Consider the following 144,179-nt stretch of genomic DNA (forward strand, 5'->3'; position numbering starts at 1 on the left):
AGGGGGGGAGCCACCGCCAGTGACTGGGTGAGGGGGGGAGCCACTGCCAGTGACCGGGTGAGGGGGGGAGCCACTGCCAGTGACCGGGTGAGGGAGGGAGCCACTGCCAGTGACAGGGGGAGGGGGGGGAGACACTGCCAGTGACTGGGGGAGGGGGGGGACACTGCCAGTGACTGGGGGAGTGGGGGAGACACTGCCAGTGACTGGGGGAGTGGGGGAGACACTGCCAGTGACTGGGGGAGTGGGGGAGACACTGCCAGTGACTGGGGGAGTGGGGGAGACACTGCCAGTGACTGGGGGAGTGGGGGAGACACTGCCAGTGACTGGGGGAGTGGGGGAGACACTGCCAGTGACTGGGGGAGGGGGGAGAGACACTGCCAGTGACTGGGGGAGGGGGGGAAACACTGCCAGTGGCTGGGGGGGCGGTTGAGACACTGCCAGTGACTGGGTGAGGGTGGGAGACACTGCCAGTGACTCGGGGAGTGGGGGAGACACTGCCAGTGACTGGGGGAGGGGGGGAGACACTGCCAGTGACTGGGGGAGTGGGGGAGACACTGCCAGTGACTGGGGGAGTGGGGGAGACACTGCCAGTGACTGGGGGAGGGCAGAGACACTGCCAGTGACTGGGGGAGGGGGGAGACTCTGCCAGTGACTAGGGGAGGTGGGAGAGACACTGCCAGTGACTGGGGGAGGGTGGGAGACACTGCCAGTGACTCGGGGAGTGGGGTAGACACTGCCAGTGACTGGGGGAGGGGGGAGACACTGCCAGTGACTGGGGGAGGGGGGGGAGACACTGCCAGTGACTGGGGGAGGGGGAGAGACACTGCCAGTGACTGGGGAAGGGGTGGAGACACTGACAGTGACTGGGGGAGGGGGCGGGCGACACTGCCAGTGACTGGGGGAGGGAGGGAGACACTGCCAGTGAATGGGGTAGGGGGGGAGACACTGACAGTGAATGGGGGAGGGGGGAGACACTGCCAGTGACTGGGTGAGGGGGGGAGCCACTGCCAGTGACTGGGTGAGGGGGGGGAGACACTGCCAGTGACTGGGGGAGTGGGGAGACACTGCCAGTGACTGGGGGAGTGGGGGAGACACTGCCAGTGACTGGGGGAGTGGGGGAGACACTGCCAGTGACTGGGGGAGTGGGGGAGACACTGCCAGTGACTGGGGGAGTGGGGGAGACACTGCCAGTGACTGGGGGAGTGGGGGAGACACTGCCAGTGACTGGGGGAGTGGGGGAGACACTGCCAGTGACTGGGGGAGTGGGGGAGACACTGCCAGTGACTCGGGGAGTGGGGGAGACACTGCCAGTGACTCGGGGAGTGGGGGAGACACTGCCAGTGACTGGGGGCGGGGGGAGACACTGCCAGTGACTGGGGAAGGGGGGAGGGGGGTGAGACACTGCCAGTGACTGGGGGAGGGGGGCGGGAGACACTGCCAGTGACTTGGGGAGGGGGCGAGACACTGCCAGTGAAAGGGGGAGGGGGGGAGACACTGCCAGTGACTGGGGAAGGGGGGGGGTAGACACTGCCAGTGACTGGGGGAGGGGGGAGAAACACTGCCAGTGATGGCGGGGGGCGGGGTTTGGGTGGGGTGGACAGCAGAGGGAGAGGATGTTTAAAGTTTATTTATTATTGTCGTAAGTAGCATTCACACTGCAATGAAGTTACTATGAAAATCCCCTCATCGTCACACTCCAGCGCCTGTTCAGGTACACTGAGGGTGAATTTAGCATGGCCAATGCACCTAACCAGCGTATCTATCGCACTGTGGGATGAAACCGGAGCACCCGGAGGAAACCCACGCAGACACAGGGAGAATGTGCAAACTCCACACAGACAGTGACCCAAGCCAGGAATTGCTGTGAGGCAGCAGTGCTAACCACTGTGCCACCCCAATGTTGACGCTAATTTTAATATTTTTCAAAGCTGTTAATTACAGTCCGCGCCCATGTGAATCTCACGCTATCCGCTCATTCCAACAATGTCACTGTCCAATCAATGCTGACTGTGCTATTGACTGACTGGGAGCAGTGGCTGGATGTCGATGCGGTCAGCTAGTGTGCGCCTCTGAATGGGGAGTTGTACTTTTGTTTAATCTGATCGCACCCTCACATTGAAGGTGACCTCCATGTTGTCTGCTAAATGGGATAGACTTTGATCAGATCCAGCAACTCACACTGGGCATCCATGAGGCACTGTGGGCCACCAGCAGCAGCAGAGTTGTACTCCAGCACAATCTGTAACTTCATGGCCCGGCATATCCTCCACTCTACCATTCCATTGAACCAGGGTCGACTCCCTGGCTTATTGGTAGAGTGCAGAAGGGCATGCCAGGAGCAGCACCAGGCACACCGAAATATGTGGTGTCAACCTGGTCAAGTTAGAACACAAGACTACTTGCATGCCTCACAGTATAAGCAACAAGTGATAGACAGAGCTAAGTGATCCCACAACCAAAAGACCTGACCTAAGCCCTGCAATCCTGCCACATCCAGCCGGGAATGGTTGTGGACAATTAACTCACTGGAGGAGGAAGCTCCACAAAAATCCCCATCCTCAATGATGGAGGAGCGAGGCACATCAGTACAAAAGATAAGGCTGAAGCATTCACAACAATCTTCAGCCAGAAGTGCCAAGTAGATGATCCATCTACAAGATGCACTGCAGGAACTCACCAAGACTCCTTCGACAGCACCTTCCAAACCCACAAACACTGTCATCTAGAAGGACAAGGGCAGCAGATACATGGGAACACCACCACCTGGAGGTTCCTCTCCAAGTCACTCACCATCTGTTATAATTCAGGTCAGAAACTCCAATGTGTTTTATGGAGTCCACCTGGATCATAAGTTTTGCCTCTTGAATTTGGCTAGGATAAGCATGATAGGTTTCACTTCATAGAAATATAGAAACCCTACAGTACAGAAAGAGGCCATTCGGCCCATCGAGTCTGCACCGACCACAAACCCACCCAGGCCCTACCCCCATATCTACCCACTAATCCCTCTAACCTACACATCTCAGGACACTAAGGGCAATTTTTAGCATGGCCAATCAACCTAACCCGCACATCTTTGGACTGTGGGAGGAAACCGGAGCACCCGGAGGAAACCCATGCAGACACGAGGAGAATGTGCAAACTCCACACAGACAGTGACCCAAGCCGGGAATCGAACCCAGGTCCCTGGAGTTGTGAAGCAGCAGTGCTAACCACTGTGCTACCGTGCCTACCGTACTTCAGGTATGATTCAAATGACCCACTAGGGAGCTTTCACCAAACAAAGTTTATTTAAGAATATAGTTAACATGTATCGAAAGAAAATTAGCAATAACCTTTACCAATTACAAACCAACTATTTACAGGCAGCACGGTAACACAGTGGTTAGCACTGCTGCCTCACAGCGCCAAGGAGCTGGGTTCGATTCCCGGCTTGAGTCACTGTCTGTGCGGAGTCTGCACGTTCTCCCCGTGTCTGCGTGGGTTTCCTCCGGGTGCTCCGGTTTCCTCCCACATTCTGAAAGACGTGCTGGTTAGGGTGCATTGAGCCGGACTGTCGCCGACTAGGGGATTTTCACAATAACTTCATTGCAGTGTTAATGTAAGCCTACTTGTGACTAATAAATAAACTTTACTTTAAACAAGAATAAAAACAATCATGATATTGTATAAACCTTAACAGCTAAACACCGTATCAACCAAACAAATCCCATAAACAAAACCCTGCCACAGGTTTCGCACAGAAAATACGAATGCGCATATGATGCTGCACTTCTCTTGATGCACACACAGACAAGCTTGGAGTTGGAACAGCTTCCCAAAACACCAGGGGAAAGACTCTCGGCAAGCCAACCACCAACAGCAGATTTTCCACGACAGGAAGACCAGAAGATCTTATTCCAACTAACAGCTCAATCTATAATATCAGGGAGAGAGAGAGAAACTGCCTGCTACTTGACAACCAGGGCAGCTTCTGACTAAAACCAAAACTGAAAGTGCGTCCTTTGATCCTTCTGGGGCGGAACTACCTGACTTTGACTTGTCAACCAATCTTCGCCTCACAATGCAGGGTCATAAAAAAGGTCCCAGATAATACCCGAGACCCCGAATAAAAATTAACAAAACCCCATTTAAGCCATTGAAACAGCAATAAAAGGAACAGCCCAACAACAATGAAACCAAAAGGCCTGCTTACAACTACAGAGAGCATGATTTTAAAAAATATATTTCTTAAAAAGTACACTAGCGTCACAACCCTGACTTGCAAAAATATCAACCGTTCCTTCACTGTCACTGGATCAAAATCCTGGAACTCTTTTCCTAACAACACTGTGGATGTACCTACACTGCACGGACTGCATTGGTCCAAGAAGGCAGCTCACCACCATCTTCTCAAGGGCAATTAGGGATGGGCAATTAATGCTGGCCCAGACAATGTCCACACCCCACAGCTGAATATTTAAAAAATTGAACAATATTCTGTTTTTCTGTTCTTCACAACAAGGTGACCAACCTCACTTTTTTCCACGTTATGTGCTGTCTGTCAAATTTTTGTCCACTCACAGAACCCCGACAGTGCCGGAGGCGGCCATTTGGCCCATCGAGCCTGCACTGACTACAATCCCACCCAGGTCCTACCCCTGAGACTCCACATATTTACCCTGTTAATCCCCCGACACTAAGGGACAATTTTAGCATGGCCAATCCACCTAACCCGCACATCTTTAGACTGTGGGAGGAAAGCAGCGCACCCGGAGGAAACCCACGCAGACACGGGGAGAATGTGAAAACTCCACACAGTCATCTGAGGCCGGAATTGAACCCGGGTCCCTGGTGTTGTGAGGCAGCAGTGCTAACCCACTGTGCCACCCTGCCGCACTCAATTAACTGATCCGCATCCTTTTGCAGACTTTTGTATTCACGTTGCAATTTGTTTCCTATTTTGGCTACAATACAATCCCTTCATCCAAGCCATAACTACAGATTGTAAATAGTCGATGCCCCAGCATTGATCCATGTGGCACTCCACTCTTTACAGCTTGCCAACCTGAAAATGGCTCTCTCTGTTGCTTGTTTATTAGCCAATCCTCTATCTGGGTGGCATGGTGGCACTGTGGTTAGCACTGTTGCCTCACAGCGCCAGGGACCCGGGTTCGATTCCTGTCTAGGTGGAGTCTGCATGTTCTCCCCGTGTCTGCGTGGGTTTCCTCCGGGTGCTCTGGTTTCCTCCCACAGTCCGAAAGATGTGCTGGTTAGGTGCATTGGCCGTGCTAAATTCTCCCTCAGTGTACCCGAACAGGCGCCGGAGTGTGGCGACTCGGGGATTTCATCATTATAGTGTTAATGTAAGCCTACTTGTAATAAAATATATAAATAATAAATAATGTTCCCTCCCTTCAACCAAAGGGAACAGCCCAGACAATGCCCACATCCCACAGATGAATTTTTTAAAAATTGAACAATATTCTGTTTTTCTGTTCTTCCCAACAAGGTGAAAAAACCTCACTTTTTCCCACGTTATGTGCCATCTGTCAAATTTTTGTCCACTCACAGAATCCCGGCAGTGCTGGAGGAGGCCATTCGGCCCATTGTGCCTGCACCGACCACAATCCCACCCAGGCCTTATCCCCGTAATCCCACATATTTACCCTGTTAATCCTCCTGACACTAAGGGGCAATTTAGCCTGGCCAATCCACCGAACCCACATCTTTCGGGCTGTGGGAGGAAAACAGAGCACCTGGAGGAAACCCACGCAGACACGGGGAGAATGTGCAAACTCCACACAGTCATCCGAGGCCGGAATTGAACCCGGGTCCCTGGTGTTGTGAGGCAGCAGTGCTAACCCACTGTGCCACCCTGCCGCACTCAATTAACTGATCCGCATCCCTTTGCAGACTTTTGTATTCACATTGCAATTTGTTTCCTATTTTGGCTACAATACAATCCCTTCATTCAAGCCATAACTACAGATTGTAAATAGTCAATGCCCCAGCATTGATCCATGTGGCACTCCATTCTTTACAGCTTGCCAAGCTGAAAATGGCTCTCTCTGTTGCTTGTTCGTTAGCCAATCCTCTATCCTCCATTTGGGTGGCACGGTGGTTAGCACTGCTGTCTCACAGCGTCAGGGACCTGGTTCGATTCCCGGCTTGGGCCACTGTGTGGAGTTTGCACATTCTCCCTGCATCTGCATGGGTTTCCTCCGGGTGCTCCAGTTTAAGAACATAAGAACTAGGAGCAGGAGTAGGCCATCTGGCCCCTCGAGCCTACTCCGCCATTCAATAAGATCATGGCTGATCTTTTTTGGACTCAGCTCCACTTACCCGCCCGCTCACCATAACCCTTAATTCCTTTACTATTCAAAAATGTATCTATCCTTGCCTTAAAAACATTTAATGAGGTAGCCTTAACTGCTTCACTGGGCAGGGAATTCCACAGATTCACAACCCTTTGTGTAAAGAAGTTCCTCTTCAACTCAGTCCTAAATCTGCTCCCCCTTATTTTGAGGCTATGTCCCTAGTTCTAGTTTCGCCTGCCAGTGGAAACAACTTCTCTGCTTCTATCTTATCTATTCCCTTCATAATCTTATATGTTTCTATAAGATCTCCCCTCATTCTTCTGAATTCCAATGAGTATAGCCCCAGTCTACTCAGTCTCTCTTCATAAGCCAACGCTCTCAACTCCGGAATCAACCTAGTGAATATCCTCTGCATCCCCTCCAGTGGCAGTGTATCCTTTCTCAAGTAAGGAGACCAAAACTGTACACAGTACTCCAGGTGTGGCCTCACCAGCACCTTATACAGCTGCAACATAATCTCACTGCTTTTAAACTCCATCCCTCTCGCAATGAAGGGCAAAATTCCATTTGCCTTCTTGATTATCTGCTGCACCTGCAAACCAACTCCTTGAGATTCCTGCACAAGGATACCCAGGTCCCTCTGCACAGCAGCATGCTGCAATTTTTTACCATTTAAATAATAGTCCATTTTGCTGTTATTCCTACCAAAATGGATGACCTCACACTTACCAACATTGTACTCCATCTGCCAGACCCTCGCCCACTCACTTAGATTATCTATATCCCTTTGCAGACTTGCAGCGTCCTCTGCACTTTGCTCTTCCACCCATCTTAGTGTCATCTGTGAATTTTGACACACTACACTTGGTCCCCAACTCCAAATCATCTATGTAAATCATAAACAATTGCGGTCCCAACACTGATCCCTGAGGCACATCAATAGTCACTGATCGCCAACCAGAAAAACACCCATTTACCCCCACTCTTTGCTTTCTGTTAGTTAACCAATCCTCTATCCATGCTAATACATTACCCGTAACACTGTGCACCTTTATCTTATGTAGTAGTCTTTGGTGTGGCACCTTATCAAATGCCTTCTGGAAATCCAGATACACCACACCCACAAGTTCCCCATTGTCCACTGCGCATGTAATGTTCTCAAAGAATTCCACCAAGTTAGTCAAACATGACCTGCCCTTCATGAACCCATGATGTGTCTTACCAATGGGACAATTTATATCCAATTGTCTCGTTATTTCTTCCTTGATGATAGATTCAAGCATTTTCCCTACTACAGAAGTTAAGCTAACCGGCCTATAGTTACCCACCTTTTGTCTACCTCCTTTTTTAAACAGTGGCGTCACATTTGCTGTTTTCCAATATGCGGGAACCACCCCAGAGTCCAGCGAATTTTGGTAAATTACCACTAATGCATTTGCTATTTCTCCCGCCATCTTTTAGTACCCTGGGATGCATTCCATCAGGACCAGGAGACTTGTCTACCTTTACCCCCATTAACTTGTCCAACACTACCTCTTTCGTGATAATGATAGTTTCTCGGTCCTCACCTGCCATAGCCTTCCTGTCATCAATTTTTGGCATGTTATTTGTGTTTTCCACTGAAGACCAACACAAAATACCTGTTCAATGCCTCAGCCATTTCCTCATTTCCAGTTATTACATCCTCCTTCTTGTCCTCTAAAGCACCAATGTTTACTTCAGCCACTCTTTTTCGTTTTATATATTTGTAGAAACTTTTGCTATCTGTTTTTATATTCTGAGCTAGTTTACTCATAATCCATCTTTCTTTTCTTTATAGCTTTTTTCTGACCTTTAAAGATTTCCCAATCCTCGAGGTTCCCACTAATCTTTGCCACTTTGTATGCATTTTCCTTCAATTTGATCCCCTCCTTTATTTCCTTAGATATCCATGGCTGATTATCTCTTTTTCTACAGTCCTTCCTTATCACTGGTATATACTTTTGCTGAGCACTGTGAAAGATCACTTTGGAAGTCCTCCACTGTTCCTCAATTGTCCCACCATAAAGTTTTTGCTCCCAGTCTACCTTAGCCAACTCCTCCCTCATCCCTTTATAGTCTCCTTTGTTTAAGCACAAGACACTGGTATTGGATTTTACCTTCTCACGCTCCATCTGTATTTTAAATTCAACCATACTGTGATCGCTTCTTCCGAGAGGATCCCTAACTGTAAAATCATTAATTATTCCCATCTCATTACAGAGGACCAGATCTAGGATAGCTTGCTCCCTTGTCGGTTCCACTGGTAAAATCCAATACCAGTGTCTTGTGCTTAAACAAAGGAGACTATAAAGGGATGAGGGAGGAGTTGGCTAAGGTAGCTGTTCAAGGAAGCTATCGCGGATACATTCTCTGAACTCCTCCTCAAGGCTGCCTTGACCGACCTGGTTTGACCAATTGATATGTAGATTAAAATCCCCCATGATAGTTGCTGTACCGTTTTTACATGCATCAGTTATTTCTTTGTTTATTTCTCGCCCCACCATGATGTCATTATTTGGTGGCCGATAAACTACGCCTATCAGTGACTTTTTCTCCTTACTATTTCTAATTTCCACCCAAATGGATTCAACCTTTTTTTCCATAGAACCTATATCATCTCTCACTACCGCCCTGATGTCATCCTATCAGAGCTACACCACCTCCCTTACCTTCCTGTCGGTCCCTCCGAACAGTCTGATACCCCTGGATATTCAACTCCCAGTCGTGACCATCCTGCAACCCTGTCTCTGTAATGGCCACCAATTCATACTCGTTTGCAATGATTTGTGCCGTCAACTCATTTACCTTGTTTCGAATGCTCCGAGCATTTAGATAAAGTGCCCTTATGCTAGTTTTTGTACCTTCTTTTTGAATTCTAACACTTCCATTAATAACATCTCCTGAGTTCTCCTTCCTTTTAACTTTTTTCCTGATTTTTGATGTAGTTGGAACCTTCTCCCCACATTTTGTCCTTGCTCCCTCATTCTTGGACTCCTTACATAGGTTCCCATCCCCCTGGCATATTAGTTTAAACCCTCCCCAACCACTCTAGCAAACACTCCCTCTAGGACATCAGTCCCAGTCCTGCTCAGGTGTAACCCGTCCAATTTGTACAGGTCCCACCTCCCCCAGAACCGGTCCCAATGCCCCAGGAATCTGAAACCCTCCCCCTGACACCATCTCTTCAGCCATGTATTTATCCGATATATCCTCTCATTTCTACTCTGACTAGCACGTGGCACCGGTAGTAATCCTGAGATCATTACCTTTGAGGTCCGATTTCTTAACTTTCTTCCTAGCTCCCTATATTCTGCTTTTAGAATCTCATCCCTTTTTTTTACCCATGTCGTTTGTACCAACGTGTACTACAACCACTGGCTGCTCGCCCTCCCCCTTCAGAATGTCCTGCCGCCGCTCCAAGACATCCTTGACCCTCGCACCAGGGAGGCAACATCCCATCCTGGAATCTCGTTTGCGGCCACAGAAATAGCTGTCTATTCCCCTTACAATTGAATCCCCTAAAATTGCACTGGCACACTTTTTACCCCTCCCCTCTGCAGCAGAACCAACCATGGTGCAACGAGTTTGACTGCTGCTGCTGCTTTCCCTAGAGAGGTCATTCCCCTCAACAGTATCCAAAGCGGTATATCTGTTTTGCAGGGGAATGGTCACAGGAGATTACTGCACTACCTGCCTATCTCTCTTGCTCTGTCTGGTGGTCACCCATTCCCTTCCTGCCTGTGGAGTCTGAGCCTGCGGTGTGACCAACTCTCTATCCGTGCTGTCCACGATACTCTCTGACTCGCGGATGCTCCACAGTGTCTCCAGCCGCCGCTCCAGCTCTGAAACTCGAGCTTCCAGGAGCTGTAGCTGGAGACACTTCCCACACACATGCTGACCCAGGGGACTGGAACTGTCCCCAGCCTGCCACATGGAGCAAGAGGAGCAAACCACGGCTTGGAGATGTCCTGTCATGTCTTACCCCTTCAAATTAAAGTTCTGAAAGATGTTTTGTTTCAGATATATACAATTTTCCATGGCCTTTCTTTCCTGCTCTTTGTTATTACCGAGTATAATCTTTTCAAACTATAAACCACAGAAATGACACAGAAACACTATAATCGTGGAAAACAACTACAATGCCAAGAGCAAAAAGAAAAAAAACTTACCAATCAGCACTCTCGCTTGCAGCCTCTGCTGCCTGTTTCACCCGAACTCCCTATGTTCATCCAACTCCAAAAACACTCCACTCAGTCAGGCAGCACTCCCACACTCCAAAGATGTGCGGGTTGGGCTGATGGGCCATGCTAAATTGCCCCTTAGTGTCAGGGAAAATTGCAGGGTAAATATGTGGGGTTACAGGGATAAGGCCTTGGTGGGATTGTGGTTGGTACAGACTCGATAGGCCGAATGGTCTCCTTCTGCACTGTAGGATTCGATGATTCTATCCAGGCTAATATATCATCTCCAACACCATGAACTCTTATCTTGTGTACTAGCCTTTTATGTGGCACCTTATTAAATGAATCATACAGTGCAGAAGAGACTCTTTGGCCCATCGAGTCTGCACCAATATGCGAGAAACACCTGACCTCCCACCTACAGCCATTTACCAACACTTGGCCCATAGCCCTGAATGTTATGATGTGCCAAGTGCTCATCCAGGTACTTTTTAAAGGATGTGAGGCAACCCGCCTCTACCACCCTCCCAGGCAGCACATTCCAGACCGTCACCACCCTCTGGGCAAAAAGGTTTTTCCTCACATCCCCCCTGAACCTCCTGTCCCTCAGCTTGAAGCTGGGTGGCACGGTAGCACAGTGGTTAGCACTGCTGCCTCATAATACCAGGGACTTGGGTTCGATTCCTGGCTTGGGTCACTGTCTGTGCAGAGTCTGCATGTTCTCCCCGTGTCTGCATGGGTTTCCTCCCACAGTCCGAAAGACGTGCTGGTTAGGGTGCATTGGCCGTGCTAAATTCTCCCTCAGTGTACCCGAACAGGCACCGGAGTGTGGCAACTAGGGGATTTTCATTATTGCAGTGTTAATGTAAGCCTACTTGTGATAAAATACATAAATAATAAATAATGTCCCCTCGTGACTGGCCCTTCAATCAAGGGGAACAGCTGCTCCTTATCCATTCTGTCCATGCTCCTCATAATCTTGTACACCTCGATCAGGTCGCCCCTCAGTCTTCTCTGCCCCAACAAAATGCGGGTTGGAAATCTAAATACATCACATCTACTGGTTTCCCTTTATCCACCCTGCTTTTTAACATCTTTAAAGAACTCTAATAAATTTGTCAGACAGGGTTTCCCTTTCAAAGAACAACGTTGGCTCTGCCTGATCGTATTATGATTTTCTAAATGACCTGCTGTTGCTTCCTTAGTCATGAATTGTAGCATTTTCCCAATGACAGATGTTAGACTAGCTGGTCTATAGATTCCTCCTTTCTATCTCCCTCCTTCCTTGAACAGAGGTTTTACATTTGTGGTTTTCCAATCCACTGGGACCTTCCAGAATTTCAGGAATTTTGGAAGGTTCCACCGAATGCATCCACTGCCCCCATTGCCACTTCTTTTAAAACCCAGGGATGAAATCCATCAGGTCCAGAGGACTTCTCATCTCTCAGTCCCATTAGTTCTTTTAGTGCTTTTTCTCTCGTGATCGTGATTGTCTTCAGTTCCTTCCTCACTTTCGACCCTTAGTTTTTAACTATTCTGGAGATGGATTTATGTTTTTCACCAGAGACAGTATTTGTACATTTTATCTGCCATTTCCTTTCTTCCCCATTATTAATTTCCTTGCATTGAAATGAGTGATGGGGGGGCTGGGCTGGGGCAAGGGGTGGGGGCTGGGTTAGCGCGAGGGGACAGGATTAGCGCGAGGGCGCAGGGTTAGCGCGAGGGCGCAGGGTTAGCGCGAGGAGGGGCGGGTTAGCGCGAAGGGGGCGGGTTAGTGCGAGGGGGGGCGGGTTAGCGCGAGGGGGGGCTGGTTTAGATCAAGGAGAGTGGGGGCTGGGTTGGCGCGAGGGCGCAGGGTTAGCGCGAGGGGGGTGGGTTAGCACGGGTTAGCGCGAGGGGGGGGCGGGTTAGCGCGAGGGGGGGGCGGGTTAGCGCGAGGGGGGGCGGGTTAGCGCGAGGGGGGGCGGGTTAGCGCGAGGGGGGGCGGGTTAGCGCGAGGGGGGGCGGGTTAGCGCGAGGGGGGGCGGGTTAGCGCGAGGGGGGGCGGGTTAGCGCGAGGGGGGGCGGGTTAGCGCGAGGGGGGGCGGGTTAGCGCGAGGGGGGGCGGGTTAGCGCGAGGGGGGGCGGGTTAGCGCGAGGGGGGGCGGGTTAGCGCGAGGGGGGCGGGTTAGCGCGAGGGGGGGCGGGTTAGCGCGAGGGGGGGCGGGTTAGCGCGAGGGGGGGGCGGGTTAGCGCGAGGGGGGGCGGGTTAGCGCGAGGGGGGGCGGGTTAGCGCGAGGGGGGGCGGGTTAGCGCGAGGGGGGGCGGGTGAGCGCGAGGGGGGGCGGGTGAGCGCGAGGGGGGGCGGGTTAGCGCGAGGGGGGGCGGGTTAGCGCGAGGGGGGGCGGGTTAGCGCGAGGGGGGGGCGGGTTAGCGCGAGGGGGGGCGGGTTAGCGCGAGGGGGGGCGGGTTAGCGCGAGGGGGGGCGGGTTAGCGCGAGGGGGGGCGGGTTAGCGCGAGGGGGGGCGGGTTAGCGCGAGGGGGGGCGGGTTAGCGCGAGGGGGGGCGGGTTAGCGCGAGGGGGGGCGGGTTAGCGCGAGGGGGGGCGGGTTAGCGCGAGGGGGGGCGGGTTAGCGCGAGGGGGGGCGGGTTAGCGCGAGGGGGGGCGGGTTAGCGCGAGGGGGGGCGGGTTAGCGCGAGGGGGGGCGGGTTAGCGCGAGGGGGGGCGGGTTAGCGCGAGGGGGGGCGGGTTAGCGCGAGGGGGGGCGGGTTAGCGCGAGGGGGGGCGGGTTAGCGCGAGGGGGGGCGGGTTAGCGCGAGGGGGGGCGGGTTAGCGCGAGGGGGGGCGGGTTAGCGCGAGGGGGGGCGGGTTAGCGCGAGGGGGGGCGGGTTAGCGCGAGGGGGGGCGGGTTAGCGCGAGGGGGGGCGGGTTAGCGCGAGGGGGGGCGGGTTAGCGCGAGGGGGGGCGGGTTAGCGCGAGGGGGGGCGGGTTAGCGCGAGGGGGGGCGGGTTAGCGCGAGGGGGGGCGGGTTAGCGCGAGGGGGGGCGGGTTAGCGCGAGGGGGGGCGGGTTAGCGCGAGGGGGGGGCGGGTTAGCGCGAGGGGGGGCGGGTTAGCGCGAGGGGGGGCGGGTTAGCGCGAGGGGGGGCGGGTTAGCGCGAGGGGGGGCGGGTTAGCGCGAGGGGGGGCGGGTTAGCGCGAGGGGGGGCGGGTTAGCGCGAGGGGGGGCGGGTTAGCGCGAGGGGGGGCGGGTTAGCGCGAGGGGGGGGCGGGTTAGCGCGAGGGGGGGGCGGGTTAGCGCGAGGGGGGGCTGGTTAGCGCGAGGGGGGGCAGGTTAGCGCGAGGGGGGCGGGTTAGCGCGAGGGGGGGGCGGGTTAGCGCGAGGGGGGGCGGGTTTGCGCGAGGGCGCAGGGTTAGCGCGAGGGCACAGGGTTAGCGCGAGGGCGCAGGGTTAGCGCGAGGGCGCAGGGTTAGCGCGAGGGCGCAGGGTTAGCGCGAGGGCGCAGGGTTAGCGCGAGGGCGCAGGGTTAGCGCGAGGGCGCAGGGTTAGCGCGAGGGGGGCGGGTTAGCGTGAGGGGGGGCGGGTTAGCACGAGGGCGCAGGGTTAGCGCGAGGGCGCAGGGTTAGCGCGAGGGCGCAGGGTTAGCGCGACGGGGGGCGGGCTAGCGCGACGGGGGGCGGGTTAGCACGAGGGGGGGCGGGTTAGCACGAAGGGGGGCGGGTTAGCACGAGACGGGGTGGGTTAGCACGAGAGGGGGGTTGGGTTAGCACGAGGGGGGGGTGGGTTAGCACGAGGGGGTGTGGGTTGGCACGGGTTAGCACGAGGGGGGGTGGGTTAGCGTGAGGGGGGCAGGTTAGCACGGGACCCGGGTTCGATTTCCGGCTTTGGTCACTGTGCGGAGTCTGCACATTCTCCCCGTGTCTGCACGGGTTTCCACCGGGTGCTCCAGTTTCTTCCCATAGTTCTTTACATGCGCAGGTTCGGTGGATTGGCCGTGCTAAATGTGTGGGGTTACAAGGATAGGGCAGTGGAGAGGATCTGGGTCAGATACTATGTCAGAGAGTTGGTGCAGACTCGATGGGCCGAATGGCCTGCTTCTGCACGGTAGGGATTCTGTCAGCCCTGATCACCCACTCAGTTTAACTGAAATCTTTTTTGCTAATGCTGCTGACACTGTCCCATCAAAAGCAGTATTCCACATTCCTGCAATCAGTCCATTGCAACGGAATGAATGCTGGGAGTTCAGTTCCCAGAACGCAGTGAGGACTGGGAGTCCAGTTGCTGCGATGAGTCTGATAAAGGAATGTGTTACTCAGGCCGATGATGTGTTTGTTGGAATGTTCCACTCGGCTGGGTTTCAGATTCAACAAGCGCAGGGCAAGCATCGGGTGAGAAGGAAGAGAAAAACACAAAATATCTTTTCTCGAATCGACGGCTTTTATTAAAAGCAAATGAACAGAAATGTCTTAAACAGGAGCTGAGCAGCGTCTGCTTTGCAATGTTGATGTAAGATGTCTGTTGGGTTGCGCAGCAACTTGAATGCGGCCTTTTGTTGCTCAACCGAGTCCAGAGGCTGCACCCTGAATGACCAGAAAATGAGTCATCCTCTAAACTCCTGTTGGTTTCAACCACAGAGAGTCACTCCCGACTGGATAGCATTTTGGGGGTAATTTCTATCCATCCTCATTCAGAGAAATGTCCAAGTGATGAGATCTGACCATGTATTTTTACCATGAAATAAAACAGTGGCAATCCTCCCCCCGGACATGTGCCCATTCTGGCCAGTTGTATAGAGGGGGGCTAGCAAACCTCCCCCCACTACAATCAGCCACCAAGGTTGTACTCAGTGTTTGGTAAGGAAATTCTGGTGCTAAGGTCCGTGTTAGCAACTGCTCGAAGGTAGTCCCCTCAGGTCACCGACTGCTCTTCTCAACTGACCCAGACGGCCAGCCTTTAGACAGAGGAAGGGACGTAGGGGGTTGCCTTTGCCTGGCTGCGAGTCGTGTGTGATTCACAGACAGCCCCTCACATCCCAGCCTCACTGGTCTCCATGCACTGTGCCGCCTTCAGCTTCTTCTTTGCTTCCCACCGCTTATTCCGGTTTGCTCTCTTCCCTTTGTTTTTCTTTTTCCTCGGTGGCCCCCCTTCGTTTCCACCGGGCTGGGCGGGTGGGGGATTTGTCTTGGTTTCCAGAGTAACCGCCTTGCTTTGAGCAGGAACCCTTCTGTTTGCTTTGGCCACACCTCTCTGGAAACATACAACCAGATGGGTTTTGTTGTGACTCATGATCACAATGTCGTTCTAGCAGATGACCACATTGTTTTAAACAATTGTCGGCAGGACTTTCTCTCCCCTGCCAGTCTAACACAGAGCTGCCGACATTTATTCCAGGATATGTTTAACTACTTCAGATTCACGGAGATCAAAAAAACCTTCACACATGAAAGTTCCCACACAGAGCAACTGGAAGGCCCTACCACTGCAGTTTGGGTGTGGGCCTGTCATGTTAGGACAGGATGGATGGTTAGGGGCACAGCAGGGGAATCAATGACGGAATTGCTGGAAGACAAGGGTTGAGGAGGGTGGGGCAAAGCACAGGAACACACAACTCACTATTTCATTCTGCTCTTCTTCCAACACAGAGAGAGAGAGAGAGAGTGGAGCTTCAGAGCTCATTACTCCCATCAACAGGATTCATAACACAGCATAACATTTCCGACTTGTGTCAGATCAACTAACACAAAACCACACTGGGGCAGCTGATCAAAAGCTCAGTCAAAAGCACCCCAATGAAGAGGGTGGAGAGACTTAGGGAGGGAATTCTCGAGCCAAGGCAGCTGGTAAGCAGGAAACAAGACCACTTTAAAGTTAGTTCATTAGTGTCACAAGTCGGCTGACACTGCAATGAAGTTATTGGGAAAATTCCCTAGTCGCCACACTCCGGCGCCTGTTTGGGTAACACGGAGGGAGACTTTAGCACGGCCAATGCATCTAACCAGCATATCTTTCAGACTGTGTGAGGAAACCGGAGCACCCAGAGGAAACCCACGCAGACACAGGAAAAATGTGCAAACTCCACACGGACAGTTATCCAAGCCGGGAATCGAACTTGGGTCCTTGGCGCTGTGAGGCAGCAGTGCTAACCACTGTGGATGGCACGGTGGCACAGTGGTTAGCACTGCTGCCTCACGGGGCCAGGGACCCGGGTTCGATTCCCAGCTTGGGTGACTGTCTGCGTGGAGTTTGCACATTCTCCCTGTGTCCGTATGGGTTTCCTCCGGGTGCTCCGGTTTCCTCCCACAGTCCAAAGATGTGCAGGTTACGTGGATTGGCCATGTTAAATTGATCCTTAGTGTCAGGGGGACTAGCTAGGGCAAGTGCATGGGGTTACGGGGATAGGGCCTGGGTGGGATTGTGGTCGGTGCAGACTCGATGGGCCAAATGGCCTCCTTCTGCTCTGTAGGGATTCTATGATTCTTATGATTCGAATTCTGTGCCACCGCACCACCCAACCTGGAGGCACACGCAGATCCTGGAGGGTTGTGGGTCTGGAGGAGGTTTCGGAAATAGGGGAGGAGCCAGGCCATGGAAGGATTTGAATACGAGGGATGAGAATTTAAAAATCTTGGGTTTTTTTAGTTGACCTAAACTCCCCGTGGGAAATTCCTGCATCATCGGGGCAGACCCAACGTATATTGGCTTCGAATGCACAACCCTCAGTCACAGTCGAAACAAAGTCCGTGTAATCTCTGAAAAGGAGATTAACGAGTATCTTGAAGCAGGAATATTAAAGGGTGCGGGGCAGGCAATTTAGAATGATCAATGTTAACACAGAGCTTGCCCAGAAATGGTGCTGCAAAGGCAAAGCCTGTTCACAGCTGCACCGTTTCCAGTTATTAATGGGGTTCGGTGACTGCAAAATCTACAGAGTTCTAAATGCACTTTAGATAATTAGAAAATCTGCTTCAATGGATTTCTATCTTCGAATCTGTGGGATTATAACAGGATGGTAATCTGTAGGAGGCGGAACGGGTGGAAGTGACTGGAAGATGGGAATGTGGAGTTGGCTGGATGGATTGAATTAACCATTTAAGTGCTAGACAAGGCCACGATTCAATGCATATTGAACAAGGATTAAGCATGACTCCAGTCCATTAATAGTACAGGGCTCCCACTGCCACAGAGATTGATTAGGCAGTTTGCACACTCCAGAGCAACAAAGGAATTAATTAATCCCTAAAGCTATAAAAGTAATGAGAAGTGAAGTCAACTTGTTAGAGTTAAAATTATTTTGGCTCTCTTCCTGATTTCCACTCTGACTCATAAAACCAGTACATTGTGATTTCCAGCGCCACTCAACACTGCAGAATCACAGCCTCAACTGACGCAAATAAACTTTCAGGGATACAGTCAGGGCTCAGAGCTGGCTGGACTGCTCCACAGGTTGTTATACAATCATACAGCACAGGAAAGTCTGCAGAGAGATATAGATTATTAAAAGAGTTTGCAGAAGTTTGGCAGATGGGAGTATAATGTGGGAAAATATGAACGTGTCCACTTCGGTAGGAAGAAATAGAAAAGCAGGATATTATTTAAATGGAGAGAGATTACAGAACTCTTGAGATGCAGAGGGATCTGGGCATGCGGATACAGCAAGTGAGTAGGGAGGAAAATGGAATGCTGATGTTTATTGCCAAGAGAATTGGAATATAAAAATGGGGAAGTTTGCTACAGCTGTACACCGTACAGTTTTGGTCTCCGTACGCAAGAATAGAACTGCATTGGAAGCAGTTCACTCAACTGATCCCTGGGATGAAGGTGATATCTTCCGAGGAAAGGCTGAGCAGTTCGAGCCGATGACCACCGGGGGTTTAGAAGAACAAAAGGTGATCCTGAGGAGACTTAACAGGGTGAATGCTGAAAGGGTGTTTCCCCTTGTGGGGGAGTCTAGAATGAGAGGACACAGTTTAAAAATGAGGAATCTCCCATTTAAGAATGAGGAGAAATTATTTTCCCTTAGAGGGTTGTTATTCTGTGCAATTCTCCCCCCCGCCCCAGTGGAGGCCAGATCACTGAATATATTCAAGGTGCAGATGGATTTTTAGTCATTGAACCAAAAGTACGATTCCAGTCCTTGCCTTCAGGACCCTCCATGACCTCCCAGTGCCATTATGGGCCCAGCACCTTTCAAATAACTCAGTCCCAGTCAATGAGCATCCTGTGATGAGAGGTGATCAGGTTCGGGTAGCCAGTAAGGAGTGTGCAATACCAAACCCAGGGCTGGCTCACTGGACAATACTCTGACCCACTGCTTATCTGGGCTGAGTGGGACTTGATGGTTTGTGTTGTAAGGAGAGACTGGATAGACTGGGACTTTTTTCTCTGGAGCGTAGGAGGCTGAGGGGTGATCTTGTAGAGGTCTATAAAATAACGAGGGGCGTAGATCAGCTAGATAGTCAATATCTTTTCCCAAAGGTAGGTGAGTCTAAAATTAGAGGGCATAGGTTTAAGGTGAGAGAGGAGAGATACAAAAGGGTCCAGAGGGGCAATTTTTTCAGAGGGTGGTGAGTGTCTGGAACAAGCTGCCAGAGGTAGTAGTAGAGGCGGGTACAATTTTGTCTTTTAAAAAGCGTTTAGACAGTTACATGGGTAAGATGGGTATAGAGGGATATGGGCCAAACGCGAGCAATTGGGACTGGTTTAGTGGTTTAAGAGAAAGGATGGCATGGACAAGTTGGGCCGAAGGGCCTGTTGCCATGCTGTAAACCTCTGACTCCAACGCTAGCCAGGACAGTGAAGGAGAAAACAACTCAGCCAAAGTCCATCAACATTCAGCAATCTGACTGGAAAAGCAGATCGATGAAACCTCCCAAACTAACCAGCGTTCAGCACTCCCCATCTCAGAACAGGGGGAAATCTCAGCATTGTATTAGCCTGGTGGAGGGGAGGGGGTGTGGGGTTGGGAAGGGGAGGAGGGTATCTCAGCCACACTTTCCAATTGTGCTGGTGGGGGGGTGGGGGTTATTATTTCAGAATGTGACACGAGGCGTGTTTCAATTCGAGGTGTACGGTGAGGGAGGCGTTTGAGTGTGGGGGTGTTTCAGTGGAAGATGTACAGTGAGGCTAATGGGTAGGCTAATGGGACTAAAGGTAGACAAGTCCCCTGGTCCGGATGGAATGCATCCCAGGGCACTAAAAGAAACGGCAGAGGTAATAGCAAATGCATTAGTTGTAATTTATCAAAATTCACTGGACTCTGGGGAGGTCATGATGTGGAGATGCCGGCGTTGGACTGGGGTGAACACAGTAAGAAGTCTCACAACACCAGGTTAAAGTCCAACAGGTTTATTTGGTACCAAATACCATTTTGCTACCAAATAAACCTGTTGGACTTTAACCTGGTGTTGTGAGACTTCTTACTCTGGGGAGGTGTCAGCTGATTGGAAAACAGCTAATGTAACGCCACTGTTTAAAAAAGGAGGCAGACAAAAGGCAGGTAACTACAGGCCGGTTAGCTTAACATCCGTAGTTGGGAAAATGCTGGAATCTATCATTAAGGAAGAAATATCAGGACACCTGGAAAAGAATGGTTCAATCAAGCTGACGCAGCATGGATTCAAGAAGGGAAAGTCATGTTTGACTAATTTACTGGAATCTTTTGAGGATATAACGAGTGCGGTTGACAGAGGGGAACCGGTGGATGTGGTGTATTTAGATTTCCAGAAGGCATTCGATAAGGTGCCTCACAAAAGGTTGCTGCATAAGATAAAGGTACACGGAGTTGGGGGTAAAGTGTTAGCGTGGATTGAGGATTGGCTATCTAACAGAAAGCAGAGAGCCGGAATAAATGGGTGCTTTTCCGGTTGGCAATCAGTGACTAGTGGCGTGCCGCAGGGATCAGTGCTGGGGCCTCAACTATTTACCATATACGTAGACGATCTGGAGGAGGGGACCGAGTGTCGGGTAACAAAGATTGCGGATGACACAAAGATGAGTGGGAAAGCAAATTGCGTGGAGGATGCAGAAAGTCTGCAGAGAGATTTGGATAGGCTAAGTGAGTGGGCAAGGATCTGGCAGGTGGAGTATAACGTTGTTAAGTGTGAGGTTATCCACTTTGGAAGGAATAATAGTAAAATGGACTATTATTTAAACGGTGAAAAATTACAACATGCTACTGTGCAGAGGGATGTGGGGGTCCTTGTGCATGAATCACAAAAACTCAGTTTGCAGGTGCAGCAGGTAATCAAGAAGGCAAATGGACTCTTGGCCTTTATCGCGAGAGGGATGGAGTATAAAAGTAGGGAGGTCATGCTGCAACTGTACAGGGTACTGGTGAGGCCGCACCTAGAGTACTGTGTACAATTTTTTTGGTCCCCTTATTTAAGAAAGGATATATTAGCTTTGGAGGGGGTACAGAGAAGGTTCACCAGGTTGATTCCGGAGATGAGGGGGTTAGCTTATGAGGAGAGATTGAGTAGACTGGGTCTGTACTCATTGGAGTTTAGAAGGTTGAGGGGAGATCTTATAGAGACATAGAAGATAATGAAGGGACTAGACAGGGTAGAAGCAGCGAGGTTATTTCCACTTACAAGGGAAACAAGAACTAGGGGGCATAGCCTCAAAATATGGGGGAGTCAATTTAGAACAGAGTTGAGGGGGAACTTCTTCTCCCAGAGGGGAGTGAATCTTTGGAATTCTCTGCCCAATGAAGCAGTAGAGGCTACCTCGTTAAATGTGTTTAAGTCACAGATAGATAGATTTTTAACCATCAAGGGAATTAAGGGTTATGGGGAGCGGGCAGGTAAGTGGAACTGAACCCACTATCAGATCAGCCATGATCTTATTGAATGGCGGAGGAGGCTAGATGGCCTACTCCTGCTCCTATTTCTTATGTTCTTATGTGAGGGGCTGGTATTTCAGTGTGAGTAGACGTGTGAGAGATTGGGGAGGTAGAGAACGGGCGGGTGTTGAGGGAAGCGAGTGCAGGCCAGGGAGCCCACGTGCGAGAGCATGTGAGTTCCATGTCCAGCACGCTCCACAATGTGAATATATTACATTTCATTTTAGAAAAACCTGGCAGAGGCTTGAACTGAGCTGTAGTTCCCTCTTCACTGATTGTGTTCTTTGGCACAGAAACGGGTTCCCACTGGACACACCAGAGTTAACATATTAAAATGAACTTTCCTCAATATTTCTCACTGAATTATGTTTCTGGATCAGAGTGACTGCAGATGGATGGGATTGAGTGCATTTTGGGTACTGCACCTGCGGTGGGGGGTGAAGTATTTAAATCAAGGGCCATGAGGGAGGGAGCACGAGGGAGTGCGCGAGTCATGAAAGATAATGGAGACTTTAAGCCAATAAGAAGGGAAAATGGACAGGGTTGGAGAATGGGTGGCTGATCCATTGTTGGCAGCTCTCCCACCTCACCAAGGTTGGCATTTCTCCACTTGGCGTTTCAGAGAGCTCGGGGTGGCACCTATTCTCTCAGACAGATGCCAGCCAAACAAAACCAAGTTTGTTCAAACACACAAGAACTGCAGCTGGGTAAAATGCGTCCATCAGCATTCCAGGCACCAGGAGGCTCAGGTCATGAGAACTTATTTGGCACCATTTCAACCAGATGTGAGGCTAATGGGCTGGAGGGAGAGCTGGAATTGTCAGCATTCGGCATCATTAACGGAAAGAATTACGGAAAAAGGCCAATCAAGTAAATAATTTCTGAGAAATTCCTTTAGAGTTATGAGAATGTGGAACTCTGCCACTTGGAGTGGTTGAAGCAATGATTGTATTTGCTTGATACATATATATATATATATATATGAGGGAGAATAACTGGGAGGCTGGATGAAGACAGAATTCAAGTGGGATGAGATTTGAGTGCAACTTAAAACAGTTTGTGGACTCGATTTGCTAAGTTGCTTTTTAATTTATTTACTGGTGACATAAGTCGGTTGACATTAACATTGCAATGATGTTACTGTGAAATCCTCTAGTCACCACACTCTGGTACCTATTTGGGTACACTGAGGGAGAATTTTTAGCATGGCCCAACGCACCTAACTGTGGGAGGAAACTGGAGCACCCGGAGGAAACCCACACAGACACGGGGAGAATGTGCAGACTCCACACAGACAGTGACCCGAGCCGGGAATCGAACCCGGGTCCCTGGCGCTGTGAGGCAGCAGTGCCACCCCTGTCTGAGAGTAAAGAATAAACTGCCCACACTGGACAGAGAGACTTTAAAAAATGGCAGATTTTTGTTCTTAAAACTTTCAGCTTAAAAATAACGAGAATGTTGCTCGGAAGCCTCAGTGTTTGAAAATACCTGTGAAAATTAAAAACTTTATATTAAAGGTATGCAAATTAGTGTCTCGTGGCCTTTTTATTCAGTAACCTTAAACTCTTCTTCCCAGTTAGAGGCAAGTCCTGCCACTTTTGGGTGGCACAATGGCACAGTGGTTAGCACTGCTGCCTCACAGCGCTAGGGACCCTGGTTCAATTCCAGCCTCGGGTCACCGTCCGTGTGGAGTTTGTACTTTCTCCCCGTGTCTGCCTGGGTTTCCTCCGGGTGCTCTGGTTTCCTCCCACAGTCCAAAGATATGCGGGCTCGGTTGATTGGCCATGGCAAAGTAACCCTAGTGTCAGGGAGATTCGCAGAGTAAATATGAGGGGGGGTTACGGGAATGGGGCCTGGGTGGGATTGTGGTTGGTGCAGACTCGATGGGCCAAATGGCCTCCTTCTGCACTCGAGGGATTCTATGATAACTTACAACAGGGAGAGAAAGAGGGAGAGAGAGAGAATTAGGTTCTAATTAGGTACTGAGGATCAAAACCCCAAGGACAAGGAACATTGCAAAGTTGCTCTGCACCTCATTCACAACTCATGTGTTCAACCCTTGCTTAACCTGTTATTGCCCCACCTGCAGTTAACTGCCACAAGGTATAAGCCACACTGGCTACGTAGCTCCAAACTGCTGCATCGATAATTCTCATAACACTGACACTCAGGAATGTTACGTTCATCTGAAAAAACAAAGAACCCCGCCTTTCCCAGATTTGTAAGCTGCGAATACTGGAATCCAGCCAACCGGACGCAAAGCTGAGAGGCACACAAACCTTTTGGTTTTGAAGATTGTCCGAGGACCTGGGAGGAAAGGTACAGGGGGGTCTGCCATTGTGGATGTGGTAGGGTAGCAAGATGTTGGGATCCAGAGGTACCCAGGGCACCGAGAGGGTCTGTGGGGTGGGAGGCAGCGTGCTGTGCGCAGTGTGGAGGTTGTAGGCTGCCCGGGTGAACTTTCCACCTTGTGAGTTGCGATAGATGGTCATGGATGAGTCTCCTGCAGCATGACTCAACAGATATCTGCCCTCCGGTAAGCTAGGGTTTAGAGAAAAAAAGAATCAGTCTCAATAATAAAAATCCTTTGTAGGAAACACTAATGAGTTGATATTAATTCAATGATTAATCATCAAGGTCCAAACACCTTTCACATTAGCCATGGGTGTGTTTATACTGAAAAGCCATGTGCAAAAGCACAACCTTTTCCTTTCTGCTCCAGTAACAATACCAACATTGTGCATTGGTGGTTCAGTGATAGAATTCTCATCTGCCACGTGGGAGACCTGGGTTCGATTACCCGTCCAATGCAAAGCCCCTTCTTTTAAGGGGGGCACGGTGGCACAGTGGTTAGCACTGCTGCCTCACAGCACCAGGGACCCGGGTTTAATTCCTGGCTTGGGTCTGTGTGGAGTTTGCACATTCTCCCCGTGTCTGCGTGGGCACCCTCCGGGTGCTCCGGATTCCTCCCACAGTCCAACGACATGCTAGTTAGGGTGCATTGGCCGTGCTAAATTCTCCCTCAGTGTACCCAAACAGGCACCGGAGTGTAGCGACTAGGGGATTTTCACAGTAACTTCATTGCAGTGTTAATGTAAGCCTACTTGTGACACAAATAGATGAACTTTAAAATTTTAACTATTGTATCATTCCCAATTTAATAATTTAGTAAGACAGTTAAACATATCTGAACTAATCATGCTCGCCCAGCATTACTGCTAACTGTCAGCGTGGTACCCCCTGACCGGCAGCCTAAACGATACGGTGTTTAAACAGTGACACTATTCACAGATCCACTAGAGCTTAAACCTCAGGGTGCTGGCCTTCACAAAATGACAGGCACCAAGATCAAAAAGTTGTAAAGTAAAAAAGTTGTAAAGTTGTAAAGTTTGTAAAGTTTATTTATTTGTCACAAGTAAGGCTGACATTAACACTGCAATGAAGTAACTGTGAAATTCCCCTAGTTGCCACACTCCGGTGCCTGTTCGCGTCAATGCACCTAACCAACACATCTTTCAGACTGTGGGAGGAAACCGGAGCACCCGGAGGAAACCCACGCAGAAACGGGGAGAACGTGCAGACTCCACACAGACAGTGACCCAAGCCGGGAATCGAACCCGGGTCCCTGGTGCGGTGAAGCAGCAGTGCTAACCACTGTGCCACCATGCCACCCGACTTTAAATCACAGACTTTTCAATTATTTGAATAGGCTGTGATTTGAATAGGGGCGGCACAGCGGTTAGCACTGCTGCTTCACAGCTCCAGGGACCTGGGTTCGATTCCCGGCTTGGGTCACTGTCTGTGTGGAGTTTGCACATTCTCCTCGTGTCTACGTGGGTTTCCTCCGGGTGCTCCGGTTTCCTCCCACAGTCCAAAGATGTGCGGGTTAGGTTGATTGGCCATGCTAAAAATTGCCCCTTAGAGTCGTGAGATGCGTAGGTTAGAGGGATTAGCGGGTAAAATATGTAGGGATATGGGGGTAGGTACTGGGTGGGATTGTGGTCGGTGCAGACTCGATGGGCCCAATGGCCTCTTTGTGCACTGTTGGGTTTCTATGATTTCTATTTGCTAAAAACCATAAATGCAGCAACCATTCAGCAACTACTGAACAAGATGTCACATGAGGAACATGCGACAAGTCACAAACTTCACAAACCACCGTTGCACAGGGAAGAGTTGGATAATGTCAGAGCATCCCTGCACTCTCCCCGTGAACCAAACTCAATATCATAGAATCCTACAGCGCAGAAGGAGGCCATTCGTCCCATTGTGTCTGCATCGACCACAATCTCACTCAGGCCCTATCCCCATAACCCCGTGCATTTACCCTAGCTAGCCCCCCTGACACTAAGGGGCAATTTTAGCACGGCCAATCAACCTAACCCCGCACATCTTTGGACTGTGGGAGGAAACCGGAGCAAACCCACGCAAACACAGGGAGAACGTGCAAACTCTACACAGACAGTGACCCAAGCCGGGAATCGAACCCAAGACCCTGGCGTTGTGATGCAGCAGTGATAACCGCTGTGCCATCGTGCCGCCCATAATATCCAAGAAAAGGTCCGTTCCTATGCTCACTTTACCTCCCTGTGCTTTCTTAGCCCGAAAACATAAAAATCTCATGTGGAAGAATGCCATTAACACACTCAACTGTTAATCACACATTAAATATTTAAACACACTGGTATGCAATCAATGTTTAACTACTATTATTTTTCAAAATGAATATTTCACACTATAAAAAAACTCTGCAAGTTTGGAATGTGTATCAACCAGCAGATTAATGCTTTGAAAAAGGGAACAGCAATGAAGAAGTCAAAATCTGGAAATGGTTTTTGAGAAAAATAACGCCGTTTATTGGATTTGAAAATGAATTATACTACAGAATGCAGTTCACTGTGTGCAGTAATGGGAAAGGAGCACTAATTATATCAAGCTCGCAGACTAACATCGCAATAATTCAAGCATGAATTTTTATCTCCAGGGTGGGAGAAATGCTGCAGTTGTATAAAGCTCAGGAAGGAACTGGATTCAGTCTGGGAATTGCACCTCAGGGAAAGTATAGAAGTCTTGGAGGGAATGCAGTACTGGAGTGGGGTGTGGTTGCACGGTGAGAGAGTGTTGGAGCAGGCGTGGGTCGGGGTGTGAGAACGAGAGAGCGAATGAGCGAGAGATCGAGCGAGAGATCGAGCGAGAGATCGAGCGAGAGATCGAGCGAGATCGAGCGCCAGAGAGCGAGAGATCGAGCGCCAGAGAGCGAGAGATCGAGCGCCAGAGAGCGAGAGATCGAGCGCCAGAGAGCGAGAGATCGAGCGCCAGAGAGCGAGAGATCGAGCGCCAGAGAGCGAGAGATCGAGCGCCAGAGAGCGAGAGATAGCGCCAGAGAGCGAGAGATAGCGCCAGAGAGCGAGAGCGAGCGCCAGAGAGCGAGAGCGAGCGCCAGAGAGCGAGAGCGAGCGCCAGAGAGCGAGAGCGAGCGCCAGAGAGCGAGAGCGAGCGCCAGAGAGCGAGAGCGAGCGCCAGAGAGCGAGAGCGAGCGCCAGAGAGCGAGAGCGAGCGCCAGAGAGCGAGAGCGAGCGCCAGAGAGCGAGAGCGAGCGCCAGAGAGCGAGCGCGAGCGCCAGAGAGCGAGTGCGAGCGCCAGAGAGCGAGAGCGAGCGCCAGAGAGCGAGCGCGAGCGACAGTGCGAGCGCGAGCGACAGAGCGAGAGCGAGCGACAGAGCGAGAGCGAGCGACAGAGCGAGCGACAGATCGAGAGCGAGAGCAAGAGCGAGCGACAGAGCGAGAGCGAGCAACAGAGCGAGAGCGAGAGAATGAGAGATTGAGAGAGCGAGAGACCGTCAGAGCGAGGGACCGCTCATTGTTCCACAGGAGCATGCTGAGTGTAAGAAAGATTGTGTCTGCATTTTATTTATTTATTTTTCAGTTAAATTTGGCTTAAAAATCGGAGGTTTTTTTCAAAACAGGGAGTAGGCCCAGGAGCAGCCTGGGGAAGGTTTTTTGGAGGGTTTAAAAGCAGGCCGCAATTTTGAGCGGGCAGCGTCTGGAGCAGACAGCGGAGTGAGCAGGGAGCAGAGTGTGAGCTGTAAGGGTTTTGGCTCACAGGGCTTCGGCGAAGGCAAGGAAGGTTGTTTGCTTTTCTTCTGTTGCACCCCCTTTTTTTGTTTTATCTCCCAAAAACTAAAAAGGACATGGCTGGTATGAGTGGGAGGCCAGTATACTGCATTCGGTGTGGGATGTGGGAGTTCCTGGAGACAACTTGCCTCCCGGAAGTCCATATCTGTGCCAGATGTGTGGAACTGCAACTCCTGAAGGATCGTGTAAGGGAGCTGGAGCTGAGGCTCGATGAACTCAGTTTAGTTAGGGAAAATGAGAGATTAATAGATAAAAGTTATAGTCAGGTAGTGACACCAGGGTCTCGGAAGGAAGACACATGGGTCAGTTAGGAGGGGTAATAGTCAGAAGGGTGATGTGCCAGAAAGTACCCCAGTGGCAGTCTCCCATAAAAGAAAGGGATGGGCAACAGATGGGAGAAGGGAAGGGAGTGAGCAGTCTGTGGAGGGATCCACTGTGGTTGTCCCCCTCCAAAATAGGTATATAGTTTTGGATTCTGTGGAGGGGGATGGCCCTCCGGGGTAAGCCACGAGGACCAGATCGCCTCCACGGAGACAGGCTCAGGGGTCCGGAAGGGAAAGAAGGGGTTTAGGAGAGCGATAGTTGTGGGGGACGCAATGGTTAGAGGCACGGACAGGCGGTTCTGTGGGAGTGAACGAGAATCCAGGATGGTAGTCTGCCTCCCTGGTGCCGGGGTACTGGATGTCTCCGAGAGGGTAGGAAGCATATTTAAAAAGGAAGGTAGTCAGACGGATGTGATTATACACATTGGTGAAAATGACGTAGGTAGGAAGAGCAGGGGGGTCATACGAGAGAAATTCAGGGAGTTGGGTGCTAGGCTAAAAAGTAAAGCCTCCAGGGTAGCAATCTCTGGACTGCTCCCAGTGTCTAGTGCAAGTGAGGCTCGGAACAGGGAGATTCTACAGTTGAACGCGTGGCTAAAGGACTGGTGCAAGAGGGAAGGTTTTAAATTCATAGGTAACTGGGAAATCTTCAAGTCAGGATGGCAACTGTACAGAAAGGATGGGTTACACCTTAACTGGAAGGGAGCAAATATCCTGGCTGGGAGTTTTGCTAGAGTGTTTCGGCAGGATTTAAACTAGTGTGGCAGGGGGGTGGGGAACAAAACAGTAGGTCAGTAAATACTGAGGCTGGGGTTGAGCTGGGGGCCAGGACAAGGCTAGCTAAGAAGAGGAACACTCTGGAGGAGGATGACCTGAGTGGGCCTGGAGGTCTGGAGTGCATCTGCTTCAATGCGAGGAGCGTAACGGGTAAAACAGACGAACTTAGGGCCTTAATGCTTATGCGGAATTTGGATGTGGTTGCGGTGACGGAAACTTGGTTAAAAGGACAGGACTGGCAGCTGAATATTCCGGGGTATAAATGTTTTAGGCGAGACAGAGGAGGGGCTAAAAAAGGTGGGGGAGTAGCGATGTTAGTTAAGGAGCATATTACCGCGGTGCAGAGGGTAGACAACTTAGAGGGGTCATGTACTGAGTCGCTGTGGGTGGAACTCAGAAACAGGAAGGGTGCAGTCACTATGCTGGGGGTGTACTACAGACCACCCAACAGCCCACGGGAAGTGGAGGAAAGGATATGTCAGGAGATTCTGGATAGGTGCAGAAAAAATAGGATTGTTGTAGTGGGGGACTTTAATTTCCCTGGCACAGACTGGAAAGTGCTTAGAGCTGGGGGTCCGGACGGGGAGGAATTTGTAAAATGCGTACTGGAAGGTTCTTTGGAACAGTATGTAGGTAGCCCGACTAGAGAGGGGGCTATACTGGACCTAGTTCTGGGAAATGAGCCCGGTCAGGTCGTCAAAGTTTCGGTAGGGGAACATGTGGCAAATAGTGACCACAACTCTGTTAACTTTAGGATAGTAATGGACAAGGATGAGTGCTGTCCTACGGGCAGGGTGCTAAATTGGGGGAAGGCTAACTATAGCCGGATTAGGCAGGAATTGGTGGATGTTGATTGGGAGAGGATGTTCGAGGGTAAGTCCGCGTCTGGCATGTGGGAGTCTTTTAAGAAACTATTGATAAGGCTGCAGGATACGCATGTGCCTGTAAAAAGGAAAGATAGGAAAGGTAGGATTCGAGAGCCGTGGATAACCAGGGAAATTGAGGATCTGATTAAAATGAAAAGGGAGGCGTACGTTAAGTCCAGGCAACTGAAAACAGATGGAGCTCTGGAGGAATACAGAGAGAGTAGGAAAGAACTCAAACGGGGAGTTAGAAGGGCAAAAAGAGGTCACGAGATGTTCTTGGCAGGCAGGATTAAGGAGAATCCTAAGGCATTCTATTCATACGTTAGGAACAAAAGAGTTGTCAGGGAGAAAATCGGACCTCTCAGGGACAAAGGAGGGGAATTATGCTTAGAACCCAAGGGAATAGGGGAGATCCTCAATGAATACTTTGCATCGGTATTCACGAAGGAGAGGGGCGTGTTAACCGGGAGTGTCTCGGAGGGAGGTGTTGACCCGTTAGAGAAAATCTCCATTACAAGAGAGGAAGTGTTAGGCTTTTTAGGGAACATTAAAACTGACAAAGCCCCAGGGCCTGATGGCATCTACCCTCGACTGCTCAGGGAGACAAGAGATGAAATTGCTGGGCCTCTGACGGAAATCTTTGTCGCTTCTTTGGACACGGGTGAGGTCCCTGAGGATTGGAGGATAGCGAATGTGGTCCCGTTGTTTAAGAAGGGTAGCAGGGATAAGCCAGGAAATTATAGGCCGGTGAGCTTGACGTCTGTGGTAGGGAAGTTGTTGGAGAGGATTCTTAGAGACAGGATGTATGTGCATTTAGAACGGAACAATCTCATTAGTGACAGACAACATGGTTTTGTAAGAGGGAGGTCGTGCCTTACAAATTTGGTGGAGTTTTTTGAGGAAGTGACAAAAACGGTTGATGAAGGAAGGGCCGTGGATGTCGTCTATATGGATTTCAGTAAGGCATTTGACAAAGTCCCACATGGCAGGTTGGGTAAGAAGGTTAAGGCTCATGGGACACAAGGAGAAGTGGCTCGATGGGTGGAGAACTGGCTTGGCCATAGGAGACAGAGAGTAGTGGTCGAAGGGTCTTTTTCCGGCTGGAGGTCTGTGACCAATGGTGTTCCGCAGGGCTCTGTACTGGGGCCTCTGCTATTTGTGATATATATAAATGATTTGGAAGAAGGTGTAACTGGTGTAATCAGCAAGTTTGCGGATGACACGAAGATGGCTGGACTTGCGGATAGCGAAGAGCATTGTCGGGCAATACAGCAGGATATAGATCGGCTGGAAAATTGGGCGGAGAGGTGGCAGATGGAGTTTAATCCGCATAAATGCGAAGTGATGCATTTTGGAAGAAATAATGTAGGGAGGAGTTATACAATAAATGGCAGAGTCATCAGGAGTATAGAAACACAGAGGGATCTAGGTGTGCAAGTCCACAAATCCTTGAAGGTGGCAACACAGGTGGAGAAGGTGGTGAAGAAGGCATATGGTATGCTTGCCTTTATAGGACGGGGTATAGAGTATAAAAGCTGGAGTCTGATGATGCAGCTGTATAGAACGCTGGTTAGGCCACATTTGGAGTACTGCGTCCAGTTCTGGTCGCCGCACTGCCAGAAGGACGTGGAGGCGTTAGAGAGAGTGCAGAGAAGGTTTACCAGGATGTTGCCTGGTATGGAGGGTCTTAGCTATGAGGAGAGATTGGGTAAACTGGGGTTGTTCTCCCTGGAAAGACGGAGAATGAGGGGAGATCTAATAGAGGTGTACAAGATTATGAAGGGGATAGATAGGGTGAACAGTGGGAAGCTTTTTCCCAGGTCGGAGGTGACGATCACGAGGGGTCACGGGCTCAAGCTGAGAGGGGCGAAGTATAACTCAGATATCAGAGGGATGTTTTTTACACAGAGGGTGGTGGGGGCCTGGAATGCGCTGCCAAGTAGGGTGGTGGAGGCAGGCACGCTGACATCGTTTAAGACTTACCTGGATAGTCACATGAGCAGCCTGGGAATGGAGGGATACAAACGATTGGTCTCGTTGGACCAAGGAGCGGCACAGGCTTGGAGGGCCGAAGGGCCTGTTTCCTGTGCTGTACTGTTCTTTGTTCTTTGACCGTCAGAGCGAGGGACCGTCAGAGCGAGTGAGAGCGAGCGTGATTCTATTGAAAGGTTGCTGAAACTTCTGTTTGGTAAAGGTGTTAATGGATACAGAACCAAGGCAGGTCAAATGCAGTTACATTCCGCTGTCAGCGTGGTCTGGTGCAACAGGTTCAAGAGTTGAATAGCCTCCATGATGGGTCGGAAAAGGACCAGCTGCCCCACACTCGCAGCATGTGAACATTAGAACCAGAAGCTGGGGTTGGCCAATTGGCACTTTGTATGAAATGGCAGTGCTGGCTCAGTCATACCTCACAACCCCACATTCCTGCACGATCCCCAAATAATTCCCCCAACATTCAAAAATCCATCTTTGCCTTAAACATACTCAATGATGGAGCATCCACAGCTCTTTGGAATCAAAATATTCACAACCCTTTCAGTGAAGAAGTTCCTCCTCATCTCCGTTCCAAATGAGGGTGGCTCGGTGGCTGGCACTGCTGTTTCAGAGCGCCAGGGACCCGGGTTCAATTCCGGCATGAGTGACTGTGCGGACTTTGCACGTTCTCCCCCTGTCTGCGTGGGTTTCCTCTGGGTGCTCCGGTTTCCTCCCACAGTCCAGTGACGTGCAGGTTAGATGCATTGGTCATGCTAAATTGCTCGTTAGTGTCCAAAGATGTGTAGGTTAGGGAGATTAGCCATGGTAAAATGTGTGGAGTTACAGGAATAGGGCCTGGGTAAGATGCTGTGTCGAACATTCGGTGCAGACTCGATGGGCTGAATGACCTCATTCTACATTGTAGTGAACCCATTCTATTCTAAATTGACTCCTTATGCTGAGATTGTAACCCCGTATTCTAGATTCTCCAGGCTGGGGAAATTGTTGAGCGCCTTCAGAGTTTAATGCGCTTTATCAAAATCACTTATCATTCTTCCAAATTCTGGGAAGTTTGGCCGAGTCTAGTCAATTTCCCCTCAAAAGACAATCACCTGGACCCAGAAATCGGGTCTCGATTCCGGGCAGCCTCTCAGACAGAGGGAGGCGATGGCCTAGTGGTATTATCGCTCGACTATTAATCCAGAAACTCAACTCATGTTCTGGGGACTCGGGTACGAATCCCGCCACGGGATAAAAAATATCTGGAATTAAGAATTTCCTGATGACCATAAAACCATTGCCAATTGTCGGAAAAACCCATCCGGTTCACTAATTAGGGAAGGAAAGCTGCTGTCCTTACCCTGGTCTGGCCTACATGTGACTCCAGAGCCACAGCAATGTGGTTGACTCTCAACTTCCTCGGGCAACTAGGGATGGGCAATAAATGCTGGCCCAGCCAGCGACATACATTCCCACAAATGAATTTTTAAAAAATCCTTCTTTAGCTAAGGGGGTCAAAACTGTACACACTGCACCACAGTGTGGGCTCACCAAGGCTGCATAAAACTACATCGTCACTGGACATTTCCGAACCCGCCACCTCTCCTTTTGCACTCCTATCTTTCGGAATAGGCAAAAAGAGGATACAAATCTGGGCCAATAAGGCAAAATATTCCCAGAAATTTCTCTCTGATCACCTCCCATTCCGACATTCCTACTGATTGGTCAGCAAGAGATAAATGAAGTAATCGGCTGGAGGCTGTACATGACCATAATGGATCTGGTGGACTAAAGGCAAATGGCGAATATTGGATCGATTTCGATTTTCAGAAATAGGAGTCTTGCTGTGACCACCCCAAAGTATCCCCATACAAACTGCTTACTGTTTGCACCTAGCACCGAGACTCACATGGGGTGTTGTTCAGCTGGTAGCAGGATAGGCAGTTTTAGCACAATGGGGCATTATAGCAGTGACACACAACACGTGATCATCGCCACTGACTCACAGCAACTTTCCAAAGTGTATTTTTATTGCGCTGGATTCTAGGGTCAGCCCCAGTGTTTGAGGTTCGCAATTTCACAAGCCTGTGGTCAGTTATTTGATTGCCTCAGCGTTTTTTTTTAATGGCAATTTGTCATCACTGCTCAACTCTGATTCACTTGTATCTGAATGCAATTAATAACTTCCCATTGGCAACACATCTCCCTGCTTTCCTCTTGTTAGCTCCGCACAAAGTGTGTCGTTTAATCATCATTGCGACATGTTACCATAACAATTAGCAATAACAAAGGAAAACAACTTTAAAAAAATAAAACAGCAGAAAATGCGCAATAGCACAACTTTAGGGTAACAGCTCAGTTGAAGTATACATACTTCCTATTTTAATGGTATTCCTGTCCCCGCTTTAACTAACTTACTCGAGTTTTATGATGAGTAACAGAGGGTTGTTGTGGACTCAAAGTCAGGGGTTTACAGCATGGAAACAGGCCCTTTGGCCCAACTTGTCCATGCCTCCCAGTTTTTATCACTAACCTAGTCGCTATTGCCCGCGTTTGGCCCATATCCCTCTCTACCCATCTTACCCATGTAACTGTCTAAATGCTTTTTAAAAGACAAAATAGACCAATCAGTAGTGCCAGAATGGACGGCACGGTGGCACAGTGGGTTAGCACTGGAGCCTCACAGCTCCGGGGACCTGGGTTGGGTCACTGTCTGTGTGGAGTTTGCACGTTCTCCCCGTGTCTGCGCGGGTTGGCTCCGGTTTCCTCCCACAGTCCAAAGATGTGCGGGTTAGGTCTATTGGCCATGCTAAATTGCCCCTTAGTGTCCCGGGATGCATAGGTTAGAGGGATTAGCAGAATAAATATGTGGGATTACGGGGATAGGGCCGAGGTGGGATTGTTGTCAGTGCAGACTCGATGGGCCAAATGGCCTCCTTCTGCACTGTAGGGATTCTATGATTCTACCTGCCTCTACTGCTACCTCTGGCAGCTCGTTCCAGACACTCACCACCCTGTGTGTGAAAAAATTGTCTCTCTGTACCCTGAATCTCTCCTCTCTCACCTTAAACTTATGTCCTCTAGTTCCCCTACCTTTGGGAAAAGATGTTGACTATCTAGCTGATCTATGCCCTTATTATTTTATAGACCTCTATAAGATCACCCCTCAGCCTCCTACGCTCCAGGGAAAAAAGTCCCAGACTATCCAACCTCTCCTTATAACTCAAACCATCAAGTCCTGGTAGCATCCTAGTAAATCTTTTCTGCACTCTTTCTAGTTTAATAATATCCTTTCTATAATAGGGTGACCAGAACTGTACACAGTATTCCAAGTGTGGCCTTACCAATGTCTTGTACAACTTCAACAAGACGTCCCAACTCCTAGAAATCATAAATCATAGAAACCCTACAGCACAGAAAGAGGCCATTCGGCCCATCGAGTCTGCACCAACCACAATCCCACCCAGGCCCTACTCCCATATTTTACCCACTAACCCCTCTAACCTACGCATCTCAGGACACTAAGGGGCAATTTTAGCATGGCCAATCAACCTAACCCGCACATCTTTGGACTGTGGGAGGAAACCGGAGCACCCGGAGGAAACCCACGCAGACACGAGGAGAATGTGCAAACTCCACACAGACAGTGACCCAAGCCGGGAATTGAACCCAGGTTCCTGGAGCTGTGAAGCAGCAGTGCTAACCACTGTGCTACCGTGCTGTCCTGTATTCAATGTTGTTGAGGGTATTAGAACATAAAACAGTACAGCACAGGAACAGGCCCTTTGGCCCACAATGTTGTGCCCAACATGACGCCAAATTAAACTAATTCCTTCTGCCTGACCAAATCACACGATAACCCTTCAAACTCCAGGGACTACAACTGTATTTTGTGTAATCTTTCCTCCTAATTTAACCCTTCAAGTCCACGTACTGTTCTAGTAAACCAACACCAACCGCCTTCTAAGACTAATATATCCTCTCTAAGGTGTGCACCCAGAACTGCTCACTATTCTGCAATTGTGCAGCCTAATAAGAGATTTGTATAACTCAGGGATTCTACCTGTTGTATTTTAGTCCTCCAGTTATAAAGTCCATGAACCTTTGATTATTTTCTGTAGCTGTTCGGCTTACCCAGATACTTTGGACCCACTGCTTTTAATTCCACAACATTTAGATAACAAATCCCCGATTCGGTGCAGAAAGCACATTTCCCACAACTTTGTCCACCCCCTTTGCGGTTGACGGATTAATTTGGTGTATGTGAACCTCTACATTTCATACAAGCTTTGACAACAAAGTTAAAGCTCATGGAATAAAAGAGACATTAGCAGCAACATGGATGTGAAGGTGACAGGAGACAGAATAATGGTGAATGATGTCTTTCCGAGTGGAGGAAGATGCAGAGTGGGATATAAATATAATTAACGTTGGGGTGCCTTCTGTTATCAATGACCTCGGCTCGGATGGACAAGATAGAAATTCAAAATCTGTGGATGATACAAAACTTGAAAGTGTTGTAAACTTTTACAACATGGCCGGCACAGTGGCCAAGCACTGCAGCCTCACAGCTGCCAGGGACCCGGGTTCAATTCCAGACTTGGGTCATTCTCCCTGTGTGGCGTTTGCACATTCTCCCCATGAATGCATGGGTTTCCTTCGGATGCTCCGGCTTCCTCCCCACACTCCAAAGATGTGCAGGTGAGGTGGATTGGCCATGCTAAATTGCCCTTAATGTCAGGGAGATGAGCAGGGTAAATATGTGGAGTTACAGGGATTGTTGTCGGTGCAGACTCGATGGGCCGAATGGCCTCCTTCTATGGTAAGGATTCTATGAACCTGAAAAGAGCATAGACAGGTTTGTGGAACGGACAGACAGGTGGCAGAAGAATGTAAAGTGATTTATTTTGGTAAAATTCAAAGTTTATTCATTAGAGTCACAAGTAGGTTTACATTAACACTGCAATGAAGTTACTTTGAAAATCCCCTAACCCGGCACCTGTTCGGGTACACTGAGGGAGAATTTAGCGTGGTGGCCAATGCACCTAACCAGTACGTCTTTCGGACTGTGGGAGGAAACCGGAGCACCCGAAGGAAACCCACGCAGACATGAGGAGAATGTGCAGACTCCGCACAGAGTAACCCAAGCTGGGAATCGAACCCAGGTCCCTGGCGCTGTGAGACAGCAGTGCTAACCACTGTGCCACCGTGCCACCCCCGTATGAAGAATGAGTACAAAATAAAGAGTACAATTCTAAAGGGGGTGCAGGAGCAGAGGAGTCTGAGGGTTGTGAAATACATGCACAAATCATAGAAGGTGGAAAGACAGATTGAGGGAATGGTTAGTAAAACATTTAGGATTCTGGTCGTTATAAATAGGAACATAGTCTACAGAATCCAAGGATATTATGTTAAACTTGTATAAAATATTGATTCTTCAACTGGAGTATTGGGTCCATCTGTGCACACTTTAAGCCGCTCAGCGCCAGGGACCCGGGTTCGATTCCCGGCTTGGGGTCACTGCCTGTGTGGAGTTTGCACGTTCTTCCCCGTGTCTGCATGGGTTTCCTCCGGGTGCTCCAGTTTCCTCCCACAGTCCAAAGATGAGCGAGTTAGGTGGATTGTCCATGCTAAATTGCCCCTCAGTGTCAGTGGGATTAGCAGGGTAAATATGTAGGTTTACGCGAATAGGACCTGGGTGGGATTGTGGTTGGTGCAGACTCGATGGGCCGAATGACCTCCTTCTGCATTGTAGGGATTCTATTTTATTTATAGATCGCGCAGAAAAGGTTAGTGAGAATGGTTTCAAGGATGGCGAGCTTCAGTTAGGTAAATAGATTGGAGAAATTGGGGCTGTTCTGCTTGGGCAAGAGAAGATTAAGAGGAGATTTGATAGAGATAATCAAAACTATGGGGAGTCTGAACGAAGTGGGTAGGGAGAAACCATTTCCCCTGGCGGAAGGATCTAGAACCAGAGGACACAAATTTAAGCTGATTGACAAAAGAAATATACATAGAAACATACATAGAAACTGGAAGCAGGAGTAGGCCACTCAGCCATTCGAGTCTGCTCCGCCATTCGTTATCATGGCTGATTATCATATTCAATAACGAAGCCCAGTCCATCACGCAAACCAGCCATTGACTCCATTTGCACTTCCCAAGGCCTTGGCAAAGCAGCCAGCATAATTAAGGACACCACACACCCCGGACATTCTCTCTTCCACCTTCTGCCATCGGGAAAAAGATACAAAAGTCTGAGGTCACGTACCAACCGACTTAAGAACTGTTTCTTCCCTGCTGCCATCAGACTTTTGAATGGGCTCAACCTTTCATTAAGTTGATCTTTCTCTACATCCAACTGTAACACTCCATTCTGCACTCTTGTTTCCTTCTCTATGAACAGTATACTTTGTCTGTATAGCGCGCAAGAAACAATACTTTTCACTGTGTGCCAATGCATGTGACAATAATAAATCAAATCAAATCTTTTCACCCCATATCCCTGGATCCCTTTAGCCCCAAGAGCTATGTCTAATTCCTTCTTGAAATCACACAATGTTTTGGCCTCAACTACTTTCTGTCGTAGTGAATTCCACACATTCACCACCCTCTGGGTGAAGAAATTTCTCCTCACCTCAGTCCTCATAAGAACAGAAGAAATAGGAGCAGGTGTAGGCCATCTAGCCCCTCGAGCCTGCCCTGCCATTCAATAAGATCATGGCTGATCTGAAGTGGCTCAGTTCCACTTACCCGCCTGATCCCTGTAACCCCTAATTCCCTTACCGAGCCAAACGGGTTTATGCCACAGTAGTTAATGCAGGAAGCAACACTGATGGTTATAAAGAACAAGGTGTAACGTACCCCTCTGGAGAAATGCAGCAGAGATTAATGAAAGCAGTACTCATCTCTGTCCTGAATGGTCTACCCTGTATCCTCAAACTATGACCCCCCCCTAGTTCTGGACTCCCCCATCATCGGGAACATTCTTTCTGAATCCACCCTGTCTATGCTGACATAACGACATTTTTTTAAAAAAACACCGAGTGGTTAGCATCTGGAATGTACTGCCTAAGAGTGCACTGGAGGCAGTTTCAATTGTGGTTTTCAAAAGGAATTGGATAATAAGCTAAAGAGAAAAATGTTCAGGATTGCAGGGAGAAGGCAGGGAAGTGGGATTATGTGAGTTGATCTCACAGAGAGTCGACATGTACACAGTAGATCAAATAACTGCAACCATTCTATGATTCTATTCAGGGTAGATGCAGGAAGGACGTTCCCGATGGTGGTGGTGTCCAGAACCAGGGGTCACAGTCTGAGATACAGGGTAGACCATTTAGGACAGAGATGAGGAGACATTTCTTCACCCAAAGAGTGGTGAACCTGTGGAATTCATTACCACAGGAAGTAGTTGATATAAAACATTGAATGTATTCAAGAGGCGGCTGGATATAGCACTTGGGGCGAATGGGATCAAAGGTTATGGGGAGAAAGCAGGATTAGGCTATTGAATTGAATGATCAGCCATGATCGTGATGAATGGTGGAATAGGCTGGAAGGGCCGAACGGCCTCCTCCTGCTCCTATCTTCTATGTTTCTATGATCACTTTCATAAGCTGCAAATTCAAAGTTCAAACTGACCATTCCTCAATATAAATGGAATCAAACACTGCCAAGTGTGTCTCAGTCTGTAGACATCTGGTCAATCCAAGGAAGGATTTCTCAGAATTCTCAGTATAGAGAAAAATAAATTGTTTTTGTTGATACACTGTGCAAATGTCCTCGGCCTCAAAAGCCTTCCCGTAACAAACCACAGAAAAAAGGGCAATTAGAACGACAAACGCTGGCCTCGCCAGCAACGATCATATCCCTCTGAAAGAATAAAAAGATCACTTACCTTGAAACCTTTTTCAGGATATGGTGCAAGATATTCAATGAGTTTAAAGGGCTGTGAATAAAAGGAGAATAAATACAATGAAAATCACAACTTGAATAGAGATGGGAAATTTGTCAAGTCAGTAATACCATTCAGTCAGAACACAAAGCACAGGAGAGCTCTGTGTCAACAGAGAGCTGTGTGTGCAAGGATATTTCACATTCCAGAGGCAACACTACCAGCTGGATAGAGGAAGGATCAGGGCAGTATATAGCTGACAATAAAGATGGTTGGCAAAGAGACTGACGCCTCACAGTGTCAGGGACCCGGGTTCAATTCCAGCCTCGGGTGACTGTGTGTGGAGTTTACACGTTCTCCCCGTGGGTTTCCTCCGGGTGTTCCGGTTTCCTCCCACACTCCAACGATGTACAGGTTAGGTTGATTGGCCATGCTAAAACTAAACTGACCCTTAGTGTCGGGGGGGGGGGGGGGGAGATAGCAGGGGGTTACATATAGGGCTGGATGGGATTGTTGTCGGTGCAGGTTCGATGGGCCGAATGGCCTCCTTCTGTACTGTCGGGATGCTTTGAGACATGGAGTCTCATCAAATTGTGAAAGTACATTTACACAAATGGTAGCAGCTGCAAAGCAAGAAAGGGGGAATAGCTGTGAGCATGTGCACATGAAGGTGCAAACGCTTGTGCACAATCAAATGTGGCTGCAAATATGCACGAGTGTTTGCATGGCTGTACTGTGCATGCCCTTCTCCCAGAGCGTCAGGACCATGTTCCTACATTATGCCCGTCAGAGAGCATTTCTGAACAGCAGTTAAAAGATTTATTCCTTATTTTATCCTGTACATTTCTTAAACCATGACTGCTGTTAACACCAAGGAGGAAGCAGCAGCTTTGTGTTTGAAAGCGTTATTAGCACTCACTCTTATTGTCAGTAGAGAGTCTGTCACAACCCCAGGAATGATCCAAGGTCATTTTTAACATGAAGTAGCAGCAGTGTGTACTATCTACAAGATGCACTGCAGCAACTCACCAAAGATCCTTAGGCAGCACCTTCCAAACCCACGATCACTTCCATCTAGAAGGACAAGGGCAGCAGATACATGGGAACACCACCACTTGCAAGTTCCCCTTCAAGCCACTCACCATCCTGACTTGGAAATATATCGGCCGTTCCTTCACGGTCGCTGGGTCAAAATCCTGGAATTCACTCCCTAATGGCATTGTGGGTCAACCCACAGCACGTGGAGTGTAGCGATTCAAGAAGGCGGCTCACCACCACCTTCTCAAGGGGCAACTAGGGATGGGCAATAAATACTGGTGTGAAGATGCCAGCGTTGGACTGGGGTAAACACAGTAAGAGTTTTAACAACACCAGGTTGAAGTCCAACAGGTTTATTTTGTAGCAAATGCCATTAGCTTTCGGAGCGCTGCTCCTTCGTCAGATGGAGTGGAAATCTGCTCTCAAACATGGGGTCTCTGTGCCCTGTTTGAGAGCAGATTTCCACTCCATCTGACAAAGGAGCAGCGCTCCGAAAGCTAATGGCATTTGCTACCAAATAAACCTGTTGGACTTTAACCTGGTGTTGTTAAAACTCTTACAATAAATACTGGCCCAGCCAGCGATGCCCCGAATGAAAAAAAAACAAAGGCAGCACTAACCCTTCCAGCAGCCGTCTCGAGATACAAATGCAGACAAGGCCATCCATCCAGAGAAAGTGCAGTTCCTCACTGCCAATTATAAAATGACCCCGGGAGGAGGGGAAGGGAAGGGAAGGTGGTTCTCCACTAATCAAACTCGGAAGACTCTGGGCTTCAAAGAGACATTGCTGACATCATTGTGAAACTTGTCTTTCACTCATCTGACCCAACCCAAACAAGCTCTCCATCTCACTGACACAGTTTGACCTAAAGCAGTGCTCCATGTTTACCTTTTCCTATTCTATTTATTAGCTTGTACAACGTTAAAAGGCATTGTGATGCTAGTTGTGTGCTTTCTGCAGGATTCTTAGTCTCAGGGCGGGTTGGTGGAAATTTCCACACGGATTCTGTAACATGACTCTGGGTGTAAGCCATGTTTATTGTGAGACAACAGGAGAGCTTTAACAAACCTGCAGGCTCATATTCAATAAACTCCATCCTCACAAAGACTCTTAGATATGGGCACTGTATGACCATCAGGGAAAATGTCAGCTGCATCAATACAATCACTTACAAACAAACATCTGTCTCCCAGCACACCGCGTGTTACAAATAACTGAAGGTATTCTTTGTAGCAGTCTGATCGAACCAAGTGGCTTGCTGGGCCACTTCAGAGTCCATGCCTCAAGACTACAAGTCATGATGTGGAGATGCCGGCGTTGGACTGGGGTAAACACAGTAAGAAGTTTAACACCACCAGGTTAAAGTCCAACAGGTTTATTTGGTAGCAAAAGCCACACAAGCTTAAGGCTCCGAAAGCTTGTGTGGCTTTTGCTACCAAATAAACCTGTTGGACTTTAACCTGGTGTTGTTAAACTTCTTACTGTCAAGACTACTAGTCCAGGGACAGTCACTATTGTGTAGTGTAGTGACTGTCCCTGGACTAGTAACCTTGATTATAACTAGTAACCTTGACTAGTAACCAAGTGGAGAGGATCTCCAAGAAGATCGCGCATATCGACGCCGGCATCTCCACATCATGACTAGTAACCTTGAGGCATGGACTATGAAGTGACCTAGCAAGCCACACTATTGTGCAGTGCGAGGAGGTGATGGCCTCGTGGTATTATCTCGAGACAATGAATCCAGAAACTCAGCTAATGTTCTGGGGATCTGGGTTCGAATCCCGCCACAGCAGATGGTGGAATTTGAATTCTATTTTAAAAAATCTGGAATTAAGAATCTACTGGTGACCACGAAACCATTGTCGGAAAAACGCAACTACTTCACTAATGTCCTTTAGGGAAGGAAATCTGCCGTCCTTACCTGGTCTGGCCTACATGTGACTCCACAGCCACAGCAATGTGGTTGGCTTTCAACTGCCCTCGGGCAACTAGGGAAGGGCAATAAATGCTGACTAGCCAGCGACGCCCACGTCCCACAAACAAATAAAAAAAATTGTACCTGATATGTTGAACGATGGGTTAACAAACACCTTCAAGTTTTCCAGATTCCTGCACTCCTGTTGCCATTTTACTTTCCAAAAGCAAAATTTACATTTCTCCACCCATAATGCAAATTTGTTAACGATCATAGTCATCTCCCTTTGAGCCCAGGGTGGTTCTCCCACCATGGGGGGTATATATCATTCCAAACACTTCATGGCCACTGATTTTTATGGGCGTCTTTTTCCAATTTTCTTATTTATATCATTAGATAACTTTTTAAGTTTGAATCTCTAAGCACACAAAGTTCTAAATATATGGGGTTATGATGCAATGAATTTGTTACATTAAGCTGTAGATTAATTACCTCGCAAACTCCTTCACAGAAAGAGAGAGTCAGTGCTAAGCTTCAAAATGAGGTTCGAGGGCCTGAGATTTGAGAGGATTTTCCAGAGCAGAAGGCCATTTTGGCTGGAGGAAATGCCACCAAACGTCGGGTGAAGGGAAGAGAAAATTTAAAATTCTCAGCCTCCGACTCAAATCCCAGTATACTTTCACCCTTCCCTTTCTCTGCAACCTCCTCCAGCCCCTACAATCCTCCCTATCTCTGTAACCTCCTCCAGCCTCTACAATCCTCCCCATCTCTGTAACCTCCTCCAGCCCCTACAATCCTCCCTATCTCTGTAATCTCCTCCAGCCCCTACAATCCTCCCTATCTCTGTAACCTCCTCCAACCCCTACGCCCTTCCCTATCTCTGTAACCTCCTCCAACCCCTACGCTCTTCCCTATCTCTGTAACCTCCTCCAGCCCCTACTCCTCCCTATTTGTTTAAGCTCCTCCAGCTCCTACAACCATATCTCTGTAACCTCCTCCAGTCCCCTACAATCTGCCCTATCTCTGTAACCTCCTCCAGCCCCAACACCCCTCTCTATCTCTGTAACCTCCTCCAATCTCTACAATCTTCTATCGCTGCAACCTCCTCCAGCTCCTACCCCTCCTTATTTGTTTAAGCTCCTCCAGCTCCGACAATCCTCCCTATCTCTGTAACCTCCTCCAGTTCCCTACAATCCGCCCTATCTCTGTAACTTCCTCCAGTCCCCTACAACCCTCCCTATCTCTGTAACCTCCTCCAATCTCTACAATCTTCTATCGCTGCAACCTCCTCCAGCTCCTACAATCCTCTATCTCTGTCACATCCTCCAGACCCTACAAGTCTGAGATGAGAGGCAATTACAAAAATAAGGGGAGGTGTGGCCAGAGAGAGACTTAAACACGGATGAGAATTTTAAATTTGAGTCATTAGAAGTTCAGGTTCCAAAGTAGGCCAACAGCCACATGGGATATTCCGTGGATACAGGCAACATCATTTTCTATGGATGAAAGATGAGATACCAGCCAGGATCACACTGGAAAAATCCAAGGTGAAGATGACAAAAGAATAAACTGGGGATTTGGCAACAGATGGGCTAAGGCAGGGGTGAAGACGTACTATTTCAGAGGTAGTTGGCAGCCTCCAACAGGGAGAATATGGAGCTGAGTGTCCTGGTCAGCAGAGATACAGAGGTTGAAGAATTCTGGTTTAGGCTGAGACAGTGGCCAGAGATGGAGTTGATTGCACGAGTGGCAGCGGGATGGGAGCTAAGATGATAGGTTTATTTTTTTCCAAGATTTGGTTGAAGGATGTATCAGCCTATCCAAGACTGGGTGTTGTCGGATTCTGATAGCATAGAGGCAATCATGAATCACAGGCCATGCACAAGACTGGATTAGCGAGCATGCAGAAGCTGTATCTATGAATGAGGAAGAGTGAGGACTATGATGGATCACTGGGTGAGTGAGAAGGTACTGGTACAGAGGTCGGTAACAGATGTTCTGGCTACAATGTTCTGGCTCTACATTCGCCATAATGACAACAGGAGTTAAATTATGAAGCATGCTTGTATTAATTTAGCTTGCATCCCCTTGAGTTCCGAAGACTATGGAGTCATCGGGACAAGGTAATAGAGTCTACTAGCACAGCAAGAGGCCCTTCGGCCCATCATGTCTGCACCGGTTAAAATGTTCCACGGATTAGCTAAGGTCAATACAGAGAGGCCATTTCCTTTGAGGGGGGAGAAAGCGAGAATGAGGGAATATAATTTTAATATTTGAGCGTGGCCATTCAAAAGTGAAATCGGAAAGCACTTTTGACACAAAGAGGAGCAGAAATTGGGACTTTTTTGGGATAACAGAAACATAGAAGATAGGAGCAGGAGGAGGCCATTCGGCCCTTCGTGCCTGCTCCGCCATTCATTACAATCATGGCTGATCATCCAACTCAATAGCCTAATCCTGCTTTTCCCCCTTTGATCCCATTCACCCCAAGTGCTATATCCAGCCGCACTTTGAATACATTCGATGTTTTGGCATCAACTACTTCCTGTGGTAATGAATTCCACAAGCTCACCACTCTTTGGGTGAAGAAATGTCTCATCTCCATCCTAAATGGTTTACCCTGCATCCTCAGACTGTGAACCCTGGTTCTGGATACCCCCACAATCGGGAACATCCTCCCTGCATCTACCCTGTCTAGTCCTGTTAGGATTTTATAAGTCTCTCGGAGATCCCCCCTCATTCGTCTGAACTCCAGTGAAAACAATCCTAACCGAGTCAACCTCCTCCTCACACATCAGTCCCGCCATCCCCGGGATCAGCCTGGTAAACCTTCGCTGCACTTCCTCGAGAGCAAGAACATCCTTCCTCAGAAAAGGTTACTGAAGATTTCAAGACAGAAATCAATAAGTCTTTAGTTGGGTAAGGTTACGAAAGGATATGGTGCAAAGGTGGTCAAATGGAACTGAACGCATACCAACCATGATCTAATTGAATGTGAGGGCAGGCTTAAGGAGCAGAATGGCCTCCCCATGTTCCTAACTGGATAGTGTAAAAATGGAAACAAGAATTATTCTGCGCTCCGCAACAGAGGCGGCACACTGATGGAGAACACTTTATTCCACATTTTAGAGACTGTCAAGAAACCAAGAATAACAAAAACTTGCATCGATGCAGTCCACTATAAAAAGCATCCTACACCATGGCACCGGTCGCAGGGAATATAACGCCGCTTAGAGTAAGGCTGTTTTGATGCTCTGTGAGGGGCTGAAACCTGACTTCAAATGAAATAAAGAGCCAGCAGGGGAGACAGGGTAGATTTGGGAAGCAACAATAAAACACCTGAAACAGCTGGAATACTTACTTGAAAGATCCAAATTTTTCTGCGATTGACAATGCCGGAAACTGGTCAATCAAAACCAGCTTTGATGTGAAGATGTCAATGTGAACTGCCAATTTAAAAAAAGGGTGGTCAAACGTCAGAAAACACAACTACAACAGAATATTAAACGTCAGCTTTAGGTTTTCTAGAATTGACTCTTTCTGTTTGGAGTTATCAAGCCAAACCTGGATCAATATCCAATAGGGGCAGCACGGTAGCACAGTGGTTAGCACTGCTGCTTCACAGCTCCAGGGACCTGAGTTCGAATCCCAGCTTGGGTCACTGTCTGTGTGGAGTTTGCACATTCTCCTCGTGTCTGCGTGGGTTTCCTCCGGGTGCTCCGGTTTCCTCCCACAGTCCAAAGATGTGTGGGTTAGGTTGATTGGCCAGGTTAAAAATTGCCCCCTTAGAGTCCTGAGATGCGTAGGTTAGAGGGATTAGCGGGTAAATATGTGGGGGTAGGGCCTGGGTGGGATTGTGGTCGGTGCAGACTCGATGGGCCGAATGGCCTCCTTCTGCACTGTAGGGTTTCTATGATTTCTATGAATATATTATCCAGGAAATGAGGGAAAGGTAGTCTCAGGATGTTCAAAAGTTGAAGTTTATTTATTGGTGTCACAAGTAAGGCTTACGTTAACACTGCAATGAAATTGCTGTGAAAACCCTAGTCGCCACGCTCCGGCGCCTGTTCGGGTACACTGAGGGAGAATTTAGCATGGAGCTTGCATGTTCTCCCCGTGTCTGTGTGGGTTTCCTCCGGGTGCTCTGGTTTCCTCTCTCAGTCTGAAAGACGTGCGAGCTCGGTACATTGACCCGAACAGGCGCCGGAGTGTGGCGGCTGGGGGAATTTCACAGTAACTTAATTGCAGTGCCTTACTTGTGACTAATAAATAACAAATAAACCTTACCTGCACGTCTTTCGGACTGTGGGAGGAAACTGGAGCACCCGGAGGAAACCCAAGCAGACACGGGGAGAATGTGCAGACTCTGCACAGACAGTGACCCAAGCCAGGAATCGAACCCGGATCCCTGGCGCTGTGAGGCAGCAGTGCTAACCACTGTGCCACTGCAGAGTAGAGTTGCCATAGCGGTCGACTATGGAAACCTTCTTGGACACAGCAAGGGCCCACAAAAAGCAAACAAAGGAACAGGCAGAAAATCTGTTTATTGATGAAGCAATGCTGAAAGAGGGAGGAGGGTGGAGGGTTGGTTGGGAGGAGGAGGGGGGGACGGTGATGGTGTTTGGTAAAGAGATGGGAGTGTTAACCAGGACAATCAGATGTTTTTCCTCATCTAGTGCCATGAGATCTGCTATGTCCAGCGTACTGGGCAAGTTGGTGTTTGGTTTAACATTGTAGCTGAAGGGCAGTCACACAGTTCTACACTACATCGCCTCTCGGTTACGGGGCAGAGTTTTTCTGCTTTTGTCGTCATCGGGCAAAAATTGACTCCATTTTGCGATGTGTCATTTCCCTCAATTTTCCGCTCAAATTCATTTTTCTCACACAAAACCAGAATCTGCCATAAACCTAAGCAATTCAGCGTTTTAAAATATAAATCAAAATATTTTAAAGTTGTTCGGTATATATAATAGTGGACACTTGATCCAGTTCGATTAATAAAACTGAAAAGGGGTTTATTGCAAAAGTAAGCATTTTACTCATTGCCGAGTTCACAGTTTGTGAGTAACCTGATTTAAAATAATCGAAAATGACAAATAGAATCATTAGCGAAACATATACAGAAACAATGGTGTAGAGAGGTTTTCTTGGGAAATTTTTAAAAATGCTCAAAAACTTTCAATATACCTCTTGGTGTCCTTGCCCTCAAGAGTTGGAATGTAATTTTTGGAATCTTCTCGAAAGCCCACAAACACGAGCAATTATCCGAAACTCCGAATGATTAATTCATCCTGGGGGGGTGGGGGGGGGGGGAATATCCTGTTTCGGGGGGTGGCGGAGAACCTTCTTATAGTGTGATTTTTTAACTAGCAAAACACATCACGGAAACACAATTTGCGCTTAAAATTCTGCAATTGTTTGCGCGATTTTGAGCAAAACAGATTCAGCAAATGATTGCGGCACAGAAGGATGCCATTTGGCCCATCGTTTACATGCCCGCTCACTGCAAGAGCAATTGCGCTCGTTCCACTCTCCTGCCTGTCCGTTGTAGCCTGCAAACTTTATCCCCTTCAGGTCTTTATCCACCTTCCATATCAATGATCTGGATGATAATGTGGTAAATTGGATCAGCAAGTTTGCTGATGATACAAAGATTGGAGGTGTAGTGGACAGTGAGGAAGGTTTTCAAAGCTTGCAGAGGGATTTGGACCAACTAGAAAAATGGGCTGAAAAATGGCAAAAAAAAAATGGCAAATGGAATTTAAAGCAGACAAGTGTGAGATATTGCACTTTGGAAGGACAGACAAAAGAAGAACGTACAGGGTAAATGGTAGGACTCTGAAGAGTGCAGTTGAACAGAGGGATCTGGGAATACAGGTACAGAATTCCCTAAAAGTGACGTCACAGGTGGATAGGATCGTAAAGAGTGCCTTTGGTACATTAGCCTTTATAAATCGGAGTATCGAGTATAAAAGTTGGAGTGTTATGGTAAGGTTATATAAGGCCGAATTTGGAGTATTGTGTACAGTTTTGGTCACCTAGTTACAGGAAGGATGTAAATAAGATTGAATGAGTGCAGAGAAGATTCACAAGGATGTTGCCGGGACTTGAGAAGCTGAGTTACAGAGAGAGATTGAATAGGTTGGGACTTTATTCCCTGGAGCGTAGAAGATTGAGGGGAGATTTGATAGAGGTGTATAAGATTTTGATGGGTATAGATAGAGCGAATGCAAGCAGGCTTTTTCCGCTGAGGCTAGGGGAGAAAACAACCAGAGGGCATGGGTTAAGGGTGAAAGGAGAAAAGTTTAAAGGGAATATTAGGGGGGGCTTCTTCACGCAGAGTGGTGGGAGTGTGAAATGAGCTGCCGGATAAAGTGGTAAATGCGGGGTCACTTTTAACATTTAAGAAAAACTTGGACGGGTTCATGGATGAGAGGGGTGTGGAGGGATATGGTCCAAGTGCAGGTCAGTGGGACTAGGCAAAAAATGGTTCGGCACAGGCAAGAAGGGCCAAAAGGCCTGTTTCTGAGCTGTAATTTTCCATGGTTCTAAATTCCATTTGCCATTTTTTAGTCCATTTTTCTAGTTGGTCCAAATCCCTCTGCAAGCTTTGAAAACCTTCCTCACTGTCCACTACACCTCCAATCTTTGTATCATCAGCAAACCTGCTGATCCAATTGACCACATTATCATCCAGATCATTGATATAGATGACAAACAACAATGGACCCAATACCGATCCCTGCGGCACACCACTAGTCACAGGCCTCCACTCAGAGAAGCAATCCTCTACAACCACTCTCTGGCTTCTTCCATTGAGCCAGTGTCTAATCCAATTTACTACCTCCCCATGTATACCTAGCGACTGAACCTTCCTAACTAACCTCCCATGAGGGACCTTGTCAAAGGCCTTGCTGAAATCCAGGTAGACAACATCCACCGCCTTCCCTTCATCCACTTTCCTGGTAACCTCCTCGAAAAACTCTAATAGATTGGTCAAACATGACCTACCACGCACAAAGCCATGTTGACCCTCCCTAGTAAGTCCCTGTCTATCCAAATATTTGTAGATCCTATCCCTTATCACACCTTCCAATAACTTGCCCACCACTGACGTCAAACTTACTGGCCTATAATTTCCCGCATTTCTTTTGGAACCTTTTTTAAACAACGGAACATCATGAGCCACCCTTCAATCATCCGGCACCTCCCCCGTGAATACTGACATTTTAAATATGTCTGCCAGGGCCCCTGCAAGTTCAACACTAGCTTCCCTCAAAGTCCGTGGGAATACCCTGTCCGGTCCTGGGGATTTATCCACTCTGATTTGCCTCAAGACAGCGAGCACCTCCTCCCCATTAATCTGTAAAGGTTCCATGACCTCCCTACCTGTTTGCCCTATTTCCGTAGACTCCATGCCCGTTTCCTCAGTAAATACGGATGCAAAAAAACCATCTCTTTTGGTTCCATACACAGTCTACCACTCTGGTCTTCAAGAGGACAATTTTATCCCTCACTATCCTTTTGCTCCTAACATACCTATAGAAGCTCTTTGGATTTTCCTTCACTCTGTCTGCCAAAGCAACCTCATGTCTTCTTTTAGCCCTCCTGATTTCCCTCTTAAGTAGCTTCTTGCACTTTTTATACTCCTCGAGCATCTGATCTGTTCCTCGCTGCCTGTATATTTCATACAACTCTCTCTTCTTCTTAATCAGTGTTACAATCTCTCTCGAGAACCAAGGTTCCTTATTCCTATTTACTTTGCCTTTAATCCTGACAGGAACATACAAACTCTGCACTCTCAAAATTTCTCCTTTGAAGGCCTCCCACTTTCCATTTACATCCTTACCAGAGAACAGCCTGTGCCAATCCACACTTCCCAGATCCCTTCTCATTTCATCAACTTTGGCCTTTTTCCAGTTCAGAACTTCAACCCGAGGACCAGATCTATCCTTATCCAGGATCAGGTTGAAACTAATGGCATTATGATCACTGGATCCAAAGTGTTCCCTCACACTCACATCCATCACCTGCCCTGTGTGTGTGAAGGCGGGTGTGTGTGTGTGTGTGTGTGAGGGCGGGTGTGTGTGTGAGAGGGCGGGTGTGTGTGTGAGAGGGCGGGTGTGTGTGTGAGAGGGCGGGTGTGTGTGTGAGAGGGCGGGTGTGTGTGTGAGAGGGCGGGTGTGTGTGTGAGAGGGCGGGTGTGTGTGTGAGAGGGCGGGTGTGTGTGTGAGAGGGCGGGTGTGTGTGTGAGAGGGCGGGTGTGTGTGTGAGAGGGCGGGTGTGTGTGTGAGAGGGCGGGTGTGTGTGTGAGAGGGCGGGTGTGTGTGTGAGAGGGCGGGTGTGTGTGTGAGAGGGCGGGTGTGTGTGTGAGAGGGCGGGTGTGTGTGTGAGAGGGCGGGTGTGTGTGTGAGAGGGCGGGTGTGTGTGTGAGAGGGCGGGTGTGTGTGTGAGAGGGCGGGTGTGTGTGTGAGAGGGCGGGTGTGTGTGTGAGAGGGCGGGTGTGTGTGTGAGAGGGCGGGTGTGTGTGTGAGAGGGCGGGTGTGTGTGTGAGAGGGCGGGTGTGTGTGTGAGAGGGCGGGTGTGTGTGTGAGAGGGCGGGTGTGTGTGTGAGAGGGCGGGTGTGTGTGTGAGAGGGCGGGTGTGTGTGTGAGAGGGCGGGTGTGTGTGTGAGAGGGCGGGTGTGTGTGTGAGAGGGCGGGTGTGTGTGTGAGAGGGCGGGTGTGTGTGTGAGAGGGCGGGTGTGTGTGTGAGAGGGCGGGTGTGTGTGTGAGAGGGCGGGTGTGTGTGTGAGAGGGCGGGTGTGTGTGTGAGAGGGCGGGTGTGTGTGTGAGAGGGCAGGTGTGTGTGTGAGAGGGCGGGTGTGTGTGTGAGAGGGCGGGTGTGTGTGTGAGAGGGCGGGTGTGTGTGTGAGAGGGCGGGTGTGTGTGTGAGAGGGCGGGTGTGTGTGTGAGAGGGCGGGTGTGTGTGTGAGAGGGCGGGTGTGTGTGTGTGAGGGCGGGTGTGTGTGTGTGAGGGCGGGTGTGTGTGTGTGAGGGCGGGTGTGTGTGTGTAAGGGCGGGTGTGTGTGTGAGAGGGCGGGTGTGTGTGTGAGAGGGCGGGTGTGTGTGTGAGAGGGCGGGTGTGTGTGTGAGAGGGCGGGTGTGTGTGTGAGAGGGCGGGTGTGTGTGTGAGAGGGCGGGTGTGTGTGTGAGAGGGCGGGTGTGTGTGTGTGAGGGCGGGTGTGTGTGTGTGAGGGCGGGTGTGTGTGTGTAAGGGCGGGTGTGTGTGTGAGAGGGCGGGTGTGTGTGTGAGAGGGCGGGTGTGTGTGTGAGAGGGCGGGTGTGTGTGTGAGAGGGCGGGTGTGTGTGTGAGAGGGCGGGTGTGTGTGTGAGAGGGCGGGTGTGTGTGTGTGAGGGCGGGTGTGTGTGTGAGAGGGCGGGTGTGTGTGTGAGAGGGCGGGTGTGTGTGTGAGAGGGCGGGTGTGTGTGTGAGAGGGCAGGTGTGTGTGTGTGAGGGCGGGTGTGTGTGTGAGAGGGCGGGTGTGTGTGTGAGAGGGCGGGTGTGTGTGTGAGAGGGCGGGTGTGTGTGTGAGAGGCCGGGTGTGTGTGTGAGAGGCCGGGTGTGTGTGTGAGAGGCCGGGTGTGTGTGTGAGAGGGCGGGTGTGTGTGTGAGAGGGCGGGTGTGTGTGTGAGAGGGCAGGTGTGTGTGTGTGAGGGCGGGTGTGTGTGTGAGAGGGCGGGTGTGTGTGTGAGAGGGCGGGTGTGTGTGTGTGTGTGTGTGTGTGTGTGTGTGTGTGAGGGCGGGTGGTGTGTGTGTGTGAGGCTGTGTGTGTGCGCATGTTCTCCTTTACGCTTCCTGAAATCGATGACTATCTCCTTTGTTTTATTGACATTGAGAGATTATTGTGGCCGCACCAGTTCACCAAATTCTGGTAGGAGAGGTGACTGGTGGTGATTTAACCTGAGGATCACCATACCTCAAGTGAGGGGCAAGGTTGAGAAGGCAGGGTCTTCATGAATAATCTCAGCCGGTACTGGAATTGAAGCCACGCTGTTGGTGTCGCTCTGCATCACTAACCAGACAACTGAGTTAAACTGACTCAAGTCAGCTTTCAGAGAGACAATGTGATTTTCATGCTTCAGAAAAAGCAAACGATGATCTGATCTCGCAGTTGTAGCAGCTCAGTCACACCCTGGTGAAGCAACTCACTGGCAGAATGCCAAGAGCTAAGTTAAGAAAAATCTAAAAACTCTTGTTACTAACGCTGAACTTGCAAAGACAACACAGTTTGAATTTTAGGGACTTGCTTTAGTTATTCTGGCAGCTACAGCAGTCACTCCAATCAGGTCAATCTGAACTGTTCACATTTATGCATACGGGACTTGTAGAATCACAGAATTCCTACAGTGCAGAAGGAGGCCATCCGGCCCATTGAGTCTGCACCGACCACAATCTCACCCTGGCCCTATCCCCATAACCCCATGCATTTACCCTAGCTAGTCCCCCTGACACTCAGGGGCAATTTTAGCATGGCCAATCCACCTAACTCGCACATCTTTGGACTGTGGGAGGAAACCGGAGCACCCGGAGGAAACCCACGCAGACACAGGGAGAACGTGCAGACTCTGCACAGACAGTGACCCAAGCGTGAATCTAACCGAGCTCCCTGGCGCTGTGAGACAGCAGTGATAACCACTGTGCCGAGTATCTTGCTGCAAAATAATCTTAACACAGGGCTATGACACTTGTGTTCAGTACTGGATATTCCAGTCCTTTGCATACCTGCCACTTCCAGCATTTTGCGCAGACACTGAGATGCGGTCAGATATGAATCTTTAAGCTGCTGAACATCACAATGAACAGATTCAATTTGCTGAAACAATAACAGGTTGTCTTCACACGACAACAAAACACGGAGCACACTTTAGTTATCCAGCTTGGTTTGAACAAAATAACTCCTAACTACGCAGCTATATTCTCAGTCCAGCCAAAAGCCTGCTTAAAACCCAAATTCGAGCCTTTGCTCATCCCAGCTGTCTGCCTGTCTCTATCCCTTAACACACTGAGGTCAGTGAGGCCATCAGAGACTTCCCAAACATTACAAAGAATTCTCTCAACTTTCATACACACGGAAAAATAGCTACCCACGATCATCTGGATAGTCTCGCTCTCTCCCTCTCTTTTTCCCTCTTTGTAACAATCGTCAGAAGTCAATAGTCTCCGGAGCGTCACAGACTGGATGTATGACCAAAAATACGCATTAGGACCCGTAGAAGTTCCAACGCACTGACCTCTGTCGGAATTACCCAGGGAACGGTGACACAGTGGATTAGCACTGCCACCTCACAGCGCCAGGGGCCAGAATACGGGTGACTCTGTGCAGAGGCTGCACATTCTCCCCTTGTCTGTGTTTGGTTTCCTCCAGGTGCTCCGGTTTCCTCCCACACTCCAAAGATGTGCGGGTTAGGTGGATTGGCCATGCTAAATTGTCCCTTGGTGTCAGGGGGGTTAGCAGGGTAAATATGTGGGGTTACAGGGATAGGGCCTGGGTGGGATTGTTGTTGGTGCAGAATCAATGGGCCAAATGGCCTCCTTCTGCACTGCACCCCCCCCCCCCCCCCCGCCCCCCATCTCACCTAACCTCTCGCACTATCCACCCACACCCCTCTGGCTGCTTACCTCACCCACCTGACCATTCACTCAATCATCCACTCTCCCACACACGAATATTGGCACTTATGCTTACCTCACGGTAACTAGTTCCGTAAAAAGTGTAGACTTCTTTCAGGTCTCCCCCACGAAATGCTAAACACTATCGGGGCACTGAAAGGTTCAAGAGGAGCTACAACCAGATGATGTTGGCTCTACGGGGAAGTTTAAGGCCAATATATTTTCTGTCTAGCCTTGTACAATAGCAAGGAGGGTGAAGGCAAGCCACACACAGGTATGCTGCGTGTTATAACTGGTGCTAACAGTCTCCATCTGGTTCACACTGAGTGTTTTATTTAAATGTATAGACAACTTTACTCATGAGTTTTATCCCCTTGCGCGAGAATGCTCAGGTATAATTTCCATTGCCCAGGCACGAGTCTTCACCAGTTCTCTTTGGCATTAAGTGCCATCAGGAAAGCCTGACAGGGAATCACAACTGAATACTTTCCTCTTCCAACGATACACACATGCAGTTCCTACAGAGTCTTCAGGCACTAACTAGGAGCAGGAACTCCGGTTAGTTTTGCCAGCTATCGCCTGGTTAGTCCACCTCCTGTTCCCTCAATCCTATCCTCAGTAACCTGCCGACCACCAATCTTCTCTTCCTGCACATCCCCCACATGCTAACTGACATGGCAAATGGTTAACACTCCACTTCTTTCGCAAAACAGTCACACTCAAAGATCGCATCTTGTTCTCTCTCTCTCCAATCCAATACCTCTCCTCCATTGGTTCCATCCTTACTTATCTGATCCGAGCTAATATAGCTCCAGTAATGGCTTCTATCACCTCACCATTAACTCTGGTGACCCTTAGCCACCTCCTTTTCCTGATCCACATACTGCTCCTGACAACAGTGTGTGTGCAGTGTCCATTCCCATCCCTGTTCCTGGGCTCTGTCCATAATTCCCATCCCAGTCCACTGCTATTCCTGCCCCTGACCTTTGCTTGCCCCAGGGCTGGTGTCCATTCTTGTCCCATCCAATATTATTGCTGTGATCACATCATAGAATCCCCACAGTGCAGAAGAGACCACTCGGCCTCTGACAGAGTATCTGGGTAAGATAGCAGGCCTATCTTACACAGGCCCTCACTCCACCCTATCCCTGTAATCCCACATATCAAATCGATCTAACTTGCACATCTTTGGACTGTGGGAGGAAACCGGAGCACCCGGAGGAAACCCACGCAGACACGGGAAGAACATGCAGACTCTGCACAGACCGTCACTGGAGGCCAGAATCGAACCTGGGTCCCTGGCACTGTGAGGCAGCGGTGCTAACCACTGTGCCACCGTACCATCCTGGGAGCAAGTGAAATTAATCATAGTCCTGTGGGGACACAATCAGCTGACTGTCCATGTTCTGGGTGCCACACTACATGGAAATACAAGCTGGAGTGTGGTTTAAGTTCACAAGTACTACGGACAAAGATTAAAGTCCTTTCTTATTTGAATAAAGTAATTATTCCTTACTAATTCTTGTTAAGCAGTTGCTATGTAAATATTTGCCATTTATTCAAAGGCTGATTCACTTGCCAAAGGCACTCCCACAGAGTTGAAAGTGCTAAATTTGAAACTCAAAAGTTCTGTGAGGACAGAAAGGAATCAGTGTTAGATGAATGACCCTGGGCACTGTTCCACACACTGCCTCAATCTCCCTTTAGATTGTACACCAAACTGGAATAAACAGCAATGCGCAAACAGTGACAATCTAGTGAGCAGAGACGGCTTTCTGAAATGTGTTTCAAACAAAAAGAACCAGACAAAGATTAATGAGCAACTGCAACTGGCTGTACGTTGCTGTAATCTGTTTAAGAGGCCGGATTGGTTTTCTCTTCATATTCACTGATCTTTCCGAGCAGACACTATTTTATTCTCTCTCTCCCTCCCCCCCGGCCCCCCCCAATCCTGGGTTTCAGCCACACAGGAATCTTCCAACAACCTCCAGATGTCACCACCCTTCCCTGTTACACGCCTCAACACAGCGCTGGAAGGGTAGCCAGAGTGGAATCCTTGGACAGTGATTCAGGAGTGAGGCGACTGTCCCTGTTCTCCAGCCTCCTGCTCCCAGTTGACACCAGTTGTTGGCATCCATCTACCTATCCCAGCCTTCAATACAGGCAGCCATGAAGCAGCCACACAGTTCTGAGGTAGAGAATTCCAAAGATTCACAACCTTCTTACTAAAGAAATTTATCCTCACCTCAGTCCTAAATGGTCGAAGCCACATTCCGAGACGAAGCCCCCTTGTTCTGGATTCCTCGGTCAAGCACAACAACTGCAAGCACTTCAGCTTGAATACTTCAGTGAGATCACCTCATTCTTCTAAACTCCAGAGAACATAGCTCCAATTTACTCAGCCTTTCATCATAGGACAATCCAGTCTTCAGGGACAAATCTAGTGAACCCCTTGCTATTCTCTGCTTCTGACCCCATGCTGAACCTGTCCTGGGAGTGTTTGACAGGGACAATGTAGAGAGAGCTTTACTCTGTAACTGACCCTGCACTATTCCTGTCCTGGGAGTGTGTGACGGGGACAATGTAGATGGAGCTTTACTCTGTATCTAACCCCGTGCTGAACCTGTCCTCTGAGTGTTTGATGGGTACAGTGTAGAGGAACCTTTACTCTGTATCAAACCCCCCTTTATTACCTATCCTGGGAGTGTTTGATGGAAACAGTGTAGAGGGAGCTTTACTCTGTATCTAACTCCATGCTGTACCTGTCCTGGGAGTGTTTGATGGGAACAGTGTAGAGGAACCTTTACTCTGTATCAAACCCCAGGCTGTACCTGTCCTGGGAGTGTTTGATGGGCGTCAGTGTAGAGGGAGCTTTACTCTGTATCTAACTCCGTGCTGTACCTGCCCTGGGAGTGTTTGATGGGGACAGTGCCGAGGGAGCTTTACTCTGTAACTGACCCTGCACTATTCCTGTCCTGGGAGTGTTTGATGGGGACAGTGTAGAGGGAGCTTTACTCTGTATAAAACCCCGCGCTGTACCTGTCCTGGGAGCATTTCACAGAACAGAATGAAGAGAGCTTTAAATAATTCTGAGAGTTAGTCAATTTGCCCGTTCTGGGAGTCTTGATCTTAATGAATGAGAAAATGGAAACAAAACCTGATAAACTTTTATGAAAGGATTGAATTTCACCAAATAGTGTGTGAAGAGGAAAGACAGATCTATTAGGTAGATAGAAAATAAAGCCATTTGGTCCCTCAAGCCTGCTCCGCCGTATAACTAGGTCTTGGCTGATCATAGAATCCCTACAGTGCAGTTGGCCATTTGGCCCATCGAGTCTGCACCGACTCTCCAACAGAGCATCCCACCCTATCCCCAAAATCCCATGTATTTGCCCCGTTAATCCTCCTAACCTACACACCCTGGGAGACTAAGGGACAATTTAGCATGGCCAACCCACCTAACCGACACATCTTTGGACTGTGGGAGGAAACAGAAACACCCGGAGGAAACCCACGCAGACACGGGGAGAACATGCAAACTCCACACAGTGACCCTAGCCGGGAATTGAACCCGGGTCCCTGGTGCTGTGAGGCAGCAGTGCTAACCACTGTGCCACCGTGCTGATCTTTTACCTCAAAGCTCTTTCCCTCGCACTATCCCAATATCCCTTGATATCTTTGATATCTAGAAATCTATCGATCTCAGTGTTGAACATGCTCAATGACTGAAACCTCCACATGGGTTGACAATTCGAAAGACTCATAAGCCTCAAGAAATTCCTCTTTAGCTCTGTCGTCAATGGCCTGCCCCTGATTCTGGACTGTGCCCCCTTGTTCTGGACCCCCCAACAAGAAGAAACCATCCCGCTTGCATCTTCTCTGTCGAGCCCGGGGAAGACTTTTATATGTTTCAATGAGATCATCTCTTATTCTTCTAAACGTAAGAGGATACAGGCCCAGGATGCTCAATTTCTCCTCACACGACAATCCTACCGTCCCAGGAATCAGTCTGGTGAACCTTTGTTGCATTCTCTCTGGGACAAGTATATCCTTCCTTAGATAAAGAGACCATAACTGTACACAGTACACCTGGTGTCCTCTCACAAAGTCTCCACACAAAACTAGTGAGTGAGAATCATGGAAGCTCTGTAATGCAGGAGGAGGCCATTTGGCCCATCAAGCCTGCACCAACAACAATCCCACCCAGGCCCTGGCCCCGCATTTACCCGGCAAATCCCCCGTGGGGCAATTTAGCGTGGATCATCAACTTAACTTACATATCTTTGGAGTGCGTGAGGAAACCGGAGCACCCGGAGGAAACCCAGGCAGACACGGGGAGAACGTGCAGACTCTGCACAGACAGTGACCCGAGGCTGGAACCCGGGTCCCTGGCGCTGTGAGGCAGCAGTGCTAAGCACTGTGCCATGCTGCCCCTTGGCATTTGGGTGATGCTGGTATTTATTTCCCACCCTAGTTCTCCTGGTGGTGGTCTGATGGAACTGAGAAACCCGTTGGGCCTAACAGTCAACCCCATTACTGTGGGACTGCAGTCAGGTTGGGTAACATCTGCAGATTGTCTTCCCCGAAAGACATTAGTGAACTGGATTTTTTTTTACAATAACCTCGAGTTTCATGGTCACCTTTATTGATCTCAGAGGTCAGTGTCACTGATCCCCACGACCGTCCACTAGTTACTGCTTTCCAACCCAAAACTGACCCATTTATCCCAATTCTGGAGAATAACAGGAGACAATCCTCCATCCATGTTAATATATCGCCCTCAACACCATGGGCTCCTATCTTCTGCATTGACCTTTTATGTGGCACCTTATCAAATGATACGCAGCTCTGGAATTCCACCCTTAAAATTCTCCAAAGAACAAAGAAAAGTACAGCACAGGAACAGGCCCTTCGACCCTCCAAGCCCGTGCCGATCATGATGCCTTAACTAAAGAAGAAACCTCCTGCCCTTACTCGGTCCGTCTCCCTCTATTCCCTCCCTATTCACGTACCCGTCCAGATGCCCCTTAAATGTTGCTAATGTGCCTGCTTCCACTGCCTCCTCTGGCATCACGTCCCAGGCACCCACCATTCTCTGTGTGAAAAACTTCCCCCGCACATCTCCCTTAAACTTTCCCCCACTCACCTTGAACCTGTGTCCCCTTGTAATTGACACTTCCACCCTAGGAAAAGCCTCTGACTATCCACCCTGTCTACGCCTCTCATAATTTTGTAGACCTCTATCAGGTCTCCCCTCAACCTCCATCTTTCCAGTGAAAACAATCCTAGTTTATTCAACCTCTCCTCACAGCCAACACCCTCGAGACCAGGCAACACCCTGATGAACCTTCTTTGCACTCTCTCTAAAGCTTCCACATCCTCCTGGTGGTGTGGTGACCAGAACTGCACGCATTAATCCAAATGCAGCCTAATAAGGTTTTATATAGCTGCAATATGATTTCCCAACCCTAGTACTCAATGCCCCGGCTGATGAAGGCAAGCGTGCCATATACCTTCTTAATCACCTTGGCCACCAGTGTTGCCACTTTTAGGGAACTGTGGACCTGCACATCCAGATCCTTCTGCATTCCTCCACTTCACTACCTTCCTTTAAAACCTCCCTGCAGCTTCTTCAACCATCCATTTGACCATCTGCCCTAATATGGCCTTATGTGGCTTGATATCAATGTTGCTTTAGAACGCTCCTGCGAAGTACCCGGGAATGCTTCGTTATGTTAAAGATACTACAGAGATAGATGTTGTTGCTGATAGTTTTTAACTCCCCGTCCCTCCCCACCTCGAGTGAAAACATTTTTATTCAATCAAGCCCTCTCATAACTTCAAAGATCTCTCAGCCTTCAGACAAATTAACCTCAGTCTATTCAGCCCTCACAGCGCCAGGGATCTGAGTTCAATTCCGGCCTCGGGTCACCGTCTGTGTGGAGTTTGCACGTTCTTCCCGTGTCTGCGTGGGATTCCTCCGGTTTCCTCCCACAGGCCAAAGATGTGCAGGGTAGGCTGATTGGCCGTGCTAAATTGCTCCTTAGTGTCCCATAATGTGCAGATTAAGGGGATTAGTGGGATAAATATGTGGGGTTACGGAGATGGGTGGGATGCTCTTGTCAGAGTTAGCGCAGACTCGACGGGCTGAATGGCCTCCTTCTGTACTGTAGGGATTCTATGATTGTTGTAGCTTTTCTCTAAGACATTTTTGGCACTTTACCCAGTATTTATACAATTTTTTCCATAATGTGAATTATCCACAGTGCTCCAACAGTAAAAGCAGTGCGTCCAGTCACTGACTCATAAAGATAATTGATATCTGGGGAGAAGAGCAGATATGTTCAAAGTTCACTCCTCCTCCACAGACAGAGCTCCGTTTATTCCAATGTCATTCAGCGGGATGGGATTTCCCTGCTTTTGCACGCTCCAGCTCACTGTTTTCCGCCCGCGTGCTTGAAGGGGTCGAAAATCACTGGCCCACGAATGGAGCAGCAGAAAACACTCAGCAACATTGTGCGGAGAGTTTAAAAAATGAGGGCAATGAAATTATATCGTTAAGGCACACAGATAAGGGGTGCTGCTTAACTCAGTACTTATAAAGAGGGGCAGGGGCTGGAGTACTTCCTCAGCCCCCCCATTTTGTTTTAAGTTTCCTTTAAATCCTTCATACAGCTTCTTCCCTGCTGCCATCAGACTTTTGAATGGACTTACCATATATTAAGTTGATCTTTGTCTACATCCTAGTTATGACTGTAACACTACATTCTGTACTCTCTCCTTTCCTTCTCCCCTATGTACGCTATGAGCGATCTGCATTGTCTGTATAGCGCGCAAGAAACAATACTTTTCACTGTGTCCCAATACACGTGACAATAATAAATCAAATCTTCGTCACAGTCCCTCTCGGCCTTTCAATCTGTTTTTTTTTAGTTAATTTGATTAATTGTTCTTACTTCATAAAAGTATAAAGAGGGACTGCATCCCACTCCCCCGCCCCCTGCACCCCTAATGCTATTTTGATTTAATCCGGAAAGTATATTTTAATTTTTTCCTTAAGGAGCTGTCAATTTGTTTAAATTGGTTAATTTGTGAATTTGCTCATTTGTTTAATCGATTACTTGATTACTCAAAGAAGGATAAAAGTGAGCACACTGGGACTACGGATTGGCAACCCATATGTGATGCTGCATTCTGTGAATAGGTCTATCATTAAGAAGTATTAGTGTCTAGTTTAACACTTTGCCAATGGGTTCTGGATGGAGATAACAACAAGGGCATGAGGCTGATCATCATCACCTTCCCAGTCTTCCCGAAGTAAACCTTTCAAAAATGAGAGATGTCGAGCAAACGACGATACTGAAGTCACCCTCGGAACTGAAACTGTATCAGAATGTTTGGGTTACAAGAGTTAAACTGAATGGAAGGCTGAAAACAAGAGATGGAACAGCATCCTCTGTTGACGAGCCGAGTCTTTACATCATGCCAGGCATTTTCACCCGGGATGCCTTCACTGTCTTGAGGCAAACTACCTGGCTTTTTAATTGGGCGTTTCAGTGGAGCTGTGTTTGAACTTTGCCCGTCTCTGAGACTGAAGAGGTCTCAACAAGTCAGGGCAGGAATTTAATCTTCCCTCTGCTATGGCTGGGAATGTTCACTGAAAAGGTAGACCCCAAAATCAACTGGATGCTGATTTATGCTCCTTGTAAAAATGTGTATAATTATTTGAAACAAAACTAGGCAGGAGCTATTTGAACTCGTGTTGCTCCCCAGACTGGGAGGTTTACGTAAGTCCTAGCTCCTGCCTTAGGGAGAGGCCACTGGGGAATCCAGCAGAGTCTGGCTGCTTGTTTTTCTCCTCTCTTTTTCATCAGTTTATTTGCAATGATTTCTGAAAGTTTTGCCCTCCTGTCAAATAGAACAATGAACAGAATCACAGGCTGGAGAAAAAGGACTCAAGCATCTCTCAAATTCATGTGCAATAAAGAACAAACTGTTACACTGCTCTTTCCCCAGGTCTTCAACACAACATTTAGACTGACACTTAAGTTTGTTTATTAGTGTCACAAGTAAGCTTACATTAACACTGCAATTAAGTCACTGTGAAAATCCCCTAGTCGCCACACTCTGGCGCCTGTTCGGGTACACCGAAGGAGAATTTAGCACCTAACACACAAGTCTTTCGGACTGTAGGAGGAAACCGGAGCACCCGGAGGAAACCCTTGCAGACATGGGGAGAATGTGCAGATTCCGCACAGGCAGTGACCCAAGTCGGGAATTGAACCCAAGTTCCCTGGCGCTGTGAGACAGCAATGCTGATCACTGTGCCATCCTCAGAAAGAGCTGCATTAGCAGCCTACCGTCTTTCAGGCTTTACCTTCCATTTATATAGCACCTTTCACAGCCACCAGACATCGAAAGCACTTTATAGCCAATTAAGTACATTTTTCAGTGGTTAGTACTGCTGCCTCACGGTGCTAAGGATCAGGGTTCGATTCCTGGCTTGGGTCACTGTCTGTGCGGAGTCTGCACGTTCTCCCCCGTGTCTGCAAGGGTTTCCTCCAAGTGCTCCGGTTTCCCCTCTCAGTCCAAAGGACATGCTGGTTAGGTGCATTGGCTGTGCTAAATTCTCCTTCAGTGTACCTGAACAGGCGCCATAGTGTGGCGACTAGGGGATTTTCACAGTAACTTCATTGCAGTGTTAATGTAAGCCTACTTGTGACTAATAAATAAACTTTAACGTTAACTGACCAAGGCTCCTTTGGCAGCACCTACTAAACCCGCAACATCTACCATCAAATTCCATCAAATCTATTCAGCCAGACATAAAGAATCCCACTGCACAATGAAGAGCAAGGGAAGAGGGGAGTTCTCCCACTGACCCACCCCAACATCATCAACACAACTTAACTGGCCATTCATCTGCTGTGTAGTTTGTGGGATCTTGCAAAGCGGCTGCAATGTACTGACTCTTTAACAACAGACACCGCGCTTCAGAAGTCACGCATTGGCTGAGACAAGGAACATTTTTTACTTAATTTGTCCAAATGTGGGTGATGCTGACGAGGCTCTGTTTATTCCTGCTGTCCCCACGATGACACTAAGTAGAGATGAGGCTCATGAAGCAACACCAGGAAAGTCCAGGTCAGGATACTGCTCCCATAATCCTGCCACAAAAGAGTCCATGTGCTGAAAGGTGTTGTCACTGCAACCTTGGTGAATGGCAGCAGTGTACTATGCTGGGTTATGGATCAGGGGAAGATGGTTAGATCTTTTCTCACTGGAGATGGACACTGCCTATCTGTCGCTCTCCACGAGCCAGTACAGACTGGATATTGTCCAAGAGTTGCTGTAGGTTGGCAGGGGCAGTTGCTCAGTCAAAGTTGTGAATCATAGAATCCCTAAAGTGCAGAAGAGGCCATTCGGCCCATTGAGTCTGCACCAACTCTCTGGTATCTTACCCAGGCCCTCTCCCCCGTCCAATCCCTCTAACCCCACACATTTCCCATGGCTAATCCATCTTAGCTACACATCTTTGGATGCTAAGGGGTAATTTAGCATGGCCAGTCCACCTAACCTGCACATCTTTGGACTGTGGGAGGGAACCGGAGCACCCGGAGGAAACCCACGCAGACAAGGAAAGAACGTGCAAACTCTACATAGACAGTCGCCCAAGCTGGGAATTGAACCCGGGTCCCTGGCACTGTGAGACAGCAGCGCGAACCACTGTGCCACCATACCACCCTTAGGTGAACACTGGAGAATCATTAGCAAACATTCCTGTGGCAGAGGGAAGATTATTGATGAAATCTCTGAAGGTGACAAAAATCAAGGAAATCCTCCGCAATGCCCTGGACCCAACCTGAAATCTTGACTACCTCTGACTTGTGCAGTGGGATCTTTTGAACAGGTATCTTGTCCCAAAGACAGCACCGCCAGCAGTGTAGCACAGGCTTCGAGGGCCGAAGGGCCTGTTCCTGTGCTGTACTTTTCTTTGTTAACATTAGTCTACGTTATAAAGCAGGACAGAGAGCAAGGGAAGTCCAGATTAAACTGCATTTATTTCAATGCAAGAGGCCTGACGGGCAAGGCAGATGAACTCAGGGCATGGATGAGTACGTGGGACTGGGATATTATAGCAATTACTGAAACATGGCGAAAGGAGAGACAGGACTGGCAGCTCAATGTTCCAGGGTACAGATGCTATAGGAAAGATAGAACAGGAGGTAAGAGAGGAGGGGGAGTTGCACTTTTGATTAGGGAAAGCATCATGGCCGTTCTGAGCGGGGATATATCCGAGGGTTCAGCCACCGAGTCTATATGGGTAGAACTGAGAAAAAGGAAGGTGGAAATCACTTTGATAGGGTTGTACTATAGGCCCCCAAACAGTCGGCGGGAAATTGAGGAGCAAATATGTAAGGAGATTACAGATAGCTCCAAGAAAAATAGGGTGGTAATAGTAGGGGATTTTAACATTCCCCAACACTGACTGGGACAGCCATAGTATTAGAGGGTTGGATGGAGAGAAATTTGTTGAGTGTATTCAGGAGGAATTTCTCATTCAGTATGTGGATGGCCCGACTAGAGAGGGGGCAAAACTTGACCTCCTCTTGGGAAATAAGGAAGGGCAGATGACAGAAGTGTTAGTGAGGGATCACTTTGGGACCAGTGACCATAATTCTATTGGTTTTAAGATAGCTATGGAGAATGATAGGTCTGGCCCAAAAGTTAAAATTCTAAATTGGGGCAAGGCCAATTTTGATGGTATCAGGCAGGAACTTTCAAAAGTTAATTGGGGGAGTCTGTGGGAAGGCAAAGGGATGTCTGGTAAGTGGCACGCTTTCAAAAGTGTGTTAACCAGGGTTCAGGGTAAACACATTCCTCTTAGAGTGAAGGGCAAGGCTGGCAGAAGTAGGGAACCCTGGATGACTCGGGATAGTGAGGCCCTGGTCAAGAAGAAGAAAGAGGCACATGATATGCTTAGGCAGCTGGGATCAAGTGAATCCCTTGAAGAGTATGAGTAGAGTTAAGAGAGAAATCAGGAGGGTAAAAAGGGGACATGAAATTGTTTTGGCAGATAAGGCAAAGGAGAATCCAAAGTGCTTCTACAAATACATAAAGGGCAAAAGAGTAACAAGGGAGAGAGTAGGGCCTCTTAAGGATCAACAAGGTCATCTATGTGCGGATCCACAAGAGATGGGCGAGATCCTAAATGAATATTTCTCATCAGTGTTTACTGTTGAGGAAAGCATGGATGTTAGGGAACTTGGGGAAATAAATAGTGATGTCTTGAGGAGTGTACATATTACAGAGGAGGAGGTGCTGGAAGTCTTAAAGCGCATCAAGGTAGATAAATCCTCGGGACCTGAAGAAGTGTATCCCAGGATTGTGGGAGGCTAGGGAGGAAATTGCGGGTCCCCTAGCCTAGATAGTCACGGGTGAGGTGCCTGAACATTGGAGAGTGGCAAATGTTGTGCCTTTGTTTAAAAAGGGCAGGCCAGTGAGCCTCACATCTGTAGTGGGTAAATTGTTGAAAGGTATTTTGAGAGACAGGATCTACAGGCATTTAGAGATGCAAGGACTGATTAGGGACAGTCAGCATGGCTTTGTGAGTGGAAATTAAAAGTCTCTTCTTTTAAGAGACTCCTGGATGAGTACATGGGACTTAACAGGATGGAGGGTTATAGGTAGGCCTAAAAGGTAGGGATATGTTCGGCACAACTTGTGGGGCCGAAGGGCCTGTTTTGTGCTGTAGTTTTCTATGTTTCTATGAATACAGGAGTTGGAATGTCTTGTTGAAGTTGTACAAGACATTGGTAAGGCCACACTTGGAATACTGTGTGCAATTCTGGTCACCCTATTATAGAAAGGATATTATTAAACTAGAAAGAGTGCAGAAAAGATTTACTAGGATGCTACCAGGACTTGATGGATTGAGTTATAAGGAGAGGCTGAATAGACTGGGACTTTTCTCTCTGGAGCGTAGGAGGTTGAGGGGTGATCTTATAGGGGTCTATAAAATAATGAGGGGCACAGATCAGCTGGATAGTCAATATCTTTTCCCAAAGATAGGGGAGTCTAAAACTAGAGGGCATAGGTTGAAGGTGAGAGGGGAGAGATACAAAAGTGTCCAGAGGGGCAATTTTTTCACAGAGGGTGGTGAGTGTCTGGAACAAACTGCCAGAGGTAGTAGTAGAGGCGGGTACAATTTTGTCTTTTAAAAAGCATTTAGATAGTTACATGGGTACGATGGGTGTAGAGGGATATGGGCCAAATGCAGGCAATTGGGATTAGCTTAGGGGTTTTAAAATAAAAAAGGGCGGCATTGACAAGTTGGGCCGAAGGGCCTGTTTCCATGCCGTAAACCTCTATGACTCTATATGCCCAAGGCATGGCAAGGGTATTACCATTGAGTTACAGAACTAAATTAAAGACATGATTCATATTCTGTCACACAGCACTAATTAAAGCAGCCTTTCTATTAGATTTGTTTTTAGATTTTTTTTCTCAAGATGACACGAGAGCAAGGTGACTTCTTGCAAGCTGCGCCCAGCATACCTTCTAATTCTATCTTTACTCTCGCTCTATGCTTCTAAAACTTCATTCTCACTCTTAAACTCTCCAACAATCTATGACTGTAACACTGCATTCTGCACTCTCTCCTTTCCTTCTCTGTGAACGGTATGCTTTGTCTCTGTAGTGCGCAAGAATCAATGGTTTTCGCTGGATAAAAGCAAACTACTGCGGATGCTGGAATCTGAAACCAAAGGAGAAAATGCTGGAAAATCTCAGCAGGTTTGGCAGCATCTGGAAGGAGAGCAAAGAGCTGACGTTTCGAGTCCAGATGATCGTTTGACAAAGGGTCTTCTGGACTCGAAACGGCAGCTCTTTTCTCCCCTTACAGATGCTGCCAGACCTGCTGTGACAATACTTTCCACTGCATTCTAATACGTGACAATAATAAATCAAATCAAATCAGATACACCGCGAGTCGGAGTTAGATTTCCACCACGTGTCCCGAGCACCACGAGGATTCCCTCACTCAAATAAATTTACAAAGTGACCAGGTGTTCCGACGGATCACAAACACCAGTAAACAAGTGCATGCTTACTGGGACAATGCAAGTATAACTCACCAGTGTAAAACCAGGCGTTTGAATTGAGGAGGCTTTCAGTCCATAGACGACAGATTTCACTGTCACTCAGGGCTTCGATTCCATAAGATAACTGATACTCCAGCTTAGGGAACACATAAATAGGGACGTGCTGTTGAGATACAGAAACAGAGGTCACAAGTAAGGTGATGGTCTAAATGCCACTTCTGGTGATTACCTTTTCTAGGTATTATCTTTGTAAATTCTTTATGTTGAATGCAGAAACCAAACTCACAAAAGCGTCAGCACGTGAACCGGAATGTTCTCACATCCTTGCTTGGTTACGGTGCAAACCCATGTGACATCAGCTAATTTCTGAGGGGCGGCACGGTAGCACAGTGGTTAGCACTGCTGCTTCACAGCTCCAGGGACCTGGGTTCGATTCCCGGCTCGGGTCACTGTCTGTGTGGAGTTTGCACATTCTCCTCATGTCTGCGTGGGTTTCCTCCGGGTGCTCCGGTTTCCTCCCACAATCCAAAGATGTGCGGGTTAGGTTGATTGGCCATGCTAAAAATTGCCCGTTAGTGTCCCGAAATGTGTAGGTTAGAGGGATTAGTGGGTAAATATGTAGGGATATGGGGGTAGGGCCTGGGTGGGATTGTGGTCGGTGCAGACTCGATGGGCCGAATGGCCTCCTTCTGCACTGTAGGGAGTCAAACCCCATTGTCCTCACAGTGGAATCACATGCATCAGTTCTTTCCCCGGGGTAATCAACATCCCTCCTCAGTCCCCTGCCTGGGAGCATCACCCCACCTCTCCCCGCAGACCACTTCCAAAGGGTAATCACTGCCCCACCAGGATCAACTAACAGTCCCACCCGCCCCCCCAAGCCAAGGGAAATCATAGACCCCCAGCCCCTTCCCTGGGTGTAATCACTGTGTGCCACTTCTCATTAAACAAGTCTCCTCTCTTGCTGAACTTTTAAACCCTGTTTCATGATCACTTAACAGCTGTGTCTTACACATGACCGTGTTTATATATTATCCTCTGTCTTTTTTATTTATTCTTTTCAGAGGATGTGGGTGTCGCTGCAGGCCAGCGTTTGTGGCCCATCCCTAATTGCCCTTTGAACTGAGTGACCTGCTGGGCCATTTCAAAGGGTTAAGGGTCAACCACATTGCTGTGCAGCAAGGAGTCATATGTAGGCCAGACCAGGTAAGGATGGTGGATTTCCTTCCCTAAAGGACATTAGTGAACAAAATGGGTTTTTACAGTAATCAATGATAATTTCATGGTCACCATTACTGAGACTAGTTTAAATTGGGGCAGAATGGTGGCACAGTGGTTAGCACTGCTGCCAGGGACCCTGGTTGAATTCTGGTCTTGGGTCACTGCCTGTGGGGAGTCTGCACGTTCTCCCCATGTCTGCGTGGGTTTCCTCCGGGTGCTCCGGTTTCCTCCTAAAGTCCAATGATGTGCAGGTAAGGTTGATTGGTCATGCACAATTGTCCCTTAGTGTCAGGGGGTGAATATGTGGTGTTATGGGGATAACAATCCCTGGGTGGGACTGTTGTTGGTGCAGGTTGGATGGGCCAAATGGCCTCTTTCTACACTGTAGAGATCCTATGATACTAGGGACCCAGGCAATGCTCTGGGGACACAGGTTCGCATCTCACCATAACAGATGATGAATCTGAATAAAAATCTGGAATTAAAAGTCTACTGATGACCACCAAACCATTGTCGATTGTTGGAAAAACGCATCTGGTTCATTAATGTCCTTTAGGGAAGGAAATCTGCCATCCTTCCCTAGTTTGGCAATGTGGTTGACTCTTAAAATGTCCGTTCAAGGGCAATTAGGGATGGGTGATGCATGCTGGCCTAGCCAGCGACACCCACACCCCATGAAAATTCCAGGTTTATTTTAGAAAATGGTCTGCGGGCCTGGAGACATGGCCAGCTTCTTTTTAAAATACGCACAGGAGATAGCTGCACGCCCACTTTCGTTGATATAATCTGTGTTCGAAATTCCCTGAGTTACGCCAGTTTTGCCAATTTTCAGGTGTGGTCAGTCCAACTCGGCAGAATCCCAGGCCCAGCGTTCCACTGGCAGGAGCAGCAGACAAAGGACACTGGGCTAACTGGCAAAGAAAGCAGGGGCAGATGTGGAGCTTTTGCCTTGTCGCTCAGTGAGTTGCGATCTGGGCCTGAACAGGCAGCCTCAGCAAAGCAGCCGGCATAACCAAGGACCTCACACACCCCGGACATACTCTCTTCCACCTTCTTCCTTCGGGAAAAAGACACAACAGTCTGATAACACGTACCAACTGACTCAAGAACAGCTTCTTCCCTGCTGCCATCAGATTTTTGAATGGCCCTAACATATCATCGAATCCCTCCATTGCAGAAGGAGGCCATTCGGCCCATCAAATCTGCACCGACCACAATCCCACCCAGGCCCTATCCCCTTAACCCCATGTATATACCCTGCTAATCCCCCTGACACTAAGGGACAATTTAGCACGGCCGATCAACCAAACCTGCACATCTTTGGACTGTGGGAGGTAACAGGAGTACCCGGAGGAAACCCACACTGTTAAGCTGATCTTTCTCTACACCCTAGCTGTAACACTACGTTCTGCAACCTCTCCTTTCCTTCTCCCCTATGTGCTCTAAGAATGGTATGTTTTGGCTGTATAGTGTGCAAGATGGCACAGTGGTTAGCACTGCTGTCTCACAGCGTCAGGGACCTGGGTTCAATTCCGGCCTTGGGTCACTGTGTGGAGTTTGCACTTTCTCCCCGTGTCTGCGTGTTTCCCCCTCCGGGTGCTCTGGTTTCCTCCCATAGATGTGCGGGTTAGGTTGACTGGCCATGGTAAATTTACCCTAGTGTCAGAATTAGCAGGGTAAATATGTGGGGTTACGGGAATAGGGCCTGGGTGGGATTGTGGTTGGTGCAGACTCGATGGGCCGCAAGGCCTCCTTCTGCACTGTAGGGATTCTATGAAACAATACATTTCACTGTATCCCATTATATGTGACAATAATAAATCAAATCAATTGAATTTGACAGTAACTTCCAAAAGGGAAGGTAAATATTTTAAAAGGAGAAATCTGCAATGCCACAGGGAAAAGGACAGAAGGATGCGAAATGAATCGAATAGCTTTTTCAGAGCTGGAACAGGCCTGATGGGCTGAATGGCCTCCTTCTGTCGCTTTACTGTTTGCACGTGAATATGTGGAAGTGGAAACCTATTTCTTGCTTTTCCTTTGCTTGTACCTTCAAGGTGTAAGTTTTGAAAGTCAGAATAAGCCCCACACACTACAGGCTGGGATTGATTTATTTTCTGTTATCGCCCCTCTTGGATAAATTAGAGCAGCACGGAACGCTGCGAAACTGCTAAAAATATTCCAGGGAACTGATTTATAGCTTCCTCCCTCCCGAACGGATTCTCCGTCTCTACAAACAGGAAACAGAAAGTCTGTGGAGACAATGCCACCGACAGACAAATGACCACACCAAAAACAGACAAAGGGCTGTGAATGTGTAACGTGTGATTTTTACAGCGATGGTCGCAAATGATTTCTTGAAGCTTTAATCAGAGAGAGGCCGAATGTCGCAAACAGCTGCCAGTGACCCCGGCAGTTCAGCCTGAACGGTGGCCTGAGAACTGCCAAGAGATCATGTTGGTTGAAATCATTAACAGTTTACAGATTAATCGATGTGACAGAATGAGAGGGATTCCCCCAAGTTCCTGCTGCCTTGGGGTGGGGAGGCTGACTGGACTAATCTGACAATTATTCCTATTGCTGTATAATTATTGCCGCTACATTTTAATTACCACAGCTGTATTGAAGTCAAGTCACCAGCAATCCTTGTGGAATTAAATTAACGCATTAGCATTCAAATTTGATTGAAATCTTAGAATACTGAAAGCGTTCTATTCCAATATTTATTTCCAAACTGAATTTGGGCAGCATAAAACTATATATTTTTTAAGCCTGATGGGCAAAGTCTTGGTCAAACAGATCGACTATAAGAGAGTGGGCGCACGAGAGATCTGTCTCCCTTGTGTGCACCCGCCCCCCTTGCTTGAGCACACTCTCTCTCCCTTGTGTGTGGCTACCCACGCGTGCGCGAGGGTGGTGGAACGCACACAAGATCTCTCTCTCCCGCGTGCACACTCCTGCGCATGGGAGGGGGCGAAAAACCAGTTGAAGGCACAGATGCCAACGATGGAGCCATTAAAATCAGGAATGCCTGAACGATCAGAATGACGTGAGTGCTGATATCGCAGAGGCTGGAGGAGACGAGGGAGGCAAGAGGTCACGGAGGGATTTGAAAACAAGAATGAGGATTTTAAAACTGAGGCAGTGTTTAACTGGCGGGGGTGGGGTGGGGGGTGTTGAGCGAGCACACAGGCGATGGGCCTTCGGTCTGAGTGAGGACACAGGTAGCAGAGGTTTGGAAGACACCAGGTTTGTGGGGTGTATACAGGACTAGGGCATCATGGGCCTGGCCCACGTGGGAGACTATTCTGTACAAATTAACCCTGACAATGCTGGGGCGATGAGAGAAGCACTCACCTTCCTTGCTACCGCTCGGTTTAAGCGTGGTCTCATCTGTGTTTTCTGAATATTGCCGCGTACGAGTAAGAGGAGGTCAGAAAGGCTGAAGAGTTTATAAGTGGCGTTCCCGGTTGCAGGCGCGGTGTATTCAGACGGATCTTCATTGCAATTCAGTAGCTCCTCCGAGAGGAGATCTAAACAGGGAACAAAGCACAGTACTCATCAGTTTGCTTTGTCTAAGTGGAGACACTATGCAGTGTTTGATGCTCCCCATTGATTTTTCTGATATAATTAGACAGAATACAAAGGTTTAATAAGCACTCCAGTTTCCTGATAATTTCAGGACTAGTGAAAGTTAGAAGAATATTCAAAAGGCAATTCACAAATAGACTTGATCATAGAATCACTACAGTGCAGAAGGAGGCCATTTGGCCCATCAAGTCTGCACCGACAACAATCCCACCCAGGCCCTATCCCCCTAACCCCACATATTTACCCTGCTAGTTCCCCTGACACTCAGGTTAATCAACCTAACCCGCACATCTTTCGGACTGTGGGAGGAAACCCACGCAGACACGGGGAGAACGTGCAAACTCCACACAGTCAGTGACCTGAGGCCGGAATTGAACCCGGGTCCCTGGTGCTGTGAAGAAGTAGTCTAACCACTGTGCCACCGTTAAAAACCTTCACTCAAAATAAATGGGCATGGTGCGTTTTCCATGCTGCCCTGAGTTTGAGCACATGGAATGTGAGTATGTCAGCAGGCAATGGTTTCTACCGGAATACTGGCAACATTGCTTCAAGCTGGCGAGCTGCAGGGACAGAGAAGTGACCCAATCTTTCCTCACCTTCCTTCTGCTTGGCACCAGCACCCACCCCTAAACTGTACTTTAAGCTAATCTCATATAGCACAGATTGGAAATCAATAAAAATAACAGAATGAGTTGCACAAACATTTGGACAGAATAATTCAGCACCTAAGATGATCCTGTCCGCTAACCCCACTCTACGTCCAGTCTCTGGACTCCTAATGCACAACACAAGATATTGATAGTGTTTTAACAAGTTACCTTTCATCACTAGCAACTGATATTAGTCAGATAGTATTAATATCATGAGATTCCTGCTCAGTGCTACTTTACGGCAGCACAGTGGTTAGCACTGCTGCCTCACAGCGCCAGGGACGCGATTCCGGCCTCGGGTGACTGTCTGTGTGGAGTTTGCACGTTCTCCCCGTGTCTGCGTGGGTTTCCTCCGGTTTCCTCCCACAAGCCAAAGATGTGCGGGTTAGGTGGATTGGCCGTGCTAAATTGTCCCTTAGTGTCCAAAGATGTGCAAGTTAGGGGGATTAGCGTGGTAAATGCAGGGGGCTTATGTGGACAGGGTTGCGAGGGAAGGCCTGGGTGGGATTCTCTTTCATAGAATATCCTACAGTGCAGAGGAGGCCATACGGCCCATCGAGTCTACACCGACCACAATCTCGACCACAATCTGAGTCACAATCTCACTTTCGGAGAGTCGGTGTAGACTCGATTGGTTAGGTGGATTGGCCATGCTAAATTACCCCTCAGTGTCAAGGGGGACTAGCTGGGGTAAATGCATGGGGTTATTGGGATAGGGCCTGGGTGGGATTGTGGTCGGTGCAGGCTCGATGGGCTGAATGGCCTCCAGCTCCAGTGTAGGATTCTATGACTGAATACCCTCTTCCTGCAATGTAGAGATATTATTCATAATACTTTAAGATAAACTCCCATGAAATAGTTTAACGTGAAGGTCTCCATTGTCCTTACGTGGTGTGTTCTTGGTTGGTGTGTACCAACAGCCGGGTACATTCCAAAATGAAGAGGAGCCCAGCTTGGGGGGAGAATTGCAATCAGGTGGTAACTGTACCTCAGCTGGGTTACCGGGCGGCGAGGTTTGTTCCTGGGGGATTGGCAGCTGGTCCACCGGACGTTTACGACTCGGCTTCAACAGTTCACACTGCATTTTCATAATCTCCCCAACCGGGTCAAACTCTTTCGAGAGGGGTTTCGTGGGTTTTCTTTTTCGCCGCGGGCCAGTGGGCTTCTGCATTTGGCTGCTGGGCGCATCTGGTTCGGGAGACGGCGATCGAGGGGTATCTGGAATGTCATCTTTGGGATCCTGCTGTGCGAGCTTCTCAGGGACGGACCCCGAATCGTTCTGAACTGTTTTCGCATTGCTTTCCCCATAACTCGTATCAATGACCAATCGCTCACCGTCAGAGTCACTGTCAACAGAGCTACCAGCCCGTTCTGAAACCAACACCTTAGCAAAGGCCACTTCGTCTGAATCTGTGTCCTTGCCTCCTTCACCGCTTCCTTTTTCCTTGGGGTCAGTCTTCTTTTGATCTGATTTGCCCCCTCCCTCACAATCAGTAGTCTCCTCTGTGTTCGATTCGCTGTCCAGGTCGTGTCTGACGCCCTGCCGTTTCTGCGGCATTATTTTTTGGGCTCCTTCCAGGGGCTTTGATTTCCCCTCAGTAACTTTCTTCTTCCCACTGTCCACGTTGCCGGAGGTTAGGGGTGTACTGCTCAACGAGGTACATTTACGGGCACCTGCACCTTTCGGCTTTCCCGAACCGGATGCACCTGATCCAAACGTCTCCAGTTCACTGAAGTCAGCAGCAAGATCAAAGTCTTGGCTTTCATGTGCGCTGAGACTTCTTTGGTGCTTACAGGAATGGAAGTCCTATATTTAACAGGAAGAAAACAGGCAGGTGTTACAAAGCACAGTTTATACAATTAGACAATACACTGGCTCCAATGAAAAAAGGGGTTCAGACAACCATTTTATTTGTCGGCAAACACTTCAATCCCACTGGAATATGTCACTATGCCACACTGAATATCTTGTCCAATATTTAATCCCTCCTCACGTCGCTGCTCAATGGTGCCACACTCGTTAGCACTGCTGCCTCACAGCGCCAGGGATCCGGGTTCGATTCCCAGCTTGGGGTCACTGTCTGTGTGGAGTGCTCCCCATGTCTGCGTGGGTTTCCTCCGGGTGCTCCGGTTTCCTCCCACATTCTGAAAGATGTGCTGGTTAGGGTGCATTGACCCAAACAGGCGCCAAAGTGTGGTGACTCGGGGATTTTCACAGTAACTTCATTGTAGTGTTAATGTAAGCCTTACTTGTGACACTAATAAATAGTTGTCTGTTTAAAAGGTAAGTTTGCTTTTTCTGCACTGAAGAGCTGCAGGCACATCCAGTACACAGACTGAAACAACGTGTCAGAGGCAAAAACAACAGTGTTGCTTTGGTTACAGGCTTTAGGCATTTGAATCAGAACATGTTTTTGAATTTTAACCAATCAATTTGAAATAGACATTTGAATAGCAGCAGCCTATCGGATTTGAATGTTATGCTTTGATAACCTGTCAACCAACCCTATTGTGGGGGTTTTTGGTATGTCATCGGGGGTATAAAGGCCACCGTGCACAGCTCCAAACTGCCAGAAAGACCACCTGCCAGCAACTGCCACAGTTCATAGCAGCTAGAGAGAGAGAGAGAGACACACACACAGACAGCAACTGTTCTGCCAGTGTAACAGCTACATTTATGTCTTAAAGAAAGCCTCATCTCAATCGTAAAGGTACCAATGGAACACAGAGAAGTCAGCAAAGTGGAAAGAACATTCGGGACGACGACAAACCTGGCTGCTTTTTGAGCGTGACTAAGAAAATCTATTATATAATTTTTTTGTTAATAAATGGGAATTGGATTTATCCGGACAGCATTTTATTAGAATAGTGTTTCATTCAGTTTGTTAATAGTTTAGTTAACTTGTTCACTGTTAGAACAATAATGTGTTATTTGTTGATTTTTTCAGAGTCTCAGGTAGTTATTTTGATACGATCACTAAAAGCTACTGAAGTGCAGATAATGCCCTTATCACACACACGTTAACAGATTATGAAAGGAGGTACTTCTCTGAGTGTTAGCTCTCGGAGAGGAGAACAACCTCCCTTTCGTAACACAACAAAAACAGGAAATGCTGAAAAGTCTCAGCAGGTTTGATAGAATCTGGGGAGAGAGAATAGAGCCAACGTTTCGAGTCTGGATGACTCTTCGTCAGAGGGTGAAGTTGGCTCCATTCTCTCTCTCCACAGATGCTGTCAGACCTGCTGAGCTTTTCCAGCATTTTCTGTTTTTGTTACAGATTCCAGCATCCGCAATACTTTTCTTTTATCAGGTAAGGGTTTCCTTGCCTGAAGGACGTTGGTGGACCAGATGAATTTATTTTATAACATTCCAGTATTTTAAATGGTCACCATTACTGAGACTAGGTTTTTTGCAGTGGAGATTTATTTAATTGGCTGAATTTAAATTCCCTCAGCTGCTGTGGTAGGATTTGAACTCCTGACTCTGATTTGTTCAAGTTCCGGTTCATCAGCCCAGCAACATAACCACTATAGTACGATCTCCCCAAATAGAGTGCTATCAATAACAACAAATCAATAAATCCTGTGGGAATTCAGCGGAAACATCTTTGCCCAGAAAGGGGCAAGAGGTGAAACTTGTTTCCACAAGTTGAGGTTAATAACAGATACATTTAAGAGGAAGCTAGATTTTTTCTTTATTCATTTATAGGATGTGTGTGTTGTAAGTTAAGCCAGCATTTATTGCCAAATAGGTTTTTAAAATGAGGTATAGATCAGACACCTATACCACACAGGCAGCATGGTGGCACAGTAGTTAGCACTGCTGCCTCACAGCACCAAGGACTCGGTGTCAATTCCGGCCTTGGGTGCCTGTGTGGAGTTTGCACGTTCTCCCCATGTCTGCGTGGGTTTCCTCTCTCAGTCCAAAGATGTGTAGGTTAGGTGGATTGGCCATGTTAAATTGCCCCTTAGTGTCCAAAGGTGTGTAGGTTAGAGGGATTAGCGGGGTAAGTATGTGGGGTTGCGGGCCTGGGTGGGATGATACCACCTGGGTAGGATGCTCTGTCGGTCAGACTCGATGGGCCAAAAGGCCTCCTTCTGCACCGTAGGGATTCTATGATAAACTAAGTGAATAGCAGAACAGACTCGAGGAGCAGAATGGCTTACTCACAGACCTATGCTGACTGCAAAAGCATGCGCCGTGGCAGGATTGCGGGAGGAAATGACTCAGATTTGGGGAAGTTGTATTTAGCTAACTTGCTGGAGTTTTTTGAAGAGGCAACAGAAAGGGCCGATGAGGGTAATGCTGTTGATGTGGTGTATGTGGGCTGTCAGAAGGCATTCGGTACAGTGCCACACAACAGACTTGTGAGAAAAGTTATAGCCCATGGAATAAGAGGGACAGTTAGCAACGTGGATACACAATTGGCTGAATAATAGGAAATAGATACGGATATTGTTTGGGGTGGAGGAATGTTTGCAGTTATGTTCCCCAGGGATCGCTTCTGGGACCCTTGCTTTTCCTGTTATATACTATATTATACCATATATAATTTGGTAGGAAGAATATGGACAGTTAACAAAATAAGGGGTAAAAGGGAGCAGAGGGACTGGGGTGCATAAGTGCATAGATCATTGAAGGTGGCAGGACAGGTGGTATTCTGAGCTTTATTCATAGGGGCATAGAGTACAAGAGCAAGGAGGTTATGCTGAATTTACATAAGACACTAGTTAGGCCTCAGCTGGAATACTATGCAGAGTTCTGGGCGCCACACTATCGGAAGAATGTGACCGCACTGGAGAGAGTGCAGAAGAGGGTTACAAGAATGGTTCCAGGGATGAGAAACTTGAGTTATGAGGATAAACCGGAGTGGTTGGGACGGTTTTCCTTTGAGCAAGGCTAACAGAAGATTTGATAGAGATAATGTTGCCGCTCGATAAAGGATCAAGAATGAGAGGGCACAAGTTTAAAGCGATTGGCAAAAGCAGCAAATGTGATATAAAAAAAAGCTTTTTCACCCAGTGACTGGTTGGGGTCTGGAATTGTGGTGGAGGTTAAATCAAGGGTGGCACATTGGTTATCACTACTGCCTCCCAGCGCCAGGGACCCGGGTTCAATTCCCCGCTTGGGTCACCACCTGTGCGGAGTCTGTACGTTCTCCCCATGTCTGCCTGGGTTTCCTCCAGGTGCTCCGGTTTCTTCTCATAGTCCAAAGATGCACGGGATAGGTGGATTGGCCGTGCTAAATTATCCTGTAGTGTCCCAAGGTGTGTAGGTTAGATGGATTCGCCATGGTAAATGTGTGGGGTTAAGGGGATAGGGCGGGGGAGGGGACCTGGGCAAGATACTCTTGTCACAGAGAGGCGGTGCAGACTCAATGGGCCAAATGGCCTTTTCTATAGGGATTTTATATACAAGGCATTCAAGAAGGCATCAGATGAGAAACAATGTGCAGGGCTACAGGGAAAAGGCAGAGGAATGAAACAAAGTCATAGCATTCATTCGGATAGCTGGTGCAAAAACAGTGGGCTAAATGGCCTCTTTCTGAGCTGTAACAATTTAATGATTCCTTCCCCAAGGCCAGCAGTAACCAGTAAGTTCTGATGAAGGGTCAATCAGACACGCAATGTTGTCTCCATTCTCACTCTACAGACGCTGTCAGACCTGCTGGGACTTTCCAGCATTTTCTTTTTTTGTTTCCATCAGTGACCCTGCTGCGTTTTTATAACCAGTGGTTCCATGGGTCACCATCTCTGCTGCCAATTCTTTCCTCCCCAGATTTTTATTTAATTAATTAAAACTAAACTCCCAGGTGCCACAGTGGAATTTGAACTTCATAGAAATCATAGAATCCGTACAGTACAGAAAGAGGCCATTCGACCCATCGAGTCTGCACCAACCACAATCCCACCCAGGCCCTACCCCCATATCCCTACATATTTACCCACTAATCCCTCTAACCTACGCATCTCAGGACACTAAGGGACAATTTTAGCATAGCCAATCAACCTCCCACAGTCCAAAGATGTGCGGGTTAGGTTGATTGGCCATGTTAAATTGCCCCTTAGTGTCCTGGGATGCGTAGGTTAGAGGGATTAGCGGGTAAAATATATAGGGGTAGGGCCTGGGTGGGATTGTGGTCGGTGCAGACTCGATGGGCCGAATGGCCTCCTTCTGCACTGTAGGGTTTCTATGATTCTATGATTCTATGAACCCACACATCTTTGGACTGTGGGAGGAAACCGGAGCACCCGGAGGAAACCGACGCAGACGCGAGGAGAATGTGCAAACTCCACACAGACAGTGACCCAAGCCGGGAATCGAACCCAGGTCCCTGGAGCTGTGAAGCAGCAGTGCTAACCACTGTGCTACCGTGCCGCCCAATAGCTGAACCAATAGGTTCACCAATAACTTGAACCAATAGGTGATTGTACCCCTTAATTGTCAGCTTACTCTGACCCCTGATGGGAAATTCTTCACATACGAAACAATAAGGGCGGCACGGTGGCACAGTAGTTAGCACTGCTGCCTCTCAGCACCAGGGAGCCGGGTTCAATTCCGGCCTCGGGTTACTGTCTGTGTGGAGTTTGCATACTCTTTCCGTGTCTGCGTGGGTTTCCTCCGGGTGCTCTGGTTTAGAATCCCTACAGTGCAGAAGGAGGCCATTCAGCCCATCGAGTCTGCACCGACCACAATCCCACACAGGCCCTATCCCCATAACCCCACATATTTACCTTACCCTAGCTAGTCCCCCTGACACTAAGGGGCAATTTAGCATGGCCAATCCACCTAACCCGCACATCTTTGGACTGTGGGAGGCAATAAATCGATAATATCAGCAAACAGCTTCACAAAGTTATGACGCAAGGTTTGCAAGTATTACTGTCCAGGATACTTTGCCCTAAGAAGATGGAGGATGCAGGCTGAGTAGTAAGTTTCAAAAGGAATTGGATAAATAGTTCAAGGGCAGAAAACGGATGGGGCAAACAAGCAGGAGTTTGGACGACAGGGTCGGCCCAGGTACCATTTGGCCCATCGGATCTGCTCCGCCATTCAATCATGGCTGATATGATTCTCATCGCCATTCTCCTGCCTTCTCTCTGTAACCCTTGATCCCCTTATTGATCAAGAGCCTATCTATCTCTGTCCTAAAGACACTCAGTGACCTGGCCTCCACAGCCCTCTGTGGCAATGAATTCCACAGATTCACCACCCTCTGGCTAAAGAAATCCCTCCTCATCTCAATGTCAAAGGAGTGTTCCTTCACTCTGAGGCTGTGCCTTCGAGTTCCAGTCTCTCCCACTCGTGGAAACATCCTCTCCACGTCCACTCTATCCAGGCCTCTCACTATTCTGTAAGTTTCAATAAGATCCCCCCTCATCCTTCTGAAATCACATTGAGTGTAGACCCAGAGTCCTCAACCGCTCCTCATATGACAAACCCATGGGCTGAGTGGTCTCCTGCGAGACTGATTGTATTGATTTTCCTGTAATTTGCAGATCTGAATCATAAGAATCCCTACAGTGCAGAAGGAGGCCATTCAACCCAATAAGTCTGCACTGACAACAACCCCACCCAGGCCCTATCCCTGCAACCCCACGTATTCACTCTGCTAATTCCTCTGACACTAAGAGGCAATTTAGCATGGCCAGCCCACCTGACCCGCACATCTTTTGGAGTGGGAGGAAAGCGGAGGAAACCCACGCAGACACGGGGAGAACGTGAAAACTCCACACAGACAGTGACCTGAGGCCGGAATTGAACCCGGGTCCTTGGCACTGTTGGGCACCAGTGCTAACCACTGTGCCGCCCTATTCATATGGGCAGCATTGGTGGCACAGTGGTTAACATTGCTGTCTCACAGCGCCAGGGACTCGGGTTCAATCCCAGCCTCGGGTGACTGTCTGTGTGGAGTTTACACGTTCTCCCCCAGACAGTCACCCGAGGCTGGGATTGAACCCGAGTCCCTGGCTCTGTGAGACAGCAATGTTAACCACTGTGCCACCAATGCTGCCCATATGAATAGGGCGGCACAGTGGTTAGCACTGGTGCCCAACAGTGCCAAGGACCCGGGTTCAATTCCGGCCTCAGGTCACTGTCTGTGTGGAGTTTGCACGTTCTCCCCGTGTCTGCATGGGTTTCCTCCCACAGTCAAAAGATATGCGGGTTAGGTGGATTGGCCATGCTAAATTGACCCTGAGAGTCAGGGGGATTAGCTAGGGTAAATGTATGGGGATAGGGTCTGGGTGGGATTGTGGTCGGTGCAGACTCGAAGGGCCGAATGGCCTCCTTCTGCACTGTAGAGTTCTATGATTCTATGACGTCAGAGTCCGTACACTGCCTAAAGGCAGAGCTATTGCAATACGGACAGAACCACATATAAATTTCGAGACAATGCCGAGTTTCAAACAGAAGGCTTGATTACAAAATCTTACTTTGTCTGCGAACATGTCACATCTTTCAGATTTGTCCAGCATCATGCTAGACACGGCAATGTAATACTTTTTCGTCATCAACAGATCTAGAGGAACTTCATAAAAGAGTCGGTTCTTCTCTCTCACAGTTAGGTGTTTCTTTGGCAGGGGCGAGTCAATGAAGACAACTTTCACCGTCTTACCTCCTTTCAAAACAAAAACAGCACAATATTTCACCCGGAGGCTAATGTTGGTAACCTGTGGACATTGCGGAGTGTGTGTGTGGACTGCCTGATGAGCAATAAGGACATAGACACCAAACAAACAATATACATTTTTCCAAGCACACCATGGGCCAGATCAGATCAGAAAAAACATTTAATGAGAAGTTCATTGGCCCACAACTAATGACCAACAGCAGAAAAAATAGTACAAAATGAAGCAGAGTGAGTAGAACTACTTCTCGAAGGTGGTGAAAAATATGAGGCACATGGAATTTTGAAAGCATGTATTTCTCATGAGGAGGAAAGCTGGATTTCAACAACAGGAGTGTCCATCATAACCGTTCAAACCCACGACCGCAACCATCCCGAAGGACAAGGGCAGCGGATACATGGGAACACCACCGCCTGGAGGTTCCCCTCCAAGTCACTCACCACCCTGACTTGGAAATATATCACCGTTCCCTCACTGGCGCTGGATCAAAATCCCGAAACTCCCTCCCTAACAGCACTGTGGGTGTACCCACACCTCAGGGGCTGCAGCGGCTCAAAGAGGCGGCTCACCACCACCTTCGCAAGGGCAACTAGGGATGAGCAATAAATGTTGGACTCGCCAGTGACGCCCATATCGTAGAATCATGGAATCCTACAGTGCAGAAGGAGGCCATTTGGCCCATCGAGTGTGTGTGTGTGTGTAATGAAGCTAGAAAGGTGTTGTGAATACTCGTCCCCTGGTTCCTTGTGTGTGAATGAATGAACCTCTTGAGTTAATCATTACGTGAATTTTCTATGAGTCACTTAAAATTAGACCATATAAAATGAGGGTTTGGGAAACATGCCTACTTTATAAATAACTCCAATACACCACTGCTTATGGACAGATGGGGAGAGGATAGTGAAGTTCAGTTGCAATGCGGACAGTGAAGTTCAGTTTCTCTCTCTCCTGTCCATAACAGCTCTTCTAATGGAACATCCCCGATTTTAATCACTCTACTATTGTTGGCATCCCTTCATTGTCTAAGATCCAAGATCTGGAATTCCCTCCCCGACACCTCTCCCCGCTCTCTATCATGCTTTGCACCTTTACAATACTCAAAGAACAAAGAACAATACAGCACAGGAACAGGCCCTTCGGCCCTCCAAGCCTGCGCCACTCATGTGCCCAACTAGACCATTCGTTTGTATCCCTCTATTCCCAGTCTGTTCATGTGGCTATCTAGATAAGTCTTAAACGATCCCAGCGTGTCTGCCTCAATCACCTTGCTTGGCAGTGCATTCCAGGCCCCCACCACCCTCTGTGTAAAATACGTCCCCCTGACATCTGTGTTGAACCTTTCCCCCCTCACCTTGAACCCGTGACCCCTTGTGTTCGTCACCTCCGACCTGGGAAAAAGCTTCCCACTGTTCACCCTATCTATGCCCTTCATAATTTTATATACCTCTATTAGGTCGCCCCTCATCCTCTGTCTTTCCAGGAAGAACATCCCCAGTTTACCCAATCTCTCCTCATAGCTAAGACCCTCCATACCAGGCAACATCCTGGTAAACCTTTTCTGTACTCTCTCCAAAGCCTCCACGTCCTTCTGGTAGTGTGGCGACCAGAACTGGACACAGTGTCCCAAATGTGGCCTAACTAACGTTCTATACTCCTTAAAAACTACCTCTTTGACCCATCTTGCAGTCTATGTTACTTGGTGTCATGTGATGTTTTATAATGCTGTCATGAAGTGCCGTGGGCATTATTTTGTTAAGGACTCCATGTAACTACTTGTTGTTGGTACACCCTAAAATACAGCACATTAGCAGAACAAAGCTTTTCTGTTCCAGAGTAAGAAATATGCACAGAGGGCTGAAGAGGGTGAGATAAATGCAGACAGCATTATACACTAAAGGCTTATCAGGAATTCTCGCACAATTACTGGTGTGCTTTGCTCACCAGGTTTCGCTTCCCTTGTGATCGAACGCTTACTAGTCAATGCATGGTTACAAAACACAGGCAACAAGCTTACAGCACCAGTACCTACACGGTGGCACAGTGGTTAACACTGCTGCCTCACAGCATCCGGGACCTGGGTTCGATTCCCAGCTTGGGTCACTGTCTGTGCGGAGTTCGCACATCCTCCCCGTGTCTGCATGGGTTTCCTCCCACAGTTCGAAAGACGTGCTGGTTAGGTGCATTGGCCATGCTAAATTCTCCCTCAGTGTACCCGAACAGGCGCCGGAGTGTGGCAACTAGGAGGGGATTGTCACAGTAACTTCATTGCAGAGTAAATGTAAACCTACTTGCGACACTAATAAATAAATGAAATTAAAACTTAAAACATGAACGTTATTCAATCTGATCTGTTAAAAGTAAACTCAAAGAATGAATAAGCAGCACATAACCAAAGCCGATAAGAAAATATTAGAAAAGTATACCTTCGCCACAGATGGTTTTCACATGTACGGGAATCTCCCATTGTTCTGTATAGTTTGGCCCAGAATTATTCAACAGAGTAAACAATGCCTGGCTGGTCAGAGATACCTGTGCTCCATACTTCACACTCAATTTCTCTGCATTCGCATCGCTGCTAATGTCCTGGAAACCACCACCCCCAAAAAAAACATATCACGCACTGGAATAACAACTTGCATTTATATAGCACCTTTTCCACAGTGAAACATCCCACAGCATTTCACAGAAGTGATCTCAAACAGATACTGACCCATGTAAAGATTCATTAGGGCAATAATCAAACGCTGGGTCAAAGAGAGATAGGTTTTAAGGAGCATCTTAAAAGGATGGGAGAGATAGGGAGACAGTTCGGGAGGGAAATCCCGAGCTCACAGGCTGCAGTAGGGTTGAAGGCTTGGCCATTAACAGAAGGCGATGGAAATAAGGGACTCTAAAGAGGCCAGAAATGGAGAGGCCGGGGATCTTGGAGGAACAGGAACAATGATTTGTGAGTTTTAACCATCAATTCTACTAAGGGCGGCACAGTGGTTAGCACTGCTGCCTCACAGCGCCAAGGACCCGGGTTCGATTCCTGCCTTGGGTCACTGTCTGTGCGGAGTCTGCACGTTCTCCCCGTGTCTGCGCGGGTTTCCTCCGGGTGCTCCGGTTTCCTCCCACAGTCCAAAGGCGTGCGGGTTAGGTTGATTGGCCATGAGCGACGGGGATGTTGCCTGGCTGGGATTGATGGCGGTGCAGACTCAAAGGGCCAAATGACCTCCTTCTACACTGCAGAGGTTCTATACAACATGGACAACCTTGAAACAAGTTAAATTCTTCACAAAAGGTGAACAAGGAGGTTTTAGGTACATTTCAGCTAATAATTGTTCAAAGGACTACAACAGGGAGCAGTGTGATTCTCCACACAATCAAAGGATATGGCGGGAAGCCAGGTCCAGGCTGAGTTGGATGATCAGCTATGATCATAATGAATGGCAGAGCAGGCTCGAAGGGCCGAATGGCCTCCTCCTACTTTCCTGTGTTTCCTGCTCTAATCTCCCCATGCAGCATCAGGAAAGACCATCAATTATCTAAATGACATTTAAAAATCTTAACCAGCTCTGGATTTTTTTCTCCAGCTGGACAAACATTGAAAGCACACCCACCCAGCGAAGAACACTTACGGAATGGAAAGCAGCGGCCTTCTCCGCGGGCGGAGTAAAGGCAGCAAGGGTTTTGTAATCCGTCGTTAGCTGGTGCCAGGAAGCCTGATTCGGTACCCGCAGAAATAACACGTTGCCCTGGGCAAGGGGGGAGAAACAGAGGCAGAAAGCTGACTCAAAAAGCACTTCTCACCAAAACATTGGAACGTCAACAGAAAGGTTTACCCTTTGTACAAATTGTATTTGGGAAATTTCCATTATATAAAAAGATCCTATCTGAAAGTATGTAGGAACCAAGTTTTCATTTGTGGGCATCAGTAAATTCTGGTAACATGCCAGCGAATCACACGCAGAAATTCAGAAAGAAGTCCTGTGCTGATCTGTGGGTCACGTCACTCCATTCTGAATCATCTTTACTCAATATTCTATCTAAAGAATAATACAGCAAGAGAAGCCATTCAGACCATTAGATCTGTCCTGGCTCTTTGATAGAGCAATCCAATGATCCCCCTGCCCTATTCTTTCCCCACAACCCTCCATATGTTTTCCTCATGCACATTTATCCAAAACTCTTTTGGACGGCACAGTGGTTAGCACTGCTGTCTCACAGCGCCAGGGACACGGGTTGCGTCATTGTCTGCGTCGAGTTTGCACGTTCTCCCAGTGTCTGCTTGGGTTTCCTCCGGGTGCTCCGGTTTCCTCCCACAGTCCGAAAGACGTGCTGGTTAGGTGTATTGACCATGCTAAATTCTCCTTCAGTGAATCCAAACAGGCGCCAGAGTGTGGCGACTAGGGGATTTTCAAAGTAGCTTCATTGCAATGTTGACGTAAGCCTACTTGTGACACTAGTAAATAAACTTAAACTTACTGTGTGGCATCTTATTGAATCTAACTCCGTTGCTCCCTCCAATTCGCTAAACTCTACCAAATTAGTAAAGCATAACTTGTCCTTTACAATTCCCCTGACTCTTACCGAATCAAAACGATGCGCCCCAAATATTCACCCCATACTTTGTGGCTTTACAAGCAGTGGAAGTAGATGAGTTTTGTAAACTAAAAGAAAATAAAATCAAACTGCTTAAAGTTAGAAATAAAAACAGAGAATGTAGGAAACATTCAGCAGATCTGGCAGCATCTGTGGAGGCAGAAACAGAATTAATGTTCTGAAGAGTCATACGGACTTGAAATGTTAACTCTTTTCTCGTCACAGATGCTGCCAGATCTGCTGCATCTTTCCTGCACCTTTTGTTTTCATCTTTGTAATCCCTTTTGGAAAATGAATGATTGTGACAAGCTCACACAGCAGGCGGCACAGTGGTTAGCACTGCTGCCTCACAATGCCAGGGACCCGGGTTCGATTCCCGGCTTGGGTCACTGTCTGTGTGGAGTCTGTACATTCTCCCTGTGTCTGCGTGGGTTTCCGCCAGGTGCTCCGGTTTCCTCCCACAGTCTGAAAGACGTGCTGATTAGGGCCGTGCTAAATTCTCCCTCAGTGTAACCCGAACAGGCGTCGGAGTGTGGTGAATCGGGGATTTTCACAGCAACTTCACGAGTGTGAATGTAAGCCTACTTGTGGCGAATAAATTAACTTTACATCTCCTCTGAGGTGACCATCAGCCCTTTGCATTCCAGCTGCCATTGCTCACTACAATAAACTCCTGAATCCCACCAGCTAACAGAAATACTGCTCATTCAGTCACCTGTGCAAAGTAGCAACCTGCTGTCAGTAAAGTGAAAACTGTATGGGAGGGTTTCCTCGCACAACTTTGGAATCCATGTGTACAGGCAGACAAAATACAATTCAATAGCTCGTCTTCTGGGGGGTATGTGAAATTTATGGGATTGATGGTAATCCTATTTAAAACTATGACTTGACTCTTAATGGGCATCAGCCAATGTCTTTTCCCCAGGGTTGGAGAGCCCAAAACTGGAGGGCATGGGTTTAAGGTGAGAGGGGAAAGATTTAAAAGGGGCCTGAGGGGCAACTTTTTCACACAGAGGGTGGGTGCACATATGGCACAAGCTGCCAGAGGAGGTGGTAGAGGCGGGTACAATTACAACATTGAAAAGACATTTGGACAGGTACGTGGATGGGAAAGGTTTAGAGGGATATGGGCCCAACGCAGGCAAATGGGACTAGCTCAGTTTAGGAAACCTGGTCGGCATGGACGAGTTGGGCCGAAGGGCCTGTTTCTGTGCTGTACATCTCTATGACTCTATGAGACACTGAAATGACTAACAATCCATGACAAGGACCCAACCTTCAGCTGCTCTGGGCAAGTAGGGATAGAGTATAAACACAGCCTTTCAATCCCGAGTGAAGTCAGAGCAGAGCTCAGTACATTGGCACTCGGATCGTGACGGTGGAGGAGGCCGCAGGGGGTGGGGTAGGGTGGGGTGGGGGGGGAGGAGGGGGGGGGGGGGGGGGGGGAGTGCAAGATATCTGTGCAGAGGAGAGGTTTCATGATAGAATGGAATCAGATTAGCCCAGATTCAGCTGAAAAGCTGGCAGAAACGTAGAGGGCTGATTGCCACCTTCTGTCCTGTTCTTTCCAAGGAAGAACTTTAATGAGAAACGTGTTTTGCACCCTCCACTGAGCCCCCAGTTCTTGGGCTGATGAGAGGCACAGAGCATTAATCAGAAGCAGACGCTCATTCTATCCATTACCAGGCACAGGAGTTTCTTTTCCAGTTGGAGGTTGAGATCTGGGATGAATTTCCCTCCCATGATGCTGATTATTTCACTGATACTGTAACGTTCTGGATAGCTCTTCACATTTTCATTCCTCGCCATTAGAACCTCCTGGAAAGAAAGTGCAAGAATAAATAGCAGTTACACGGTTACAAATATGAGCATAGTTTTGTGATAGACACATGCACCCACATATACAACTTCACCACATTGGACGCACACACCAGTGAAAACTCCCCCTAACCTCTGATTTCAAAGTGATCATATATACTTGCAATGCCAGTAGATGGCCCTGTGATTCAATGTTAAAGGTGTCACTGCTTTTCCTGTCACATATAGGGGATACTAGGCTTTGCAAGTCAGGTCACTCAATACAAAGACAAGTATTCTAAACCTTTATAATCACCAATTAGGCCCCAGTAGCTACAAGAGCAGGTCAGAGGCTGGGAATACTGCAGAGAATAACTCACCACCCGACTCCCCAAAGCCTATCCACCATCTACAAGGCGCAAGTCAGGAGTGTGATGGAATACTCCCCACTTGCCTGGATGGGTGCGGCTCCAACACTCAAGAAGCTCGACACCATCCAGGGAAAAGCAGCCGCTTGATTGACACCACATCCACAAACATCCACTCCCTCCACCACCGACGCTCAGTAGCAGCAGTGTGTACCATCTACAAGATGCACTGCAGCAATTCACCAAAGATCCTTAGACAGCACCTTCCAAACCCACGACCACTTTCATCTAGAAGGAAGAAGGACAGCAGATACATGGGAACACCAACACCTGCAAGTTCCCCTCCAAGCCACTCACCATCCTGACTTGGAAATATATCGCCGTTCCTTCACAGTCGCTGGGTCAAAATCCTGGAATTCCCTCCCTGACGGCATTGTGGGGCAACCCACAGAACATGGACTGCAGCGATTCAAGAAGGCAGCTCACCACCACCTTCTCAAGGGCAACTAGGGATGGGCAATAAATGCTGGCTTAGTCAGTGATGCCCATGTCCCACGAATGAATAAAAAAAGTTGGTGAACTGTATCCATTTCTGGGCACCACACGTTCAGAAAACATCGCCACCCAGCAACTCGAAACATTTCCGGAACAACTTATAAACGCTCGCTGTCCTGGATCAGCAGCCAGAGGGCAGGTGGACCCCAGCTGGACAGGGGGAGGGTGGGATCAGCAGCCAGAGGGCAGGTGGACCCCCAGATGGACAGCCGAAGGCTGGGATCAGCAGCCAGACTATGTGGAATTGTCAATTCCTGTATACACTACTGCACAGAAAGAGCAAATCCCGTGTCGCTGCACCAAGTGTGGTTCCCCTCTCAATGGGAACATCGAATGTGGATCAGTTGACCATACTGGCGATCTAGCCACCCCTGTGACCCTGAGCGACCTTTGTCTCAATGGTTTAACCCTTCCTCATAGTCCCAGTCCGTCCTTTCCATATCGTCCAACACAAATATCAGGAGCAGCATCTCACCCTTCAACTAAGAACCCTGCTGCCCTCTGGTCTGAACACCTCATCGGAATCACATCTCGAGTGTAGTCATCATTGTTATGTGGGAAAATGCAGCAGCTAACTTGTGCACAGCAAGATCCCACAAACAGGAAACAAATGAAGTATTAATATGCTGTTGATAAATGGAGAAACCGTGACCAGGAGCACTTCCAGCTTCCCAGACTAATGCCAGGAGATTTTTCACATGCAAGTCGACGTTAGCTTAAGAGCACATCAGAAAGACAGCTCCTCTGACAGTGCAACACTCCCTCAGTACAGCACTGCAATGTCAATCTAGATGTTTATGCTGCTGTCCTGGACTGGGTCTTGAGTCCACAACCTTTAGTAAGAAGTCTCACAACACCAGGTTAAAGTCCAACAGGTTTATTTGGAATCATGAGCTTTCGAAGCACTGCTCCTTCATCAGGCGAGTGGGTCCACCTGATGAAGGAGCAGCGCTCCGAAAACTCGTGATTCCAAATAAACCTGTTGGGACTTTAAGTTGTGAGACTTCTTACTGTGCCCACCCCAGTCGAACGCCGGCATCCCCACATCATGGCCACGCACTTTGGACTGAGAGGTCAGAGCACCATCAACTGAAAACCCTGAACGACTCGGACAATGTAACAACGAAAGTCGTTAGGGCCAATTTTAAACCACAGGAGGAGAGAGAAGGCCAGGGATGAAGGAACCGTGACAATAACCCGCACTTGGAGGATCATCAAAAGGAACAAAATAGGCCGAGAAACTCCTGAGGCAAACAGGGAACAAGAAAAATCTCAAGCGCTATCAATAAGTATAGTACAAGTTAGAGAAGGTGAATTTTAACAGATCAAGGCATTACAACTGTAGCAGGCAAAAAACACGGCAGAATTACTGAATGAAAAATTTGCTTCTGTTTTCAGTCGAAACAAAGAGCAGAATACCACAGACAGCATCGAGGTTAATGAAGCAAGGATTATTGTCATGACAAATCATTGTAGGACTGGTTTTACACAGGACCCTTTATAGCCACTCCAGGGAGGGGTTAAATCTATCATTGAATTCAAATACACACTCCAGTCCAGACTCATTAAATCCAGGGCTCACAGTTGTGGAGTAGGAAAAAAAAAAGTAAATATTGGACATTTCCGTACACAAGCATGTCAGTAATTCCTGGACTGTTAACCCGGACGTGTTACCTCAGTGTAGCTGACCGCATCAGGACTAATGATGTTGTAATCCTCAGCGCATATTCTCGCCACATTCTGCAGGTATTTCATAAAGTCCTGCGTTTCTTTCCAGACAGCATACTTCAGCTCCTGGAACAGATCCCCACACAAGTTCAACTTCAAATACAGAGACTTAGTAAATTAAGTGAAGTAACGCGAATGGTGACACGGTTATTGACACTGCGGCCTCACAGCGCAAGGGACTCGGGTTCAATTCCAGCCTCGGGTGGTTGGCTGTGCGGACTCTGCATGTTCCCCACGTGTTTGCGTGGGTTTCCTCTGGGTGCTCCGGTTTCCTCGCACACTCCAAAAATGTGCAAGTTAGGTGGATTGGCCATGCTAAATTGACCCCCCCCCATCCCCCTGCCCCAGTGTCAGGGGGATTAGCAGGGTAAATATGTGGGGTTATGGGGATAGGGCCTGGGTGCGATTGTTATCGGTGCAGACTCGATGGGCCAAATGGCCTCTTTCTGCGCTGTCGGGGATTCTATGATTCTACGAGTGTCACTTGCCCAAAATTTACTGACGATGCAAAGTGACTGGGAGAATGCAAAGGGCTACAATTATCATAGAATCCCTACACTGCAGGAGGAGGCCGTTCAGCCTATCGTGTCTGCACTGACCACAATCCCACCCAGGCCCTATCCCCGTAACCCCATGCATTTACCCTCGCAAGTCCTCCCGACACTAAGGGGCAATTTAGCACGGCCAATGCACCTAACTGGCATGGTCTTTGAGGCTGTGGGAGGAAACCGGAGCACCCGGAGGAAACCCACGCAGACACAGGGAGAACGTGCAGACTCCATATAGACAGTGACCCGAGCCGGGAATCAAACCCGGGTCCCTGGTGTTGTGAGGCAGCAGTGCTAACCACTGTGCCGCCGCATATGATAAAGTGAGTTGATGAGCACATCGAAGCTGAAATATAAAGTTGGAAAATGTGATGACATCTAATTTGGAAGGAAAAACGTAAAAACGCAATATTTTTTAAATAATGAGAAACCGGGTAACGTTGGGAGCCAGAAGCGCTGAGGTGTCATGTACATGAATCAAAGTTCACATGCAGGTGCAGCAAGCACTTAGGAAATCAGATGGTATTATGCCTTTCCTGCAATGGGATTGGAGTGCAAAGGTGGGGAGGTCTTTCTGCAATTATGCACAGCCTTAGCGAAGCACTGGGTACAGTATCATCCCCTCATCGAAGGGCGCATAAACCTCAAAGGGACTGCAATGAAAGTTCACTAGATCGATTCCTGGGATGAGGGGATTGTCCTATGAGGTGAGATTGGGCTCATTCGCTTCGAAGAATGCAAGGTCACCTCTGTGAAGTATTGAAAATTCTTAAAGGTCTCGACAAGGTTAACATACAAACATAAGAAATAGGAGTGGAACAGGCCATTCAGCCCCTCAAACCTGCTCTGCCATTACGATCATGGTTGATCTCTGTTTCAAATTCTACATTCCCATTTATTCCCGATTTCCTCCGATTCCCACGGCTAACAAGAGTTTATCTCTGCCTTAATATTATTCAGTGACCTCGTCTCCACTGCCTTCTGAGGCAGAGAGTTCCAAAGTCGCACAACCCTCAGAGAGAAACATTCTGCTCATCTCTCTTCTAAAAGGGCGACCCTTAATTTTAAAACAGGGGTTCCCGAGTTCTGGAATCGCCCACAAGAGGAAACATTCTTTCCACGTCCACCTTGTAAAGACCATCAAGGATCTTATATGCTTCAATTGGGGCGGCATGGTGGTACAGTGGTTAGCACTGCTGTCTCACAGCACCAGGAACCCGGGTTCGATTCCCGGCTCGGGTCACTGTCCATGTGGAGTTTGCACGTTCTCCCCGTGTCTGCGTGGGTTTCTTCCAGGTGCTCCGGTTTCTTCCCACAGTCCAAAGATGTGCAAGTTAGGTTGATTGGCCATGCTAAATTGCCCCTTAAGTGTCAGGGGGATTAGTGGGGTAAATAAATGGGGTTACGGGGAAAAGGCCTGGATGGGATTGTTGTCGGTGCAAGCTCGATGGGCCGAATGGCCTTCTTCTGCACTGTAGGTATTTTATGATTCTAACTGAGTCACCCCTTGCTTTTCTAAATTCCAGTAGAAACAAGCCCAGTCTGCCTAACCCTTCCTCAAGAGGCAACCCGTTTATTCCAGGTATCAATCTAGCAAACCTCCTCTGAATTGCCTCCAACAAATTAATATCCATCCTTAAATAGGAAGGCCAAAACGGCCTTGAACAGTATTCAAGATGTGGTCTCACTAATGTCCTGTATAACATCCTTACCGTTATGTTCCATTTCTCTCACAATAAGGGACAGCATACCAAGCCTTCTTAACTACTTGCTGTACCAGCAAACCAACCTTTGACTCATGCACGAGAACATCTAGATCCCTCTGCACCTCGGAATTCTGCACAGTTCTCTATTTAAATAATACTCTGCTTCTTTACTCTTCTTAGCAAAGTGAACAATTTAATTCTCCCACATTATACTCCATCTGCTAAATTTTTACCCACTCGCTCAACCTTTGCATATCCACCTGCACTCTCCACACGTCCACTTCACAACATACCTTCCCACAGATCTTTGTTTCATCTGCAAATTTAGCTACCGTATCTGCACCGCCCTCATCTAAGCTAGTGACGTAAATTGCAAAAGGAGGATCTATCCCTTGGCTGGGGAATCTCGAACATGGGGCCTCAGTGTCAGAATAAAGGGTTGCCCACTTTGGACTGAGATGAGGAGAGATTTCTTCACTCAGAGGGTTATGAATCTTTAGAATGTTCTACCCCAGAGAGCTGTGGGTGCTCAGTTGTTGAGAAACTTCCCAACAAAGACCAGTGGATGTTTGTGTATTAAGGGAATCAAGAAAAACAGCAAGAAGGTGGAACTGACGTAGCTCTTCTGGTCAACAGTGATCATATGGCGGAGTAGATTTGATGGGCTGAACGGCCTACTCCTAAAGTAAAAGTATATTTATTAGTGTCACAAGTAGACTTACATTAACACTGCAATGAAGTTATTGTGAAAATCCCCTAGTCGCCACACTCCAGTGCCTATTCGGGTATACTGGGGGAGAATTTAGCACAGCCAAACCAGCACGTCTTTGGACTGTGGGAGGAAACCCACGCAGACACGGGGAGAACGCACGGACTCCGCACAGACCCAAGCCAGGAATCGAACCCGGGTCCCTGGTGCTGTGGGGCGGCAGTGCTAAACCACTGTGCCACCCCCATCATGCTGCTTCTATTTATGTTTGTATCGACAGTCATTTTAAGAGGAAGCTCATGAGTGGGAAAGGAATAGAAGGATATGCTGTAGGGTGAAAGGACAATGCGGCTTGATTATTTTATGGAGGAAATGAATGCCCCCGAAAGTGTATGGGATGGAGTCCCTGACGTTTGGACTGTGGATAAACCCACTCAATTCTGATGGCATTCAAAAATCAACGCTTTAAAATTCAAAAGTGTGTTCCAAATGTTGCTGAGTTTACTCACAGAATACTGCGCTAGATATTCTGCCATTCTTGCCGATATGTGTCCAGACCTGTGGAAGTTCCTGAATTTTTCCATGAACTGCACATAGTTCCTTTGGTCCCTCTCGCTGAGCGAGGAGAAATGGGAATAAGGCACTCTGGGTTCAGGGAGCGGAAACAATACGGCTGCACCTTTGGTGGTCTGATTGCCTGGAGTGCTTGGTTCAGGTTTGCTGCTTGGCTCAGGAGTCTGCTGTGTTTCAGGCGGGGTGGGAGAAGTCTCAGTGTTTTCCGTTGTTTGTCTGGCAGGAAAGCAAAACAGGGCTCGTTCTCATGTGGCTCACAATTTAAAATCAGCACAAGCCAACAGTACAACACGGCAATTCGAGGCAGCACAGTTGCAGAACCACTCACTTCACCGCCACTAATTTTACTGAAGTATAGCACAGCAACAGGCCATTCAGCCCAACTGCTCCATGCTGGGTTGATGCAAGAGCCTCCTCACCCTCTACTTAATGTAACTCTTCACCCAAACACTTTGTTTATTTAACCCCCCTCTTGGTTTAGCATCTCATCGAAAGATCAGCCCTTGTGGGTTGCATTCTGCCACTAAGGTAGTTTCCACATTAAATTGTCTTGGTTTCTCATTCGTGCTGGGTATAGGCCAGAGACAGAGTCTGCAGGCAGAGATGCACTCTGCTTCATGCTGCAGTCAAACCGGAAACAAACTCCAATTCTACAAGGCATTAGCCAAAACCACTTGGCAAACACATCCCAGCCATTCTGACTTGTTAAAAATTAATTCATGGGATGTGGGCATCGCTGTCTGGGCCAATGTTTATTGCCCATCCCTAACTGCTCTTAAATTGAGTGGGCCACTTCAGAGGGTAGTTAAGATTCACCCACATTGCTGTGCAGCTAGGAGTCACCTGTAGGCTTGACCAGGTAAGGAGAGCAGATGTCTAAAGATGTGCGGGTTAGGTTAATTGGTCATGCTAAATAGATCCTAGTGTCAGGAGGGTTAGTAGGGTAAATACGTGGGGTTAGTTGGATAAATACGTGGGGTTTACAGGAATAGGACCTGGGTGGGCTTGTGGTGCAGATGGGCCGAATGGCCTCCTTTTGCACTGTAGGGATTCTATTCAATGATTTCCTCCTCTAAAGGACATTTGCGAACCAGGTGGGTTTTTTTACAACAATTGACAATTGTTACATGGTCGTCATTAGACTTTTAATCACAGATTTTTGTTGAATTCAATTTAACCCTGGTGAGGTTCGAACCGAGGTCGTCAAAGCATTATCCTGGGTCTCTGGATTACGAGTCCAGTGACAGCACCACGATGTCACTGCCTCCCCGGCTGAACCGAGAGGTCATGAGGCAAACTCTGCCGCCATGCAGTGCAAAGCTGGAGTCAATATGCTGGGAATTGGGAAGCTGACACCAATTTGACAAACCGCTGTCACGACCAGATGGATATTCCTCAGGAAAGCAAAACTGCAGTGCTGATCGCCTCTGGCCTACACATGACTCCAGCCCCACGCTGGGGTCATCTCTGCACCATTTAATGCTCCAGGGTAATTATGGGTGGGTAATATATCCATCGTTCCTTCAGCGCTGCAGCACAGTGTCATCCCAAGCTTGGTGCTATGTGGAGCACCCAGAAACCTCTGACCCAAAGATGAGTGCGCTGTCAACTGGCACAAGCTGACAATTCAGCTAAGCTAAAGGAGGAATTGATTTCGGTAGCACCTTTCACAACTTCAGGAACATCCGAAAGTGCTTGACAGAATGAAGTGTTTTTGAAATGTGGTCAAAAAAAAAAGCAGCAGCCAATTGGTGCACAGCAAGCTCCCACAGACACCAGCGAGATGGTCACCAGGTAAGCTGCTTTAGTGATGTTGTTTAGGGGGATATCGATCAGGACCCCAGAGAGAACTCTTCTCAAACTCCACATGAAAGCAGTGCCATCGGATTCGCCTATGAAGAAAGTCAGGGCCTCTGTTTAGCAGCAGCAGCTCTGACAATGTTAGCCTGGAACTCTTGCTGGCTTGGAGCTCAAATCCACAAGGGACCTGAAAGTGAGAGTGCTACCACCGAGTGCTGGCTGACACCTTTCCATCCAATAACTACACTTTCCCTCAGTAGTTAAACATGGAGCAGTTTAACAAGACAACGACAGTCGAGGGAACATAGTGACCAATGCCCACGCCTCCTCTGCCAACAGAGTACGGGCAGGACAAGTCGAGAAAACTTTTGAACTTTCAGCCAGAAGCAGTGAAACGAACCCGGCAGAGTTTCTCAACGTAAAGCTCAGGGGAAGCTCTGTTTTTAAACAACTGGCACGAAGTTATCTTCCATATGGGCAACCTGACTGGTGATTAAAAAGACATGCCAACTCACTGCTGCTGCTCTCTGCTCGACTGTGTCCAAACAGGGATTAAGGAGAGGAACACAGTCTGTCCCATCATTCAACAAGATCATGGCTAATCTACGATCCATAGACCCATCTATGGCCCACATTCCTCAATACTTTTAGTTAACAAAAATCTATCTCAAATTTAAAATGAACTGATCCAGCATCAAATGTGATTTGCGAAAGACAGTTGCAAACATCTAGTACTTTAGAGTTTAGAATTACTTAAATTACCCTTGAAAAGTTTGGTAATAGATTTTAGAATATGACAGAGAACAAAGAACAATACAGCACAGGAACAGGCCCTTCGGCCCTCCAAGCCCGCGCTGCTCCCTGGTCCAAACTAGACCATCCTTTTGTATCCCTCCATTCCCACTCCGTTCATGTAGCTATCTAGATAAGTCTTAAACGTCCCAGTGTGTCCGCCTCCACCACCTTGCCCGGCAGCGCATTCCAGGCCCCCACCACCCTCTGCGTAAAATACGTCCTTCTGATATCCGTGTTAAACCTGCCCCCCACCTTGAACCTACAACCCCTCGTGAACGTCACCACCGACCTGGGGAAAAGCTTCCCACCGTTCACCCTATCTATGCCTTTCATAATTTTATACACCTTGATTAGGTCACCCCTCATCCTCCGTCTTTCCAGTGAGAACAACCCCAGTTTACCCAATCTCTCCTCATAACTAAGCCCTTCCATACCAGGCAACATCCTGGTAAACCTCCTCTGTACTCTCTCTAAAGCCTCCACGTCCTTCTGGTAGTGTGGCGACCAGAACTGGGCGCAGTATTCCAAATGCAGCCGAACCAACGTTCTATACAACTGCAACATCAAACCACAACTTTTATACTCTATGCCCCGTCCTATTCACTACCTTCTCCACCTGTGACGTCACCTTCAAGGATCTGTGGACTTGCACACCCAGGTCCCTCTGCGCATCTACACCCTTTATGGTTCTGCCATTTATCGTATAGCTCCCCCCACATTAGTTCTACCAAAATGCATCACTTCGCATTTATCTGGATTGAACTCCATCTGCCATTTCTTTGCCCAAATTTCCAGCCTATCTATATCCTTCTGTAGCCTCTGACAATGTTCCTCACTATCTGCAAGTCCAGCCATTTTCGTGTCGTCTGCAAACTTACTGATCACCCCAATTACACCTTCTTCCAGATCGTTTATATAAATCACAAACAGCAGAGGTCCCAATACAGAGCCCTGCGGAACACCACTAGTCACAGGCATCCAGCCGGAAAAAGACCCTTCCACTACCACCCTCTGTCTTCTGTTGATATCTGTTGAAGCTGTTGATATCACCTTGAAATAAAACATGGAACAGGACAGCACAGGAACAGGCTCTTCGGCCCATGATGTTGTGCCAAACATAACACCAAATTAAACTATTCTCTTCTGCCTGACCAAATCACACGATAACCTTTCAAACTCCAGGGACTGCAACGGTACTTTGTGTAATCTTTCCTATTTTAACCCTTCAACTCCACGTACTGTTCTAGTAAACCAACACCAACCGCCTTCCAAAACGAGTATATCCTCTCTAAGGTGTGCGCCCAGACATGCTCACTATTCTGCATTTGTGTACACGAATACGAAATTTGTGTAACTCAGGAATTCTACCTGTTGTATTTTAGTCCTCCAGTTATAAAGTCCACGGACCTTTGATTATTCTCTGTAGCTGCTCAGCTTACCCAGATACTTTGGACCCACTGTTTTTAATTCCATTTAGATAACAAAATCCACGATTTGCAGAAAGCACAATGCATCTTGCAGAGGAACCGTGACTGGGGAAGAGAGAATACAGAAAATTCCAGTACCTACTGACTAAGGCCCACAATTCGGAGAAGGTGGGGGCCATGGAGTAGCGAGCGTACATCTGATGGGAAAAGAACTCGTGAATCCCATTCCTGGGCTCAGCATTCCTGGGGAAGGAGAGGAAGAGGTACAGTTGGTGCATGCAGCTTTTAGATATTGCCGTCCACACTCACAATCAGTCAGTGAGTTCCAGTTGAAACCTAGACACCCTGTCCCCATCACACTGCCCCCTCACCCCCTGCTCACAGACACCCCCCTCACTGACAGCTCCCTGGGATGGCATGGTGGCACAGTGGTTAGCACTGCTGCCTCCCAGTGCCAGGGACAGGGGTTTGATTCCCGGTTTGGGTCACTGTGTGTGTGTGTGCGTGTGTGTGGAGTTTGCACAATCTCCCCGTGTCTGCGTGGGTTTCCTCCGGGTGCTCCGGTTTCCTCCCAGTCGGAAAGACGTGCTGGTTAGGGTGCATTGGCCAGGCTAAATTCTCCCTCAGTGTACCCGAACAGACGCCGGAGTGTGGCGACTGGGGGATTTGCACAGTAACTTCATTGCAGTGTTAATGTAAGCCTACTTGTGGCACGAGTAAATAAACTTGAAACCCCTCCCCCCCAGCAGTGTACACATGAAGATCCAGGGGGAACAATAACAATTCTGGGACTCGCAGCTCCTCAAACACTGAAACTTTTCCACAAACTCCAAGATCTCCGGCTCCGCAAACTGTCTGCACGGCCCCGCAAACCCGGCCCCATTCCCCATTCCCGACGCACCGCTCCCCCTCACCAGCTCAGCGCCATCTTGCCGTCCGCACTCGATCCCCTTCCGCTCGGAATCCCGAACCCGCGAAGGAAGGTTCCGCCCTGCGGCCCAACACACAGGAAATAAAACATTGAGAATAAAACCCAGAGAGAGCAAAACACAGAGAATAAAACACAGAGAGAGCAAAACACAGAAAATAAAACACAGAGAGAGCAAAACACAGAGAATAAAACACAGAGAGAGCAAAACACAGAAAATAAAACACAGAGAGAGCAAAACACAGAGAATAAAACACAGAGAGAGCAAAACACAGAAAATAAAACACAGAGAGAGCAAAACACAGAGAATAAAACCCAGAGAGAGCAAAACACAGAAAATAAAACACAGAGAGAGCAAAACACAGAGAATAAAACACAGAGAGAGCAAAACACGGAGAATAAAACACAGAGAGAGCAAAACACAGAGAATAAAACACAGAGAGAGCAAAACACAGAGAATAAAACACAGAGAGAGCAAAACACAGAGAATAAAACACAGAGAGAGCAAAACACAGAGAATAAAACACAGAGAGAGCAAAACACAGAAAATAAAACAGAGAGAGCAAAACACAGAAAATAAAACACAGAGAGAGCAAAACACAGAAAATAAAACCCAGAGAGAGCAAAACACAGAGAATAAAACCCAGAGAGAGCAAAACACAGAGAATAAAACACAGAGAGAGCAAAACACAGAAAATAAAACACAGAGAGAGCAAAACACAGAGAATAAAACACAGAGAGAGCAAAACACGGAGAATAAAACACAGAGAGAGCAAAACACAGAGAATAAAACACAGAGAGAGCAAAACACAGAGAATAAAACACAGAGAGAGCAAAACACAGAGAATAAAACACAGAGAGAGCAAAACACAGAGAATAAAACACAGAGAGAGCAAAACACAGAAAATAAAACACAGAGAGAGCAAAACACAGAGAATAAAACCCAGAGAGAGCAAAACACAGAGAATAAAACACAGAGAGAGCAAAACACAGAAAATAAAACACAGAGAGAGCAAAACACAGAGAATAAAACACAGAGAGAGCAAAACACAGAGAATAAAACACAGAGAGAGCAAAACACAGAAAATAAAACACAGAGAGAGCAAAACACACAGGGAGCAAAACACTGAACATAAATCCCAGATAGAGCACAACACAGAGAGAGCAAAACACAGAGAGAGCAAAACACAGAAAATAACACACAGAGAGAGCAAAACACAGAGAGATCAAAACACCGAAAATGAAACACAGAGAGCAAAACAAAGAGGGAGCAAAACAGAGAGAGCAAAACACAGAGAGAGCAAAACACAGAAAATGAAACACAGAGAGAGCAAAACACAGAGAGAGCAAAACACAGAAAATGAAACACAGAGAGAGCAAAACACAGAGAGAGCAAAACACAGGAAATAAAATGCAGAGAGAGCAACACACAGAAAGCAAAACACAGAGAGAGCAAAACACTGAAAGTTAAACACAGAGAGAGCAAAACACAGAGAGAGCAAAACACTGAAAGTTAAACACAGAGAGCAAAACACAGAGAGAGCAAAACACAGAAAATAAAACACTGAGAGAGCAAAACACAGAGAGAGCAAAACACAGAGAGCAAAACACAGAAAATAAAACACAGAGAGAGCAAAACACAGAGAGAGCAAAACACAGAGAGCAAAACACAGAAAATAAAACACAGAGAGAGCAAAACACAGAGAGAGCAAAACACAGAGAGTGCTAAACACAGAGAGAGCAAACCGTAGAGGGAGCAAAACACAGAGAGAGCAAAACACAGAAAATAAAACACAGAGCAAAACACAGAAAATAAAACACAGAGAGAGCAAAACACGGAGAGGTCAAAACACAGAAAATAAAACGCAGAGAGAGCAAAACACAGAGAGAGCAAAACACAGAAAATGAAACACAGAGAGAGCTAAACACAGAGAGAGTAAAACACAGAGAGAGCAAAACACAGAGGGAGCAAAACACAGAGAGATCAAAACACGGAATATAAAACACAGAGAGAGCAAAACACAGAGAGAGCAAAACACAGAGAGATCAAAACACGGAATATAAAACACAGAGAGAGCAAAATACAGAAAATAAAACACAGAGAGAGCAAAACACAGAGAGAGCAAAACACTGAAAGTTAAACACAGAGGGAGCAAAACACAGAGAGAGCAAAACACAGAAAATAAAACACTGAGAGAGCAAAACACAGAGAGAGCAAAACACAGAGAGCAAAACACAGAAAATAAAACACAGAGAGAGCAAAACACAGAGAGAGCAAAACGCAGAGAGCAAAACACAGAAAATAAAACACAGAGAGAGCAAAACACAGAGAGAGCAAAACACAGAGAGTGCAAAACACAGAGAGAGCAAACCGTAGAGGGAGCAAAACACAGAGAGATCAAAACACAGTAAATAAAACACAGAGAGAGCAAAACACAGAAAATAAAACACAGAGAGAGCAAAACACGGAGAGGTCAAAACACAGAAAATAAAACTCAGAGAGAGCAAAACACAGAGAGAGCAAAACACAGAAAATGAAACACAGAGAGAGCTAAACACAGAGAGAGTAAAACACAGAGAGAGCAAAACACAGAGGGAGCAAAACACAGAGAGATCAAAACACGGAATATAAAACACAGAGAGAGCAAAACACAGAGAGAGCAAAACACAGAGAGATCAAAACACGGAATATAAAACATAGAGAGAGCAAAACACAGAGAGAGCAAAACACAGAAAATAAATCACAGAGAGAGCAAAACACAGAAAATAAAACACAGAGAGAGCAAAACACAGAGAGATCAAAACACAGAAAATAAAACACAGAGAAAGCAAAACACAGAGAGATCAAAACACAGAAAATGAAACACAGAGAGCAAAACAAAGAGGGAGCAAAACAGAGAGAGCAAAACACAGAGAGAGCAAAACACAGAAAATGAAACACAGAGAGAGCAAAACACAGAGAGAGCAAAACACAGAAAATGAAACACAGAGAGAGCAAAACACAGAGAGAGCAAAACACAGAGGGAGCAAAACACAGGAAATAAAATGCAGAGAGAGCAAAACACAGAGAAAGCAAAACACAGAGAGAGCAAAACACAGAGAGAGCAAAACACTGAAAGTTAAACACAGAGAGAGCAAAACACAGAGAGAGCAAAACACTGAAAGTTAAACACAGAGAGAGCAAAACACAGAGAGAGCAAAACACAGAGAGAGCAAAACACAGAAAATAAAACACTGAGAGAGCAAAACACAGAGAGAGCAAAACACAGAGAGCAAAACACAGAAAATAAAACACAGAGAGAGCAAAACACAGAGAGAGCAAAACACAGAGAGCTAAACACAGAAAATAAAACACGGAGAGAGCAAAACACAGAAAATCAAACGCAGAGAAAGCAAAACACAGAGGGAGCAAAACACAGAGAGAGTAAACATTGAAAATAAAACACAGAGAGAGCAAAACACAGAAAATAAAACAGAGAGACTGCAAAACACAGAAAATAAAACACAGAAAGTAAAACACAGATAGAGCAAAGACTGAAAATAAAACACAGTGAGAGCAAAACACAGGGAGAACAAAACACAGAGAGAGAGCAAACACTGAACATAAAACAGAGAGAGCACAACACAGTGAGGGCAAAACACAGAGAGAGCAAAACACAGAGAAAGAAAAACACAGAAAATAAAACACAGACAGAGCAAAACACAGGGAGAACAAAACACAGAGAGAGAGCAAACACTGAACATAAAACACAGAGAGAGCACAACACAGTGATGGCAAAACACAGAGAGAGCAAAACACAGAAAATAAAACACAGAGAGAGCAAAACACAGAGAGAGCAAAATGCAGCAAATAAAACAGAGACAGCAAAACAAAGGGAGCAAAACACAGAGAGTGCAAAACACAGAGAGCAAAACACAGAAAATAAAACACAGCGAGAGCAAAACACAGAGAGGGCAAAACACAGAAAATAAAACACAGGGAGAGCAAAACAAAGAGGGAGCAAAACAGAGAGAGCAAAACACAGAGAGTGCAAAACACAGAGAGAAGAAAACGCAGAAAATAAAACACAGAGAGAGCGAAACAAAGAAAATCAAACACAGAGAGAGCAAAACACAGAGAGAGCAAAACACGGAAAATAAAACACAGAGAGAGCAAAACACAGAAAATGAAACACAGAGAGAGCAAAACACAGAGAGAGCAAAACACAGAAAATAAAACACAGAGAGAGCAAAACACAGAAAATAAAACACAGAGAGAGCAAAACACAGAGGGAGCAAAACACAGAAAGATCAAAACACAGCAAATAAAATGCATAGAGAGCAAAACACAGGGAGCAAAACACAGAGAGAGCAAAACACAGAGAGATCAAAGCACAGAAAGTAAAACACAGAGAGAGCAAAACACAGAGAGAGCAACAACTGAAAATAACACACAGAGAGAGCAAAACAAAGAGGGAGCAAAACACAGAGAGCAAAACACAAAGGGAGCAAAACACAGAAAATAAAACACAGAGGGAGCAAAGCACAGAGGGAGCAGAACACAGAGAGTGCAAAACACAGAGAGAAGAAAACGCAGAAAATAAAACAGAGGACCAAAACAGAGAAAATCAAACGCAGAGAGAGCAAAACACAGAGAGAGCAAAACACAGAGAGATCAAAACACGGAAAATAAAACACAGAGAGAGCAAAACACAGAGAGAGCAAAACACAGAAAATAAAACACAGAGAGAGCAAAACACAGAGAGAGCAAAACACAGAGAGATCAAAACACAGAAAATAAAACACAGAGAGAGCAAAACACAGAGAGAGCAAAACACAGAAAATAAAACACAGGGAGAGCAAAACACAGAGAGAGCAAAACACAGAGAGAGCAAAACACAGAAAATAAAACACAGGGAGAGCAAAACACAGAGAGATCAAAACACAGAAAATGAAACACAGAGAGAGCAAAACACAGAAACTAAAACACAGAGAGAGCAAAACACAGAGAGATCAAAACACAGAAAGTAAAACACAGAGAGAGCAAAACACAGAAAATAAAACAGAGAGAGAGCAAAACACACAGGGAGCAAAACACTGAACATAAAACCCAGATAGAGCACAACACTGAGAGAGCAAAACACAGAGAGAGCAAAACACAGAGAGATAAAAACACAGAAAATAAATCACAGAGAGTGCAAAACACAGAAAATAAAACACAGAGAGAGCAAAACACAGAGAGATCAAAACACAGAAAATGAAACACAGAGAGCAAAACAAAGAGGGAGCAAAACAGAGAGAGCAAAGCACAGAGAGAGCAAAACACAGAAAATGAAACACAGAGAGAGCAAAACACAGAGAGAGCAAAACAGAGGAAAAAAAATGCAGAGAGAGCAAAACACAGAAAGCAAAACACAGAGAGAGCAAAACACAGAGAGAGCATAACACTGAAAGTTAAACACAGAGAGAGCAAAACACTGAAAGTTAAACACAGAGAGAGCAAAACACAGAGAGAGCAAAACACTGAAAGTCAAACACAGAGAGAGCAAAACACAGAGAGAGCAAAACACAGAGAGAGCAAAACACAGAAAATAAAACACTGAGAGAGCAAAACATAGAGAGAGCAAAACACAGAGAGAGCAAAATGCAGCAAATAAAACAGAGACAGCAAAACAAAAGGAGCAAAACACAGAGAGTGCAAAACACAGAGAGCAAAACACAGAAAATAAAACACAGAGAGAGCAAAACACAGAGAGGGCAAAACACAGAAAATAAAACACAGGGAGAGCAAAACAAAGAGGGAGCAAAACAGAGAGAGCAAAACACAGAGAGTGCAAAACACAGAGAGAAGAAAACGCAGAAAATAAAACACAGAGAGAGCGAAACAAAGAAAATCAAACACAGAGAGAGCAAAACACAGAGAGAGCAAAACACGGAAAATAAAACACAGAGAGAGCAAAACACAGAAAATGAAACACAGAGAGAGCAAAACACAGAGAGAGCAAAACACAGAAAATAAAACACAGAGAGAGCAAAACACAGAAAATAAAACACAGAGAGAGCAAAACACAGAGGGAGCAAAACACAGAAAGATCAAAACACAGCAAATAAAATGCATAGAGAGCAAAACACAGGGAGCAAAACACAGAGAGAGCAAAACACAGAGAGATCAAAGCACAGAAAGTAAAACACAGAGAGAGCAAAACACAGTGAGAGCAACAACTGAAAATAAAACACAGAGAGAGCAAAACAAAGAGGGAGCAAAACACAGAGAGCAAAACACAAAGGGAGCAAAACACAGAAAATAAAACACAGAGGGAGCAAAGCACAGAGGGAGCAGAACACAGAGAGTGCAAAACACAGAGAGAAGAAAACGCAGAAAATAAAACAGAGGACCAAAACACAGAAAATCAAACGCAGAGAGAGCAAAACACAGAGAGAGCAAAACACAGAGAGAGCAAAACACAGAGAGATCAAAACACGGAAAATAAAACACAGAGAGAGCAAAACACAGAGAGATCAAAACACAGAAAATAAAACACAGAGAGAGCAAAACACAGAGAGAGCAAAACACAGAAAATAAAACACAGGGAGAGCAAAACACAGACAGAGCAAAACACAGAGAGAGCAAAACACAGAAAATAAAACACAGGGAGAGCAAAACACAGAGAGATCAAAACACTGAAAGTTAAACACAGAGAGAGCAAAACACAGAGAGAGCAAAACACTGAAAGTTAAACACAGAGAGAGCAAAACACAGAGAGAGCAAAACACAGAGAGAGCAAAACACAGAAAATAAAACACTGAGAGAGCAAAACACAGAGAGAGCAAAACACAGAGAGAGCAAAATGCAGCAAATAAAACAGAGACAGCAAAACAAAGGGAGCAACACACAGAGAGTGCAAAACACAGAGAGCAAAACACAGAAAATAAAACACAGAGAGAGCAAAACACACAGAGGGCAAAACACAGAAAATAAAACACAGGGAGAGCAAAACAAAGAGGGGGCAAAACAGAGAGAGCAAAACACAGAGAGTGCAAAACACAGAGAGAATAAAACGCAGAAAATAAAACACAGAGAGAGCGAAACAAAGAAAATCAACACAGAGAGAGCAAAACACAGAGAGAGCAAAACACGGAAAATAAAACACAGAGAGAGCAAAACACAGAAAATGAAACACAGAGAGAGCAAAACACAGAGAGAGCAAAACACAGAAAATAAAACACAGAGAGAGCAAAACACAGAAAATAACACACAGAGAGAGCAAAACACAGAGAGAGCAAAACACAGAGAGCAAAACACAGAAAATAAAACACAGAGAGAGCAAAACACAGAGAGAGCAAAACACAGAGAGTGCAAAACACAGAGAGAGCAAACCGTAGAGGGAGCAAAACACAGAGAGATCAAAACACAGAAAATAAAACACAGAGAGAGCAAAACACAGAAAATAAAACACAGAGAGAGCAAAACACAGAAAATAAAACACAGAGAGAGCAAAACACAGAGGGACCAAAACACAGAAAGATCAAAACACAGCAAATAAAATGCATAGAGAGCAAAACACAGGGAGCAAAACACAGAGAGAGCAAAACACAGAGAGATCAAAGCACAGAAAGTAAAACACAGAGAGAGCAAAACACAGTGAGAGCAACAACTGAAAATAAAACACAGAGAGAGCAAAACAAAGAGGGAGCAAAACACAGAGAGCAAAACACAAAGGGAGCAAAACACAGAAAATAAAACACAGAGGGAGCAAAGCACAGAGGGAGCAGAACACAGAGAGTGCAAAACACAGAGAGAAGAAAACGCAGAAAATAAAACAGAGGACCAAAACACAGAAAATCAAACGCAGAGAGAGCAAAACACAGAGAGAGCAAAACACAGAGAGAGCAAAACACAGAGAGATCAAAACACGGAAAATAAAACACAGAGAGAGCAAAACACAGAGAGATCAAAACACAGAAAATAAAACACAGAGAGAGCAAAACACAGAGAGAGCAAAACACAGAAAATAAAACACAGGGAGAGCAAAACACAGACAGAGCAAAACACAGAGAGAGCAAAACACAGAAAATAAAACACAGGGAGAGCAAAACACAGAGAGATCAAAACACTGAAAGTTAAACACAGAGAGAGCAAAACACAGAGAGAGCAAAACACTGAAAGTTAAACACAGAGAGAGCAAAACACAGAGAGAGCAAAACACAGAGAGAGCAAAACACAGAAAATAAAACACTGAGAGAGCAAAACACAGAGAGAGCAAAACACAGAGAGAGCAAAATGCAGCAAATAAAACAGAGACAGCAAAACAAAGGGAGCAACACACAGAGAGTGCAAAACACAGAGAGCAAAACACAGAAAATAAAACACAGAGAGAGCAAAACACACAGAGGGCAAAACACAGAAAATAAAACACAGGGAGAGCAAAACAAAGAGGGGGCAAAACAGAGAGAGCAAAACACAGAGAGTGCAAAACACAGAGAGAAGAAAACGCAGAAAATAAAACACAGAGAGAGCGAAACAAAGAAAATCAAACACAGAGAGAGCAAAACACAGAGAGAGCAAAACACGGAAAATAAAACACAGAGAGAGCAAAACACAGAAAATAAAACACAGAGAGAGCAAAACACAGAAAATGAAACACAGAGAGAGCAAAACACAGAGAGAGCAAAACACAGAAAATAAAACACAGAGAGAGCAAAACACAGAAAATAACACACAGAGAGAGCAAAACACAGAGGGAGCAAAACACAGAAAGATCAAAACACAGCAAATAAAATGCATAGAGAGCAAAACACAGGGAGCAAAACACAGAGAGAGCAAAACACAGAGAGATCAAAGCACAGAAAGTAAAACACAGAGAGAGCAAAACACAGAAAATAAAACACAGAGAGAGCAAAACACAGAGGGAGCAAAACACAGAAAGATCAAAACACAGCAAATAAAATGCATAGAGAGCAAAACACAGGGAGCAAAACACAGAGAGAGCAAAACACAGAGAGATCAAAGCACAGAAAGTAAAACACAGAGAGAGCAAAACACAGAGAGAGCAACAACTGAAAATAACACACAGAGAGAGCAAAACAAAGAGGGAGCAAAACACAGAGAGCAAAACACAAAGGGAGCAAAACACAGAAAATAAAACACAGAGGGAGCAAAGCACAGAGGGAGCAGAACACAGAGAGTGCAAAACACAGAGAGAAGAAAACGCAGAAAATAAAACAGAGGACCAAAACAGAGAAAATCAAACGCAGAGAGAGCAAAACACAGAGAGAGCAAAACACAGAGAGATCAAAACACGGAAAATAAAACACAGAGAGAGCAAAACACAGAGAGAGCAAAACACAGAAAATAAAACACAGAGAGAGCAAAACACAGAGAGAGCAAAACACAGAGAGATCAAAACACAGAAAATAAAACACAGAGAGAGCAAAACACAGAGAGAGCAAAACACAGAAAATAAAACACAGGGAGAGCAAAACACAGAGAGAGCAAAACACAGAGAGAGCAAAACACAGAAAATAAAACACAGGGAGAGCAAAACACAGAGAGATCAAAACACAGAAAATGAAACACAGAGAGAGCAAAACACAGAAACTAAAACACAGAGAGAGCAAAACACAGAGAGATCAAAACACAGAAAGTAAAACACAGAGAGAGCAAAACACAGAAAATAAAACAGAGAGAGAGCAAAACACACAGGGAGCAAAACACTGAACATAAAACCCAGATAGAGCACAACACTGAGAGAGCAAAACACAGAGAGAGCAAAACACAGAGAGATAAAAACACAGAAAATAAATCACAGAGAGTGCAAAACACAGAAAATAAAACACAGAGAGAGCAAAACACAGAGAGATCAAAACACAGAAAATGAAACACAGAGAGCAAAACAAAGAGGGAGCAAAACAGAGAGAGCAAAGCACAGAGAGAGCAAAACACAGAAAATGAAACACAGAGAGAGCAAAACACAGAGAGAGCAAAACAGAGGAAAAGAAATGCAGAGAGAGCAAAACACAGAAAGCAAAACACAGAGAGAGCAAAACACAGAGAGAGCATAACACTGAAAGTTAAACACAGAGAGAGCAAAACACTGAAAGTTAAACACAGAGAGAGCAAAACACAGAGAGAGCAAAACACTGAAAGTCAAACACAGAGAGAGCAAAACACAGAGAGAGCAAAACACAGAGAGAGCAAAACACAGAAAATAAAACACTGAGAGAGCAAAACATAGAGAGAGCAAAACACAGAGAGAGCAAAATGCAGCAAATAAAACAGAGACAGCAAAACAAAGGGAGCAAAACACAGAGAGTGCAAAACACAGAGAGCAAAACACAGAAAATAAAACACAGAGAGAGCAAAACACAGAGAGGGCAAAACACAGAAAATAAAACACAGGGAGAGCAAAACAAAGAGGGAGCAAAACAGAGAGAGCAAAACACAGAGAGTGCAAAACACAGAGAGAAGAAAACGCAGAAAATAAAACACAGAGAGAGCGAAACAAAGAAAATCAAACACAGAGAGAGCAAAACACAGAGAGAGCAAAACACGGAAAATAAAACACAGAGAGAGCAAAACACAGAAAATGAAACACAGAGAGAGCAAAACACAGAGAGAGCAAAACACAGAAAATAAAACACAGAGAGAGCAAAACACAGAAAATAAAACACAGAGAGAGCAAAACACAGAGGGAGCAAAACACAGAAAGATCAAAACACAGCAAATAAAATGCATAGAGAGCAAAACACAGGGAGCAAAACACAGAGAGAGCAAAACACAGAGAGATCAAAGCACAGAAAGTAAAACACAGAGAGAGCAAAACACAGTGAGAGCAACAACTGAAAATAAAACACAGAGAGAGCAAAACAAAGAGGGAGCAAAACACAGAGAGCAAAACACAAAGGGAGCAAAACACAGAAAATAAAACACAGAGGGAGCAAAGCACAGAGGGAGCAGAACACAGAGAGTGCAAAACACAGAGAGAAGAAAACGCAGAAAATAAAACAGAGGACCAAAACACAGAAAATCAAACGCAGAGAGAGCAAAACACAGAGAGAGCAAAACACAGAGAGAGCAAAACACAGAGAGATCAAAACACGGAAAATAAAACACAGAGAGAGCAAAACACAGAGAGATCAAAACACAGAAAATAAAACACAGAGAGAGCAAAACACAGAGAGAGCAAAACACAGAAAATAAAACACAGGGAGAGCAAAACACAGACAGAGCAAAACACAGAGAGAGCAAAACACAGAAAATAAAACACAGGGAGAGCAAAACACAGAGAGATCAAAACACTGAAAGTTAAACACAGAGAGAGCAAAACACAGAGAGAGCAAAACACTGAAAGTTAAACACAGAGAGAGCAAAACACAGAGAGAGCAAAACACAGAGAGAGCAAAACACAGAAAATAAAACACTGAGAGAGCAAAACACAGAGAGAGCAAAACACAGAGAGAGCAAAATGCAGCAAATAAAACAGAGACAGCAAAACAAAGGGAGCAACACACAGAGAGTGCAAAACACAGAGAGCAAAACACAGAAAATAAAACACAGAGAGAGCAAAACACACAGAGGGCAAAACACAGAAAATAAAACACAGGGAGAGCAAAACAAAGAGGGGGCAAAACAGAGAGAGCAAAACACAGAGAGTGCAAAACACAGAGAGAAGAAAACGCAGAAAATAAAACACAGAGAGAGCGAAACAAAGAAAATCAAACACAGAGAGAGCAAAACACAGAGAGAGCAAAACACGGAAAATAAAACACAGAGAGAGCAAAACACAGAAAATGAAACACAGAGAGAGCAAAACACAGAGAGAGCAAAACACAGAAAATAAAACACAGAGAGAGCAAAACACAGAAAATAACACACAGAGAGAGCAAAACACAGAGAGAACAACAACTGAAAATAAAACACAGAGAGAGCAAAACAAAGAGGGAGCAAAACACAGAGAGCAAAACACAAAGGGAGCAAAACACAGAAAATAAAACACAGAGGGAGCAAAGCACAGAGGGAGCAGAACACAGAGAGTGCAAAACACAGAGAGAAGAAAACGCAGAAAATAAAACAGAGGACCAAAACAGAGAAAATCAAACGCAGAGAGAGCAAAACACAGAGAGAGCAAAACACAGAGAGAGCAAAACACAGAGAGATCAAAACACGGAAAATAAAACACAGAGAGAGCAAAACACAGAGAGAGCAAAACACAGAAAATAAAACACAGAGAGAGCAAAACACAGAGAGAGCAAAACACAGAAAATAAAACACAGAGAGAGCAAAACACAGAGAGAGCAAAACACAGAGAGAGCAAAACACAGAGAGAGCAAAACACAGAGAGATCAAAACACGGAAAATAAAACACAGAGAGAGCAAAACACAGAGAGATCAAAACACAGAAAATAAAACACAGAGAGAGCAAAACACAGAGAGAGCAAAACACAGAAAATAAAACACAGGGAGAGCAAAACACAGACAGAGCAAAACACAGAGAGAGCAAAACACAGAAAATAAAACACAGGGAGAGCAAAACACAGAGAGATCAAAACACTGAAAGTTAAACACAGAGAGAGCAAAACACAGAGAGAGCAAAACACTGAAAGTTAAACACAGAGAGAGCAAAACACAGAGAGAGCAAAACACAGAGAGAGCAAAACACAGAAAATAAAACACTGAGAGAGCAAAACACAGAGAGAGCAAAACACAGAGAGAGCAAAATGCAGCAAATAAAACAGAGACAGCAAAACAAAGGGAGCAACACACAGAGAGTGCAAAACACAGAGAGCAAAACACAGAAAATAAAACACAGAGAGAGCAAAACACACAGAGGGCAAAACACAGAAAATAAAACACAGGGAGAGCAAAACAAAGAGGGGGCAAAACAGAGAGAGCAAAACACAGAGAGTGCAAAACACAGAGAGAAGAAAACGCAGAAAATAAAACACAGAGAGAGCGAAACAAAGAAAATCAAACACAGAGAGAGCAAAACACAGAGAGAGCAAAACACGGAAAATAAAACACAGAGAGAGCAAAACACAGAAAATAAAACACAGAGAGAGCAAAACACAGAAAATGAAACACAGAGAGAGCAAAACACAGAGAGAGCAAAACACAGAAAATAAAACACAGAGAGAGCAAAACACAGAAAATAACACACAGAGAGAGCAAAACACAGAGGGAGCAAAACACAGAAAGATCAAAACACAGCAAATAAAATGCATAGAGAGCAAAACACAGGGAGCAAAACACAGAGAGAGCAAAACACAGAGAGATCAAAGCACAGAAAGTAAAACACAGAGAGAGCAAAACACAGAAAATAAAACACAGAGAGAGCAAAACACAGAGGGAGCAAAACACAGAAAGATCAAAACACAGCAAATAAAATGCATAGAGAGCAAAACACAGGGAGCAAAACACAGAGAGAGCAAAACACAGAGAGATCAAAGCACAGAAAGTAAAACACAGAGAGAGCAAAACACAGAGAGAGCAACAACTGAAAATAACACACAGAGAGAGCAAAACAAAGAGGGAGCAAAACACAGAGAGCAAAACACAAAGGGAGCAAAACACAGAAAATAAAACACAGAGGGAGCAAAGCACAGAGGGAGCAGAACACAGAGAGTGCAAAACACAGAGAGAAGAAAACGCAGAAAATAAAACAGAGGACCAAAACAGAGAAAATCAAACGCAGAGAGAGCAAAACACAGAGAGAGCAAAACACAGAGAGATCAAAACACGGAAAATAAAACACAGAGAGAGCAAAACACAGAGAGAGCAAAACACAGAAAATAAAACACAGAGAGAGCAAAACACAGAGAGAGCAAAACACAGAGAGATCAAAACACAGAAAATAAAACACAGAGAGAGCAAAACACAGAGAGAGCAAAACACAGAAAATAAAACACAGGGAGAGCAAAACACAGAGAGAGCAAAACACAGAGAGAGCAAAACACAGAAAATAAAACACAGGGAGAGCAAAACACAGAGAGATCAAAACACAGAAAATGAAACACAGAGAGAGCAAAACACAGAAACTAAAACACAGAGAGAGCAAAACACAGAGAGATCAAAACACAGAAAGTAAAACACAGAGAGAGCAAAACACAGAAAATAAAACAGAGAGAGAGCAAAACACACAGGGAGCAAAACACTGAACATAAAACCCAGATAGAGCACAACACTGAGAGAGCAAAACACAGAGAGAGCAAAACACAGAGAGATAAAAACACAGAAAATAAATCACAGAGAGTGCAAAACACAGAAAATAAAACACAGAGAGAGCAAAACACAGAGAGATCAAAACACAGAAAATGAAACACAGAGAGCAAAACAAAGAGGGAGCAAAACAGAGAGAGCAAAGCACAGAGAGAGCAAAACACAGAAAATGAAACACAGAGAGAGCAAAACACAGAGAGAGCAAAACAGAGGAAAAAAAATGCAGAGAGAGCAAAACACAGAAAGCAAAACACAGAGAGAGCAAAACACAGAGAGAGCATAACACTGAAAGTTAAACACAGAGAGAGCAAAACACTGAAAGTTAAACACAGAGAGAGCAAAACACAGAGAGAGCAAAACACTGAAAGTCAAACACAGAGAGAGCAAAACACAGAGAGAGCAAAACACAGAGAGAGCAAAACACAGAAAATAAAACACTGAGAGAGCAAAACATAGAGAGAGCAAAACACAGAGAGAGCAAAATGCAGCAAATAAAACAGAGACAGCAAAACAAAGGGAGCAAAACACAGAGAGTGCAAAACACAGAGAGCAAAACACAGAAAATAAAACACAGAGAGAGCAAAACACAGAGAGGGCAAAACACAGAAAATAAAACACAGGGAGAGCAAAACAAAGAGGGAGCAAAACAGAGAGAGCAAAACACAGAGAGTGCAAAACACAGAGAGAAGAAAACGCAGAAAATAAAACACAGAGAGAGCGAAACAAAGAAAATCAAACACAGAGAGAGCAAAACACAGAGAGAGCAAAACACGGAAAATAAAACACAGAGAGAGCAAAACACAGAAAATGAAACACAGAGAGAGCAAAACACAGAGAGAGCAAAACACAGAAAATAAAACACAGAGAGAGCAAAACACAGAAAATAAAACACAGAGAGAGCAAAACACAGAGGGAGCAAAACACAGAAAGATCAAAACACAGCAAATAAAATGCATAGAGAGCAAAACACAGGGAGCAAAACACAGAGAGAGCAAAACACAGAGAGATCAAAGCACAGAAAGTAAAACACAGAGAGAGCAAAACACAGTGAGAGCAACAACTGAAAATAAAACACAGAGAGAGCAAAACAAAGAGGGAGCAAAACACAGAGAGCAAAACACAAAGGGAGCAAAACACAGAAAATAAAACACAGAGGGAGCAAAGCACAGAGGGAGCAGAACACAGAGAGTGCAAAACACAGAGAGAAGAAAACGCAGAAAATAAAACAGAGGACCAAAACACAGAAAATCAAACGCAGAGAGAGCAAAACACAGAGAGAGCAAAACACAGAGAGAGCAAAACACAGAGAGATCAAAACACGGAAAATAAAACACAGAGAGAGCAAAACACAGAGAGATCAAAACACAGAAAATAAAACACAGAGAGAGCAAAACACAGAGAGAGCAAAACACAGAAAATAAAACACAGGGAGAGCAAAACACAGACAGAGCAAAACACAGAGAGAGCAAAACACAGAAAATAAAACACAGGGAGAGCAAAACACAGAGAGATCAAAACACTGAAAGTTAAACACAGAGAGAGCAAAACACAGAGAGAGCAAAACACTGAAAGTTAAACACAGAGAGAGCAAAACACAGAGAGAGCAAAACACAGAGAGAGCAAAACACAGAAAATAAAACACTGAGAGAGCAAAACACAGAGAGAGCAAAACACAGAGAGAGCAAAATGCAGCAAATAAAACAGAGACAGCAAAACAAAGGGAGCAACACACAGAGAGTGCAAAACACAGAGAGCAAAACACAGAAAATAAAACACAGAGAGAGCAAAACACACAGAGGGCAAAACACAGAAAATAAAACACAGGGAGAGCAAAACAAAGAGGGGGCAAAACAGAGAGAGCAAAACACAGAGAGTGCAAAACACAGAGAGAAGAAAACGCAGAAAATAAAACACAGAGAGAGCGAAACAAAGAAAATCAAACACAGAGAGAGCAAAACACAGAGAGAGCAAAACACGGAAAATAAAACACAGAGAGAGCAAAACACAGAAAATGAAACACAGAGAGAGCAAAACACAGAGAGAGCAAAACACAGAAAATAAAACACAGAGAGAGCAAAACACAGAAAATAACACACAGAGAGAGCAAAACACAGAGGGAGCAAAACACAGAAAGATCAAAACACAGCAAATAAAATGCATAGAGAGCAAAACACAGGGAGCAAAACACAGAGAGAGCAAAACACAGAGAGATCAAAGCACAGAAAGTAAAACACAGAGAGAGCAAAACACAGAGAGAACAACAACTGAAAATAAAACACAGAGAGAGCAAAACAAAGAGGGAGCAAAACACAGAGAGCAAAACACAAAGGGAGCAAAACACAGAAAATAAAACACAGAGGGAGCAAAGCACAGAGGGAGCAGAACACAGAGAGTGCAAAACACAGAGAGAAGAAAACGCAGAAAATAAAACAGAGGACCAAAACAGAGAAAATCAAACGCAGAGAGAGCAAAACACAGAGAGAGCAAAACACAGAGAGAGCAAAACACAGAGAGATCAAAACACGGAAAATAAAACACAGAGAGAGCAAAACACAGAGAGAGCAAAACACAGAAAATAAAACACAGAGAGAGCAAAACACAGAGAGAGCAAAACACAGAAAATAAAACACAGAGAGAGCAAAACACAGAGAGAGCAAAACACAGAGAGAGCAAAACACAGAAAATAAAACACAGGGAGAGCAAAACACAGAGAGATCAAAACACAGAAAATGAAACACAGAGAGAGCAAAACACAGAAAATAAAACACAGAGAGATCAAAAGACAGAAAGTATAACACAGAGAGAGCAAAACACAGAAAATAAAACAGAGAGAGAGCAAAACACACAGGGAGCAAAACACTGAACATAAAACCCAGATAGAGCACAACACAGAGAGAGCAAAACACAGAGAGAGCAAAACACAGAGAGATCAAAACACAGAAAATAAAACACAGAGTGAGCAAAACACAGAAAATAAAACACAGAGAGAGCAAAACACGGAGAGGTCAAAACACAGAAAATAAAACGCAGAGAGAGCAAAACACAGAGAGAGCAAACCGTAGAGGGAGCAAAACACAGAGAGATCAAAACACAGAAAATAAAACACAGAGTGAGCAAAACACAGAAAATAAAACACAGAGAGAGCAAAACACAGAGAGAGCAAAATGCAGCAAATAAAACAGAGACAGCAAAACAAAGGGAGCAAAACACAGAGAGTGCAAAACACAGAGAGCAAAACACAGAAAATAAAACACAGGGAGAGCAAAACAAAGAGGGAGCAAAACAGAGAGAGCAAAACACAGAGAGTGCAAAACACAGAGAGAAGAAAACGCAGAAAATAAAACACAGAGAGAGCGAAACAAAGAAAATCAAACACAGAGAGAGCAAAACACAGAGAGAGCAAAACACGGAAAATAAAACACAGAGAGAGCAAAACACAGAAAATGAAACACAGAGAGAGCAAAACACAGAGAGAGCAAAACACAGAAAATAAAACACAGAGAGAGCAAAACACAGAAAATAAAACACAGAGAGAGCAAAACACAGAGGGAGCAAAACACAGAAAGATCAAAACACAGCAAATAAAATGCATAGAGAGCAAAACACAGGGAGCAAAACACAGAGAGAGCAAAACACAGAGAGATCAAAGCACAGAAAGTAAAACACAGAGAGAGCAAAACACAGAGAGAGCAACAACTGAAAATAAAACACAGAGAGAGCAAATCAAAGAGGGAGCAAAACACAGAGAGCAAAACACAAAGGGAGCAAAACACAGAAAATAAAACACAGAGGGAGCAAAGCACAGAGGGAGCAGAACACAGAGAGTGCAAAACACAGAGAGAAGAAAACGCAGAAAATAAAACAGAGGACCAAAACAGAGAAAATCAAACGCAGAGAGAGCAAAACACAGAGAGAGCAAAACACAGAGAGAGCAAAACACAGAGAGATCAAAACACGGAAAATAAAACACAGAGAGAGCAAAACACAGAGAGAGCAAAACACAGAAAATAAAACACAGAGAGAGCAAAACACAGAGAGAGCAAAACACAGAGAGAGCAAAACACAGAGAGAGCAAAACACAGAAAATAAAACACTGAGAGAGCAAAACACAGAGAGAGCAAAACACAGAGAGAGCAAAATGCAGCAAATAAAACAGAGACAGCAAAACAAAGGGAGCAACACACAGAGAGTGCAAAACACAGAGAGCAAAACACAGAAAATAAAACACAGAGAGAGCAAAACACAGAGAGGGCAAAACACAGAAAATAAAACACAGGGAGAGCAAAACAAAGAGGGGGCAAAACAGAGAGAGCAAAACACAGAGAGTGCAAAACACAGAGAGAAGAAAACGCAGAAAATAAAACACAGAGAGAGCGAAACAAAGAAAATCAAACACAGAGAGAGCAAAACACAGAGAGAGCAAAACACGGAAAATAAAACACAGAGAGAGCAAAACACAGAAAATGAAACACAGAGAGAGCAAAACACAGAGAGAGCAAAACACAGAAAATAAAACACAGAGAGAGCAAAACACAGAAAATAACACACAGAGAGAGCAAAACACAGAGGGAGCAAAACACAGAAAGATCAAAACACAGCAAATAAAATGCATAGAGAGCAAAACACAGGGAGCAAAACACAGAGAGAGCAAAACACAGAGAGATCAAAGCACAGAAAGTAAAACACAGAGAGAGCAAAACACAGAGAGAGCAACAACTGAAAATAAAACACAGAGAGAGCAAAACAAAGAGGGAGCAAAACACAGAGAGCAAAACACAAAGGGAGCAAAACACAGAAAATAAAACACAGAGGGAGCAAAGCACAGAGGGAGCAGAACACAGAGAGTGCAAAACACAGAGAGAAGAAAACGCAGAAAATAAAACAGAGGACCAAAACACAGCAAATCAAACGCAGAGAGAGCAAAACACAGAGAGAGCAAAACACAGAGAGAGCAAAACACAGAGAGATCAAAACACGGAAAATAAAACACAGAGAGAGCAAAACACAGAGAGAGCAAAACACAGAAAATAAAACACAGAGAGAGCAAAACACAGAGAGAGCAAAACACAGAAAATAAAACACAGAGAGAGCAAAACACAGAGAGAGCAAAACACAGAGAGAGCAAAACACAGAAAATAAAACACAGGGAGAGCAAAACACAGAGAGATCAAAACACAGAAAATGAAACACAGAGAGAGCAAAACACAGAAAATAAAACACAGAGAGAGCAAAACACAGAGAGATCAAAAGACAGAAAGTATAACACAGAGAGAGCAAAACACAGAAAATAAAACAGAGAGAGAGCAAAACACACAGGGAGCAAAACACTGAACATAAAACCCAGATAGAGCACAACACAGAGAGAGCAAAACACAGAGAGAGCAAAACACAGAGAGATCAAAACACAGAAAATAAAACACAGAGTGAGCAAAACACAGAAAATGAAACACAGAGAGAGCAAAACACGGAGAGGTCAAAACACAGAAAATAAAACGCAGAGAGAGCAAAACACAGAGAGAGCAAACCGTAGAGGGAGCAAAACACAGAGAGATCAAAACACAGAAAATAAAACACAGAGTGAGCAAAACACAGAAAATAAAACACAGAGAGAGCAAAACACAGAGAGAGCAAAATGCAGCAAATAAAACAGAGACAGCAAAACAAAGGGAGCAAAACACAGAGAGTGCAAAACACAGAGAGCAAAACACAGAAAATAAAACACAGGGAGAGCAAAACAAAGAGGGAGCAAAACAGAGAGAGCAAAACACAGAGAGTGCAAAACACAGAGAGAAGAAAACGCAGAAAATAAAACACAGAGAGAGCGAAACAAAGAAAATCAAACACAGAGAGAGCAAAACACAGAAAATAAAACACAGAGAGAGCAAAACACAGAGGGAGCAAAACACAGAAAGATCAAAACACAGCAAATAAAATGCATAGAGAGCAAAACACAGGGAGCAAAACACAGAGAGAGCAAAACACAGAGAGATCAAAGCACAGAAAGTAAAACACAGAGAGAGCAAAACACAGTGAGAGCAACAACTGAAAATAAAACACAGAGAGAGCAAAACAAAGAGGGAGCAAAACACAGAGAGCAAAACACAAAGGGAGCAAAACACAGAAAATAAAACACAGAGGGAGCAAAGCACAGAGGGAGCAGAACACAGAGAGTGCAAAACACAGAGAGAAGAAAACGCAGAAAATAAAACAGAGGACCAAAACACAGAAAATCAAACGCAGAGAGAGCAAAACACAGAGAGAGCAAAACACAGAGAGAGCAAAACACAGAGAGATCAAAACACGGAAAATAAAACACAGAGAGAGCAAAACACAGAGAGATCAAAACACAGAAAATAAAACACAGAGAGAGCAAAACACAGAGAGAGCAAAACACAGAAAATAAAACACAGGGAGAGCAAAACACAGACAGAGCAAAACACAGAGAGAGCAAAACACAGAAAATAAAACACAGGGAGAGCAAAACACAGAGAGATCAAAACACTGAAAGTTAAACACAGAGAGAGCAAAACACAGAGAGAGCAAAACACTGAAAGTTAAACACAGAGAGAGCAAAACACAGAGAGAGCAAAACACAGAGAGAGCAAAACACAGAAAATAAAACACTGAGAGAGCAAAACACAGAGAGAGCAAAACACAGAGAGAGCAAAATGCAGCAAATAAAACAGAGACAGCAAAACAAAGGGAGCAACACACAGAGAGTGCAAAACACAGAGAGCAAAACACAGAAAATAAAACACAGAGAGAGCAAAACACACAGAGGGCAAAACACAGAAAATAAAACACAGGGAGAGCAAAACAAAGAGGGGGCAAAACAGAGAGAGCAAAACACAGAGAGTGCAAAACACAGAGAGAAGAAAACGCAGAAAATAAAACACAGAGAGAGCGAAACAAAGAAAATCAAACACAGAGAGAGCAAAACACAGAGAGAGCAAAACACGGAAAATAAAACACAGAGAGAGCAAAACACAGAAAATGAAACACAGAGAGAGCAAAACACAGAGAGAGCAAAACACAGAAAATAAAACACAGAGAGAGCAAAACACAGAAAATAACACACAGAGAGAGCAAAACACAGAGGGAGCAAAACACAGAAAGATCAAAACACAGCAAATAAAATGCATAGAGAGCAAAACACAGGGAGCAAAACACAGAGAGAGCAAAACACAGAGAGATCAAAGCACAGAAAGTAAAACACAGAGAGAGCAAAACACAGAGAGAACAACAACTGAAAATAAAACACAGAGAGAGCAAAACAAAGAGGGAGCAAAACACAGAGAGCAAAACACAAAGGGAGCAAAACACAGAAAATAAAACACAGAGGGAGCAAAGCACAGAGGGAGCAGAACACAGAGAGTGCAAAACACAGAGAGAAGAAAACGCAGAAAATAAAACAGAGGACCAAAACAGAGAAAATCAAACGCAGAGAGAGCAAAACACAGAGAGAGCAAAACACAGAGAGAGCAAAACACAGAGAGATCAAAACACGGAAAATAAAACACAGAGAGAGCAAAACACAGAGAGAGCAAAACACAGAAAATAAAACACAGAGAGAGCAAAACACAGAGAGAGCAAAACACAGAAAATAAAACACAGAGAGAGCAAAACACAGAGAGAGCAAAACACAGAGAGAGCAAAACACAGAAAATAAAACACAGGGAGAGCAAAACACAGAGAGATCAAAACACAGAAAATGAAACACAGAGAGAGCAAAACACAGAAAATAAAACACAGAGAGATCAAAAGACAGAAAGTATAACACAGAGAGAGCAAAACACAGAAAATAAAACAGAGAGAGAGCAAAACACACAGGGAGCAAAACACTGAACATAAAACCCAGATAGAGCACAACACAGAGAGAGCAAAACACAGAGAGAGCAAAACACAGAGAGATCAAAACACAGAAAATAAAACACAGAGTGAGCAAAACACAGAAAATAAAACACAGAGAGAGCAAAACACGGAGAGGTCAAAACACAGAAAATAAAACGCAGAGAGAGCAAAACACAGAGAGAGCAAACCGTAGAGGGAGCAAAACACAGAGAGATCAAAACACAGAAAATAAAACACAGAGTGAGCAAAACACAGAAAATAAAACACAGAGAGAGCAAAACACAGAGAGAGCAAAATGCAGCAAATAAAACAGAGACAGCAAAACAAAGGGAGCAAAACACAGAGAGTGCAAAACACAGAGAGCAAAACACAGAAAATAAAACACAGGGAGAGCAAAACAAAGAGGGAGCAAAACAGAGAGAGCAAAACACAGAGAGTGCAAAACACAGAGAGAAGAAAACGCAGAAAATAAAACACAGAGAGAGCGAAACAAAGAAAATCAAACACAGAGAGAGCAAAACACAGAGAGAGCAAAACACGGAAAATAAAACACAGAGAGAGCAAAACACAGAAAATGAAACACAGAGAGAGCAAAACACAGAGAGAGCAAAACACAGAAAATAAAACACAGAGAGAGCAAAACACAGAAAATAAAACACAGAGAGAGCAAAACACAGAGGGAGCAAAACACAGAAAGATCAAAACACAGCAAATAAAATGCATAGAGAGCAAAACACAGGGAGCAAAACACAGAGAGAGCAAAACACAGAGAGATCAAAGCACAGAAAGTAAAACACAGAGAGAGCAAAACACAGAGAGAGCAACAACTGAAAATAAAACACAGAGAGAGCAAATCAAAGAGGGAGCAAAACACAGAGAGCAAAACACAAAGGGAGCAAAACACAGAAAATAAAACACAGAGGGAGCAAAGCACAGAGGGAGCAGAACACAGAGAGTGCAAAACACAGAGAGAAGAAAACGCAGAAAATAAAACAGAGGACCAAAACAGAGAAAATCAAACGCAGAGAGAGCAAAACACAGAGAGAGCAAAACACAGAGAGAGCAAAACACAGAGAGATCAAAACACGGAAAATAAAACACAGAGAGAGCAAAACACAGAGAGAGCAAAACACAGAAAATAAAACACAGAGAGAGCAAAACACAGAGAGAGCAAAACACAGAGAGAGCAAAACACAGAGAGAGCAAAACACAGAAAATAAAACACTGAGAGAGCAAAACACAGAGAGAGCAAAACACAGAGAGAGCAAAATGCAGCAAATAAAACAGAGACAGCAAAACAAAGGGAGCAACACACAGAGAGTGCAAAACACAGAGAGCAAAACACAGAAAATAAAACACAGAGAGAGCAAAACACAGAGAGGGCAAAACACAGAAAATAAAACACAGGGAGAGCAAAACAAAGAGGGGGCAAAACAGAGAGAGCAAAACACAGAGAGTGCAAAACACAGAGAGAAGAAAACGCAGAAAATAAAACACAGAGAGAGCGAAACAAAGAAAATCAAACACAGAGAGAGCAAAACACAGAGAGAGCAAAACACGGAAAATAAAACACAGAGAGAGCAAAACACAGAAAATGAAACACAGAGAGAGCAAAACACAGAGAGAGCAAAACACAGAAAATAAAACACAGAGAGAGCAAAACACAGAAAATAACACACAGAGAGAGCAAAACACAGAGGGAGCAAAACACAGAAAGATCAAAACACAGCAAATAAAATGCATAGAGAGCAAAACACAGGGAGCAAAACACAGAGAGAGCAAAACACAGAGAGATCAAAGCACAGAAAGTAAAACACAGAGAGAGCAAAACACAGAGAGAGCAACAACTGAAAATAAAACACAGAGAGAGCAAAACAAAGAGGGAGCAAAACACAGAGAGCAAAACACAAAGGGAGCAAAACACAGAAAATAAAACACAGAGGGAGCAAAGCACAGAGGGAGCAGAACACAGAGAGTGCAAAACACAGAGAGAAGAAAACGCAGAAAATAAAACAGAGGACCAAAACACAGCAAATCAAACGCAGAGAGAGCAAAACACAGAGAGAGCAAAACACAGAGAGAGCAAAACACAGAGAGATCAAAACACGGAAAATAAAACACAGAGAGAGCAAAACACAGAGAGAGCAAAACACAGAAAATAAAACACAGAGAGAGCAAAACACAGAGAGAGCAAAACACAGAAAATAAAACACAGAGAGAGCAAAACACAGAGAGAGCAAAACACAGAGAGAGCAAAACACAGAAAATAAAACACAGGGAGAGCAAAACACAGAGAGATCAAAACACAGAAAATGAAACACAGAGAGAGCAAAACACAGAAAATAAAACACAGAGAGAGCAAAACACAGAGAGATCAAAAGACAGAAAGTATAACACAGAGAGAGCAAAACACAGAAAATAAAACAGAGAGAGAGCAAAACACACAGGGAGCAAAACACTGAACATAAAACCCAGATAGAGCACAACACAGAGAGAGCAAAACACAGAGAGAGCAAAACACAGAGAGATCAAAACACAGAAAATAAAACACAGAGTGAGCAAAACACAGAAAATGAAACACAGAGAGAGCAAAACACGGAGAGGTCAAAACACAGAAAATAAAACGCAGAGAGAGCAAAACACAGAGAGAGCAAACCGTAGAGGGAGCAAAACACAGAGAGATCAAAACACAGAAAATAAAACACAGAGTGAGCAAAACACAGAAAATAAAACACAGAGAGAGCAAAACACAGAGAGAGCAAAATGCAGCAAATAAAACAGAGACAGCAAAACAAAGGGAGCAAAACACAGAGAGTGCAAAACACAGAGAGCAAAACACAGAAAATAAAACACAGGGAGAGCAAAACAAAGAGGGAGCAAAACAGAGAGAGCAAAACACAGAGAGTGCAAAACACAGAGAGAAGAAAACGCAGAAAATAAAACACAGAGAGAGCGAAACAAAGAAAATCAAACACAGAGAGAGCAAAACACAGAGAGAGCAAAACACGGGAAATAAAACACAGAGAGAGCAAAACACAGAAAATGAAACACAGAGAGAGCAAAACACAGAGAGAGCAAAACACAGAAAATAAAACACAGAGAGAGCAAAACACAGAAAATAAAACACAGAGAGAGCAAAACACAGAGGGAGCAAAACACAGAAAGATCAAAACACAGCAAATAAAATGCATAGAGAGCAAAACACAGGGAGCAAAACACAGAGAGAGCAAAACACAGAGAGATCAAAGCACAGAAAGTAAAACACAGAGAGAGCAAAACACAGAGAGAGCAACAACTGAAAATAAAACACAGAGAGAGCAAAACAAAGAGGGAGCAAAACACAGAGAGCAAAACACAAAGGGAGCAAAACACAGAAAATAAAACACAGAGGGAGCAAAGCACAGAGGGAGCAGAACACAGAGAGTGCAAAACACAGAGAGAAGAAAACGCAGAAAATAAAACAGAGGACCAAAACAGAGAAAATCAAACGCAGAGAGAGCAAAACACAGAGAGAGCAAAACACAGAGAGATCAAAACACGGAAAATAAAACACAGAGAGAGCAAAACACAGAGAGAGCAAAACACAGAAAATAAAACACAGAGAGAGCAAAACACAGAGAGAGCAAAACACAGAGAGATCAAAACACAGAAAATAAAACACAGAGAGAGCAAAACACAGAGAGAGCAAAACACAGAAAATAAAACACAGGGAGAGCAAAACACAGAGAGAGCAAAACACAGAGTGAGCAAAACACAGAAAATAAAACACAGGGAGAGCAAAACACAGAGAGATCAAAACACAGAAAATGAAACACAGAGAGAGCAAAACACAGAAAATAAAACACAGAGAGAGCAAAACACAGAGAGATCAAAACACAGAAAGTAAAACACAGAGAGAGCAAAACACAGAAAATAAAACAGAGAGAGAGCAAAACACACAGGGAGCAAAACACTGAACATAAAACCCAGATAGAGCACAACACAGAGAGAGCACAACACAGAGAGAGCAAAACACGGAGAGAGCAAAACACAGAGAGATCAAAACACAGAAAATGAATCACAGAGAGTGCAAAACACAGAAAATAAAACACAGAGAGAGCAAAACACAGAGAGATCAAAACACAGAAAATGAAACACAGAGAGCAAAACAAAGAGGGAGCAAAACAGAGAGAGCAAAACACAGAGAGAGCAAAACACAGAAAATGAAACACAGAGAGAGCAAAACACAGTAAATGAAACACAGAGATAGCAAAACACAGAGAGAGCAAAACACAGAGAGAGCAAAACACAGGAAATAAAATGCAGAGAGAGCAAAACACAGAAAGCAAAACACAGAGAGAGCAAAACACCGAGAGAGCAAAACACTGAAAGTTAAACACAGAGAGAGCAAAACACAGAGAGAGCAAAACACTGAAAGTTAAACACAGAGAGAGCAAAACACAGAGAGAGCAAAACACAGAAAATAAAACACTGAGAGAGCAAAACACAGAGAGAGCAAAACACAGAGAGCAAAACACAGAAAATAAAACACAGAGAGAGCAAAACACAGAGAGAGCAAAACACAGAGAGCAAAACACAGAAAATAAAACACAGAGAGAGCAAAACACAGAGAGAGCAAAACACAGAGAGTGCAAAACACAGAGAGAGCAAACCGTAGAGGGAGCAAAACACAGAGAGATCAAAACACAGAAAATAAAACACAGAGAGAGCAAAACACAGAAAATAAAACACAGAGAGAGCAAAACACGGAGAGGTCAAAACACAGAAAATAAAACTCAGAGAGAGCCAAACACAGAGAGAGCAAAACACAGAAAATGAAACACAGAGAGAGCTAAACACAGAGAGAGGAAAACACAGAGAGAGCAAAACACAGAGAGAGAGCAAACACTGAAAGTTAAACACAGAGAGAGCAAAACACTGAAAGTTAAACACAGAGAGAGCAAAACACAGAGAGAGCAAAACACTGAAAGTTAAACACAGAGAGAGCAAAACACAGAGAGAGCAAAACACAGAGAGAGCAAAACACAGAAAATAAAACACTGAGAGAGCAAAACACAGAGAGAGCAAAACACAGAGAGAGCAAACACTGAACATAAAACACAGAGAGAGCACAACACAGTGAGGGCAAAACACAGAGAGAGCAAAACACAGAAAATAAAACACAGAGAGAGGAAAACACAGAGAGAGCAAAATGCAGCAAATAAAACAGAGACAGCAAAACAAAGGGAGCAAAACACAGAGAGTGCAAAACACAGAGAGCAAAACACAGAAAATAAAACACAGAGAGAGCAAAACACAGAGAGGGCACAACACAGAAAATAAAACACAGGGAGAGCAAAACAAAGAGGGAGCAAAACAGAGAGAGCAAAACACAGAGAGTGCAAAACACAGAGAGAAGAAAACGCAGAAAATAAAACACAGAGAGAGCAAAACACAGAAAATAAAACACAGAGAGAGCAAAACACAGAGAGAGCAAAACACAGAGAAAGCAAAACACAGAGAGAGCAAAACACAGAGAGAGCAAAATGCAGCAAATAAAACAGAGACAGCAAAACAAAGGGAGCAAAACACAGAGAGTGCAAAACACAGAGAGCAAAACACAGAAAATAAAACACAGAGAGAGCAAAACACAGAGAGGGCAAAACACAGAAAATAAAACACAGGGAGAGCAAAACAAAGAGGGAGCAAAACAGAGAGAGCAAAACACAGAGAGTGCAAAACACAGAGAGAAGAAAACGCAGAAAATGAAACACAGAGAGAGCGAAACAAAGAAAATCAAACACAGAGAGAGCAAAACACAGAGAGAGCAAAACACGGAAAATAAAACACAGAGAGTGCAAAACACAGAAAATGAAACACAGAGAGAGCAAAACACAGAGAGAGCAAAACACAGAAAATAAAACACAGAGAGAGCAAAACACAGAAAATAAAACACAGAGAGAGCAAAACACAGAAAGATCAAAACACAGCAAATAAAATGCATAGAGAGCAAAACACAGGGAGCAAAACACAGAGAGAGCAAAACACAGAGAGATCAAAGCACAGAAAGTAAAACACAGAGAGAGCAAAACACAGAGAGAGCAACAACTGAAAATAAAACACAGAGAGAGCAAAACAAAGAGGGAGCAAAACACAGAGAGCAAAACACAAAGGGAGCAAAACACAGAAAATAAAACACAGAGGGAGCAAAGCACAGAGGGAGCAGAACACAGAGAGTGCAAAACACAGAGAGAAGAAAACGCAGAAAATAAAACAAAGGACCAAAACAGAGAAAATCAAACGCAGAGAGAGCAAAACACAGAGAGAGCAAAACACAGAGAGAGCAAAACACAGAGAGATCAAAACACGGAAAATAAAACACAGAGAGAGCAAAACACAGAGAGAGCAAAACACAGAAAATAAAACACAGAGAGAGCAAAACACAGAGAGAGCAAAACACAGAGAGATCAAAACACAGAAAATAAAACACAGAGAGAGCAAAACACAGAGAGAGCAAAACACAGAAAATAAAACACAGGGAGAGCAAAACACAGAGAGAGCAAAACACAGAGTGAGCAAAACACAGAAAATAAAACACAGGGAGAGCAAAACACAGAGAGATCAAAACACAGAAAATGAAACACAGAGAGAGCAAAACACAGAAAATAAAACACAGAGAGAGCAAAACACAGAGAGATCAAAACACAGAAAGTAAAACACAGGGAGAGCAAAACACAGAAAATAAAAGAGAGAGAGAGCAAAACACACAGGGAGCAAAACACTGAACATAAAACCCAGATAGAGCACAACACAGAGAGAGCACAACACAGAGAGAGCAAAGCACGGAGAGAGCAAAACACAGAGAGATCAAAACACAGAAAATGAATCACAGAGAGTGCAAAACACAGAAAATAAAACACAGAGAGAGCAAAACACAGAGAGATCAAAACACAGAAAATGAAACACAGAGAGCAAAACAAAGAGGGAGCAAAACAGAGAGAGCAAAACACAGAGAGAGCAAAACACAGGAAATGAAACACAGAGAGAGCAAAACACAGTAAATGAAACACAGAGAGAGCAAAACACAGAGAGAGCAAAACACAGAGAGAGCAAAACACAGGAAATAAAATGCAGAGAGAGCAAAACACAGAAAGCAAAACACAGAGAGAGCAAAACACAGAGAGAGCAAAACACTGAAAGTTAAACACAGAGAGAGCAAAACACAGAGAGAGCAAAACACTGAAAGTTAAACACAGAGAGAGCAAAACACAGAGAGAGCAAAACACAGAAAATAAAACACTGAGAGAGCAAAACACAGAGAGAGCAAAACACAGAGAGCAAAACACAGAAAATAAAACACAGAGAGAGCAAAACACAGAGAGAGCAAAACACAGAGAGCAAAACACAGAAAATAAAACACAGAGAGAGCAAAACACAGAGAGAGCAAAACACAGAGAGTGCAAAACACAGAGAGAGCAAACCGTAGAGGGAGCAAAACACAGAGAGATCAAAACACAGAAAATAAAACACAGAGAGAGCAAAACACAGAAAATAAAACACAGAGAGAGCAAAACACGGAGAGGTCAAAACACAGAAAATAAAACTCAGAGAGAGCAAAACACAGAGAGAGCAAAACACAGAAAATGAAACACAGAGAGAGCTAAACACAGAGAGAGGAAAACACAGAGAGAGCAAAACACAGAGAGAGAGCAAAACACTGAAAGTTAAACACAGAGAGAGCAAAACACAGAGAGAGCAAAACACTGAAAGTTAAACACAGAGAGAGCAAAACACAGAGAGAGCAAAACACAGAGAGAGCAAAACACAGAAAATAAAACACTGAGAGAGCAAAACACAGAGAGAGCAAAACACAGAGAGAGCAAACACTGAACATAAAACACAGAGAGAGCACAACACAGTGAGGGCAAAACACAGAGAGAGCAAAACACAGAAAATAAAACACAGAGAGAGGAAAACACAGAGAGAGCAAAATGCAGCAAATAAAACAGAGAGAGCAAAACAAAGGGAGCAAAACACAGAGAGTGCAAAACACAGAGAGCAAAACACAGAAAATTAAACACAGAGAGAGCAAAACACAGAGAGGGCACAACACAGAAAATAAAACACAGGGAGAGCAAAACAAAGAGGGAGCAAAACAGAGAGAGCAAAACACAGAGAGTGCAAAACACAGAGAGAAGAAAACGCAGAAAATAAAACACAGAGAGAGCAAAACACAGACGGAGCAAAACACAGAAAGATCAAAACACAGCAAATAAAATGCATAGAGAGCAAAACACAGGGAGCAAAACACAGAGAGAGCAAAACACAGAGAGGTCAAAGCACAGAAAGTAAAACACAGAGAGAGCAAAACACAGAGAGAGCAACAACTGAAAATAAAACACAGAGAGAGCAAAACAAAGAGGGAGCAAAACACAGAGAGCAAAACACAAAGGGAGCAAAACACAGAAAATAAAACACAGAGGGAGCAAAGCACAGAGGGAGCAGAACACAGAGAGTGCAAAACACAGAGAGAAGAAAACGCAGAAAATAAAACAGAGGACCAAAACAGAGAAAATCAAACGCAGAGAGAGCAAAACACAGAGAGAGCAAAACACAGAGAGAGCAAAACACAGAGAGATCAAAACACGGAAAATAAAACACAGAGAGAGCAAAACACAGAGAGAGCAAAACACAGAAAATAAAACACAGAGAGAGCAAAACACAGAGAGAGCAAAACACAGAGAGAGCAAAACACAGAGAGAGCAAAACACAGAAAATAAAACACAGGGAGAGCAAAACACAGAGAGGGCAAAACACAGAGTGAGCAAAACACAGAAAATAAAACACAGGGAGAGCAAAACACAGAGAGATCAAAACACAGAAAATGAAACACAGAGAGAGCAAAACACAGAAAATAAAACACAGAGAGAGCAAAACACAGAGAGATCAAAACACAGAAAGTAAAACACAGAGAGAGCAAAACACAGAAAATAAAACAGAGAGAGAGCAAAACACACAGGGAGCAAAGCACTGAACATAAAACCCAGATAGAGCACAACACAGAGAGAGCACAACACAGAGAGAGCAAAACACAGAGAGAGCAAAACACAGAGAGATCAAAACACAGAAAATAAATCACAGAGAGTGCAAAACACAGAAAATAAAACACAGAGAGAGCAAAACACAGAGAGATCAAAACACAGAAAATGAAACACAGAGAGCAAAACAAAGAGGGAGCAAAACAGAGAGAGCAAAACACAGAGAGAGCAAAACACAGAAAATGAAACACAGAGAGAGCAAAACACAGAAAATGAAACACAGAGAGAGCAAAACACAGAGAGAGCAAAACACAGAGAGAGCAAAACACAGGAAATAAAATGCAGAGAGAGCAAAACACAGAAAGCAAAACACAGAGAGAGCAAAACACAGAGAGAGCAAAACACTGAAAGTTAAACACAGAGAGAGCAAAACACAGAGAGAGCAAAACACTGAAAGTTAAACACAGAGAGAGCAAAACACAGAGAGCAAAACACAGAAAATAAAACACTGAGAGAGCAAAACACAGAGAGAGCAAAACACTGAGAGAGCAAAACACAGAGAGAGCAAAACACAGAGAGAGCAAAACACAGAGAGAGCAAAACACAGAGAGCAAAACACAGAAAATAAAACACAGAGAGAGCAAAACACAGAGAGAGCAAAACACAGAGAGTGCAAAACACAGAGAGAGCAAACCGTAGAGGGAGCAAAACACAGAGAGATCAAAACACAGAAAATAAAACACAGAGAGAGCAAAACACAGAAAATAAAACACAGAGAGAGCAAAACACGGAGAGGTCAAAACACAGAAAATAAAACTCAGAGAGAGCAAAACACAGAGAGAGCAAAACACAGAAAATGAAACACAGAGAGAGCTAAACACAGAGAGAGTAAAACACAGAGAGAGCAAAACACAGAGAGAGCAAAACACTGAAAGTTAAACACAGAGAGAGCAAAACACAGAGAGAGAATAACACTGAACGTTAAACACAGAGAGAGCAAAACACAGAGAGAGCAAAACACAGAGAGAGCAAAACACAGAAAATAAAACACTGAGAGAGCAAAACACAGAGAGAGCAAAACACAGAGAGAGCAAACACTGAACATAAAACACAGAGAGAGCACAACACAGTGAGGGCAAAACACAGAGAGAGCAAAACACAGAAAATAAAACACAGAGAGAGCAAAACACAGAGAGAGCAAAATGCAGCAAATAAAACAGAGACAGCAAAACAAAGGGAGCAAAACACAGAGAGTGCAAAACACAGAGAGCAAAACACAGAAAACAAAACACAGAGAGAGCAAAACACAGAGAGGGCAAAACACAGAAAATAAAACACAGGGAGAGCAAAACAAAGAGGGAGCAAAACAGAGAGAGCAAAACACAGAGAGTGCAAAACACAGAGAGAAGAAAACGCAGAAAATAAAACACAGAGAGAGCGAAACAAAGAAAATCAAACACAGAGAGAGCAAAACACAGAGAGAGTAAACATTGAAAATAAAACACAGAGAGAGCAAAACACAGAAAATGAAACACAGAGAGAGCAAAACACAGAGAGAGCAAAACACAGAAAATAAAACACAGAGAGAGCAAAACACAGAAAATAAAACACAGAGAGAGCAAAACACAGAGGGAGCAAAACACAGAAAGATCAAAACACAGCAAATAAAATGCATAGAGAGCAAAACACAGGGAGCAAAACACAGAGAGAGCAAAACACAGAGAGATCAAAGCACAGAAAGTAAAACACAGAGAGAGCAAAACACAGAGAGAGCAACAACTGAAAATAAAACACAGAGAGAGCAAAACAAAGAGGGAGCAAAACACAGAGAGCAAAACACAAAGGGAGCAAAACACAGAAAATAAAACACAGAGGGAGCAAAGCACAGAGGGAGCAGAACACAGAGAGTGCAAAACACAGAGAGAAGAAAACGCAGAAAATAAAACAGAGGACCAAAACACAGAAAATCAAACACAGAGAGAGCAAAACACAGAGAGAGCAAAACACAGAGAGAGCAAAACACAGAGAGATCAAAACACGGAAAATAAAACACAGAGAGAGCAAAACACAGAGAGAGCAAAACACAGAAAATAAAACACAGAGAGGGCAAAACACAGAGAGAGCAAAACACAGAGAGATCAAAACACAGAAAATAAAACACAGAGAGAGCAAAACACAGAGAGAGCAAAACACAGAAAATAAAACACAGGGAGCACAAAACACAGAGAGAGCAAAACACAGAAAATAAAACACAGGGAGAGCAAAACACAGAGAGATCAAAACACAGAAAATGATACACAGAGAGAGCAAAACACAGAAAATAAAACACAGAGAGAGCAAAACACAGAAAATAAAACAGAGAGAGAGCAAAACACACAGGGAGCAAAACACTGAACATAAAACCCAGATAGAGCACAACACAGAGAGAGCAAAACACAGAGAGAGCAAAACACAGAGAGATCAAAACACAGAAAATAAATCACAGAGAGTGCAACACACAGAAAATAAAACACAGAGAGAGCAAAACACAGAGAGATCAAAACACCGAAAATGAAACACAGAGAGCAAAACAAAGAGGGAGCAAAACAGAGAGAGCAAAACACAGAGACAGCAAAACACAGAAAATGAAACACAGAGAGAGCAAAACACAGAAAATGAAACACAGAGAGAGCAAAACACAGAGAGAGCAAAACACAGAGAGAGCAAAACACAGGAAATAAAATGCAGAGAGAGCAAAACACAGAAAGCAAAACACAGAGAGAGCAAAACACAGAGAGAGCAAAACACTGAAAGTTAAACACAGAGAGAGCAAAACACAGAGAGAGCAAAACACAGAGAGCAAAACACAGAAAATAAAACACAGAGAGAGCAAAACACAGAGAGAGCAAAACACAGAGAGTGCAAAACACAGAGAGAGCAAACCGTAGAGGGAGCAAAACACAGAGAGATCAAAACACAGAAAATAAAACACAGAGTGAGCAAAACACAGAAAATAAAACACAGAGAGAGCAAAACACGGAGAGGTCAAAACACAGAAAATAAAACGCAGAGAGAGCAAAACACAGAGAGAGCAAACCGTAGAGGGAGCAAAACACAGAGAGATCAAAACACAGAAAATAAAACACAGAGTGAGCAAAACACAGAAAATAAAACACAGAGAGAGCAAAACACAGAGAGAGCAAAACACAGGAAATAAAATGCAGAGAGAGCAAAACACAGAAAGCAAAACACACAGAGAGCAAAACACAGAGAGAGCAAAACACTGAAAGTTAAACACAGAGAGAGCAAAACACAGAGAGAGCAAAACACAGAGAGCAAAACACAGAAAATAAAACACAGAGAGAGCAAAACACAGAGAGAGCAAAACACAGAGAGTGCAAAACACAGAGAGAGCAAACCGTAGAGGGAGCAAAACACAGAGAGATCAAAACACAGAAAATAAAACACAGAGTGAGCAAAACACAGAAAATAAAACACAGAGAGAGCAAAACACGGAGAGGTCAAAACACAGAAAATAAAACGCAGAGAGAGCAAAACACAGAAAATAAAACACAGAGAGAGCAAAACACAGAGAGAGCAAAATGCAGCAAATAAAACAGAGACAGCAAAACAAAGGGAACAAAACACAGAGAGTGCAAAACACAGAGAGCAAAACACAGAAAATAAAACACAGGGAGAGCAAAACAAAGAGGGAGCAAAACAGAGAGAGCAAAACACAGAGAGTGCAAAACACAGAGAGAAGAAAACGCAGAAAATAAAACACAGAGAGAGCAAACACTGAACATAAAACACAGAGAGAGCACAACACAGTGAGGGCAAAACACAGAGAGAGCAAAACACAGAAAATAAAACACAGAGAGAGGAAAACACAGAGAGAGCAAAATGCAGCAAATAAAACAGAGACAGCAAAACAAAGGGAGCAAAACACAGAGAGTGCAAAACACAGAGAGCAAAACACAGAAAATAAAACACAGAGAGAGCAAAACACAGAGAGGGCACAACACAGAAAATAAAACACAGGGAGAGCAAAACAAAGAGGGAGCAAAACAGAGAGAGCAAAACACAGAGAGTGCAAAACACAGAGAGAAGAAAACGCAGAAAATAAAACACAGAGAGAGCAAAACACAGAAAATAAAACACAGAGAGAGCAAAACACAGAGAGAGCAAAACACAGAGAAAGCAAAACACAGAGAGAGCAAAACACAGAGAGAGCAAAATGCAGCAAATAAAACAGAGACAGCAAAACAAAGGGAGCAAAACACAGAGAGTGCAAAACACAGAGAGCAAAACACAGAAAATAAAACACAGAGAGAGCAAAACACAGAGAGGGCAAAACACAGAAAATAAAACACAGGGAGAGCAAAACAAAGAGGGAGCAAAACAGAGAGAGCAAAACACAGAGAGTGCAAAACACAGAGAGAAGAAAACGCAGAAAATGAAACACAGAGAGAGCGAAACAAAGAAAATCAAACACAGAGAGAGCAAAACACAGAGAGAGCAAAACACGGAAAATAAAACACAGAGAGTGCAAAACACAGAAAATGAAACACAGAGAGAGCAAAACACAGAGAGAGCAAAACACAGAAAATAAAACACAGAGAGAGCAAAACACAGAAAATAAAACACAGAGAGAGCAAAACACAGAAAGATCAAAACACAGCAAATAAAATGCATAGAGAGCAAAACACAGGGAGCAAAACACAGAGAGAGCAAAACACAGAGAGATCAAAGCACAGAAAGTAAAACACAGAGAGAGCAAAACACAGAGAGAGCAACAACTGAAAATAAAACACAGAGAGAGCAAAACAAAGAGGGAGCAAAACACAGAGAGCAAAACACAAAGGGAGCAAAACACAGAAAATAAAACACAGAGGGAGCAAAGCACAGAGGGAGCAGAACACAGAGAGTGCAAAACACAGAGAGAAGAAAACGCAGAAAATAAAACAAAGGACCAAAACAGAGAAAATCAAACGCAGAGAGAGCAAAACACAGAGAGAGCAAAACACAGAGAGAGCAAAACACAGAGAGATCAAAACACGGAAAATAAAACACAGAGAGAGCAAAACACAGAGAGAGCAAAACACAGAAAATAAAACACAGAGAGAGCAAAACACAGAGAGAGCAAAACACAGAGAGATCAAAACACAGAAAATAAAACACAGAGAGAGCAAAACACAGAGAGAGCAAAACACAGAAAATAAAACACAGGGAGAGCAAAACACAGAGAGAGCAAAACACAGAGTGAGCAAAACACAGAAAATAAAACACAGGGAGAGCAAAACACAGAGAGATCAAAACACAGAAAATGAAACACAGAGAGAGCAAAACACAGAAAATAAAACACAGAGAGAGCAAAACACAGAGAGATCAAAACACAGAAAGTAAAACACAGAGAGAGCAAAACACAGAAAATAAAACAGAGAGAGAGCAAAACACACAGGGAGCAAAACACTGAACATAAAACCCAGATAGAGCACAACACAGAGAGAGCACAACACAGAGAGAGCAAAACACGGAGAGAGCAAAACACAGAGAGATCAAAACACAGAAAATGAATCACAGAGAGTGCAAAACACAGAAAATAAAACACAGAGAGAGCAAAACACAGAGAGATCAAAACACAGAAAATGAAACACAGAGAGCAAAACAAAGAGGGAGCAAAACAGAGAGAGCAAAACACAGAGAGAGCAAAACACAGGAAATGAAACACAGAGAGAGCAAAACACAGTAAATGAAACACAGAGAGAGCAAAACACAGAGAGAGCAAAACACAGAGAGAGCAAAACACAGGAAATAAAATGCAGAGAGAGCAAAACACAGAAAGCAAAACACAGAGAGAGCAAAACACAGAGAGAGCAAAACACTGAAAGTTAAACACAGAGAGAGCAAAACACAGAGAGAGCAAAACACTGAAAGTTAAACACAGAGAGAGCAAAACACAGAGAGAGCAAAACACAGAAAATAAAACACTGAGAGAGCAAAACACAGAGAGAGCAAAACACAGAGAGCAAAACACAGAAAATAAAACACAGAGAGAGCAAAACACAGAGAGAGCAAAACACAGAGAGCAAAACACAGAAAATAAAACACAGAGAGAGCAAAACACAGAGAGAGCAAAACACAGAGAGTGCAAAACACAGAGAGAGCAAACCGTAGAGGGAGCAAAACACAGAGAGATCAAAACACAGAAAATAAAACACAGAGAGAGCAAAACACAGAAAATAAAACACAGAGAGAGCAAAACACGGAGAGGTCAAAACACAGAAAATAAAACTCAGAGAGAGCAAAACACAGAGAGAGCAAAACACAGAAAATGAAACACAGAGAGAGCTAAACACAGAGAGAGGAAAACACAGAGAGAGCAAAACACAGAGAGAGAGCAAAACACTGAAAGTTAAACACAGAGAGAGCAAAACACAGAGAGAGCAAAACACTGAAAGTTAAACACAGAGAGAGCAAAACACAGAGAGAGCAAAACACAGAGAGAGCAAAACACAGAAAATAAAACACTGAGAGAGCAAAACACAGAGAGAGCAAAACACAGAGAGAGCAAACACTGAACATAAAACACAGAGAGAGCACAACACAGTGAGGGCAAAACACAGAGAGAGCAAAACACAGAAAATAAAACACAGAGAGAGAAAAACACAGAGAGAGCAAAATGCAGCAAATAAAACAGAGAGAGCAAAACAAAGGGAGCAAAACACAGAGAGTGCAAAACACAGAGAGCAAAACACAGAAAATTAAACACAGAGAGAGCAAAACACAGAGAGGGCACAACACAGAAAATAAAACACAGGGAGAGCAAAACAAAGAGGGAGCAAAACAGAGAGAGCAAAACACAGAGAGTGCAAAACACAGAGAGAAGAAAACGCAGAAAATAAAACACAGAGAGAGCAAAACACAGACGGAGCAAAACACAGAAAGATCAAAACACAGCAAATAAAATGCATAGAGAGCAAAACACAGGGAGCAAAACACAGAGAGAGCAAAACACAGAGAGGTCAAAGCACAGAAAGTAAAACACAGAGAGAGCAAAACACAGAGAGAGCAACAACTGAAAATAAAACACAGAGAGAGCAAAACAAAGAGGGAGCAAAACACAGAGAGCAAAACACAAAGGGAGCAAAACACAGAAAATAAAACACAGAGGGAGCAAAGCACAGAGGGAGCAGAACACAGAGAGTGCAAAACACAGAGAGAAGAAAACGCAGAAAATAAAACCGAGGACCAAAACAGAGAAAATCAAACGCAGAGAGAGCAAAACACAGAGAGAGCAAAACACAGAGAGAGCAAAACACAGAGAGATCAAAACACGGAAAATAAAACACAGAGAGAGCAAAACACAGAGAGAGCAAAACACAGAAAATAAAACACAGAGAGAGCAAAACACAGAGAGAGCAAAACACAGAGAGAGCAAAACACAGAGAGAGCAAAACACAGAAAATAAAACACAGGGAGAGCAAAACACAGAGAGGGCAAAACACAGAGTGAGCAAAACACAGAAAATAAAACACAGGGAGAGCAAAACACAGAGAGATCAAAACACAGAAAATGAAACACAGAGAGAGCAAAACACAGAAAATAAAACACAGAGAGAGCAAAACACAGAGAGATCAAAACACAGAAAGTAAAACACAGAGAGAGCAAAACACAGAAAATAAAACAGAGAGAGAGCAAAACACACAGGGAGCAAAGCACTGAACATAAAACCCAGATAGAGCACAACACAGAGAGAGCACAACACAGAGAGAGCAAAACACAGAGAGAGCAAAACACAGAGAGATCAAAACACAGAAAATAAATCACAGAGAGTGCAAAACACAGAAAATAAAACACAGAGAGAGCAAAACACAGAGAGATCAAAACACAGAAAATGAAACACAGAGAGCAAAACAAAGAGGGAGCAAAACAGAGAGAGCAAAACACAGAGAGAGCAAAACACAGAAAATGAAACACAGAGAGAGCAAAACACAGAAAATGAAACACAGAGAGAGCAAAACACAGAGAGAGCAAAACACAGAGAGAGCAAAACACAGGAAATAAAATGCAGAGAGAGCAAAACACAGAAAGCAAAACACAGAGAGAGCAAAACACAGAGAGAGCAAAACACTGAAAGTTAAACACAGAGAGAGCAAAACACAGAGAGAGCAAAACACTGAAAGTTAAACACAGAGAGAGCAAAACACAGAGAGCAAAACACAGAAAATAAAACACTGAGAGAGCAAAACACAGAGAGAGCAAAACACTGAGAGAGCAAAACACAGAGAGAGCAAAACACAGAGAGAGCAAAACACAGAGAGAGCAAAACACAGAGAGCAAAACACAGAAAATAAAACACAGAGAGAGCAAAACACAGAGAGAGCAAAACACAGAGAGTGCAAAACACAGAGAGAGCAAACCGTAGAGGGAGCAAAACACAGAGAGATCAAAACACAGAAAATAAAACACAGAGAGAGTGATGCACCTCAATGAGCACCCGGAAACAAGGCTTTATAACTGAAGGCTTTAATCAGATAACAACGAAACTGCTAACACTAATACAACCGTTCAGACTGAAGGGGTCCTGCCGGAGCAGGGGGTCTTATACCCTGCCACCGGAGGCGGGGCCCCACTGGAGTGTGCCAAGACAGCACTTAGAACAGGTAAACACCCTAACCCAACAACATAGTACAACCCCCATAACAACAACAACACCCTAGCCCAACAGTAACATAATAACAACCCCAGTGGTGAACCAACGATGGTTCACCACATTCACCCCTCCTTTAGGAACCAAAGGTGGCGGGGTGAATGAGAACAGATAATGACAAAAAAAAATAATAAATAACAGGATTCACAAGTCCAGACGGTCTGGAGGACCACACCGACGCTGCGATCGTCTCAACACCGGTTGCGAAACCGGAGCAGGTGCTTGCGGTGGCTCTCTCAAAGCAACATCTGGCTGTCCCCTCAAAGACTCCCGGGCCGGCCGGCCCTGATGAGGCGATGGTGCAGGGGATCCTGGAACGATTGGTGGTGCTGGTGGTGGTGATGATGGTGGCGCCGATCTCCGAGTCTCAGGCAAGCTGTACATGGGGGTAAAAGTGTTATGCACTGGTCCCGGTGCTGACCGCGCCATGTCTGGGGAAGTAATGAGGAGTAGTGGATCTGTGACTGGGGGAATAGGAGCGACAGGAGTTGCTACGTCCCCTGCGGGCGCCAGGTCTCTGATGGAGACAGTGTCCTCTCGCCCGTCAGGATATGCCACATAGGCATACTGAGGGTTGGCGTGGAGGAGTTGGACCGGTTCGACCAAGGGGTCGGACTTGCGAGCCCTCACATGGCGCCGCAGAAGGACGGGTCCTGGGTACGTCAACCAGGCTGGCAATGAGGTCCCCGAGGACGACTTCCGAGGGAATGAGAACATCCTCTCGTGGGGAGTAGCATTGGTTGCCGTACACAGGAGGGAGCGGATAGAATGGAGCGCATTTGGAAGGACCTCCTGCCACCGGGAGACTGGAAGGCCCTTGGATTTCAGTGCCAGTAGGACAGCCTTCCAGACTGTAGCATTCTCCCTTTCCACCTGTCCGTTACCCCTAGGGTTGTAGCTCGTGGTTCTACTAGAGGCAATCCCGAATGAGAGCAGGAATTGCCTCAAGTCGTTGCTCATGAACGACGAGCCCCTGTCGCTATGAATATAGCAGGGGTACCCGAACAGGGTAAAAAGCTCACTGAATGCCTTGATGACGGTGGCAGTCGACGTGTCCGCACAGGGGAAAACAAACGGAAACCGGGAAAATTCGTCTATTATGTTAAGGAAATAGACATTCCGATCCGTTGAGGGAAGGGGGCCCTTAAAATCTACACTCAGCCTCTCAAAAGGGCGAGTGGCCTTGACCAAATGTGCCCGGTCTGGTCGATAAAAGTGTGGTTTGCATTCTGCGCAAGTCCTACAACTTCTCGTAACTGACCTGACCTCCTCCACCGAGTAGGGTAGGTTGCGGGCTTTTATAAAGTGGTAGAGTCTGGTGACTCCAGGATGACATAGATCATTGTGGAGAGCCTTCAAGCGGTCCTCCTGCATGATGGCGCATGTTCCGCGCGAGAGGGCATCCGAGGGCTCATTGAGTTTCCCTGGACGATACATAATATCGTAATTATAGGTGGAGAGCTCAATTCTCCACCGCAAGATCTTATCGTTCTTGATCTTGCCCCTCTGCGTGTTACTAAACATAAACGCCACGGATCGTTGATCCGTGATCAGGGTGAACCGCTTACCTGCCAGGTAATGGCGCCAGTGTCTGACTGCCTCCACAATGGCCTGAGCCTCCTTTTCCACCGCCGAGTGCCGAATTTCGGGGCCTTGAAGGGTGCGGGAAAAAAACGCGACGGGCCTGCCTGCCTGGTTTAGTGTGGCGGCTAGGGCGAAATCAGATGCATCACTCTCCACCTGGAAGGGGATGGATTCATCCACCGCGTGCATCGTGGCTTTCGCAATGTCGCTTTTCAAAGCCTTGAAGGCCAATTGGGCCTCCGGCGTAAGTGGGAAGGTCGTGGACTTAATGAGCGGACGAGCTTTGTCCGCATAGTTGGGGACCCACTGTGCATAGTACGAAAAGAAGCCGAGGCATCTCCTCAGTGCTTTCGTGCTAGCGGGCAAGGGAAGTTCAGTAAGGGGGCGCATACGGTCTGGATCAGGGCCGATGACCCCGTTTTCCACCACGTATCCAAGGATAGCTAACCTGCGCGTACGGAATACACACTTCTCCCTGTTATAGGTCAGATTCAGGTGAGATGCAGTGCGTAGAAAGTGTTGGAGATTTGTGTCGTGGTCCTGCTGGTCATGGCCGCAGATGGTGACGTTATCCAGGTACGGGAAGGTAGCCCGCAACCCGTTCTGGTCCACCATTCGGTCCATAGCACGCTGGAAGACCGAGACCCCATTGGTGACACCAAATGGAACCCTGAGGAATTGGTATAGACGACCATCCGCCTCAAAAGCCGTATATTGTCGGTCCTCTGGGCGGATGGGGAGTTGATGGTAGGCGGACTTAAGGTCTATGGTAGAAAACACTCGGTACTGCGCAATCTGATTGACCATATCAGAAATGCGCGGGAGAGGATACGCATCCAGCTGCGTATAACGATTAATGGTCTGACTATAGTCGATGACCATCCGAGGTTTGTTCCCGCTTTTGACTACCACGACCTGCGCTCTCCACGGACTAGCACTGGCCTGTATGATCCCTTCCTTGAGGAGCCGCTGAACCTCAGATCTAATAAAGATCCGGTCCTCAGCGCTGTAACGCCTACTTTTAGTAGCGATGGGCTTGCAGCCAGGTACCAGATTCTAAAAGAGGGATGGTGTAGTGATTTTCAGGGTGGATAGATTGCATGCGGGGCGCTTTGGGCAATTTGGAGGCTGCGGCTGATTCCCTACTGCCAGTGAAGGGAGTGGCCCACCGTACTGTAGGATCACACTCCTCATGTGGGCCATAAAGTTTAGTCCGAGGAGAATTGGCGCGCAAAGGTGAGGTAACACAAGGAGCCTGTATTGCTCGTAAACTGTGCCCTGTACCTCAAGAGTTACCATACATTGTCCTTGGATCGGTACAGACCGGGACTGTGATGCCATGGAAATTGTCTGTTTGGCAGGGAGAATCCGGAGTCCACACCTTTTAGCAGTTTCAGGGTGTATGAAACTTTCGGTGCTTCCGCTGTCAAACAGACAATTTACAGTTCTGCCACTAACCTTTACCTCCATCATAGAATGTTCCAGCCTGAAATGCCTGGTCTGATCCAGAGAGATCGACGCCACCGTTGGCCCCTGGGCGTCACTGCATGCTGCCGATGTGGATGCTGAGGACCCCTGCTGGTCGCTGCTGCATGCTGCCGATGTGGATGCTGAGGACCCCTGCTGGTCGCTTCTAGTCGTCGTGGACCATGATGGCCGCCCCCATGGATAGCATGTGGCCGAGGGCACCAAGCGCAGCGACTCCTGGTGGTCTTCCTGCTCCTCTGTTTGCCACGATGGCGCCGTCCTGAGATCGCACGTGGTCGGACCTCGTGGGTACTGCGGCGTCGAAAGAGACGGTCTCCGTTCTGGAGGGTTACAAGCTGCACTGCCGTTTTTAGGTTTGGACCTGCAGACTTTGCTGTAGTGGCCTTTTTTACCGCACTGGCTGCAGATTGCCGTTCTTGCTGGGCACTGTTGCCGTGGATGCTTGGCCCCACCGCAAAAATAGCATCGCTGGCCACCTGGAGCTGCCGCCGTCGTCGAATCGATCTGGGAGCGCGGGTTCGCGGGGCGAGGAGGGAGCAGAGATTGTTCCAACCACGTTGACTGCACGTGGTCCTCGGGGTACAGCGCCAAGCTCTTCGACGCCGCCTCCAACCTCACGGCCATCCCCATTGCCTGGGTCAAATTGAGTTTCCCCTTTTCTAATAATTTTAATCTGATGTACGAGGACCCTACCCCTGCTACGAACGCGTCTCGGGCGAGGTCGTGCATGTACTGCTCGGCGGAGACGTCCTTACAGTCACAAGCCCTGGCAAGCTGCAGGAGTTCATTGGCGTAGTCTTCTATGGTCTCGCCCGACTGCCGACGTCGTGTAGCGAGGAGATAACGAGCGTGAATCTCGTTGGGTGGCGTAATGTACCTATTCTTTAGGAGCTCGACGGCACCCTGGTAAGTGGAAGCTGCACGAATGGCTAGGTAAATCGTGTCGCTTACCCTAGCGTGGAGGACCTGGAGTCTATCACTGTCCGTAGTGATAGCTACCGAGGCTGCCAGGTAGTCCTCGAAGCACTTCCACCAATGTTCGAACGTGTTAGCTGCACCGACCGCACGTGGGTCCAGTGTCAGACGATCCGGTTTTAGAATCTGTTCCATGTTCTAAGTTATCTGATTAAATTGATGCACCTCAATGAGCACCCGGAAACAAGGCTTTATAACTGAAGGCTTTAATCAGATAACAACGAAACTGCTAACACTAATACAACCGTTCAGACTGAAGGGGTCCTGCCGGAGCAGGGGGTCTTATACCCTGCCACCGGAGGCGGGGCCCCACTGGAGTGTGCCAAGACAGCACTTAGAACAGGTAAACACCCTAACCCAACAACATAGTACAACCCCCATAACAACAACAACACCCTAGCCCAACAGTAACATAATAACAACCCCAGTGGTGAACCAACGATGGTTCACCACAGAGAGCAAAACACAGAAAATAAAACACAGAGAGAGCAAAACACGGAGAGGTCAAAACACAGAAAATAAAACTCAGAGAGAGCAAAACACAGAGAGAGCAAAACACAGAAAATGAAACACAGAGAGAGCTAAACACAGAGAGAGTAAAACACAGAGAGAGCAAAACACAGAGAGAGCAAAACACTGAAAGTTAAACACAGAGAGAGCAAAACACAGAGAGAGAATAACACTGAAAGTTAAACACAGAGAGAGCAAAACACAGAGAGAGCAAAACACAGAGAGAGCAAAACACAGAGAGAGCAAAACACAGAAAATAAAACACTGAGAGAGCAAAACACAGAGAGAGCAAAACACAGAGAGAGCAAACACTGAACATAAAACACAGAGAGAGCACAACACAGTGAGGGCAAAACACAGAGAGAGCAAAACACAGAAAATAAAACACAGAGAGAGCAAAACACAGAGAGAGCAAAATGCAGCAAATAAAACAGAGACAGCAAAACAAAGGGAGCAAAACACAGAGAGTGCAAAACACAGAGAGCAAAACACAGAAAACAAAACACAGAGAGAGCAAAACACAGAGAGGGCAAAACACAGAAAATAAAACACAGGGAGAGCAAAACAAAGAGGGAGCAAAACAGAGAGAGCAAAACACAGAGAGTGCAAAACACAGAGAGAAGAAAATGCAGAAAATAAAACACAGAGAGAGCGAAACAAAGAAAATCAAACACAGAGAGAGCAAAACACAGAGAGAGTAAACATTGAAAATAAAACACAGAGAGAGCAAAACACAGAAAATGAAACACAGAGAGAGCAAAACACAGAGAGAGCAAAACACAGAAAATAAAACACAGAGAGAGCAAAACACAGAAAATAAAACACAGAGAGAGCAAAACACAGAGGGAGCAAAACACAGAAAGATCAAAACACAGCAAATAAAATGCATAGAGAGCAAAACACAGGGAGCAAAACACAGAGAGAGCAAAACACAGAGAGATCAAAGCACAGAAAGTAAAACACAGAGAGAGCAAAACACAGAGAGAGCAACAACTGAAAATAAAACACAGAGAGAGCAAAACAAAGAGGGAGCAAAACACAGAGAGCAAAACACAAAGGGAGCAAAACACAGAAAATAAAACACAGAGGGAGCAAAGCACAGAGGGAGCAGAACACAGAGAGTGCAAAACACAGAGAGAAGAAAACGCAGAAAATAAAACAGAGGACCAAAACACAGAAAATCAAACACAGAGAGAGCAAAACACAAAGAGAGCAAAACACAGAGAGAGCAAAACACAGAGAGATCAAAACACGGAA

General features: G+C 46.0%; 1 protein-coding gene across 2 annotated transcripts; it reads right to left on the reverse strand.

Moving 5' to 3' along the window:
• Positions 1–14,902: 14,902 nt before the first annotated feature.
• ice2 (interactor of little elongator complex ELL subunit 2) lies at positions 14,903–98,714 on the reverse strand. Of its 2 annotated transcripts, XM_078200176.1 has the most exons (15): positions 98,598–98,714; positions 97,822–97,926; positions 93,598–93,877; positions 90,072–90,191; positions 87,361–87,495; positions 84,714–84,830; positions 83,517–83,676; positions 80,899–81,083; positions 73,351–74,269; positions 71,579–71,754; positions 67,034–67,163; positions 45,607–45,691; positions 39,292–39,342; positions 23,600–23,861; positions 14,903–15,727 (listed from the first exon to the last, which is right to left on the reverse strand). In XM_078200176.1, exons 1-15 carry the CDS (start codon positions 98,702–98,704, stop codon positions 15,506–15,508), a joined length of 3,054 nt encoding a protein of 1,017 aa, XP_078056302.1. In that variant the 5' UTR covers positions 98,705–98,714; the 3' UTR covers positions 14,903–15,505. The 2 variants fall into 2 exon arrangements, with proteins under 2 accessions (XP_078056302.1, XP_078056303.1); XM_078200177.1 differs by lacking the exon at positions 93,598–93,877 and having other exon boundaries at positions 98,598–98,713.
• Positions 98,715–144,179: the final 45,465 nt, after the last annotated feature.

Source organism: Mustelus asterias, chromosome 29 (genome assembly GCF_964213995.1).
Source record: "Mustelus asterias chromosome 29, sMusAst1.hap1.1, whole genome shotgun sequence".
NCBI classification, from domain to species: Eukaryota; Metazoa; Chordata; class Chondrichthyes; order Carcharhiniformes; family Triakidae; genus Mustelus; species Mustelus asterias.

Excerpts from the sequence above, each read along its gene's own strand:
- ice2 (XM_078200176.1), bottom strand. The coding sequence starts at position 98,704 with ATGTTTTATTTCCTGTGTGTTGGGCCGCAGGGCGGAACCTTCCTTCGC. Across the intron at positions 83,677-84,713 it reads AGGCCGCTGCTTTCCATTCC|GACATTAGCAGCGATGCGAA; the intron begins GTAAGTGTTCTT and ends GGTGGTTTCCAG. Across the intron at positions 45,692-67,033 it reads AAACGCCTGGTTTTACACTG|TTCACATTGACATCTTCACA; the intron begins GTGAGTTATACT and ends TTAAATTGGCAG.